Source organism: Amblyomma maculatum, chromosome 2 (genome assembly GCF_055883805.1).
Source record: "Amblyomma maculatum isolate TAMU_Amacu chromosome 2, ASM5588380v1, whole genome shotgun sequence".
Classification (NCBI taxonomy): domain Eukaryota; kingdom Metazoa; phylum Arthropoda; class Arachnida; order Ixodida; family Ixodidae; genus Amblyomma; species Amblyomma maculatum.
Window position 1 is genome coordinate 63,634,853 of NC_139345.1, and position 144,179 is coordinate 63,779,031.

Below are 144,179 nucleotides of genomic sequence, written 5' to 3' on the forward strand. Positions count from 1 at the left end.
AAAGCAAAAAATCCAGGTTTTGTGGGGTTTAAAAGTACCAAGAAATAGAAATTCAAACGTGTTTGCCTCTTCCATGCAAAGATGTCCTGACCATCCTTTACAGTCACTGGGCACACTTTTCTGTCCGTCTTCATTCGTTTTGCCACAATAGTTAAAACAAAGGTAATGGCACCCAAGAAACGAGCAGCGCAAGAAGGCGGATACGAAGCAGTTGCGCTAGAACCAACGAAGTTTTTTTTTTTTTTCAACTTGTTTAGATATAACAGATGTTTTGGAACGCGATAGATGATTTATTCCTACGGTGCTGAAGTGTGGGATCTGCAGCGTTAACTTCGTCCCGTATTTCATGACAAGGGGCATATGAGCCGATATTCGGCATAGAAAACTGATGATGGTTGCGTCCAAAGCGCTCATAACAGCACCTAGGAAGATAAGAACGTCACAGATAAGAATACGAGCATGAAGTTCTAAATTGCATTGGGGAACACAGTTCCAAATATCCACTAAAGATACCTTAAATAAAAAGAAAATGGCCACTACGGGAACCAGTCCCACAGGCAGCAGTCATCACCTTAGAATACGCTGCGAGGAACCACAGATGCGGCCCCCTTGACTTATGACGAAGATATTGCATCAAGATCCAAGAAAAAAAAATCGAAAGTCAGGATTGTAACGTAAAAACCTGTCGCTATAAATCATTTTTCGCCACACGACGATGGCCACGTGAGATAAGAATAGAACTGATCGCAATTCCCCATCTCCAGCGGAGAGCGGTTCTGACAGCGAACAAGCACGATTCTATCGCATAGAGTAGCGGCGCATTAAAGAAAAAAAAGAGGAGGGGGGGGGGGGGGGGGGGGCGCGAAATCTTGTGCGAAACCGTTGCCGACCAAGAACAGAAATAAAGAGCCGGTGTGATCGTGTAGCCGTGAATCAACCCACTCTCTTGAAGGCCCACGTCGACAACCAAGCTGAGCAACAAAAATGGAGACTCAGTGTAGTGATATAGTGGCTATGCCTGGAACGAAAGGCATCCAGAGAAAAAATAATCAATGATTTTACACTATAAAATGCAAGTTGCCCCTCGGATCCCTCTTTTCATAAATTCCGCTTTGCCGCAGCCTTATGAGCGACTCATTGCAATCAGCATTGTACTATCTAAATTCTTTCCATTTTCAACCACTAGCTGCATGATCGAAAGAAAACGACATTGTGGGTTCGTAAATTTGGAGATAGGGCTGGTATACGCATTGTATCTTACACGTTTTGCAGCGAAGGCTAGCGCATCAGGTATTCTCATGGAACAGTTTGCCATTCGTATATGCCCCCCCCCCCCCCACACACACACACACGCACACACACTTTTTTTTTAGGTATCTGCACATCCTCATCATCGTCACCATCATCATCAGCCCGGCTATACCCACTGCAGGGCGAAGGCCTCTCCCATATTTCTCCACTTAACCCGGTTCTGTGCTAGCTGCATCCACTTGACCCCTGCGAACTTCTTAACCTCATCCGCCCACCTAACTTTCTGCCGTCCCCTGCTACGCCTTCCTTCTCTTGGAATCCAGTTTGTTACCCTAAGCGACCATCGGTTATCCTCTCTTCGCACTACATGTCCTGCCCATGCCCATTTCTTCTTCTTAATTTCTACTAGAATGTCGGTAACCTGCTCTGTATCTGTATCTGTACAACGCGCGGTATTCCGATTTTGGATTGCAGTCTTTGTACCCTTTTGGAGCAAGTACCACTTGTCGGTATAGAATGAGGCCGAAAGCTTCGAGGCTTCACCGGCGGCCTTTTTTCTCAGATCGTTTGACTAGCAAGCAAACCCAAGCTATAATAAACTACGCCCAACGACGAGGAGGCTGTCTAAAGAAGTGAACAGGCAGAAGAAGGCCGGTGAAAGTAGCTGTCGCAGTCACTGTTTTACCGTCCTGCGGGAAAATAAAACTTCGGGAGTAGTAAATGCCATCCCGAACATTGCAAACACATCCCAAAATAAATACCTTCAAAAAAAAATCGCATAATGCGATGTCTTAGCGCAACAATAACCAGTTCACAGCAGAATATACTGAGTTTACTAAGTTAACTAAAGAAAAGTAAAGAAAAGGCGGAAAAAGGTTACGAAAGAAAAGAAAACTTTACTAAGGAGGTAAATAAAACTATTACAGCTGTAAAAAAGCAGAGCGTACGGAGTTCACTCAGTAGGCTAGGCAAATTAAACTATTACAACTGTAATAGAAAGGATGTGTATATTAATACAAAAAGATTGATAGATTGCCTGGGTCCGCCTACCAACGTAGTCAATTGCGGAAGCGTCCAAATCACGACTGTCTCTCAGCACATCAAGATATACCGACCTGATTTCGTGCTCAGCCTACTAACTTTTGGGGGTGGACCGAGTCTGTATTCCGGGCGGGCGCATATCAATTTTCAAAGTGCACTGAATTTTCGAATTCGATTTCCGAATAGCCCAAAGTGTGGTTTAAATGTGGGCCACCCAAGCTTACGGATTGGGCCAATTCCAATATTCAAGCCGTTCTTCACCTATTCACCTATAATGCAGTGTAAGAGGGGATTGCGACAACGGTGCGTTGGGATCTGTTATCCCCAGATTAATGTTGAGGAAGACGAAGGCATGCAACGCACCGCGAGAAAGAATGGAAGTAAAGCACGCACGGTGATTGGTTGCAGCGACAGCTGCGATTGAGGTTCCGTACTCGCTTCTCAAGCCCAGATGGAGGCCATGATGACTTGACAGCAGAAATAAAGCAAGGCTGAATGGCCACTTCAGACAATTTTGTTTGTATATTTTCACGAACGCGTAGAAAACTTTATCCAAAGTTATATATATAATCTTGTACAAATATGTTCTTGTAAGGAAATTACAATATAAAACCTTCGATACAAAAAGAGGTTCATATGTAAGGCTGGACAACGCAGGCAAAAGGAAATGTCAGCGCCGGAGTTGCCTGCGGGGGCTTATTCCCTCATCAAGAATCAGTAAAACTTACTAGCCTTCATTACTGGAAGTAGCAGCTTGGACGGAAGATGGACACCCTTTGTCTGATATGCAGAAGTGCTCTAGTGCGTCGAGAGAATATGTCGTGACTTGCTTGGAGAATAGCTTAGAGAAGGATGTCTGGAAGTGTATTAACCTCCACAAAAGTATTTTTCTTTCCTAGCGAACACGGGTGCTTTGAAGCGTCAGGATAGACCTGTTTCCCAGGTATTACTAATTCACCACGTCTTGGGCAACGTCCCACTTGGGCATGTTGGGTGCGCCGTTCAGAAGTTATTAGACGCACTCTGTAAGGTAAAGGAGAATGAACAACTTTGAAACAAGATCATTTGCTTTCGGACGAGTATCAACTCTGGATCCCAAAACGCGCTTGAAGACACGGTAACGCAGCATGTGCTGCCTGGTGCATAATTTTGTTTGCTCGCACATAAAATTAGCAGCTTATTACAGATAAATATAGAAGCTTCCCTAGACAAGCACTAACCCAGATCTCAACACTTCAACAAATGGGATATTGCGGCAGGAAGTGAAAAAAAAAAAAAAAAAAAACACGCCGTTTTTTTTAGGACATAGCAAAAACAGCCGTAAAAGCATTAAGGTCAATCCTGTTGGTTTCCAATCTGATTCGTTGCCCATGGAAACCACTGAGAAAGAGGGTCGGAATAAAGTTCGGCCCATTAATTGACGAAGATTTATTCACTTCCTTATGATGGATGTGCACACTCCCAAGTTCAGCAGGGACCGTATATATAATCTCGGTAGGCAGCAGTTTGTGTTGCTGTAATTACCAGGGCACTTCTCTAATTACAAATGTTGCCGCGATGCGTAATAATGCATCTACAAGCTTTCGGGCATAAATCAGGAGTGTGCCTTACAGCTCGGGTGGGTGCTAACACGAAAAAGCGCATGCGCGCCCTTATACACACACGATGCGCCTGATTGCACGGTTTGCAAGCTTACTAAATTAATCACAAGATTCGTGACCCTAGCGGGCAGCATAATGCGCTCTTACCTTCCACAGATGAAAAATGTAACCTGTGAAGAGAGAGAGAGAGAGAGATATTTTAATGGCAACAGGAGATGTCTGCCTGGTGGTAAGCCTAGCATGCTACTCCTGATGAGGGTTGAGGGATGAGGGTGACAGAGTGTGGGAGGGGAAGGGGAAATAAATGAGAAAAAAAAAGAGAATCGTTGTCGCACACTTTCCCACGCACATAAGCACACACAGATGAGTTTTAAAGGGTATTGATCAACCCTGTGTCCTTAAGAAATGTTAACTTTCACACGCACATAATCACACACAGATGAGTTTTAAAGGGTATTAATCAACCCTGTGTCCTTCAGAAAAGTTAGTAAGGCCTTGGTAGCTCGCGCAGCAGACGAAGTTCCTGCGCAGCAGTTCCTGTGAAGAGGAACTCGTTAGCTTACTTACGGTCAGAACTACCTAGTTAAGTTTGGATTAAACTGCGTTATAAACTTAATTTTACAAAGAACTCTACATTAGGCAGAAATAAAACAAATCAGTTAATATTTAATGAAACAATGCGTACATTTGTCAAAAAAAGAAAAAGCACAGTGCACACTCATAAGGCCCCGTACTGTATGCACACTTAGCATGCCTGGTCGTTAATTCTCGCGGTGTCGAAGCAGCTCGGTGTAGTCACTCACACTATGTAATCAATCCGTCCAGCATAAAGTGTTGGCGTGACTCGGTAAGGTAAACTGACTCTAACTGGAACAGTCCGAGGCTGGCTTTAATACGCTCAAAATATTAACAGCACCGCTTATACCTCTTGATGGTTTGTTTTAATCGACGCTGATTGCGTTTCGTCTAATAGATAAGCAGTGACGTCGCGAATCTGAGAGAGACGCATCTGTGTGAAGCGTACCATCCATACCTTTAAAATTATATTATGGAAATATGACGCTTTTCACAGTGTGCATGCGTCAGCAACAGCACCTAGTTACGCGGTGTTCTTCATCGAGGTCACAGCGCGCCGTCAGCGAGCGTTTATATCTTTGAGGGTATCAGAAAACGAAATTGCGGTAAAGACAGTGATGCATTATATTCCATAAGTCGCTATATGTCACCAAGAAGCTCCAGTAAAAGGCGACGAGCCTCATCTGATTTTCACATTGTCACGCGGCGGCACAAAAACTCAGCACCACCTTGAGTTGTAGCCAGAGAAACGACATCGGCCACCGTCGTGGCACAAATAAGTTTACAATGAACAAAATTCGTTGTCATTTTCGGTTAAAAGCTTCCACGTTCTTAGCAGCCGTCTTTGAGAATGAATGTACGTTCTTAGCGCATCTTTATTTTTATGAGCATTTTTGATGCGAAAGTTCATATGGCATGCGAAAGATGACACCTCAGGAAAAATGTATCAAAGTTACCTGGCGCAAACCATACGCATTCGATGCACGTAGACTTCCAACAAGGACTCAATAATTGGAAATCGTTTTTTTTTTTTTTTGTACAATGACTATTATACTCGGTTAGATTTTGCTCTATAATAATTTGCGATATATATTTTTGCCGCCTAATTTCTGGAGAGAAAGACTTTTCGAAAAACTTGCCGTCAGAATAATAAAGTGTCAAAAAGCCTTGAAAATGCCACCTGGCGTATTTTTGCTAGTTTATAGAGCAGCGCTATAGAGCAGCTAAATTTAAATACGAGAGCACAATAAAATTAACGTAAGTAATTACATAATCAGCTTTGGCATATACCAAAAAAGGTACGATCGTGATCTTTCTACATTCGAAAGTGTTTTTGCCCTCCGCGCTTTTTTTTATGGTCAGAACACATTCTCGAGAACTCAGAGTTTTCAGAACAAACTAATTTTAAAATTGCGATTTTTTCCCTCATGTCGGACTTTTTTTTTTTCAATACGGCTCTAACGTTTCTTTGCGCCAACAGCAACGTTCAGAAAAAACAAATCATCCTATTTCTTTTTTTTTTTTTGTAGAACTCAACTTTGGAAACATGTCACGGTCTTTCTCACATAATCCATATCCTACTGCCCCGCCGGGCTGGCGCAGTGGTTACGGCGCTCGACTACTGTTCCCAAGGATGCCGGATCGAATCCCGGCCTCGGCGGCTGCTTTTCGATGGAGGCGGAAAGAAAAGCGCCCGTGTGCTGTGCGATGTCAGTGCACGTTAAAGAACCCCAGGTGGTCGAAATTTTCGGAGACCTCCACTGCGGCGTCTCTCATAGCCTGAGTTGCTTTGGGACGTTAAACCCTACAAACCAAAACCAAAATTAAACCATATCCTACTGAACAGCTACATTATAATCATATAGGGTTAATAATCCTTTATGTCTCTTTCAGTGCACTGCTTTCTCAAAGGTTCTGCCACGTTGTTCAAAATTAACTCTCAAAGACCCCTCGTGAAGGGCAGCTTAGGAAGTTGTTTTGCGTAGGTGACTGACTACTATGCAAGAGAAGTATCTGTGCATTGAATAAAGGACTCAGTGTAAAGCGGGCAGGAGAAACTATGTGAATTGATTATTGCTAAAGCGATTACGTGTTGACGGGACTTCAGGAGAACAATTAAATGTGCTGTGGTGTGGAAGCTTTCATGACACAGTAATTAAAGCTATAAGTCAGTTCGTTTATGATTGAGCAAGTGGGCAATAAAGCCTCTTAGTGACGCCATGTATCAGGACAAATTGCATTAGATTGCCGAAGGTTGCGATTGAGGAAGTGAGTTCAGAACTAGGGTAGAGAGCTTCAATAATGGTGATATTTCCAGCTGTCGTGAGTAGCTTGCTTAAATCTGCCTGGTGCATACTTTAACCTATAGGTAAAAACACTTTCGACGGCTAATATAATCTACAGGCACCTCTAGCGCAGAGAAGTTGCAGGAGGCGAATGGAACAATGGTTGTATTATTACGCGTAGAATTCAACCGCAATTTGCCCTTAGTTTTCAAAGGTTTTCTGCGCTTCTTTCCTTCTTCCTCCTACTTTTTTTCTCCTTCTTCCTTCTATAAATTGTTGTTTATTCTGCCCTCTTTTATCAGTTACCACCCCTTCAACTATCCGGCATATACTTCGACATTTTCACAACACTGTACACCACATTAACTGACGGGAGCATTAAGTGGAAAAAGTAATGAGGCTAATTTTTTTCTCGAGCACTGTTTATTCATCATACAAATAAAACAATATATTACAGCCACGTATATTCCAGACAAATTGTTTTTTGTTTTTGTTTTTCAAAGATATCTGGGCCAATATGTGTTGCTTCCTCCATGATAGAAGAAGGCTATTGATGCCTTCTTGGTACCAATGTTCTAATGCGATAGCGTTGAAGATGCCGTAGCTATGATTTGACATAGCATGAAATGTAGTGACTTCAAGTAAAAAAATAGGGGAGGGGGGGGGGGGGGGGAGGCGGGGGCGGAGCCCAGCTATTGAACAGAGCCTCTGAACCTTCGGTCGCGATTAAGGTACGCTATATATGTATCCCCAAAACGGGATTTTTATTTCCTTAATGCATCACCAATGTTCGTTCGTTCGATTGGCTTAAAAAGCAGTATGTGATGGCAACAAGCTTTTTGATGTCTGCGATAGAAACCCCAAAACGACCGTAGGCATCATTTAACCCTAACGCGTCACACTCTCAAAGGGAGCATTAGCGTCCCACAGATGATCTCCCTCTTGTGTTGTAATGTCCTCACAACGTGAATTGATGCTTCCTTTGTTCTCAAATACGAATACGTGAAGGTAGCAATGCTGGCACAAAGCAGGCAATCACACTCTTCTTCACCGTATTTCAAAGCTATACATGCAGGTCGAGATTACATTAAAAAGATATAAAAGTGCAGTTAATCTCGGGACATAATATTCGTGAATGTAGTCAGTTTTGACTTAAACGGACTACGCTGAAAACAAAATTTGAGCGTTAGTTATTAGACGCAAAGGTACAACTTAGCGTTGTGTTTACGGCTTTCTGAGCCAACTACTAACACAACCTGTAACAGACATGGCAGTAATTGAATTACAGTAATGAAATTACTCTAATGTAATTACTTTTTTCAGTAATTTGTAATGTAATGAATTACTTTTTCAGTTCGGTAATGTAGTGATGTAATGAATTACTTTTTGGTAGTAATTTTGCAGCAAAAGTAAAAAATTCCTTTCGGAATTACTTTTACTAAAGTAAAATGAAGAATGTCGCGAAAGCAGGAACGATATGCGGCAAGTCGAAGCCAGCGTAACCAATCGGCAAAAGGAGACAGAATTGAGCAGAACAGTGCGTCTGAGACCTCGTGTGTAGCAGGGGGGCGGCTATCCAATGGCAACAATTCTCCAAGCAGTAGGATACAAGGCGCCAAGACAATGCCGAAGGGACAGATGGTGCAAGAAGGGCGGAGTTGAGAACTAGTTGGGAGAGCGGCGCAGTGGCACTCCCTGTTGCGTCGGCTAGGGCACAGTGATGCCTGATTACATTCGTCACCACGGGGCGAGGGAGGCTTGGGGTTCGGGGAGGTAGGCGGAAGGGTCCATTTCGTGAGTGGCTTGAGCAGTACTGAGCAGTGAGCACAAGGTGCTGACGTCGATTCTTAGGACTGCGGAAGCAATGAATAGCATAGCTTCTTCGGGCCTTCAAATGGCAGAGACGGCTCCGGGCAAGCAAGACGCTGGGTTCGCCGGTCATTTCGCAATCGTTTGAACATGCTTCTGCTTTTGTTGTATTTTTTTTTTTTTGCTATTGTCTTGTTTTAGTAATGGCAAGTGCTGTAGGAAAGAAGAAAGGAATAGCCCTCTGGGATGGAATTTGGCGGGAAAACGAAAGAATGTGTGTGCTTCGCGTCTCGAGGACAAGTTGCTCTTTTGTTTACTAGCTTTACTTAGTTTTTGCATAGGCGGGAACTAGAAAGTAATTTAATAGAAATTGAATTACTCAGTCGAAGTAATTGTAATGTAATTTCATTACTTTTTGGGAGCAGTAATGAGTAATGTAATTTAATTACTTTTTTTCGCTTTTCAGCAAAGTAATTAGTAACTTAATTCCTTTTCAAAAGTAATTTTGCCATGTATGACCTGTATGGTCATTTTTATTATTTTTTACTCGCATGAACCTTTTCACACGCGCCACAGAGTAGGAACCTTTTGACCATGCAATCTTGTCTAACCAAAGAAATATGTTTGTGAGACATTCCCGCATAATCACTAGCATTCAGTCATGTGATGCAAAATTATGTGAAAGAATATAAAGCACCGTTTTAACCAAAGCGTACGAAAGTGCCAACGTGGCCTGAGGGTAGCGTGTCAGCAGACTCGGGAGCAAAGGGTGCCGGGTGCCATTCCCATCTCACCCTCAGTAAACTTTTTTTTCAGGGCAATTCGTTTCCTTTCAAACCATTCCCATCTCACCCTCAGTAAACTTTCTTTTCAGGGCAATTTGTTTCCTTTCGAACCTGGCGCACAGTTGAAGTCGAATCTTTTCAACCAATTCGAATTTTTTATCCACACCAACTTTTAGCCACTTTTAGCCACAGCCAGCTAACGCGTCGTCGGGTCCTGCCGCTTAACGACGTCTCAGTAAGAGCTCAGTATAGCGTTGTCGCGTTAAAAGCGAGATCTTAAATTAAGGGCGCTGTCCCCGCAATGCCCCTGAAGCCTTCTTGTGCAATGTCGCACCCACCTACACATTCAGTGAGGGAGGCGGCAGAAACCAGACCTTAAGCGGTGACATCATAAAAGACGCGGCTTTCCTTGCTGCTATTGAGATCCCGTAACACCGAGACTACTGCGGCTTAGTGGTCTTCACTTTCTGTAGCATCCGGTGACAAGAAGTGATTTTTATTTTATAGCCTCTGCTGATGCAACGCATTTCTCAACTCCGGAAAAAGTTGCTTGTCAGGTAACACCCCGCTAATCCGGGTTCGTGGCGGCGCCTTCGCTTGGTAGTGTGCTTCAATTTCTAGGTTTCGTTGGGAAATCGCGGTGTGTTCTAGAATGGCAAGCTGATAATACCGGTCAGTGACCTCTGGCTGGTCGATTTAACCGACCGTAACTCTTCGGACAGCTGAACAGGTTAGGGGACCAGTGTACATATACTACAGAGATTTCTTAAATGTGAAAATTCCTGCCTTTAGCATTTATTCACTGTTAGAGGAAGTCCATTTAGAATTTTCAAGAAACTACAGTACCCTTCAGCGAACTTGAACTTTCGACTGTTCTCAACTGCTTGGTAGGCGAAAAGCTGTATTGGTGGAACACAAAAAGCGGTTTTCCTCCTTACAGTGGAATAAAATTACGTCATTAGAGTGGAGAACTGCTCGTACTTGTTGTAATTACTTAGTTCCGTGAGTCTCACTTCCTCACCTATCATTACAATCATTTAGACGATTTCTATAGGAGCCGAGTCATGTCAGAATTCGACCAAAGGGCATCTGACGGAGTAAGCGGCACTCACGTAGACTCTCTTTCAAAAAGCAAGTCTCATGCTGATACAGCAATGTACGGCAAACAACTCCTTATACGGAGGAGCGCGTACACCAATTCGCCGTCTGTGTCCAAGTCCCGTAAGTTCCACATTGAGTTAGACCGGTAAACGTTCGAGAATAGCAGGATGTAATCAAACCTGGCGTCGATAAGTCTGCATTTACTTAGCACGTTCTACACAAGACTGGATTTAAAGAGAACTGAAAAATTTAGAAGAATGGGCTACTGAACTTGAGGAAACAAGTAAGAAATAAATCCTGGAAATGTTTACTATTGCTGCACTAGATCCACTATCTACGACGGCCCCTCACGTCAGCTCATCGCCAAGCTTCCCCACATTGCGTCGGCCCAGTTCCGTACGCACCATCGTTTGACATACGGCCGCGTCCAGCGAGAGACTCTCAGCGGTTAGAGCGAACTGAAATATGTTAGCCTTATGGCTTATTATTCTTCCAAGGCAAGCTTCAATGAAGCAACATGGAGAGATCTAGGTATCTTACTGGTTTCGTTGTGGTTGTGTGGTTTGACGTCCCAAAGCGACTCAGGCTATGAGAGACGCCGTAGTGGAGGACTCCGGAAATTTCGACCACCTGGGGTTCTTTAACGTGCACTTATATCGCACAGCACACGGGCGCCTTACTTTTCGCCTCCATACAAAAGCGGCCGCCGAGGCCGGGATTCGATCCCGCATCCTTGAGAACAGTAGTCGAGCGCCGCAACCGCTGCGCCACCCTGGCGGGCAGAGATATAACTAACAGTGCAATTACTAGTTAAGTGGTCAATTACGGTTCGCTTACAGATCGAAATGGTGAGCAGCAAACGATCATGTGACATTTATTCAATTTGGTTTTGTTTGTTTTGGTTTATACGATTTAACATCTCAAAGCGAGTCAGGTTATTAGAGACGCCGTAGTGGAGGGCTCCGGAAAGTTCGACCATCTGGGGTTTCTTGACGTGCACTGACATCTCACAGCCCATGGCCGCCTTGCTTTTCGCCTCCACAGAAAAGCGGCCGTGATTCGATCCCGCATCCTTGGGCACAGTCGTCTAGCGCCGTAACCACTGCACCACCACGGCGGGTTCATCTAATCAGTGAACACAAGGTCGAGGTTACTATCGGGTGAAACGGTTCAAACAAACGACTGCGGTCGGGATCGCCTTTTTTTTTTTTTTTGCACTGGGTTTTACTTTTTATTCGTGATGTTCTCTGGGGATCGTCGTCTGCTAGGCTCAACTAGTGACAAAATGACAGTAGAAAATTGCACGTAAATTATAACGCAGCAAAGCTGTTACAACATTAACTTTTTTTCGTTCTTCTTCGCACAACGATTACACGGAGAGTCAAGAACAGTAATACTGTTTTAGGTGATGTGCACGACTAACGGAAAACTAGAGCACGTTACTATGCTGCTAATGTGTGGGTGGTTTCTTCAGCGGACCTCCACATGGGATGCATTTATCCAGAGATCCGATTTGAACACATACGCGTGAGCAATTCATATACGAAGATACGCCAGGAAATAATGTTTGGGCCCACCTAGTCTAAAAACACTCATCAGGGTATTGTCACTACGGAACCAGATTCCTTAAAGGCGCCAATTAAACCAATTCAAGATGTGTGCTCCAAAACTGATGTTCTTACGACCTGAAGTTTTACAACTGCGAGCTGTATAATACGGGAGGCCATGTTTAGCCCCCTGTCGCATTCTGGTTGTGTCCGTTTTTTCGAAAACACGCTTTTCGAAAAACGAAAACACTACGAGCTAGTTCACACGTCATAAATTCAGACTTGTTTCTTCCCATACAATTGTTGAATCGCTGCGAGTGCGCCAAAAAATAAGTTCTGGCGAGCTTGAACAATTCATTCCGCTAATTAACTTTCCCGTGACTGGCAAAACAATGGGCACAATCTGAAGCCATTGAAAACGTTCTTCATTTTTCAGTCAGCATTATGCCGAAAACTTAATTGAAAAATATTTTCAAATTTGTTACTATGAACTGCAAACTAAACTTTTAAAACGTGTCCTTCACCTGCAGACGTAGGACAAGGAAACCGTAGCACCCCCGACAACACGGGGTTCTGCTTACTTCGTCCCAACTGAGTAGCCTTACTCAAGTCAGAAACAGGGTCGGGTAACACAAATTGCAGAGTCCGCACATACCGGACCAGTGCCGTATCTTATTCAGTGCCGGTCGCATCAGTCACGTCAGTGGGCCCCTTTTGGACGCTTCGGGTTGTTCACTTGTCACTATGTGGCGTTCCGTATGAGGAGCCGTGGTGTCTGTCATAGCACGAGGTAAATGACATGACTACAGAATGTACTATTGACTTTGTCCTGTCATATTTCGTGATATATATGCTAATAGTTACGGCGCGTTATCTTCCTTTTTGCCTGTAAGGACATGCCAAGGAAGCTATAGCGATATGCAGATGGAAAGAAGGTAGCACCATAGAGCTTGATTTGCCGAAACCGGATGATTTCGACCCTTGCAGAAATTCATAATGCGTTGGGCCTGCAGTTCACTGCCGGCGGTATTCGAAGGCTGAGATTATGTGAACGCACACACTCCATGAGTGAAAACCTGCCTTGTCGTTGGTTTTGAGTGGATGCTTCGGGCTACCAAGCAAGTATTTCAGTCAATAAGGTCAGCATGGTTTCCAATGATTTCCTTCCCGCCGTGGTTGTACTCGTGCTGCGACGAGAAATACATAACATGGATGTATTTTCTCATAAGCAAGCTAGTGGGCACAATCGATGGCGCAACAAAAGCGGTTACGATCATGAGGTTATCAAAGACTCAAAAGCGAGGATGTGTCTTAGAAGTGAAAAAATTTCAGGAAATGCACGTACATCATAAATGCACTCTGTCATTGAAGAGCTCTTCCTGTCTTTAGAAGAGGAGGTTTAAGGCGTTTTATAGGTAGAGGCTTGAGTTGAATGTGTTCAATTGCTTTTATAATTTTCCCATCACGAAAATAATGCTGTACGGTGGTTTCGCTGACCAGGTATGCGCAGCGCTTGATGTTCTTGCTTCGTGGTGAAAAAAAAAATTGCGTTTCTTAATTATCAATAATAATTGTTATAAAAGATCCCTAAGCGTAGCTTAATTTCAGTAGACCATGGAAAGGTATAGAGGCAGCAAATTTTTGTTGCGTGATCCTTCTGTCTTTAGACTGATGCGCAAAAGAATAGAAGCGTGCATATTGTATGAAAAAAAAACGATAAAGAAAATTTTACTTGCTTTTTTTTTTTTCCCCTGCGACTGTGACGTCACAGGCGCGTTGAGGTCACCCAAGGAGCATAAAAACTACAGTATGATCGATCCTTTGTTTCTTTCAGTTCGTAACAACCCTTACGCAAGCTTGCTCAAAAGCTATAATCTGAAGAAATCATTAAGCAGTGAATGTGTTTCAGCTTTTTCGTGGCTCAGTTGATCAGAACTTGCCGATTATAACACAGTCGTCCTTCAGAAATTTAAGCCAGAACTGCGTGAGAAAAAGTTCAGCTAGAAATTATTAGCGAGGTGGTGCGTCATATACACGTATACCGTCTAGCACAGTATACTACAGCGAAAAAATAAAACACGATCAATGAAATTCATGTGGCATGTACGCGAGAGCAGTACTCTATTAACATAAGCTCTGTAATTATGCAATAGTCTGTAAATAAAATACGAAGACATTACGGCGCGTTTCTTAATCATCTATACTCCATGACAGTTAGATTTTAGGCCACATAGACCAAATGTAATGTTCTGTATCCGTTGACATTTCTTTCAATTGAAAGATTCCAGTTCAATTGAATCATCATAGCCATCTGATTAGAGGAGTGGCCGCTCCCATTCCACCTTCCCAGGGCATGCTCGTAATTTTTCGAGGTGGCAACAATCCCGGGACCCGTGTGCTCGATTTCCATCTCATCATTTCATATGAAAGGAAGTTCCAACCCTATCTCGCCTTTTCGTCTCATGATTTCAGATAACCTACCGACCACTCACTCGTCCGGCCACTTCATTGCGCGTAATAGAAATGAGCGCTGGTGCGCCATTACAATCCCAACATATCAGTGGCCGGCCACGTTACCTGTCAACCACCACCTGCCAAATGCATGTTCGTAAGTCACGCTGGCACGTTCCTACGCCTGGTTAAAGTGGACATTATATCTTTGTCGTGTGGTCCTTATCAAGGTGTGGTAGCTGACAGGTGTTCGCAAACCAGCATGAGGGAGATAATAATAATATAATAATTGGTTCACAGGAAGGGAAAGGCGCAGTATCTGTCACACTTGTAGCTGTGGACACCTGAACCGCGCCTTAAGGGAAGGGAGGAAGGTGGGAGTTAAAGTGGAAAGAGAGAAAGAGGAGCCGTAGTGGAGGGCTGCGGAGTTATTTCGACCACCTGGGGATCTTTAACGTGCGCTGACATCGCACAGCACACGGACGCCTCTTCGTTTTGCCTCCATCGAAACGCAGCCGCCAAGGTCGGGTTCGAACCCGGGTATTCCGGACAGTAGTCAGGCGTCTTACCAATAATACGGACACAAATTATGGGATTATTAAGCGATTAGTAAAGTGCATGTACGGAAGCAATCAAGTAGCCTACATTTAAGGTTTCTTGATAACATCTTATGTGGTCGTAATGTTGGGCTGCGGGACAGATTTCTTGAGCCTGTTCAAGGGACAAATCTGGTCCCTTGCCAACTGCAATTGTGGGTGAGGAAACTAGTTGTTCCTGAGAAAGAGTGATTGCAAGTACTTCACTGGCTGCGCGCTTGCCAAGTGAGACACGGCTTTTCTGCTGAGCAACACTCTTCGGCCTTCAGACAATGACCTTATTGATACAGGATGCATTTGGAAACCATTTTATTTTATTTGCTGGTATGTTACATGGTAGTGTATTATTCGATTTATCTACCTTCAATAAAACTTCCTAAGCCGAAAAATATTTGCCCGACGTATTGGCAATATTGGGACTTTTTCGCGCATTCATTCTTAACACTGCATGCTCCATAAAGTCAGGAATGCATTACACTGTATTGCATCTTTAGGGAAATATTGTGTTTCCTTCTGAACAAACCTACTAAGATTGCTGAAACAACCCGTCAGGATAGAACTAGACTGCTCTGGTGTTTGCTTTGCAGAATAAAACCGACAAGAAATTATATCTCTTTTCCTCGTTATGTTAGTATAGCCCTGGCCTCCTGGACATAAACCATTTTGAGAGAAAAAAGACCCCCACCCCCCCCCCCCCCCCCCGTCCTAAGGAAAGCAACGGATGTTTCACTTCCGAAGCGTCCACGCTCACACCAAAAACTTCAGAATACGTTGTCAAGAACGTACATTGTACATTTTATCCATACTTCAAAAAGAAGCATGGCTCCAGATTACGTGGAGTACCGCATCTTTTTATGTCACACTCCACGGAACTCTTTGCTGAGGTATAATTGGTGTAAATGAACATTATTTATTTGAAATGATAGTTTGATGTATTTGGAAAGCGCTCTTTTGCGCGCACTGCTTCTTTGATACTACCCGTGCAATAAAGTTGAGTGTTTTTTCCCGTCCTTGAAACTGTCTTCTATCTACTGTGATGGATTATGGCTAGCAACGGGTACGAAGAAACCTTCAATAATATTTGCTACACTTTTTTACTATTGTTATTGTCCCTATCAAATGTACAAAAAACTTTGAATAATTGCACTGAGCTTTCTGGCTATCTTGCTTTGTGCGCCAGATAGTTGTCCACTGTATTCCAGTATTAAACCTGGTCTTTTCGGGTGTACAAATAATTTAACTAATACTACGTCCGTGCTAGAGGTAAAAATTGGTTTACTGCAAAATATCTTGTCTAAGCACATTAAAAAAAAAGAAAACCCTTGTGTTTCTGAATCAGCAATACATCCATCAGATACTTCATGTTTCCTGAAGCAAAGATGAATTTCGATTGGCACTGTTACACCTATTATACGATAGGAGAAGCTTCCTGCTTTATGAAACCATTTTTATTTTAGAGAGCGAAAATATCTACAAAATGTTTTATTGTTCCACAGAAGCAAACGTCACCAAGCACCTTATCAAACATTACCTATTAAGTCAGCAAAGCGTTAGCAAAACAACGCTCACTGATGTAGGGTGCATACGTAATTTATCATTTGAATTGTAAACCAAGGCAAGTAATATATCTGTAACAGGGCACAATCATTGATCGTTTATTGAAATGGCTCCAGGTTTCGAGATGCCTGAGCTGGAAGGTCGCTGGTGAGTGCGGTAAGAGCGAATGTATTTGATAGGGGCGATCTATTCCCCACTCGTTTATGCTTAAAAACGTCTTCGTTCAGTAACAGTCTCAGCAAGATTGCTTGCTGAGATTGCTGTGCGTGTATGTGTGTGTTTGTGTGAAGGGGATGTGTGCATCTGTATGTGAGAGAGAGAAAAAGAGAGAAAGAGAGATTTAAAGAACCAAAAAATTACGAGGGACTTTGGCGACTAAAGTAGTTAAAGGCAAAAACCTGAGTGGCGCATTCTGCTACGCAACTGGTCCTAATTCGCAATTATAATCATTAATTAGGCATAATTATTTTATAGCTGGTCATTAAGTATGCATTTATTTATTTGTTTTCTCAATAATTTGTTCAATTAGGATTAGTTGGTAATTAGTACCTAATAATGGGTAATTGTGTATTAATTAGTATTGACCATTGATTAGCATATGACCATACAAGGCACGCATTCGCGCATACTGTGGTGGTGCTCTGTGATTAGTCGAGACCTCTATGACGTCGCCCCGCCTCGGCCAATCAGAGCTACCGCAAAAGCGGGACACATTTTGTCCACGACAGCATGAGCCATTAAAGGCTTTCGTCTTAATAGAGTCCACCACGCCATACATGCACCTCCACACTCGAAGTCTCGAAGCACCCCCAGAAATCTACGCACCGCCTGTACAAAAGAGAGACGGTGAGATGCATTTCAGACAAACAGTATGAAAATGCGATCAATGGAGGGAAATAGGCAATCAGTGAAGGAAAATATACAACCAGTACAGCTGTCTTATCACTTGACGTTAGTACCAGCGTATTTTACTCCTATTCTTTCACTTTCAGCCCCTGCTACGGTAAAGAGCTTTACGCCTGCAAAATATATCAGATGCTCGTGCCCTTACCGCATATTGTTCTATTTTCTGCTTGCGCCTATACGAGCCTTCGCAGCGGCGGGCCTAAACTCTGTGCATAGGCGCACGATGGAATAGGAGTTATATATATATATATATATATATATATATATATATATATATATATATATATATATATATATATATATATATATATATATATATATATATATATATATATATATATATAGAGAGAGAGAGAGAGAGAGAGAGAGAGAGTAGGCCGGAGGCTAAAAGCTAAGAAAGAAGCTTGATTCCACAGCTACTCATACACTCAAGTTGCGCGAGCAAATCTAAATAAAGCCCCCTCTTGAGCTCTAGACGGAGCCTAGGAAATGGTATAATTATTCTACTGTCAGCATCCTGAAAAACAAAGAAAAACTTGAATAAAACCCTGCATCAATAAGGCCATGTTAGCTCAGATGTCTGAAAAAATACATACAGGCTTCGCTTACACTAATGCCCGTTGTGCATCTTAGGCACCTTCTGCTGTTCCCTTGTGTTCCTTTGTTCCTTCCTCGCTTTGTCTTTAATACTAAGTGCAGCTTAGTTTCAATCGCATGGCCCACGGAAAGTTGCCAGAAGTATGAATGAAATGTGAAAAATGTGCCCATAGCGAGGTATCCGCAAAAGCCTCGGCCTAAAATACCCGGCAGCGGCAAGGAAAGCTGTTCAAACACGCGTGGCGCGGTGGCCTCCCTGCTGGCAGGATTCCGTTCGAGACGCCGCAGCCTCCTCTGGCGGCGGAAATATTGAGCCGTCTTGACACAGATTTCGACGTAGTTTCGTAATACAGATCCAAAGTGGAAATAAATGCACATATCTGGTCCGATGGTTGCCGTCTGGCGAACATTAAAATGAATGCTGCAGAGAAACCGAAGCGAAGCATTTTCGATGAAACAAGTGAAATTCATTTTCTTCCTTCTTTGGTCTCGTGGAGCATTATTCTGCAAAGTCATTCGAAGCACCAAGATTTTTTAGCCTTCTAGCAAAGCTTTGCCTTCTGTGTGTCTGGATGCTACTTCGTGTCAAGGATGCGGAATGTGTAAAAGCATTGTTCGTGCGTAGTGCACTAGCTTTTAAATATATTAACGGCCCGTACGTTATTTCCACAATATTTTATAGGCCGAAAGAAAAACTGGTACCTTCTAGTGGCTGTTGCGTCGTATTTAGGCTAGATCAAATTGCCGTCCGAAGCAAGCATTAACGGCGAGCACGACATGTAACTTCTTCTTGCAGCATCCTCTATGCGTTTTGTGTTCTTATTGAGTTTCCAAACTCATCGTCAGGAATGCTGTGACGGCGAATTAATTAACTTATTTATTAATGCCTTCTGTTTCGGGTGCAGCTCTGCCATCTTCTGAGAAGGCTTGCGGTTGCTACTTTGAGATTTGTCGTGGAAATACTGCGGCAAACCAATCTAATCCTGTATAGCTCCTGAAGTCATTTTTGTTGCGTATACAGAATGGTAGCTATAGCACAAGGAGAAAAAAATATATATAGAGGTTTATCCCGCATAAACCAGGCTATTAGAGTTCTCTTAAACACGGCCACACGGTAACACTGCCGTTTCTTTTCGATGCGAGCATCTCGCTCTTGATCGGTCCCTTCCTCGAACCGATCACACTTTGTCTTCACTGCTGCTCTTCGGAGAGCTGTATAGGCCGCATGATCAGTCTAAGCCTGACGCCGGTGCCGAAGCACTGACGCACTTGAACTGGCATGCACTTCTGCATTGTGAGACTAAGCAACCAAGCTGAGGCGAAACATCTGTTGAACCCTCCGCCTAATTTCCTGTCATCACAACGGAGAACGACCGTGTCCATAACCGGGATGATGGTGATGATGTCCTCTGTCAAAATGACACATGCCCAAGGCGGGGTATCGGCCAGAGTAAATCGCAGATACTAAATATATGTGGACAAGAAGTGGAGCATTTAGATAACTATGAGTGTAAAATCAGAATTATCGCTCGGCGGCACTGGGTAGCGATACGGACAAGCAAGACAAAAAAGCGAGCAGTGGCGTGGACAGGAACGGCCACGCTAGGCCCGCTACGGCGGCCTAAGGTCGAGCGCGCATGTGAATGACCTTGGGAGATGCAGCACAAAGAATATGGCTTACCAAGTTACTTTGTTGGGCGAGTTGCTAAACATTCATTATTAATTTAAACAGCGCGAACAAGAAGACAGGACAAGATAAAAGGAAGCCACAGTGCTTCCTTCCTTCCTTTTGTCTTCCTTCCTTTTATCCTTTCCTGTGTCTTATGGTTCGCGCTGTTTAAATTAATAATGGCAGCACAAAGAGTAGAGCTAGGCTGCAAAAGTGAAGAGGGTTAAGGTCGGATGACATCGCCGTTCAAAATAAGTAAGGGCTCGTTTCTCCCTATCCCCTTTCCTGTAAGGAAACATCAAACTATGCTTTTGCTTGACCTCAACTGTAGTCTGGGTCCCCTTCGGGCTAATACACTGTCTCCCCAAGCCGCGCTAATGGCATGTCGTAACGGAGGCCTTTAACCGACCGCTTGAAGTTCTTCCTAGCATAATCGGTGCATGTAACAGGGGTGCTAGGAAGAGTGTACCAACGATCGAGCCCACGCATGCTCCACAGCAAGAGTAAAAAGACTACTGATATTGGTGACGGGGCTTTTCTACTAAGTAGGGAGTCTGCTCACTAAAATTGGGGTCGTCGTGCGTATTACTTGGAAAATTTGTTAACGTTTTCCTCATCAGTCCCCATCACCTTCCTGGGAAAAGTCACAATATTCTTCGTTTTGAATCGAAATTCACTTAGCAAAGTACGATTTGAAGATACGCACTGATCGGCACTTCACGCATTGATGAAACTGCAAATGATAAATGTTGCAATTTAGCTGTTTCGAAATCATCTAGGCAATTGAATTCCACACTCCGGTTTCTGAGCTCCCGCTCAGACGCTAGTATGTCGATTACTCGCCATTAAAATCAAAAGCTGGAGACTGCGTCATCACTTATGACTGAAGCTCCCTGCTTTTTTTATTATGAAGTCACCGGTCTGCCTGAGCATCGAACATCCCCATTCACTGTTCTCATCGGGCCAGTTACGAAATATTCATGCTACCTGTCGACTCTGTCCGCCTGCATCTCTTGGAGTAAGCATCATGCCTGCTTTTTACGCGAAGGGCGCACAGCTCGTTGGGTTGAAAAGGCGTCGCCTTTTCCGTCTCCGCAACCCAGAGTTTAAAACACGTGTCGGAACAAACGCGAAGGTGATTTTCTATCCTATTAATGACTCAAGTGTTCTTTATGCAGCGTTGAGGATGGTGTCACATCATTTCGGCTGCAAAGATAGCATCCATCTGCTAGTCAAGCTTATGGCAAGTTTGCAATAAATATTTTAACCGACTGCGTGTGTATCTCAAATTGTAAGCGTTCATTTAATGTGTGTCTTTTCAACCCACAAAGGCCAAAGCAAAAAAAGAAGATTTCCCCTTTGTCAAACTCTGTGCCAGTCTCTCAATGCCAAAAATTCGTGGAATGAAATGTTGGTCATAAAGGCTCTATCGCGCCTGCCCTTAAGGAAAAGCTTGAGTTCCCTTCTAAATTTTTCTTAACGCACCTCGAATTTGTCCACACTTCAGCAACCAGTAACACCGTTGTGTGTTTATCGCGGTCACCCCCTGATACATCTCTTTGTTGTTGTAGCTCAGTTGGAAAGCCGATGTAGCTCAGTTGGAAGAGCACCGGACGCGATATTCGGAGGTCGTGGGTTCGTTTCCCACCATCGGCATGTTGTATTTTTTTCTTCTACTTTGTGCTTATTTATCTTTCCCCTAAACAGATTACATTACTAATTTCTGTGATTATCCAAGTAAACATTAAAAAAAAATACATAAAGTACCATCCCCATCGCTTTCCTATATATAACGATGGAAAGAACACCATTCTGACATTCTCATATTCCTGCACCTAGACCTTTGACGCTTTCTTCGGAATCGAAAATCTTTTCTTTATCACACAAATAAAGGTGAGCCACATAAAAATAATCTAATAGCACCGACTTTTCTCCTGTTCCCGGAAGCCTCTAACTGCCTTCCCTCGAGGCTCGTTATGCAAGAGACCCCCGGATTTCTCCTCCTCCGTCGCAGGAGCTCGCCTACAACCGGTGTCCGAGTTCGAGACTTAAGCTGCCATCTTCGCTAATGAGAAAATCATGTACTCTTTCGCAGCGTTTTCTTTCCTTTCCTGAACAAAGCGCCAGTTCAACCACATAAGACAACTCGAATGTGATACCTGAACAATAAAAGAAGAAAAGCTGCCTTTACTCACGTATCCTGCCTTCCATACCATTCCGCTATCAGCGCCCCTCCTGCCTTTGTTTTATCTGTTGAATAAAAATGAACCAACAGAAGATCACAGAAGTGGAGAAGAAAATAAGTAAAAATCTCGTTATTGGAAAGGTCAGATTTTTCCCAGTACTTACTAGGAAGAAGGGAGTGGTGTAGGTTTCAGCCTTGCTTAGGACTTCTTTCTCAAGAACAAGTGAACAAAAACGTACAGAATAAAGAAGCTGATACCAACCAACATCTCGATAGTAGGAAAACAATAGGTCATAATAGCCCTGTTACCTCGTAGATCACCTTTAATTTCTTATTTCTGTCTTCTCCGTTGCGTTATGTTACCTTACGTTTCTTCCATATTGACAGCCTGGAAGACCAGGCCACGGGGTACAGGAAGGAGGTAAAAACAGGAATTGTGTGACGCTAGCATCCCCATGCGTCAGTCACGGCAGCGTCGACAGTTGCTCCTGAGACAATCATGCGCTGTTCACCACTGCTGTAATTATATTCGAATGGTGACGCTAAGGTACCGGAACAATGTTGATACCAGTACGTTTGGTTTTAACCTTTCTTTACTCTTGTTTTTTTTTTTTTTTCGTGATATACCCCAGCCGTGCAAGACGTTTAACGATCGTTTCATTGCAGGGTTAACGGCCTGATGGCCTCGTTTTTTTTTTTTTTTAAGCGTTCAGTGTTAGTGCCAAATGCAGTTATGGCTACATCGCGCGCAAGGCCTTCATGACAAAAACAAGGTCTTCAAGGAAGCTGATGCATTCGGACCGCTTCTGTAGCGGTACGACAAGTTTTACGAGTTCATACTAGCATTAGCCTAAAGTCTACGCAGTGTTTTCCTGTCTCCGTACTTTTTCTTTTTATTCGAAGGCTTGCTCTCTCTCTCTCTCTCTGTATTTATTTTTTCTTTACGCTTTCCCTACATTATTTGTTCCTTTTCTTTCTTTTATGCTCGTAGATGGAAAATTGCCGTAGGAGGCTGTAACCAGACTCAAATTGAAAGCATAACAGGGAATCATCACTAAGCAATGAGGGCTGCTATCTGCGGATTCAATGGAGCTGCAATCTTTCTGTTTAATCCATGTTTATCCTGCAAATGTGACGTGTGGAAATGCAGCAAGGAAAAAAGGGCCGTACAGAGTATGCCATTTTCTTCAGAAAAATGCATCACGTTTGAAAGTTTCAACTTTCGTGTACCTACTTGGCATGCACTTCGGGCTGCATACTTATGCATTACAATTTCAGCGTTAATTCGTAGGTTTTTATGCAAATTACTTACTGCACCTGGTGTAGCGTTTCCCGCCTCGGTTCTCTCATATCACAGATCAGGTTCAGGTGATGCCCACTGCCAAGGAAAGGGAATGCGTGAACAAACACGAATCGGAAACCCTGAAGTGGGGAATGTGTGGTTCGGAAAGAGACCAAAATGCGATGTCAACAGTTCTGAAGCTATAGTGTTCCACGCGAATATGACTCCGTGAAGAAGTTTTTCAGAAATGTGCAGAATTTCCTTCTACAAAAAGAGGCAGCAAAATTCGTATTCAGGCGCCACACAACGTCCCCTTTACTGTAAGTACTACACACCGGCTTATAGTAATCTTTACCGGCACTTCTGCACTGTAGTGTACCCTCGAGAATTCAGGCGTTGCGCTAACACGTGTCATCCGCTTATTGTACTGCATTATCCAAAACCTAACTTAGACTTACGAAGAGGCCCCATCGCGGTGGTGCAGTGCTAAGACGCCCGACTACTGTGCCGGAGTACACTGGTTCGGTCATCCCGAATGCCGCGGCAGCGTTTCAATGGAGGCGAAACTCCGTCGCTGTAGGAAGAAGGCTCTGTAGCTGAGCCACCTCCACTGTCTCGTGTGGACAGAAGAGAAAATAGAGAAGAAACGAAAGAGAAGAGGGAGAGAAAGACGCGCGCCGCAACAACAGCCGTCGTCCATCACCGAAGCGGTGGCGGGTGCAAAGACGGCCTACAACAGGCATAATTCGGTGGCTGGCTAGCCCCTGCCGCAAGCGGCGTTGACCTGCCGCCCAGCCCCGTAGGGCTAGGAGCTGCCACCCTTCACCACCTCCCTAACCCGACGCTCTGTGGTTGTTCTTTTTGTTGTGGCTGTAGGAATAAGGAAAAGAAAATGCACGGGTCTGCTACTGGCTCTGTTGTTGAGCCACCTCCGCTGCCTCGTACAGACAGAAGAGAAAATAGAGAAGAAAGAAAAGGAAGAGGGAGAGAAAGACGCGTGCCGCAACAACAGCCGTCGTCCACCATCGAAGCGATGGCGGGTGCAATGACAGTCTGCAACAGATAATTCGGTGGCAGGCAAGCCACTGACGCAAGCGGCGGTGACCTACCTGTCCCAGCCCCATCATGGGAGTCTTACCTACAATGCGAGTAAGCGCCCGGGGGAAGTCGTAAAGTGGCACGCGGGCTGCTCCTAATCAGGCCATCTAAGCGTTCCCCATCTTTCGCTAGGAGCAGGAGGTTGGTAGTGTGTATGTGATTCTGCTAGTAATTTAGGCCTGTATAAGTCGAAGCGTGTTTGATTTCCGTAAGCCTTTTTCCTGTATCCCACACGTTTGATAGGTCCCCGCTGTTCGAGGTGGGAGTAGACTGCCACCGGTGGTTGTACCTGTTGTAGGCCGTCAGTGCACCCGCCACCGCTTCGGTGGCGGAAGACGGCTGTTGCGAAGTACGTCTTTCTCTGTCCTTCTTCTTTACTCTTTCCTTCTTTAATTTCTTCTCTGCCCACACGAGGCAGTGCAGGTGGCTCAGCTTCAGAGCCAATAACAGGCCCGTGCATTTTCTTTTCCTGCTTCCTACAGTCACTACAACAACAAAAATAATATTTTAATTTCATTCATGTCGGATGGCGCAGCAGCCTCCGCGTGATGTCAAAATTAAATTTTGATTAAACATAGCAATTGTGGTATCATTTGGCTTCCACAGAAAAACGCTACACCAAAATTTATCATTTACGTCGTACGTGTATTGCTGTCATTACACTGCATTAAAATCATGTGACCAAGTTATTATACAAGTGGTACGATGGAATTATTAGATAGTATTTATGGAGATAATCGGCAAATCAATCCTCTCTATAAAAAATAATGGTTCGGAAATCTGAAACTATCGTTTTATGTGTGCCCCGCCGAGGTGGTGCATGGTGGTGGTAAGGCGCCCGACTACTGTGCCCGGGTTCGATCCCGACCTCGGCGGCTGCGTTTCGATGGAGGCGAAATGAAGAGGCGTCCGTGTGCTGTGCGACGTCAGCGCACGGTGAAGATCCTCAGGTGGTCGAAATTACTGTAGCCCTCCACCACGGCTCCTCTTTCTCTCTATCCACTTTCAATCCCACCTTCCTCCCTTCCCTTACGGCGCTTTTCAAGTGTCCAGAGAAACAAGTGTGACAGATACTGCGCCTTTCCCTTGCTGTGAACCAATTATTAATATTATATTTTATGTGTGCTTCCTGGTTCCAACGTGCTGTTTCGCAATCTTATTCGGCATTCTTTCTTTTTCTTCGCAACACTGCGAAAATTATTTTCTTACGCATCGAAGTAATGCTACAAATATTACCCTATTATCATGTATGAACAGAGTATTTTCATAACATGTAAACTGACATTGCTTCTTTTTAATGGGCCCGCCCCAAGAAGAGCGTTTAAGTCAGTGGTCCCGTTTTTGTGAGAAATGGAAGTGTATATAAATTGAACATTGCCGGAGGGTTTTCGCTTTATGGAGTCGAAAACATTCGCAACTATAAAAATAGATTTCGACAACCAGATTTCCGCAATTTACCATGAAAAAAGTAACTCGAAGAAATAATTTTTGGAACTGGAATAAACATCATTGAATGCGTTCCTCCGAAAACATCTATGACCGTGGACGGACTAAAATAAAACGGAGCACCATTCCTAAGATCAGATACTGCCACTTAACCCGAAACCATATGAGTTACGTGCGTCTCGATGTAAGAAATTTTACATGCGCGCTGCAACAGAAGAAGAGGAGACTGGGAAAAGCGCAACGCTGCTGTGCCGGAGGCGTTCTCTAGAGAATCGACGCTTGACGCGGTTTGATTGCAGCCGAAAGCGGAATGGACAGTGAAGCACAGCTATCGATCGAAGTACGAGCGTTTACGCCACTGGTCGGAGTTTCTCGAGCACGTTCTCAAGGGAGCTTAGGCTGGACAATGAGGACAAATGCCGGGGCTTTGTCACGATGTCCTGCGACAAGCAACAGCGACAAAAAAAAAAAATGCAGGCCAGAAGTGATGCCATCTCTCGCTCAACTGTACAGGTGCAGATTTCTTAATAATCCAGAAACCGCTAGCGCGGGAAAATATTTACCGCGGTAAATAAAACATTTTAACAACCTACATAGCTTTGAACATTCTGCTAGACTCAAATGTTGGAGAGAGCGTTCGGTTGCGGGCAACGATACTTTTCTAGGAAGGCCAGAGCTTCCCAAGGTTTTCACCTCTCTCGAATGAAAAGCTGGCAAAAGGATTTCATTATAAATGTTTTATCATAAATACTGTTTCTCAATGTGTTACAAAAACACAGCGCGCTAGGTCTAAAAAAGAGCAGCTGCCAATATCCCTGATATATTGGGGCGTCTCTTGTGAACTCCCTTAAATAACACCATGTTATATTGTTACATTTGCAATATGATCCTGGATGAGCCATGGCAACAGTTTACTTTTGTTGGTCAATTACGATTTGTTTTCGCGAAAAATGAGTTCCCTGAAAGAGAGGAAATCCCAATTTGTTTTGATGAGAATATGCACCTAAAGAAAGGATACTAACTGTTATTGCTGGGAGAAAAGGATCATAAAGCTTACTACAAAATTTTTGTAAAGAGACATTACAATATTTTCTGTGAAGGACTGGAACCATATCAAACCTCCGTTACTGTGCTCAATATACGGCCTAATTTGCGCCTACAGCTAATTGTTTTTTTTCCCTTGATTTCATTTTGCTGTCTAGGTGAAATATTTGCCAGCCACTGCCTACTGTAAAGCGGAGCATAGCAGAGTGGAGCGCTCTTCCCTTCTATTTTCGCTCGACCATCATTTTGTATACATGGAAAATAAATCCTGTATGGTAACAATGAAAAATATTAATATTTTAATGTTTTTGATGTCACTGATCCGAAATGAATAAGGATGTGCGTTTGTGCGTGCGTGCGTGCGTGCGTGCGTGCGTGTGTGTGTGTGTGTGTGTGTGTGTGTGTGTGTGTTTGTGTGTGTGTGTGTGTGTGTGTGTGTGTGTGTGTGTGTGTGTGTGTGTGTGTGTGTGTGTGTGTGTGTGTGTGTGTGTGTGTGTGTGTGTGTGTGTGTGTGTGTGTGTGTGTGTGTGTGTGTGTGTGTGTGTGCGCGCGTGCGTGCGTGCGTGCGTGTGTGTGTGTGTGTGTGTGTGTGTGTGTGTGTGTGTGTGTGTGTGTGTGTGTGTGTGTGTGTGTGTGTGTGTGTGTGTGTGTGTGTGTGTGTGTGTGTGTGTGTGTGTGTGTGTGTGTGTGTGTGTGTGTGTGTGTGTGTGTGTGTGTGTGTGTGTGTGTGTGTGTGTGTGTGTGTGTGTGTGTGTGTGTGTGTGTGTGTGTGTGTGTGTGTGTGTGTGTGTGTGCGTGCGCGCGCGCGCGCGCAAGGAATCCCCTGTTGAGTGCTTTTCCTCGAATGGCAAGAAAATGTTAGAGGAGCAGGGCGTGGCTCTTGCACTGGCGGGGATGCTTGCTTCTAATTTCACATGGATTTTAGTTTAAAACTTATTACATCGAGATTTACCATACACCCTATCGATTGAGAAAAGTAAACATCCCTATTCATTTTTGGTTTGGCGGTCCTTTGGCTTCCTTCCTACTCATATAAGTCACAACGGATGCCTAATTTCCCTATACTTGTCCATGATTTGGAGATTATTTTTACAACCACAGTTTTCTTGCTGTTCTTTGAATTTTTCGTTCCCTGCTGCTGTCACTTATTTACCCTGTCCTTTGTAATTATAAAGTGCGTAAGCGCTTGGGTCCCTAGCGAGAGCCATTAGAGAGGTTTAGTATAGCGTGATGCGCCATTCGTCAACGTGTACCGCTACCATGCTCCGCCAGTGCCTATCCCTGATTAATCCCGACACGGCAGCTGTGTGGACCGACTTGCAGCATGTGGCGCTATCTATCGCTGTCAAGGCGATCTGGGCATGCGTAGTGGCACACGCGGCAGCGGATCACGGTAAGAGATCGTTGATCGCACTGTACTAAATCCCGCTGATGAACCTCCACGCAGAAATGTCGAGAGATTCGTCCTGCACACTCGTGTTTATGCTGGCGAAGCAGCAGTTTCAGTTCGGCCTTCTATCGGTTCGTTTGGTGTCTCCAGTCGTCTAGGTCCAGGCTATAAAAGTCCGGTGCGTGAGCAAAATGGCGACGATGGTGTTGAACCAGCTACAGCCCATGACAAGAAAGTCACGCCAGCTGCTTAAGCGCCAGCTGGAGAAAATAGAGAGGTGGTTTGTCGCGCACCCGCTATAGTCTAAACAAAGATCCACCAATATAAACAAAGCTAAACAAGGACGAAAGAGGATATCATACTTATGTCACATTTACAGTAGTCACGTATATAGAAGACCTCTTTCTTGACTCCTCTAATTGTCTTTTTTTTTATGCCAATCTTCCTTTGACTTGATATCTTTACCCAAATAATATGATCAGCGGTTCAATGCTTCAACTCGTCTGCTGTAATTTTCACCACTCAATTCTTGTGTTCATGATGTGCATTCTCCTTCGCGGCACCGCGCTTCTTTCTCACTTTTCTTCCTCCCGAATTCCGCCCGGTACGAAGATTCTCTGTATTTATGGACGCTGTAAATAAACAATCGATTGATTGGTTGATTGATTGACTGATTCATTGATTCATTCATTTATTATCTATGCTTTTGACGTAAACAGAGCGCTACCTTATCGACTATAGCGGAAGGGAACGGGTCGGGAAGTTCCTAAGTTTGCCTAATAAACGCCCGCCTAAGAATATCGATGACATGGAGTGCACATTAAAGCTTATGAAAGTTTTATTTTTTCTTGCTAGTCCTGCATGATAGTCAAACGATTGAGAGGCAAGCGAGACCTTCTTCCTATTTATTATGGCGGCTTCGATTTAATATCGACGAGAAAAGCTGTCTCAAACTGAAGCCAAGGAAAGAAAAAGGAAACCTCCAGAGACCCAGGGGCGGAGCCGTGGCACCCTATTGTCCCCTTATCAGGAGGAGCTTCGACCAGTGCATGAGACTCTTTCGTATCTGAAGCGTTCTCTTGCTCCACAGCACCCCGCTTTTATTTTCCTTTTTTTCTTTCTGCGTTCTAGAATTCCTTTCTCTGTTGCTGCTGTGCCGCTTTTTTTTTTTTCTGCAGTGGTGTATTAAACTTTGGTTACTTACGAGTTCTTGAACTTCATTCTCCTTCCACTATCAAGATGCGCAGGGCGCGTTCAGGCGGCCGTGGTTTCCGCCCACTCCGCCCACACGATTTCATCAGGCAGGGGCGGTTCGTCGTTCCTTCCATGGTCCTCGTCGATTTTCACTGCAGGTTTCTTGCCTGCAATACCTAGTAGCAGTGCTTAGTTTATTCTGCGGCTAGAGGTTAAAGTGCGTATCTTGACATTGCCCTTGAGAAAAAATATAGTGCCCACAAGCCCTATGTAATCGCCCACTTCACAACTAAATTTAGAATATATTTTCACCCAAACAGTGGAGAAAGCCCATTTTGTCTTTTTATTTATTTACGTCATTCCCAGGCAATTTGTGGACCCATGTTTGCAGTCCGGCAAACATTTCTTATGTGTATCCTTGCGCGCGCCTAGGTTATAAAGCTGGTATTTTTTACCTCTTTTAGAAGTGAGAATAAAGCCAAGAAATATTTTGTGAATGTGTTCATTAGTGAAATATATTAATTAAAGCTGTTTACTGGATACATAATTTAGATTATATTGTTCACTCGTCTAATGAAGTAAGAGCCAGTGACATTGTTACGACTCGTCAGTTTTAGTGTACACGGCAACCTATTTTATCATGCAGACGAAAAGCGAAACGTAGAAGAGAGCAGCATTAAAATAGGGATAAATGGCATCAGGTGCAAATTATATATTATAAGGAGAACTTTACTCAAGCAGTAGAGTCGCAGTGATCCTGCCAAGAGATCTTGAGACGCACTGTATGTTAATTAATTTGCGATTCTTTTTATATTTTTTTATAACTTCAATAAATGCTAGACAACATTCTTGCGCACCTATATTGAGAATTCAAGCGAATCGCTGAAATATAACAAAAGTAATTATTTTAAAAACTATTACTTGCTTAACTTAGCGCGCGCATGCTGCCTCGGACGCGCCCTATACTTTGACAGCGTGTCTAATCTCAATGGAGGTTAGAGAAGACTGCCTTCGGTTAACAAAAAAATTGACGAAAGATTTAATGCGACCCAGTTAAGATACCATTGTTAAAATAATAGAAAATTGTGGAGCGAGAAGCTAAGGTATTACTGCAAGCAGCTTAGTGCTAAGAGTATCTTGTCTTGTCCAGCACTCAATTTATGTCATATTTAAAGCATCTCGGTTCCGGCCGGTCTTCTTCCAGATCGATACTTGGCCGATCTCGATAGAGGTGATGCGCGGGCTGCCAGAGGACTTCCGTAATGCGCGCAGCATCCGCTGGTATACCGTAATATAGGGAAACAGGAACAGCGAGCATATGACGACTCCACACTTCGCGCTTCAGTTTTACAGCAGGATCGACGTTCCTGGAGGAGGAGGAGAGGGATAAACAACATTTATTATTTGAGGAAGTCAGACAGGCAGGAGCTTCCGCGCTAGATGGGACGATATGCGCGCACGAAGCCTCGGCGGCCTGCCACAACCCCCCCCCCGCCGGCAAAACAAAGAAGAATTGTGCAACACTGCAGCTCTACTTTAAGAGTACGACGTCGCAGCGTTAAAGGATACCGCATGCGGCTCGCCAAATAGCGTATGCGGATATGAGAATCCGCTATTTCATGCTTGCTTAGTCAGTATTCCCTTCATTTGTACCTGAATTATCTCACATATAGTTATAAGTCACAGTCATAAGGTGCAGCATTATGTTGACTCACCACCCTATTAAGGTGTAAAGCGTGACTTTAACTAAGCCGTACGAATGTACCTGAATGACCTAGGAATAGCTTGTCTGTCCGCAGTTTCCCGCAGTTTCTGCAGTTTCCCGCTTCCAGCGCGCGGGCGCTCCTCTCCGGGTTGGGCCTTTGCGCCCAGCAGGGGGGTGGGGGGGGACGCTCTCACAGATTCGCTCTTGTTCTAGTGTTATTTGTTCTCCTTTGACCAATTACTTCAACTGCAGATGCCATTCGGCCTCCCCCGCTGTGATGCTACAATGTTGTGTCGCCTGTAGCTAGGAGTGGCGTTTACAATCGCCTATTCCCATCTCATCGGAATGGCAGACTCTCCAACGTGTGAGCAGTGCGGGTGCGTTGAAACGATTGGGCGCATACTTTGTGATTGCCCTCAGTTTGAGCGTGAGCGTGCCTTCCTGGCTGCTACACTCAGCCGCTTGGACTCTCGCCTTCTTACGCAAGCTAAGATTCTGGGCCCTTGGACGACACCTACAACAGAAAGGAAAGCAGTGAAGGCGCGCTCCTTCAGTTTTTGAAGGACTCGGGGTTGAGTTTAGACTTTGAGCGCACGCTTTCTACTCCCTTTTATTACAGACCTCTGGACATGTGACAAGCTCCTTTCGTTGGTGCTGTTTCTTTTCTTTTTCTCCCTTTTCTCCCCTCCCCAAGTATAGGATAGCCTACTGGGCATCGCCTATTTAACCTCCCTGCCTTTCTATTCTATTTCTCTCTCTCTCTCTCTGTTACGCTTGCGCGTCCTGAGGCAAAGATAGAGCATGCGATCATTAAAAATCATTCAAGAATTCTACGGGTATATGGTATCTTCTATTCCACTGGCATATTTAGCATGGAAGCTGTCGTGATCAAAAAAGTAACTAGTGAGTGTCAGCGGGAGATCAAATGTTAAGAAATAAGCAATGGAGCCCAAGCTCATTGTTCCGATCGCAGCCACAGCGATTTTATGTCGTTGTTGTTGTGGCTGTAGGAAGAACGACAAGAAAATGCACCGGCCTGCTACTAGCTCTGTAGCTGAGCCTCCTCCGCTGCATCGTTCGGAAAGAAGAGAAAAAGAGAAAATAAAGAAGAAAGAAAAAGAAGACAGAGAGAAAGACACGCGCCGCAACAGCCGTCGTCGACCACCAAAGCGGTGGCGGGTGCAATGGCGGCCTACAACAGATAAACATTCGGTGGCTGGCTAGCCCCCGCCGAAAGCGGCAGTGACCTACCTCTCCCGGCCCCATCAGGGCCAGGAGCAGCCACCTTCCGTCCTCCCCCATGTTTCGATGCCGGTAATGTCGGGGATGTTCTGCTGCGTTTCGATGGAGGCGAAACAGAACTGCTGTGTGATGTCAGTGCATGTTGACGATAAAAAAAAGTTAAATTGGTTCACAGGAAGGGAAAGGCGCAGTAACTGTCACACTTGCTCTGTGGACACCCGAACCGCGCCGTAAGGGAAGGGAGGAAGGTGGGAATGAAAGTGGAAAGAGAGAAAGAGGAGCCGTAGTGGAGGGCTACGGAGTAATTTCGACCACCTGGGGATCTTTAACGTGCGCTGACATCGCACAGCACACGGACGCCACTTCGTTTCGCCTCCATCGAAACGCAGCCGCCGCGGTCGGGTTCGAACCCGGGAACTCCGGCACAGTAGTCGGCCGTCTTACCACTGCACCACCCCGGCGGGGCTGTTGACGATCCCCAGCTTGTCGAAATTGCTACATAGCGCTTCACTACGGCACTTCCTTCCCCTTTTCCACCTTCACTCCTACCTTCTTTTTTTTTTCCTTCCCTTACGACGCGGTTTAGGTGTCCACAGGAAAGGGTGACAGATACTGCGCCTTTCTTTTCCTGTTGACCAACGATTATTTTCAAACTGAGAGGCAGCCCGGGTTATGTGGCGTCACCTTGAACAACCTTGGTCGTCAAAGACACATACTGCGCCTTTCCTTCCTTATAAACGAATGCACAATATACGAGAAAGAAAATATGAAAACATAATCTTGGCCTTGTTAGGTCCAGGTCTCCACAATTCCGTGGCTCCCCAGTTGGTTCGCAGGAAAGGCAAGGCACAGTATCACACTTGTTCTGTGGACACCTAAACCGATCTTTAAGAACTTGAGGTTCTTGGATGGGAATGGAAGGATTGGGGGCCCATCCCTATGTCTCCTAGTTGAAATTAGAGACCACCGCAACGGGGCTGTGCAGGGGAGGGGTTTGAGAAAAGTGATGTATAGTGGGGGAGGATCGAGAGAGAGATAGCAAAGGGCAAGTAGAAGGGAGGAGCGGCCCGTAAGATGAATGCGGAAGGTGGGAGTGAAAGCAGAAAGAGAGAAATAGGTGCCGTAGTGGAGGGCTCCGCAGGAATTTCGATCACGTAGGTATCTTTAACGAGTACTGACATCGTACAGCACACGGACACCACTTCGTTGCGCCTCCATCGAAAGGCAGCCGCCGGCGGTCAGGATCGCGAACCCAAGTACCCCAGCACAGTGGTCGGCCGTCTTACCACTGCACCACCACGGCGGGGCTATTTCCTATCCTCAAAACCTAATTTACGAGCCGTCAGCGTTACTGAAGTTTTCACCTTGAAAAACCTGATAGGTCAAAGAGGGATACTGCATTTTTTCTTTCTTATAAACCAATGCACAATATACAAGAAAAAAAATATGAAAACATGACCTTGACCTGGCTAGACGTAGGTATCCACAATCACTGACGTCACTATCGAGTACGCAGCCACGCCACGGACTCGCAGTAAGCCAAGTTCAAACCAAGACGAACTTTTTTATGGATCACCGGAGAGTCTTCCTAATCATTAAAAAAAAAAAAATACCTCGTGCCGAATAAAGAGCTTTACCATGCGTTAAGATGCTTCAGCTTTTGCTTCATACTAGGTTTAACCGTAGCTAAACTGCAATCAACTTTATTCCAATTAACCTGGTTCTGAGCTAGCTGCATCCACTTGACCCCTGCGAACTTCTAACGTCATCTGCCCACTTTTCTGCTGCACCCTTAAGCTTTCTTCCCCTTGGAATCCAATTTGATACCTTAAGCCTTATATATATATATATATATATATATATATATATATATATATATATATATATATAATCACTGAATGGAAAGGCTGTGTGGAAGGCACTAGCATGCCTACTTTTCAGGCTAAGCTTGAACGCCGGCAAATAGTACTGCACGCACTTATGAAACAGATTCGCTGTACTAACTCGGACTTTGTTTTCCTGGGAAAATAATGATCAAGAAGCGCAAATTAGACACAGCTGACTTCCGACAAGCACCTATAGGATCTCGTAATCTCTGCCGTCTCAGTGAATAATATGGAATTACATGTTTTTTGCCAAACGTAGGGGAGCAGGAGATGGCTAATCTCTGGTAAGCATTAGGGGAGCATCCTTCTTTGGCTTCAGCACTATTCTATAGGTCGCTAATATCGGCGCAAACTTTTAATACATTCGTGAAAGTCGTCATCTTTGAATTCTTGCTCCTCTGGATTTTCCTCAATTCTCAAGCGCTTTCCCGAAATTACGCTCTTCAATATCATCTTAAGCTGCTGTGCTTTCGATTTCGCAGGGCTGCCGTAAGGACATCAGTGGACAAATCACCGCCCATTTCATTTCCGCCCAGTCGCACCACGATAGCCCAGCGTGCCAGAGGTTGCACCAAATGCGACGACCCGTAGCTATGCTGCCCCAGCAAGGGGGGCAGCATTATACTTCAGCTGGACGGAAACGAGCACGGAACTTTCACCGGGCCAAACAGCCTTCCAGTTTCTTTTCCTTGCTTTTCCAGGAAATAAAAAACTAAACAAGTGAAAGGAGCCAGCACCTAACAGAGGTAACGCGGCCTTAAGCCGATCCAATGTAAAATAAAAGAAACACAGGACTGAAAAATAGGGAAGCAAAAAAAAGAAACTGTCATGAAAGCGCCAATTGGAGTACAGAAAGACTGGAAGTAAAGATATATTTCATAACAGAATGTGAACGAGGGCAAAAGCTATCAGGAAGAACTTGTTCTGGATCCATGGTAAAGAAAGGAGGTTTCCGGGCTTCTAAAAGCAGATATCGCCCCAACGAGGAAAGCTAGTACCAAGCAAGGGTGTCCGAACTGCAAAAATCTTGAATACAAAACTCAAAACACAGAAAAGTAGACATAACGTTGAAACTTTAGAGGACTGACCAACCCATGTAAACTCAGAACAAACAAATAAACGGAGAAAAAAAACGAAATGAGCATATGGCGTCCATATGCCGAAAGAGAAAGAACAGTAGGAAGCAAAGAGACAGACCGATAAAAGAGGCTACAGTAAAGGCCCAAGTGAAATACACAAAAGTACAGAGGAAGAATTGAGCATTCCAATCATGCGGCGTAAACTCCGATCGCTGTATGAAATTATTTCGAGGACACAGGTACAAAGTGAACCCTACACAGCAAGCCATCTGGGTACTTGAGGCCAACCGACATCGGGATAGCGAGATTGTAAGGCACATGCCAATTTCCAGTGAGCAGTAGGGCCACAACTACATCGACCGGCCTAGCTATGCATAGAGGAAAAAAGCTTCCGTTCGGGACAACTGCAGCAGATGGCCACAAGTATGAGGAGCAACAGGCTACCTCCCAAGTGCATTAACACTGGCGGCCGTGAAGGAACATAATCATATTTAATCAGATAATCGCTATTGTCAACCCCACGTGGGGATACCTGAACGGAGAATCAAATGCAAGAAATGCACAGGAAATATTTCGCGAACAACAAAATGAAGCATCAGTGCCCATGTAGAGTAAAGAAGCAGGGCAACGGCAAGACAATTGGCAACCTCACGTAAAGCCAAGATGCCTAAGTAACAATTGAGGTACTGCGATGCCCACGTTCGCAGATTGAGTGGCGTACGCATGGCGCTGAAAATATAGCGGACTGAAAGCCAACAATGGCTGAAGTTAGCACGTGACACTGTCATACTGGTGGCCACTGCCACACGTTCTTATCCCTCTACGCCACAATAGACAGCGGCATAGATCAAAGTGACCATCATCCAAAAAACAGCGCGAACAAACGGGGACGCGCTGTTTTTTTGGATGATGTATCACCAACTCGCTCGCTTAACTATCCTATCAAAGTGACCGCACGCACCATAGAAATGCCAGTCAAGGTGTACCCAATTTACCGTAGACGCTAATGCATATTGATTAGCATGAGTAGCGATGTTAAAAAATTCTTTAAATCTGAATATATGCACAGTGGCTTTAAAGACGAACCGATTAGATCGTAGGGGCAGGCCTCATTAAATGTCACTGTGGTGGCATATGGTGGCGAAGGTGGCGATGAAAGCAAACTGAAGTCGGAAACTGCCCACAAGGCAGGCAGCACCGTATACTCATCAAAAGCCATAAACGCCGCTTCTGCCGGTTTGTATGCAGGACCCGTCCGTATACATTTTTCTTAAGGTGCGTTAAGCGCCCTAAATCTTTATAGTGCTCTACTATTAAGGTTGCCAGCGGATCACAGATTTCGCCAATCTTTGCCTGAAGCCTAACCTTTAAACAATAGCATCTAACCTAAACCAAAGTGAACCCCGTCTTGCTAACGCACCTTTCGCATTTGGTCTCACAACGCTAAACTATCCGCCATTTTAAGGCGATAGCCTTACATCCCCATCACGTGAAAATCTGTCAAGCATTCTGTTGTCGATAGTCGATGGTACCCTAAAAGATGATGATGTAACACCCGTTGTCTGAGCATCGAAGTGGCGAGTGGGACGACGGCATGGAAAATTGTTTCGTTTCCCATTTAGCATGTATTTGCTAGGCACGTTTACGGTAAGCCATCATCACGGAGGCGGGCTAAACTTTAACTACGACGATTCACTAAGACAAGACAAGAATGGTACGTGCGGACGCACGTACCAGTCCTGTCTTGTTTTGTCGCTCTCCGCTTGAAGTAAGGGCAAAATCTGTTTATTTTTGCTTAACCGAAACAGAGTGGCCAGTCTATGCATAGACAGTACAGAGATAAAAGAGTATAGAGAATAAGCACGTTGGGCCAGTCGTTGCTGCCTGCCACGCTTTTCTGAAGTCAAAGTTATCTACGCTACGATGATTTCAATAAAGTGTAATCTATCCAAATATACCCTGTCTTTCCTTCTTTCATTTACTGAGGGCGCTACAGAGTGCAGAAGTAACATTAGCTCAAGATGTTTGTTCAGCATTACTATAGAGTAACGCTTACCATACGCCGATAATAAAAAATGCTTCGTATAGCGCCCGCACCAAAGCAAATAGAACCTATCAGGTTTCACTAATATGGAGCGTTCTACCTTCTAAGTGGTCTTCGTAGGTAGGCAGCTATATCCCTTAATGTCTGGTGCAGACCCGCTCGGCAGGATCAGCCGCGAGTGGCCGGCATGTTTCGAGCAACAGGAGGCGTAAAACCCGTAAAAATTATGTGGAATTAGAGATTCTGTCCATCAGCTAAGAGGGACATTTGTGTAATTTTTGTAATTTCGCCAAATGAAAGCATTTGGCGAAATTACAAAACACACTTCACCTTTCGGTAGAAAATTCTATGAGGACGTTACAAGCACTAAACGTTTACAAATTGATCAAAACAGTCTAATGAAGGGAAAGCTAAAAACAAATGAAAGACCTAGAAGTTTCATTGTTTGGTGTTAACTCAAAAATTTATGCAAATTTCTTTTTTTATTATTTTTTCTGGCATGCTCTGTGCAGGAACCAAGCTTCCTGTGTGATAACTTGGAACTTGGGGGGAAATTATCCCTTGGAGAACATTCAGAGGCGCTCTCCAAGAAGACATTAATCTCTATGAAACCGACACGAGCGCGCTGGACTGGGCGCGCAAAGTAATCCACTTTGCAAGAAAGCCGCTTGATTTTAATCAAGGGTCTAAAAGGAGTGCTTTTTCCTCCACGTTTATTGTGCTAAACTCAGAACCTTGAAAATAGAAACCTAAAACTTTAGTTAATCGCTTCTTTCCTGCTGAATAAAATAAAACGGTCGTTTATACGTGTCGTGGCATGAGCTAAAAGGTAGAGCGCACTTCTACACTGCGACTAAATTTTTACGGCTACACAGGCACCGTCACGGCGGTGCGTTTGAGCCGCCAGAAATGAACCGAAGCAGAGCGGTCAGGGAGAGCCCAACTCGGTTTCATTGCCGCTTTGTTTTGAGGCTGTGTGCCCTCGAACCTTGTTCTGAAAACGTCGAGCTCGTCTCGGCCCGAGTCACGCTCTGCTTGTTCGAGTCGTTGTTAACTTTTATCATTCATTTATCCCATAAAGCGACACTTTCCTGAATCTAAAAACACGAGACAGGATAAGACCATAACAAATGTAGGGAATTAAAAGCGAATAAACTTCCAGAGCCTAATATTTTAGTGTGGTAGAATTAAAGCCCTCATCCATCGATTTCGTCGATGGCTTTCTGACTTTCTGTGTGCATCTGAAGTATCAGGAGCTGCCTGTTTGTGCAGTGCTTTTGGAAATCGCACCCGCTGGTACCCTCGGACCTCTAGTTATACAAGCTACTCGCGAGCATTGCAGTCACGCTAATCCGGCTTGGTTAAAAGTGACTTCATGTCTACGGTGGGTGGCCTCCCACATAATGTCCTTGATTACAACTGTAGGCTAATGGCTATCTGCGACCAGAAACTGAAATGAAAACCCAATTTTTAGCGTAACTAATTCGTATTTGGCCTAACCACTCTAAATCAGGCACATTTTTCCTTCCCAAGTTATCTACATCTACTTGGAAGACGCAACAGAAAGAGCTGAGAAAAATATAGAAGCATGTCTTTAATGCGTGTGTCAGCAGTAACTATAAAATCAATACACACTAACTGGAGAGTCGTTGATACTTATAGCTTTGTACCTCAAACACACGGCTATTCCAAAACTGTTCAGAGATGTACAGCCGTACTATATCTATGCATGATGCCTGCCGCGTTGTATACTTGTTTACACGGTGGGCTGAGTAATCGTCTAAGTCATATACATCCATGGTTAATCGGTACAATCTTATCGTGGCACAAATACATTCGGAGCACAGTTCATTCCCGCGGAGTGCTGTCATCATAATAGAGAACCTCTTCAAAGTAATCATCCGCAACGTCTCTACCGGTGTCACCGCCTTTAGTCTAATATACGAGCGACTGTGCAGTAGCACGGACGTAACAGCTGTGCTTTCGAGATTTCGTCACAGGTGCAAATGTGTCAATCGCAGATCACAAGGTTCTGCTTCTGATTTAAAGGCAAGTGCCTCCCTAGGAGGGGAACGAGTCACAATAGTTAGCTGCGACTCGCGAGTCACGCCACCATGGAAGATCTGCCTGTCAACGGCAGCACGATATCCTTGAGACTACTGAAGTTATGGTTCTGTTCTTTGTTTTTTTTTTTTTTTTTTTTTTTTTTTACTGCAAACTACTGACTAGGGTTGATGTTACATTCCGGATGTTCACTTAAGTGAGGAGAACAGCAGTTGGAGATCATTCAGTCGCAGATCAGCAGCCTTCAAAGGGGGTAGATGTATCAGAAGCGCTTATTAGAACGTTTGCATTCGAAGGCGAAAATTAATGGGGACACTTATCTTCCGCATTTAAGGGCGAGACGCGATATAACCACCATCAAATAAAGCCCCGCTTTTATCAAGGCGTATGAACGTGCTCGCGAGGCCCAGGTGTAAGGTGTCCGACTCAGAATGAAACTGTCCTGATAGGTTCATTCTGATATCGCCCTCCCATATTAGAGAAGAGGCCCGAGTCGGCAGCGGACTAGCAAACGCAACGCCAGGTATCCCAACGTCCAGTCAATCTGCGGCCATGTCAGCAGATGACATTTACCTCCTGGGAGCGCTATGCTCGTGATTTTTCGCTCACAGCGCCGAAGACGGCGTCGGATTTTTCTTTGAACGGGGCATTTAACGATCGCAATAAAAAGAACGTAACAGTATTGTTATGTTGTGGGAAACGTAGACTACTATGCCGGAGAGGTAGGTCTCAACAGTCCGAAAGCTTTTGGCAGTGACAGATGTTAAACGTGGTCTTAGTGATATATTGTTACTTGGTTGGTGACAAGCAAAGAGGATAGCACAACATTGCGATACGGTGAAGGATGATTTAATGGCCGGCCTAGCACGGGGGCTCCTCTCGCGCCACTGCCGATCTTCTTCTTCCTAACACTTCCCGAGGCCACCGAGCAGTCGTCCCGATTGGTTCGCTTGAAGTTGATGGTGACGTGACGGTGAGGATGTTCAAAGAACGACAGGAGTGAATGACTTGCTTGCCACCACGATGTCTGATGCGTGGGCGATCCGCCTCCCCTGAAGCTCTTCAACCATCCGCCACCAAAGCCTCCATGGGACCGATGCCTCGAGGTCGCGTCGGGCGGCTTGGGCGGTGGTTGCGTGTTCGTGTCCATAGGTTGCTTCGGGTCATTCTGGTCGTTCTTAAGATTCGGGCTGGTGACTGGGCGATGGTAGTTGGTGGGGTCTGGGCTGGGCTCGAAGGGCTGGGGCGAAGCTGCTCGGCGATGTCCCTGGGCCCTCGGTCGATGGTCCCGACTCACAGATGGCGTCGATGCTCCAAGGCGAGGATGGGGATGACCTACGCCGCACCTCCAACCAAAATGTTACGTGGTGGCAAGCAAAGAGGACAGCACAACATGGCGATAGGGTGAAGGATGATTTAATGGTTGCCCTAGCACGAGGGCTCCTCTCGTGCCATTGCCGATCTTCTTCTTCGTAACAATATAATCAGTTTATGCAATTTCAAGGATGTACCACTTCGGTGGTTGTTTCTTCGATATTTGTAACCAAGAAACATGAAATCAGATAACGAGGTAATGACCAATCTTACATTTCTTTTATCGGTGTTTTTCAGCTCGAACAAAAATAAATAAAGATAATTTTTTTTTCTAGAATACCAATTAGCAGCCAGTGGTTGGCATCACAAGTGCGAATGCTACTTCAAAGAATTTCATTCGAATAAACTCTGCCGGTATTCTTTTGAGAATTTGCAATAGCGCTTTTCTATGCTTTCTCTATAAAAGCGCAGCATGCATTCCGCTTCAATCAGCGCTTTTCATGCTCTCTCTATAAAAGCACACCATTCCGCTTCAGTCCGTCTTTTTATGCAATGTGAAACTCAACGTGTCTGCAAAAGCGCTTCCCTGTCTGACTTCATTTACATAAACTGCAAGTTTTGAGTTATCGTTTCTGAGACAGGAAAAAGACGGTAATAAAATATTGTGAAAGGCAGTGAAACTAGTACAAGTAACAAGAAACTAAGTGGGAACGAGATAAAGCTACCAATCACATGACTGATTCCCCAGTGACTTCAAAATTACATTTCCTGATTAAAACGAGCCCCATTTTCTTTTCATCCACTCTAGAACCTCAAGAAATTACCCCTAAGTTATTCTATTTCCACCAAAGCTACAGCCAGGCGTCTAAAAGCCCCCATTCCGCCTTGCACTAACAATATTTAGAGCTCAGTCATGATTCGTTTCAAGATATCAAAGACGACAGAAGTATTGATATGGGTGGCCTGCTGCTTCCTTTATCGCTCCCGATCGTGAAGAACTAACGTCAGTTCAATATGCTGCCGCCCAGCGATTACCTTGAACCCAATGTGTATCCAAGAGATCCCGAAAGGAATGATCACGCAGCAAAGATGCGGCATTAGCTGGCTTCGGGGACTGTTTCGCGTCTGTGCCTTAAGGGAAGCATCGCGCAATTTCGTCACGGCGTTTTCTTCAGCAATGATGAGGATGCGGGGCTTCTGCAGAAGAGTTGCAGTCTTGCAGTGTGCAAGTCAAGGTAGCTATAAAATGTGGTGCTCGGTTGGCTGTAAAGTCAATTCGAAGGTATTTTGCCCCGCTGCATTCCTCCGCGGGCTCTATAAGAGTCCGTCATGGATCTGCGTTTGTTCGAAAGGGCAGACGTATATTGGCTTTCCAAATGATTAGTCAGGCCCTTTGTCGGTCTCGCAAGCGTCAAAACAAAGTCGAGCGCTTGCGTGCTGCTAGAGATAGTGTTATATTAGATAGTACTAAAGATAGAGCTATAACGGGTATGTTGTCATTTGGATTCATTCCAGCGAAAAATACTTATGTGAATAAAAATGAAGGGGGGGAGGGGGGGGGGGGTGCTCGTCGTGCATCCGGCGCGCACACTCAAGCGATGGATAAATCTGCTTACACATAATCCAGGTGAGGAAAGCGTACATAATTCCAGTGCCTCGCCAGCGGTCACGCACACGGTTAAAATTTAACGCAGGCTTGCGAAAAGCCTTAAATTTTGATTGCGGGTGATGTACTCAACCATTTAATATAAACTGACTACAGTAAATTTATATAAATAAACATACAGCAGCGCGGGTCGGAATATTAACCATAAGTAATCATATCGTCGATTATTCTAAAAGAGAAAATGAACCTGAGGTAGGCATTCGAAGCAAAGATGGTTGACCGTTGGCTGTGCAGCGAAAAGAATTCATTCAGAAAAGGCTTGTAGCGGAAGGTTAAGTCCACAGAGGGTCATGTAGAAAGCATGAGGTTAACAAAGGCGTGAAGAGGAAATCTTATGTAGTGAGAGCCCTCATACAGTATGGATCTGGAAAGGAATAGCTGTCGTTTTTAACATCATTGCTCCCTGTGAGAACCAGACACCCGCAAGATTTGTATTCCGTCTATGCACGTGTCTTTGCGATTCAACGAATTGTCATCGTCTTGCTCGTCCAAACTAAACATCACGGATATTTGTAACTTTTATCATCTATTATTTTCTTACTCGGCACCTCGCGTAACCCAAACACTGTATAAACATAGGCGGTAGGCTGAAAAAAGTATGAAAAATATATTCGCGTTTACTATAATTTGGGCTGTACAACCACAGGGACCATATTCCTACACAATATTATTTTATTCACCTTTTTCATTTTCTCCCTTTACAAGTCAGCCCAGTGGTAAGACGCCCGACTACTGTGCCGGAGTTCCCGGGTTCGAACCCGACCACGGCGGCTGCGTTTCGATGGAGGCGAAACGAAGAGGCGTCGTGTGCTGTGCGATGTCAGCGCACGTTAAAGATCCCCAGGTGGTCGAAATTACTCCGTAGCCCTCCACTACGGCTCCTCTTTCTCTCTCTTTCCACTTTCATTCCCACCTTCCTCCCTTCCCTTACGGCGCGGTCGGGTGTCCACAGAGCAAGTGACTGCGCCTTTCCCTTCCTGTGAACCAATTTAACCAATTTATTTTACAAGTCAGAATCCTCTCAAATACTATAACTATGCAGTCCGCTCATGTGGAAAGGCGCAGGTTTCGCTGCATCGTAATAAAGCGCATGCATGTATAAATGCGGGACTACTGAGCGACTAACTGCGTGAAATAATAGTCAAGAAATTTACGAAATGGATTCAAACTTGCTAAGCTGATAAAAAGCATACCACATCATAGAAACATGGTGAATAAGTTAGAAAGCATGTGCTGGTTGGTAGTTCTAAAGAAACTTCTGGCAGCGGCGGCGGTTTTTGCACCCGAGTGCTGTACGCTGATGGTGCCCGTTAAAGAACCCCAGATGGTCGATATTTTCGAAGACCTCCACTACGGCTTCTCTCATAGCCTCAGTCGCTTTGAGACGTCACACCCTGTAAAGCAAACCAAACCAATCCTGATAAAGAAAAACTTGAAAACGGACTAAACGTTAAAGGAATTCATGTTTCGAACAGAACACCTCCCTGTATAGATCACATTAAGAAATAAAAGTGCTAGTGTCTTGTGTTTCATAGAAACCAGGAGCGCTGTTGGTGACCTACCCGTTCGCTCTTTACGGTCCAACTCGTCCTACTTTCGCTTCGCGCCATAACCAACTTGAGCAAAAGTGCTTCCGTTAAGTTAAAATGAAGCCCAGAGGGACGACGGGTGCTTTATAGTATCCACCCTGAATGGCCCGCGACGCCCCAGAGCGGACGAGCAGCTCGTCGAGAGGTCACGAAAGGACGCGAAACACTAGCCACACAGGAAGGCATCCATAAAGGCGCCTACGGAGAGTGTCGCCGCGACGTGATTAACGGCAGGCTTCCCTTAAAGAGAGCTCTGAAGCCAGCGGTTGCAAGAACGGCGGGGCAAATTTTGCAAGTTTGTTCGCCTTTCTCGCTAGGTCGTTTGACGCTAACCGCTCCGCAGTAAGAATATTGCCACTCGACTGCGTAAAACTCTGTCCGCCTAAGTGACAAGGGAGCCAGGAACTTCCTGTTGTGCCTTATTTTGTCTAGAACGAGTGTTGGGCATATATGGCGTATGCTTGGGTTTTGCGCATGAGGATATCCTTGAAGTTTTAATTACGTGCCGTCTAAGGTTCCAGCAGCGACATGCTAACAAACGCTGTGGTGGCAGGAGCTCTCTAATGTTGCTAATGTTTTTGTATTTTAATAATTTGGAACCAATAACCGTAGAAGAAGTCTTCTCCTTGCCAAACAACGGCATACTTTCGTAACGTATTGTCACGGGATATTCTCGTTATTTTCTCCAAAATAACGGTGAATTTTGTCGCTCTCGTATGGTTAGAATTCTGTCGAGCTTGGTTATAGGGGCATGCGTAACAGGCTACGGGCGCTCTGGAAGACTGTGCACTGAAGTATTTGCTCTAGATTTCAAGCCAATAATTTTCATTTTCGGAAACAGACCAAGAACAAGTAATGATAAAATTGCCAGAAAAGCGAAAAAGATACAGTATGTGCTGGGAAGATTAATTTTACGCATTTGTGGTAGTTACCCTGCACACGTTCAATATACAGCAGTAACTAGTTCCTACATGGGCTTCACCTAACCGCTTTTTTTTAAATTCACGATGTTAATTTTTTATCGACTTTTACATCCAAGATTGCACACAAGGGATGCTTTTTCGTCATAGAAAGAAAAATGACGGAGTTAGTAAGTCAAGATACCTTTCTCAATGTCCCACAACGTGCACAAGCACATTGAGGAGACAAATAAGCTCTAAATGTTCCACGATCCGGTGACGTGCGGAAGTCAAGGTTCGAAACAGGGCTTTAAAAGAGCGCTATTACAAACGTGACCACATTACAGTCTCTCAACATCCTCTAGGGGCTAGTTTAGAATGTTGCGCTATAGAGATGTCGAAATTCTGGCACGTTTCTGACACGTCAGCTACTGAGAGTCGGTCGCCAATAATGTTGTCCCTAGACTGCGTAGGCATTTCCAGCTGCTTTTTACTATTGATTGAAACACGTTTAAAGACAGCTTTGAGTCACGCACTCTCAATAAACGTGTTTCAATTAATAGTAGAAAGCAGCTGGAAATGCCTACCCAGTCTAAGGACAACCTACGACCAAGAACAAAAACGGCCTAAAAAAGAAGATCGTGGCTTCTTCATCAACACGTATTGTATATTCCTCGAATAAAAAAAAAATACATAATAATCAATCAATCTTTATTTTAATGTGCACAGGAAAAGCCATGTGGTCTTGGCGCTGCATCACAAATAAGAATAAAAAATGGACCCGCAAGCTTTACATACAAAGACAAAATTCAAAAGAAGAAACAAATAACACATGAAATGGAATTTAGATAAAGTGAGTCAAGTAGAGAATTAAATTAATAAATAAAATGACTTGCAGAACACATCAACAGCAACAAAACAATAATAATAACAATATCTTTTATTTCACTCATGAAGTGAAGGAGGGGGATTAAAATCTAAGAATTCAGCTTGACTAGTTCCCAGCTGCCCGAGTAAACATGCAAGAAACCAACCATTTCTGGCATAGCAAAATAACAATAAAGCCCACACAATCAATATGCAGAAATAATTTGTTCATCAAGTCAGAATAACTCATTTTAGAAATAAGATGTTATTAGACTGCATGAAGATACCGTCGACGAACGTATACACCTGAAAAGCTTGGATATGGAAATCTTGGCATAAGTTAATAAAAGAGACGTAGAAGAATTGTAATATGAACATCAAAGTTGTGACTTCAAAGCGCGGACAGCGTACATAAACAGGAAGAAAAAAAAGCCTTGTGATATTAGTTCATACTATGTGACTTTTCCGAGGAAAAAAGAATTCAAATTTATTTGTGTCAGAATATGTCCAAACCCTCTTAAAGAGCTTGGCTTGGCTTCTTTTTCCAACCTCGAACAATCTATCTGCACTGCTGTGACAAAGAACCCCAAGCTATTTGCGAAGAAGTTAAAACCCTTATACACAAAATATCAATACAAATGGCGAGTCGAGCATGGGGATAGGGGACCTATGCTTGCCTACCTGCAAAGGTTGGCTGCCTGATAAAAGTGCAGCATTGCCCTATATTTCATCAGCAGATCTTGCGCTGCGCATCATTCACCAACTGCTTACAGCAATCTTCCTCGTTTAGAGCCCCGAGGCAGGGAACGTGAATTCCCAGAAGCAATGTCTCTTGCCTGTCGTGTACTATGTCCATGCCCCACCCCACTTCCCGCCTGCGCTTCCTGTCGCATCTCGCATTCCGAACACATTTTTTGTTCTCTGCTTACCTCAACGACTGCGCCTCCTCCTAGGACTCTTCCTTTATGTCTTGTTTCGGTGCTCCCGCATTCATCCACCTCCGAGGGTAGGCTCAGTTTCCCAGCATTCCGCGAAAGACACGTGCGCTCCCTTCGCTCACATTCCTCACGATGGAGGCGGTCTTGGCTGTTGAAGGCAGCAGGCGCCCCGGAGCATTCATCACAGCGGTACAAATCTGGCGCGGCTGGCGGCGATTGGGCGCTGCCCGGGCCCCGTAAACATGGATATACGATCTGCTCCGCGTGGCCGTGTACGCATTCGTGCCCTCTCCACGACCAATCCACTCGCTACATCTCTACGCTCAAAACCACATCACCGACCCACTCCGCCCGCAGCATCTCACTCTCCGAGTGTCGCCGTACGCCACACGAGCGGGTGGTTCTCTGGCAATGCCTTTACAGGCTTAATTCAATCAAAGTAACGTAGTAAATCACCGTGAGCGATTCCCGACGCTCCTGATGCTGCCATTTGCGTGGTTACAAAGTAAAAGGCTCCGTCTTCAAGCGACCCCCGAAGGCTTCGTGTGCTGTGTCGTAGCAGAACACGTTAAAAAGAACCAGATGCAGGAAATTGCTATAACTCTCTATACGAAGTCTCTTATAGCAGATGTCCCTCTAAGACGTTAAGCCACATATACCATACATTCAAAGGCGATTCGTGTTCCGCTATCATGTTATAACACTCGCAATGATTCATTCCGTACCACGAAAAGCGAGTAGGGATTGAGAATATTCAGCCATCTTCCATAAAAAGGACGCCATCGTTCTCATCCCTCTGACACCTTCCAAGTGGCCTGTCACCTACTGCGGTTGATACAGAAAAGCTCTCTCCCCCCCCCCCCCTCCCTTCCGTCTCTTGCCACTGTTAAAAGGTGGTAAAATCATTCGATCCTGCTGAGGGGTCTCCTCAATAGATGGCGAATATTTCTTAGCAATCGTGAGACGCTATGGTATTTCCCTGCCCACATGCGTCCCCTATATTCTTGCCTCATATTGGTTATAGGTTTATTCAGTGTCCCATACATCAGCATGCTCAGCACGCTCCCACTCGTTCCTTGCATAGGAGAGAGACATCGTAAGCTGGCCACGCCTACTACACGAAAAGAGTTGGGACTCACGTGCCTTTTAAACGGATGATTGCAGCCGGGGTTTTTCCCATCCTACGGTACATGAATGCGTTAGGATTAGAATCCATAAAGGTTTCTTAAAGCATATATTTTGTACTGGCTTCGGGGATACTGTTATGACAGCCTCGGCTTTGTTTCAGGGAACCGTAATGTATTATCTCATTGCATATTTCTTGCCATTTATTTCAGTTTCATCTCGCGATTTTTGCAGAAATGTGATCACTTCTCTTATGAGGGCTGACCATAATTGAGTGCTGGAAGTATAACAGGCGTACATTATCCTGAGCTACCACTGATTTGGGTAATCCCATGGCCCGGAGCAGATTGTCTATTGCGGAGATATTTTTACTTGCTAAAGTCTGGTCCTCCATGCGGTCGTACCCCGATTGCGTAATCATCTGAAGAGCTTCGGAGAGCCTCAGTAGCCGCCATTGTTGCTTACGGTGAGATGTGTGGTGGAGCCTGATCTTGCTGCGATGTGGTTCTCTACAATATTTTGAGGATCTTCCTCTGATCCTCGATTTGTTGGATGAGAGATTCGCCATCCTAAGTCATCAAAGTTTCCGGAGAAAGCTCTTGCCCCTCTCCTTCTATTTTCATCCTTCTGCCATCTGTAGGCTGATCGTTTGTAACACGTATTTTATTAAACGCCCTGACAGTGCAATTTGTTCTAGGCACCTGGGCCGGCAAATGGCCCCGCCACACTCATGGCGGCCGAGGAGGCTGGTGGTTCATATCGCGCCCACTGCTGTATGTTTTGTACTTGGGTTCGCATTTACAAAACCTCCTATATTTGCCGAGATCTCAGCGATAGCCTCTCTGTCGAGAGACAATGTCAGTCGATGTAGTTGGCCGAGTGATTGCAGTGGAAAGTTAAACGAGCGCCCTGCTTCGAAGGTCACAATATTCAAGACATCCCCAGCCGCGGCGTTTTGTTCACTATGTTGCGGCTATGCGCCTCAGCGAAGCGCTTGCGTCGCTCAGAGTTGTCAAAGCGAGGAGCCATGTTTCGTGGCAATGACATCACATCTTTGAGCGAGGTTGTCGGGGCCGAAGGTGGATGAATATAATTATTTGAAGGGCAAACTTCTTTGTTTGGTGTAATATAAAGCTCCCCTAAGATGTAGTGGCCAGCTGAGATAGATCTTAGCCGGTGCCTTTATGGGTTCAGTAATCGCCGAAAGCAGTAATCGCATAGCAGGAAGCCGCTATGTGTATAGCTCTGTGAGAGGTGTGCGTTTCGGCATACCTGTAAGATTGCGAGTGGCTTCGCAGTTAAGATTCTGAAGGTTGTCGGGCTGCCCTCTTGTGATGATATTGAAATTGTATCCGTACGTAATGCGGGAGTCAGGAAAGGCTGCAATCATCTGGCGGGTCAATTTCTCTCATTTGTACCCCAATGAAGACGGGTCACTCCTCTAATACGGTGTGTGATAATTGTTTTTGCATTGATGCCTTACTCTAACCCATGTTGCACCTTTTCGTCTTGGGCAAGATCCGCCACGGAAATTTTATTTGTGGATTGGTGTTGAGTAATATGAACGCACATATACAGGTCGACTGCATAGTCCGCGCTCTTCTTCCTCCTGCCTGCGTGGGCCATTGAAATTTTTTATTTATTCAATCTTCTCCAGTGATTTGAAGATGTCCATTGTGGTTAAAAAAGTCACTGATTTCACTTATGTCCAGCCGGAGCATCTAGTCATGTTCACCCAAAGAGCTTTTCATTACCCAGATGGAGATGTCGTGTGCATGCCAGGAATAATTCAAGAACACCTATGACTATGTATATGGTAGCTATTTCGCCTCCTTCTCTCCTGTCGGTTTGAATAATGCCCCTGCCCTTGAGGGACTCTGCGTCCTATTATGCCGGCGTGTGGAAACAGAATAGCTCTGCGTTATTTATAGACGTGGCGACACGCCTAATTAAATCGCGAACCCACTACCCAGAGGCGCGCTCAATATGCAGCTACTTTCTTCTTTCGCGTAAAGCTTCGCACGACGGATCAAAGGCGGTATCTACGAAGCGAGTACGCGTAAATACTGCTTCGATAACAGGTACCGGTATAGCGTTTAGTGCCGATGCTGCGTCTCATACCGCTAAGCTCGAAGCACAGCAACGAATGGACGACTAAGTGCCTCGAGTGACTTCGTGATCAGAAACATGTGACACAAAAGACCCTCGGATGCATGCGTAAACCATTAGGGCCTACCTTTGATTCTTTCGTCTCTGCAATGATCTGCAACCTTTGCATTTCACTACATTTATCAGCGGCTCAGTGCACTAATCCCAGTAATGCCCGATCAGAAACGTTTTCAGTTTTGTGGCAAGAAATATTCTTTTGAAATAAGGAAGACGTCAATTAAAGGCGACTGCATGCTGCTTATGTAAACATCGGCTCTGAAAACGGGAACAGAAATCTGCCATTGGGTTCATCTTATTGCAGCTGCATTGCTACAGCGAGGCAGTCATCCGTGAGGTTAATGCAACAGCAAGAGAACGGCCCAAGTTCATGCCTGTCACGACTGTTGCTAAGATAATCAAAGTTTCAGAATTGAACAGCCTTTCAGCGCTGCTTTGCCTTCCGATAGCAGAACAACATACACGCTTTCAAGAAAAACATATAGGAAGTTCGCAGTTGCAAGTTAGTGAAACTCTTTTCAGCACGTGACAAACGCCTAGATGACCGAACGACAGCCTGGATCTCATGCGACGCGCCTGGTCTCTACCTGCCGTTATTAAAGCGAAAAATGACAGAGATTACCTATACCATACTTTAAAATAGTGATAGCTAAATAACAATGGTGTATGAGGTAATAAACATAATATTTACCTTTACTCCGTTCGATTACTCCGTCCACTAGCTGAGCTAGGACTGGTTTCATTTTCCTAGTTTTGAGCCAGAGAACAGTAAGCACCCGATATTGGCTCTGAGAAAGTGAAGCTTGAGGTAGGGCACTTCGCAAAACATAATGTCGTAAAATTAGCTACTTTTCTCCTTTTCTCTCTTTTTTACATATTACCGCGAAACATTAAAACCTCTACTTATTGTTTAACAGTCGTGGGCATGCTGCCTTATCACTCTGATTTTAGCGTACAGATCGATTATTAACAATTTGTTTGTTCATGCCCGTTCGCGAGATGCGGCTTTATAATTTTCTTCGTTGCGGAAGATGGTCAAGATGTATCTCGAAGGATTCCAGCCACGCGCGTGTGTTTGTGCAATGTTCCAGGTTATGCTAGTCGCCGCTCGCCGTTTTATCGAGACATCTCCACGACGCCTTTAAATTGAGCTCTAACGAGTGAAAGAGGCATTTTGTTTGTTCGAAGACCGACGAGATGGCTTGTTGTTATAGCCGCCACCGAGTTGGTTATTTCTTTTGCGGAAGCAAGTCAGCCTAATGAAGAGCTAATTTAACTGTCACATCACATCTTCGTTTGCTGTCCTCGGCATTGTCACGACTACGTGACAGTAGATCAGTTTTTTTTTCGTATTTTGAAGATATCCTGAGAGAAATTTGAAATTTTTTCAAGCTATACATTCCAGTGCGCAGCATGAAGTGATACAACACTGTTTCTAAATTACTGCTTCAAACATTTAAAAGGCTGTTCTCACCATTATGAGTTTCTATAAATAGGAGAAAAGTAAAGATAAAATGCTCGCTGATCAAAGTTTTATGACTCTAAGTTTATAGAATCGAGGATAACAGTTTATAGCTTCTAAAGTTATAAATACGAAGCCATTAAGCAACATCTGAAATTCAACTGTATCGGTTGTGCTCGACGATACGCCTGGTGGTTTTAGTTTGAGCATCCGGAAGCTGGCAGTTCCCATTATTGGCTTGAAGCGTCTGGATTCAACCCAGACGTTTGCCTGGGCTAATTAGGGTTATGGCTAATTGACGAAACAACAGCGCGGGAGAATGTGAACGGGGCAAAACACATAACCACAGGACAAGCGCTGACTACCAATTCTTCGCTTTATCGTGTGGCCAACCACACCGCGTGGGGCCACATGATGGTTGGCCACATGGTGACACGTGTCTGGGGTAATTATTCTGTTTGGTTCGAGAAGAATTGGTAGTCACCGCCCGTCCTGTGCTAACTTTTGTGTGTGTTTCTTCGTCCATGTCGTTTCCAGCCCGGAAAACATGACTGGGAGTGCACTTGAGGAGGAGAAGAAAAAGGAAAAGCGAGCAGGTTACATTTAAGCCTGACATTTAAGGGTATGATGTGACAGCCTACATGGCGCCCGCAGTCGGCTCGACTCGTGGTTCCTCTTTCACGAACGAGATGTTTGCTAGTCGGCCCTTCACTAACCGTTTAATCGGGGCTCTCTGCTAGCATACACATTCACATCAGCATACAGTCATAGGCTACGTTGCATAGGTTACGTTAGGTTCAAAACCATCCGGCATAAACATAAAGCTCCGCCTTAACCAAGCCGTAAGAACGTTCCTGTGTGGCCTAATGGTATCGTGTCTGACTTAGGATCCTACTATCCCGTGTGCGATCATACTGCATAGTTACACAACAAACAAGCGATAACAGATAGCCCAACGAGCTGTTTGATGAGCGATGCGAGTACACTTTTTCACTGAGATATTGCGTTGACACAAATATATTAGAGGGCGGCAACTTCTAGCATGCTTTTTCAGAACCCTTCTACACTTAGTTGTACGCTTTACGGCATCAAAGAACCCGTAGAAGGCAACAAGCTCGCGTAGTCATCGCGCCTTGTATAGGTACGTGATGTCGATCAACATCTCGTTCTGGACTCTGTGGCCGCCATCGATAATTGCGGGTTGGAACTACACGAAGACGCACTCGATGCAGTCAAGGGGGTCTGTTTTGGTTTTCTTTTCTTTTTTCAGTAGGGAGGACGATTGAGGTACAGTACGTGGAGGCTGAGGCCGCCTGCACTTTCACCTTGCCGCCGTGACGCCTTAATCAACAGGCAGGCTAGTTTTGATTGACAGCTATATTTTTCGCTGCGAAAGCAACACTCCGACAGCCAAAACGAGACTTCGGGTGGCCGCAGCTACGCCGTGAAGAGGCGTAGCTACGGTGTCCTCATAAAAAAAAAATCAGCCTGCCATGACATTTGAATCCACATTACCCTTAAGCCACGGGCAGCAGCTGCCCACTCGGGTCGCTCGTTTCATATGGAAGGGTGATATCATAACCAGCCTGCCAGAACCGTTTGCATTCTCGTTACCCCTACGAAAAGCAGGCACGTCCATACGACTTGGTTGAAGCGTGACTTTATATGTGGGCAGGTAGCTTACGCTCTCACGTCATACCCTTAAAGGATGTGCTTAAGTGTCCCAATAATATACCCTCTTACACTGATAGGGGGTGATAGGGGAACAATGTAGCAGGCAAAAGAAGCTTCCACGGTTGCTTTCGCAATTCAACTAGGTTTAACCAGAGCTAAACCCCAACTAAATTTTTTGGACGTGGAGCCACTGATTGGTATGAATTGTGTTTTATTGCAAATGCCTCATATAAACGGTGCCAATGTTACCCTTTTAGTCCGTAATACTAGGGCTCTCAGTCTGACTCTCAGTTCGTGCTTGTCTGAAGCCAGCAAAATCCGGAAGAAGAAATAAAATAAACATGACCAGAGTATATTGAGCCTCTGTTTCAAAACCTCTGGGCCGCGAACAGATCCCCTTCGCAGTCGACTCCATTTAAGGCATTACACTATAGCCTCAACAAAAACTCCTCGATGTAAGCTGACACGCACTCGCGCTATGCCGTGCGTGTCATCTTCATAACCATCCATGTCAAATGAATCCATAACACACCGATATTTCGTTGCCCTCTTAAGATGTGTTAAGTGGTCCCAATATTGTACAGTGTGGTAAACTCGTTGTCTCCTATTTCGCCGATCTTTTCTTGAAGCCTTGCCTTGAAACCCTGGCCTCGAAACAAGAGCGAAATGAAACGCTCCATTTTAACGTACGTAGTATGTCCAATGCGGCAAATTTAGCAATTACGGCTGGATTTTTGTTTCTCGTGCGCCGCGTATGTGAAAACATTCCGGATTTTCAAATCCTATTTTTCCATCAACGCTGCCACCGTTTTGCCGAAAAGGTAACAAACGTCGGGAGGGATCCCGAGGAATGATTTACTCATCTTTCATAGTTTATTACTTCCATTTATTGCTAATTTAAGCATGTAACGTATAGCAGTTCGAACCTGCAACCGAACGACAGCGCATAAAAGAAGTGACTTTGAAGGCAGTTGCTTTCTATATGAAATTGTTAGTTCTGTTTTCTTGATTTATGTTATTAAGCTTTACAGCCATCCAGCAGTGTAAATTCGTGCTTGAGCTGCGGTTAAACTCAAATTAACAATTTCCATGCATTTTACCCATGATTTTGCATCAACAAGACGCCTTCAAGCAACGTAACTGCGCAAGCATTCGCGTTCGCGACGTTTGCTAAAAAATTAAATAAAACGCTTATGGCAAGTAATGCACTATACTTGTCCATTATTTAAAGCCACGTTCGCGTTTAGCATTGACTGAACGAAGTGCACAAAGCGCTCCCAAAAGTTTGCGATGCCCGACTGAACGTACTTTGGAAGGGCGCAGCGCATTCACATCAAAATGTCATTAGTGAACAACTGGCTGTCAAAAAACCAGGTCAGCTGCGACGAGCTCTGTTTGTCGGTGCCATTCAGGCTTCAGAGATATTTGTTTAATAATGCGTCATCTGTGGCCCGGTTGTGTCATGCTTGACTTTAAACGTAAGCGACACAAGCAGTGACGTGCTTCCCAATACTATTATCGGGCAAGCATGCATAGACCGAAATCCAAAATTTCATACGACGAAAGTCGTATACAGTAGCAGGTGGAACAGAAACAAATTAAAATAGTGGTATTTATATTTATTTGTGGCTGCAGTTATTTGCGTGTTTTTTAAATAATATACAGCACTCCAAAACGAAGTAGGACTAATGCCAGTACTTTTCTTGCTCATTCTGTTCGCTTAAAACCCGCGAGGTGTAAAAGGGTTTACCTAATGAAAGCAAGGGCACACTCATGCTTGTTTTGACAACTTTGATTGCAATCTCAAATTATGCCCGTTTTGCATGCCTTCAATAACTCATTCACAAGCTCAATTACTTCGTCGATATTTTAAAAGAAACGAAAATTCAAATGCTGCGAACAGTTTCTTCCTAACGTTAAAGCGATGTCTTTTGTGAATCAGTGCCCCAAAAGGCACGCTTTTTTCGTTCACTACGTCATGGCTTATTTGTAAAGCGCGGTGGACGATCTAAATAAATGTGTTCAAAACTATCTTTTATAAAGCGCATATCCCGATGAGGCCCGGAGCTTAGGATGCATAATAACAAATTAGAAGTGTTTACTGTCGTTACGGTAACAAGTCTGGCATATATTCCTTTCATCGGCTGGTACTCGAACGCTGCATCTATATCTTCACATGTACAATCCTTCACGCAAAACACGGAAACAGGTATTGATGAAGCACTTCATTAAATGTCCTTTTCCTTGATTCTATAGCCACTACTTCTGCAAACTATGAAAAATGCCTAAAACGAGGAGTTCAAGAAATAAAGAAGATATTTTCAAGAAAAACACTCGTGACAAAGGCAATAATTCAGAACCCAATTTTCTTTTTAATTAACACATTCGGGTGGTTAAAGTCAAAAGGACGTTTGAAGCCACGGACCAGATGACACTCTATCAGCTAAAATTTAAGAGAACATATTTTCTGAAGCCATGCAACGGAACGACACCCGGCGATTTTTTACCGCACAAAAGTGAAATTGAGGGAGCTACAGCGTAAGAAGCTCGTTGGAAACCGATGTCAGCCGATGAAGTATTACAGAGGTTACTGCACTGCCCGAACTGAGCTTGTTGTTATTGTTGTTGTCCTCATAAAGAAATGGCGCATACCCACAAAGCGGATTGACTATGACCAAGCGGTGATTAGAGATTCGTATATTGCATGCTGCAGAAATGCGATGATATAAGAAATTTGAGCAACTCAGTTTCAGTGACAGAGATGGTTGAGGGTTGTACCGAGGCCTACTGAGCTTTGATTGTCGAGCGGTAAAGAGCAAACGAATAGAAAAACATGAATAAGAATAGCAGAACTAGGAACTGAACTGCCTGCCCTAGCTGAAGTCAAGTAGATCCTTCATTCAACGCTTGGTGCACGAAACACGATGGTGGTCGCGAACTGTGTGGTCGTCATTAGCGTGAAGGTACTAATTCGGAGGCTCCGACATGGAGCACAATCTTGTCTTGCTTGTTATGCAGAGCTCTGTGATTGGTCAACAGCCACATAGCAACGCTGCATAGCAACGATTTCTTATGCACAACTTTATAATAGCTACATAACAACGCCGAGGCAACGGCATGTTCCGCAGTGAGGTGTTTCAGTCTCTAAGGAAATCATTAAATGAAAAGGTTTAATTTGTGACAAATGTGTGTCTAATTCCTTCCACACACTCAAAGCTAGACGACCGAAGAGCAAAATCTGCAAAACGCTTTATAGCGTACGATATTTGGATTTTAGCAAGAATTCTCTGCATTTTTTTAAGCGGAGGAGCAAAAGAAAGTGCAGTACGCTATACAGTACAACAGACAGTTCAAATTTTCCCGCGTACTCACTGGTACGTGTCACTGAGCTGTAAATTCAGCGCGTCTAATGCTTTCAGTTTCCATTCTCAGCGGAAGAAAAATGACTTCCGCTTTTGCGTTGTTAGGCCGAAAGTGAATTAGTTGTACTAGCATTTCGGTTCTCACTTCGGTTCTGCTTTCAGGTGGCACATACTCATCAACATGCAGTCGTAGTTTACCACATTATGTGAAGGACCACCCCACATGGATATAAAGGCACACTTTAGCAAGTAGTAGGTATGTGCCTGAATGGGCTAAAAGTGGCGTATCTGATTCGGGATCCGAGATTCCAGGTTACTTCAATTCCCTGTTCGAAAGTGCTGCCCAAGGTGGCAGCTCTTCTTAATTCGGCTCCAGGGGGACACACATGAAGAAATCGATGAATAGGTGCTGTAATTCTACGCACTAAAAAGTGCCGGATTTCCTCTCGCTACAGTGCTTTAGAGAATGAGGTTTTCTTTACTTAAGATGCTCATATGGAGTATCCAGAGTTTCCAACTTATTGGCAAAAACCACCGGCAGTGATAACTAAAAAGGTAATTAACAAACTTCCTAATTAGGGAGGTAAATAAAAGATTTCAGAATAAGTTACATCCGCCACAATTAAGATAATTTGTTCTTAGAAATTTAAATTTTCATGTTTTAGCTCTCTTTATTCTTTTAAACTTATAAAGTTTATAAACTTATAAACTTTTTTAATCGTATAAAGTTTTCATAGACGTAATTGATCTTAGTATCGGCATAACACTTAAACAGCCTTAGGTTCTAGCTGGCATAATGGAATGAATTCTATATTTAGCGAAGTCCAACCAGACCGGAGTCCTGACTGTGAGAGAAAATTCTTGATTGGTCGACAGGGTCATGTCGCCACATGCATATGACCTCGTGCCGGAATTTTAAACATATCTTAACGCTCGCGCTGAACGTGGCTTCCCGTGTGGAATGACAATGATTAATACGCGACATGGACTAAAGGTAACCGCTCATGTGAAATTATATGCCCTAATAATATAAATGACTACGCTTAAAGAATAATTTCTGTAATTTTACGCAGGATTTGAACTACTAATCTTTGGAAAGCGAGCCTGACACGACGCCAACCAAGGCTCTCAAGGCACGCTTGTACACTCTGCCAGAGGAAAAAGCGCGTGTTCGCATGCTACCGTGTAGCCTCTAACGTTAAGTTACATCTCACAGCAGTATGCTAATGAGCATCTGTGTAATTAGAGAGGACCGTGCGCTGCTATCGCGTCATACCCTTAGGGCAGAGTTTAAGTGTCCCGCTAATTTTTACAGCCTAGCTCTTATGCGCCCGTTCAGGAATTGAACCACGTCGCCGTCCTTGTCGATGCAATCGAGCGAAATTGTCATACATACTAGTATTTGTCAAATTATTTGCCTGAATATATAGCAAAATCGCTTAAATACCTGGCCAGAAATTTCGCATTAGGGAGCACTGTAAATCGCCCGCAGATGTTTTTTTTTTTTTTTTTTTTTCAATCACATTACATACACCCTGTGCCAAACGATTTATTCATTTCTTGAATACAGCATCCTATGACTCGAACTTATCGCTATTCTCAGTTCCTCGCACGTGTATATGCGGCTATTCAACGCCAAACAATAAATACCAATCACTTAATCCCGCCGAAATTCATCTACCACTACATGTTATACAACAGTGGGCGGAAGCACATTTGGAGCGCGACATTTCCTCGCAATCCTCCACGCGGTCGGCTGAGGGCGAAGCCTCCCCGCCGTGAACAAAACCACCTGCCGCCGTCAAGCCGCTGAGGCCTCTCGCTTTCGTCGAAGCCAACGCGTCTCGCACAGATGGCTCGAACGTAACTCGCATCAACCCTTTGGGTCCACTCGGTGAGGGACGACAGGGCACATCTACGCAGCGGGTGTCGAGCGCTCGCTATGTGTTTAGAAGTGAGCGAGTCGCTTCAAGACGGCCTTTAACAAAGCAGCCGCTGTCTACCCGAGGTCTCTCTGACCTCCCATCTCCCCTCAGGCTCCTGAGCGCCGGTTTCCCTTCATACAATGCTACGTCTCACAAGTGTCTAGCGAAAGATGTAGCACTTCTTTTCCGGACAGCGCCCTCGTTTTCTTGAAGGTGTCCTTTTTCTTTGCGTTTTTTTTTTTTTTGCTTTTAGTCCTGTTTTGGTGTTCTCCACTAGACGCACGAACTGAACCCGTGCTACAATAGTGCGTGTACAATATGGTGATCCGTCACCAAGCCAACAATATGTTACTTTCCCCCTGTTAGTTAGGAAAGTGTGTCACGTCATCAGCGAAACAATCTCTCCTGTGGAAGTAAAAATGTGAATGTCAAAGAAATGCAGCATCAGCAAACTGTCGCCACAATTCGTGATTGAAATACGGGACGCGTGATCAAACCTTAGGTTAGAACAGCCTTTTATATTTCGAGATATCTGCAAAGGCTGAAGAATAGGTGAGGTGAAATAAAATTGCAGCACATTAGATTGCGTCTTCCCTATTCATGGTTTTCCTGAATTAAATTTGCTCATTTTTTTTTTCTGCTGGTTTCTCTTCTGTGCTATTCTCGGGACACACATGCTTCTTAAACATCCTATAAAAGCGGTCTTGACAAAGCAATAACAAATAATAGAGACTTTAGTATTGATTCTGCTCTCTGGAAATACTTGTAGTATTGCGCTTAAAAAAGTGTTGAGTGCGTGGTTTCTGTCAGTCTGACGTTGGTTTGCTAATGCGGGGATCTGTGTACAACTGTGACATGCCCTGACTATCGTTAAGCGAATCGGCGCAATAAATAAATAGTCGCCCCCGTGGCACTGAAACCCCTTCTTGGCTACAAAATGCTTCAGATTTGTTTGGCACTACTAACAGTTCGTCAAGTTGTTTCATGTTAATGCTGAACAATAGCGTAAAGACAACACATAGACGGACAGTAACGACGAAGGCAGGCGCTAGTCTTTCCTTTCCGTCTACGCTATTTTTTCACTATGGACTGCCTGGCGCTATCGCATTCCATGCTTGTTCCAAGCTTCGGTTGTGTTGAGCGCAAAACAAGTTCTTTTAGTTTTTGGAAATCACGCCTCGGGTTTCTTGTGTTAATGAGCGTTTGAAAGTTTGTGGGTTCGAACAGAAAATGTTTCAGGGTAAAAAAAAAAGTGTGATTGAAAAAAAGCGTTCGAGCATGCTGTGGGTAATGTTCCCTCAGGGTATAAAAACTAAGCTACCGACCCCAGCTAGTATTTATTTAGATATGAAGATCACACCACCAGCCTCCCAACGCTTATCATGTGCTGGTCGGTTCTGATGCTCCGGACAATACCGCGGTGCGATAACTCTTACCAGAACGATACAATACTGCGGAGCAGAAGGGAAGAGGGGTCTTTGATAGCAAGTACCAGTTTGTCTGTAGCGACAGCCACGGCATTGGGGAGATGAGCACAAGCTCTAAAACCAGCCGGCGGACAATAGGCTTCTTCGATTTTGCAGAATACCACGTATTCCGTTGTTCTGGTTTTCTGTTCATAGCGATAGTTTATGTGGTAAATAAAAATATATGCAAATAATTTCATTGTTTCTTTTTTCATACAAATCTTAAAATAAACATTAACGTTCGCTTTTCTACCTAGTGAAAGTGAATTTCGCAACACATGGTTGAACAATTTTCCCTCAGTTCTGTGCTTTGGTTCTGAAAGTGGCGGGAGAGAAATTTTTCTTTTTTATTTATATACTCCTCACTTAGTCGAAAGAAGCTATAGAATCGCGCAAAAATGACACACTATGTTATAGTTTTGGCGCAACAACAAACTTTTCTGTAGTTGTGAACGCAGTACTTTTGTTAGTTCTCAGGTACGTTTCTGTATTCTGTCTTTTCAACAGTGCACCTCTGTAGTAACTAAACGAAATTCTGCTGTTACTACAGAAATTTCTGTTCCGTGTCAAAAATAGACCGGACATTGTGTTGTCACAATAAAAAATATTAATAGCTTTTTTTTATTGATTAATAAGCAGATGCGAAGCAGAATAATTCATATCATATGATAGATGGATCATATTCATAAAGTCAGCATACCCCATTGTCAAACATCAACACGTTTACACGCTTTCTTCATTCAGACAAGTAATAAATGGAACAACCTGCCTTCAGCTTGTACATCTATAATAGACACAACACTTTTTAAAACGCGATAACTAATCTGGTACTCTAGACGCTGCCTCCCGTTCAATTGCTTTTATGAGTTCTTTGGCGTTTTTGTTTCTTTTCTTTTGCTCTTTGCTGTTCGAAAACTGTGTTCTTTTTTTTTGGTTGTTTTTATCACTGTTATTTACAAATGTATATGTATAGATAGCCTGAGGGTAAAATAAATAAATAAATAAATCCCACCGCCGTGACTAGTGTCTAGGGCGCGTTGACTACTGAGTAGGAAGACTCGTGTTCGATCACTGAAGTTGCAGCCGCGTTTTGATGAAGGAGGAACAGAAGGAGCCCATGTACTGCGAGTTAGTGCATATTCAAGAGCCCCAAATGCTCGAAGTTATCCCGAGCCCTTACCCTACAATGCCATCCATGGCATCATTCACTTTTTAACGTTGAACTCTGTCAGTAAAACAGCCAAATATAATTAACTCAGATTGCCTTCACACGAACATATACCCCCAAAAAAGGCTTAAGTACATGCTGCAACGATCTGAGAGCGTTCTCGTCACAATTAACTAACCCGGTCAGATCTGTCAGTGCATGGGTCATTCTACTCTCTTAGCACTTTCGCTTTATAAAGGCACCGTACTCCAGAAAATTTGTTCTTCTAAGCGTTGTCGGCGTCATCCTTGGCGTTGTGAGATAAAAAACACGGCACTGTTTCGGCAGGAAGCAGTTGCCAGGTGACAAGTTCATGTACTGACGGGCCAACGTACGGGTGGTATAGAGTACCGATACCACGTGATATGAACGGATTGCCGATAAGATGAGAATCCAGCCTGGCATTACCCTTCGGTCTCGAATTAGACAAACTTCCCCAAGGCCACGCCAGCTGGTTCGTAAGTCTTAATTAAAGCAGGTCTCTATCTATGTCGGATGGTGCTTCACACAATGGAGTACTTTATATCTGCATGCTAACTAATTTTAGTAAGATAATAAATACTCATAAAAAAAAAATCTACTGCTTAAGTGAGTACCAGTGTGCATGGACGCAAACGAAGAATGGCGAGTAGAGTCACGGTTAACGGCAGCCATGAACGCGGCAGCATCATGCCCTTAAAGGCGCAGCTTCAGTCTAGTAGATGACCTGCTGTCATCTACTAGAAGTACTTTGGTTTGGACTAGGTGGTTCGTAGTCATGTTTTAAACAGAAAAACGGCGCGAATAGAACAAGGAGTAGTTCTGTGAGACTGGGGGGGGGGGGGGGGGGGGGGGGGGGATTTCTATTTTTGTAGGAACTGGCTAACACTATAAACACTTTCTTCTTCAAATGAGATAATCTCCCGTTCCTGTGCCTGGTTTGATTGGAACAATCATCAGAATGCGATGGCGGCATCTACCTGCTCTGCAGTAACCGAGTGGAAGGAGGGTTCTGTGTTTTGTTGAACACATGTAAAGTCTCCCGGTAGCAATAAATCCAGGACAATACGACTTTCTTTTCTTTCCTGGCCTCGTCCAAGCGCGACACACATATACTTCCGTCCCGGGATACATTCGACCAGCGTCACGAAAGTGTCCCAGGCTATAAATTTCTCCAAGTCGTTGGTCTCAGCCTTCGACCCTGTTTCTTTTTCTTTTGCTTTAGCCATTCGCTTTCGTACCGTACATTTGTTGTGGACAGAGCAGACCGTGCCCATGGTTGCCGAAGATTCGCTTGCAAACATGCCTAGGTATTCCAAGACCGGATCTAGTACCCTTCGGCAACGGTGAAAAAAAAAAAAAAAGACGAAAAAAAAAAGAATGACCCAGAAGATAACACCTCCCTACTATTGATCCGGACTTCCAGCGTTGCCATCTGAGGCAATAGTCTCCGGAAAATTTATAGGTGTCGCCTTCTGTCGCTGTATGAAGCGCATGTCACTTTCATCGGGCTGAATAGCATCTACCTCCTATTCTTGGGAGATTGTGACGACCTTTTCTCTATTTGCTTAAATTCTGTTCATTTGACACACAGACCGTTTAATACTGTGCCAATTTTCTTCATAAAGTCTTTCTACTTATATCACTTGTTTATTATAGTTACACCAGGATTCCTGTAGGTCATTGGTATCCCTTAAACACAATTTTCTCGGGCTAGACAACAGGTAGTGATATTTCGATTTTGTCAGCAAAATAATAAAACACTAAGAACCATCCTTTGACCTTAGGTTGAAATGTAAACCTGAAGAAGAATCCTAAGCGTCAGCGGAGCTCGATACTGGGTCCTGTGCATAAAATACATAATATTCACGGGTGTTTGAGTCTAGGCAACAGCTGCTACTTTTCCGGAACTATGGCCATCGCACCTGAAAAATCATGAAGGCCTGTGGTGCCAACAGGGTGGATGAAGAAACAATCACTTCTCCCTCCAGACGGCCTCTGTCGCTCTGGAGCGAGACTGCGTGCACGCGACAGATGTCAACTCTTCCCTCGAGTTATTTTAGCGCTTGTTTTTGTTATTCGTGCTCGAATGGAAGCAGGGCAAGTCACGTCCGCCGCGCAACACGTGTGCGCTCATATGTGACTTGGGTCGTTCGTAAATGTCATCTGTCACCGGAGCAAGAGTTCAGCGTGCTCTAGGTCTACCCAGCTGCTTTAGCACATGTAGCTTAAAGGAACAAGAATAATTCAAGGCAGATGTGTCATTCACGCAAATGGCAATACGTTTCGATGCGCAGGCAACATTTCTATTGAATCATTTTGCTTGTTTCATGCAAAATGAACACAATAGGCAAAACCGACTGACAAGTGCGTATGAACTCGTGAGTGAGTGAGTGAGTGAGTGAGTGAGTGAGTGAGTGAGTGAGTGAGTGAGTGAGTGAGTGAGTGAGTGAGTGAGTGAGTGAGTGAGTGAGTGAGTGAGTGAGTGAGTGAGTTAGTGAGTGAGTGAGTGAGTGAGTGAGTGAGTGAGTGAGTGAGTGAGTGAGTGAGTGAGTGAGTGAGTGAGTGAGTGAGTGAGTGAGTGAGTGAGTGAGTGAGTGAGTGAGTGAGTGAGTGAGTGAGTGAGTGAGTGAGATATTAATTTGGGTTTCTTAGTTGGTGAGCCGATGAGTGAAATATGTAAGAGTGACAAAGCGTTCAGTAACTTTAAGGGCAGTGAACGAGTCGAAAAATTATCAATAGGCACGAACCGGGGTTCAGTGATCATTAGGCTTCTTATACTGTCAGTACCAAAGAGTTCTATACTTCGCTGAAGAGCTCCCTTACCTTCTTGAAAAGGGGTACATAGAAGATTGCATGGAATGGAAAATATGTACATGCTGCAAACCTTCCGTCTGCCTGTTGCTCTATAGCGAGGTTTCTTCTAACGCAAATTTGCGTAGGACCCTGCAAATGCATGTTAAATCTTGTCCGCAAAATTTCTCGGTTGCTCTGGTGTACATTCGGTATGCGCCGGATGGTTGAGTGATTACCAGTCGGGAAGTCTCAATTTTGAAAAAGCATTAATATATACAGGGCACTTCGTCCTCGGATTTGAACTTTCAAGCATTCCAAGGAGAAAGATTAGCCAATAGTCGTTAGCGTGTGTAGCGATTGAATAAACGATGGCAATATGAAGTCTTATCAGTATCTGTGTTTTGGCCTCTGGCTTCTAGAAGGTACTTCTCGAATTTATGCTCATTATGAAACCATGTCATAACGAGAAACGTTTAAAAATGTTTAAAATCCCGATTTGAGTGAAATCAGGCCTCTCTGTATGCGCAATACGTCCGAATATCTTCTTGAAATGTTTTGAGCTTTCTGCACTGAAAAACGTGCACGTTCATCCGTCATAAAAATGAGCAATTAATTTTCAAGAAAGAGAAACATTGCTACGTTACTTCGTCACAGAAGCAAAAAAAAAAAAAAAAGAAAGAAAACAGACGGCTAAAGTCGAAAAACTTGTGTGCCTGTCCCTCATAATCATACCGCTAATCGAGATTTGCCATAATCGAGTTTTACCTGATTATTTAGAAGTTCTTACAAGGTGCACGAATAGGGCGAAACGGGGCTGTGGATGAGAACGAAAAGCTCTACACCGAGCGACGATAACTTTACGTAAACGTCCTTTTTTCATTCGGACTTTCGCTAAATTCTGCTTTGTGCTGTGTTTTGCTACATTCACCACTCTAAGAAAATTGGTTCATGGTTGCTTCTGTATTGAATGCTACGCTTCTTGCATGTCCGCCTCCTGAACGCTTCAATAACGCTTAATTCGTAAAAGCAGAAGCTAAGCCAAGTTTTCTCTCGGGTCTCTCCTTAGCATTTTACTCGGCCCATTAAAAAGGTGGGGAAAAGGTAGTCCGAAACAGTAGAAAAACATCGTAAATTCAAACGTATAACTGCCTCCCGAAATGTATAGTGGCTTCCGCAAATTGAGGCCAGACAATTCAAATCTATACCATCCGGGCAATCTGTGCAGAAATAAGAGATCATGGGCGACCATTCAGATTCATGCGGCAGATTCGTGTGAATAATGCTTCTCTACCGCATACATCTTAGATGATGATGCTATCATCGACTATGTAAAGAAATGAAAGAGACACTAATCCCTATTTCTTAATCATTTGCTCTGCGGTGGCAATCATTTCCTTAGGTTAGCATCAAATGGGATGTTCAGTAAGCGCCGACTTTTCTATTAGTTGATGGCTCCGAGCACAATAGAACCATTACACCCATGCAGTCAGGCAAGTGAACTTCTCTCCTGCCTCCTGCAACAGGCATGCTTGAAATTTTTCGAGGTTGAGAAGCTTCAAACTGGTGGAGGCAAAAGTCCCTGTCTTTACGATTCCTGTCCCGTTTTCCCCAACTCGCCGACCAATTGCACGTCCACTGACATCCGTGACCGAACGAGAAATGAGCGCCGACGCGCCAGTGCATTGCGACCAGTCAACGCCTGCCCATGCCAGCTGCCAAATACTGCATTCCAAATGCATCCTCTTGACTTTTCAAGGCTGTGACATCTGAAACGTGGGGTTGAAAGAGTACTGGCTTCGTTACTTGCCCACCTCTACCTGCCAGAACTATTAGCGTGATTTCTAGACCAATAAATGGCCGATTTCGATGTCAGCGGGCAATGTTTGCGTCATGGGGGTACGTTAACGCTCTCGTGTTAGAAGCCTGACCGAGACATGTTCATAATTTTCTCTTTCCTGTTTTTGAGGCTGCGTTGCTTCAGTAAGTCGGCGGTGACGACAAGGACGCCGTGGACAGTATCTTCCGAAATGGGTGTACTAACAGTCCCGTGTTAAAGTAGATTATTCGCTGAGTTTTGTTCACTGCATCGGGTCTTAACTCATTGCATTGAGAGAGAACAGGAAGTAGAGTGAAACCTTAGAAGCGATCGCTCCTCATCAGTATTTTTTCGAGAAGAAAGTGTGAACCATGCCTTTCAAATCATGCGTAAAGATTAATGCCCAGCATCGCCATGACATAACATAAAGCAGAAAAATAAAAAGGGGCCAACGAGCCAGAGTGCTTGTACGCATGAGTGAAGAGCTGCTGTCACTTGAAGAGCAGACTTCATTGGTTTCTCCTCCCCACCTTTCTTTGTCTCACTGGAAACCGCGTAAGCTCCACGCTGATCTTCGAGCGTGCATTGTGAAAGTCGGAGAAGGCGAGCCCAGCGCTCGGGCTCGATATCTACAGCTACTGGTTCGCTTCCGCCAGCGATAAACGGTGGCGCCTGCAGTAACTCACTCAACCCTGAAGATATGGCTCGTAAATTGTTCGCCTAGGACGCCGCTGCGGGCGACCTCTCGCCCGGATAACCACACTGCCCGCGAACAAGCTGCTGGCTGCGCAGGAAGACTCCGGTGCCCCGAACACACACCACCTCTCCCCTTGCCCGTCCTCTCTTGTTCCCTTAAAGGATTAGACACAGCCGCAGACCACGCTCTGACACAGCCCCGCTGTCGCTTGAAGCCCCGAGCAGCCCCTCTGGTGGAACATACATGTGGCCACAAAAATCCCTGCTTATTGCGGTTAGGGAAAAAGCACATCTAAGCGAAACTTCTGTGATGATTGCTGAAAATACAGCGCAGTTTATGGTCTGCAAGATGCTTATTCAACTCCCTTTTCTGTTTTTGTTCACTATAAGCACGAGTCTATAGATGTTGGTACTATTTAGCAGAGCTGCTTTGTTCTTTTCTGGTGAGGTAACGATTCTAAACACGATTACGATACTCCCTAATGCGAAATTTGATTGATTGAGTGAGTGAGTGAGTGAGTGAGTGAGTGAGTGAGTGAGTGAGTGAGTGAGTGAGTGAGTGAGTGAGTGAGTGAGTGAGTGAGTGAGTGAGTGAGTGAGTGAGTGAGTGAGTGAGTGAGTGAGTGAGTGAGGTAAGGTAAGGTAAGGTAAGGTAAGGTAAGGTAAGGTAAGGTAAGGTAAGGTAAGGGGTTGGATTAGGATGGGAATGGATTGGACAATGAGAATTCAATTTCAAATAGGTAAGACTGCCAAACACCTGCGTACCCGTCGACAAGTAAGATATTCCGGGTGCTTTATCAGCATAATATTTCTCTGAATGTGTGTTCCAGCATTTTGTGAAACTAACTTGGCCAAAATTGAGAAGTAAAAAACTACAGAGAAGGGAAGTCCTGATGCGCATCATGGACGTTAGAAAACGATGAGCAAGAGTAGATTTTGTTCCTTTTGAAGTCTGTGTTCTGTTTGACTTTGTGGCACGGGTTTGCCGCATTATATTTGCATTTTGAGCGGCTCCGGAAAGTTATTTTTATCAATAATTCACTATGTTCTTGAGGCTGCTCTTTTTAAAATTTTTTGAGAGAAGTGCTGAAAGTACTAAACGTTGGCTCATACAGCGAGAGAAAAATAACGCAGTAAAAAGGACAAATGATTATTGCACTTTATGTGTGGCATGACGATTTCATATTTAGTGTATTTTTTCGGCAGGTAAGCTCAAATAAGCAAGTATATAAAGTTTGTTGGATGTTTTCGAAGAAGCAGTTGTGATACCTCTGGTTTATGCGATATACTGAAATCGTAATTTTCTTAAATACTATCTGTTTTATGCTGCTGAAAAATAAAAGCCCACATTAAAACTGCTAGGACATTATACGAGATAAAAACCTACCAACATTGTTTTACTATTACGTCTCAGGTTGCACAAATTAATAAAATACTGCAAAGAAGACCTCGCCAACAAGGATGCATGTTATTTCACAAATAAATAAATGAGAACAAGCCCTGCCGCACACGGTAGTCCTGTGAAGGCTTAGCTTCTGCTTTTTCTCCCGTAATTTCTTCGTAATAGCTATATTGGTTTCCAGCGTGCCGTTTTGGGCATTTGTTGATAGCTGCATAAATGTTCGGCAATAGTGCCTTTTCTTTTCATAGTCCCATAGCAATAAGCTAGTTATATTTTCTGGCAAGGAAAGCGGTCATTGCTGGAGGGCAATGTTTTTTTGTCGATGTTTATTCGAAGCAACAGGGTTCGTGACGTATAAGGCAAACGTTTAGACGTAGCTTTTCGACTCGCTCTCTTGACTCAGACTAAACAATGCCCACGTCGACCGTTTTCTGGTGGACAACAAAAATAAGCAACTGCAAGAACAACGGATGCGAAGGAGCACGTTGTTTTTGCCTTGGCAAAAAACAAGCAAGGGCAGAAGACCAGGATAGCATCTGGATGGGAGGGCATCGCTTGGTTGTTTGCGAGTATTGAGGAGTGACGACTTTAGTCGTATTTTGCCAGTCATTACTTAGCTGGGCTTGTTTGCGCATTTCCTATAGCCACCAAATGCGATCGTGGTCGCTATGTTTAACTCGTCCGCATCTCGCCTTTTACTACCGGAATGATATGCGCGCGTTAAGTGTAATTGTTACAGAAGCAGGCACCATCTCGCAATTAGTCCTTTTCACTAACCAGGAACTTTGGGCATCAAAAAAAAAAAAACAGGAAAAAGAGAGAGAGAAACTTTTTTCCAGCCCTCGCATAAACGTGTGAATATCTTCTCATCGAAATGCATGCACACGTTTCGCCTCCGTCCTGAGGAACCCTTGTTTTGTCAGCTTTCTCTAATTTGACCTAAACATGTCATAGAACACATTTTGGCGAAGCCTGAAGCGCAAAAAAGGAAGACAGGAACGTGAGAGAAACACAGGACACAGCGTCTCTCACGTCCCTGTCTTCCTTTTTTGCCCTTCAGGCTTCGCCAAAATGTGCAAGATCTACCAACTAGCCCAAGAAACAGCTTTAATGTTATAGAAACCTAGCTCCGGGTAATATTCGACAGTGTCTCCTCGAAGTTCTGGGCAAATTATGCATGAGGTGTTTTGAACTTATTATGAAGCACGATAAATATTTGAAAGATTACGATATAATTGCGCGAAGAAGACGGGACACAAAAAAGGCACACATACGACATTTACGGAAGAGTATTACTTGATAAATATTTGAAAGAAAAAAAAAAGAAAAAATAACCGTTGCAGCATTGTAAACAGCTACGTTTTCGACAGTACGGAACGCGGGGTATTTGATAGCTGCACGAAGGCCGCAACTCTGCTGCGCATCACTTGTAACGATGGAGGTGGCGCTGCATTGCCATATTGAGGAAGAGAAAGGAAAACAGCCGTGAATGCATGCGTAGAACGGGATGCTGCTACTTCGGCCGCTGTGACATCAGAAATATACAATTTAAATTGATAAGTGGATCAGACCAATATTGTAGACGCGGTCCTTGTTTCACTTTCGACCTGAGGGCCCGGAACGGTTCTGCGGGCACGTGTTCAATGTCTCCCGCGGGGCGAAGATGGAAGATGCCTTTCTTCTCCTTTCCGACTACTGGACCGTTTGACCGGGGTGAAGAAACAAGCAAACCGTTTCGCGAGCGTCGCACGCTGACAGATGCGATGCCGGAAGTGTGCTCCGCGGCCTTATTTCACGCCGAGGATCGCGGGCGCACACGCTTTGCCGCCGCCGCGGGGTCTGGTGCTCTTTCGACTCGGTCGGTGGTTGTCCGGAGAAGAGCTGTCGTTTAAGCGAGGCGGCGTCTATTTGAGACAGTGGTAGAGTGACACTCGTTCGCCTTCCCGCCTCGTGCAAGGAAAGGAGGGTGGGTGATGTGAAGAACGCTTCAGTGGACACGCTATAAATACTTACCTGCCAGAAAATAGTATAGCCAGGCGCAGAAATTCTTAGGTTTGCAGCATCATCAAATGGACCTTAAAAGATGTAATTTCAATCAAACAGTTATAGCCTGAATAAACATGACAACTCGACCTGAAGAACCGCCGTAAATGCATAAGTAAAAAGGGCTACAGCCGTTTCTGCCGCTGAAGATGTGTGGTATAGGGCAGTGCAGTATATGATATGGTATGGTAGGGTACGGTAAGTGCCTTATGGTATGGTGGTGCGCTACTGTACAGTACGGTGCAGTTTGATATCCTATGGTATGGCACGGTATGGTATGGTTTTACGGTATGGTACAGGTATGGTATGATATGGAATGATATAATATGATATGGTATGGTATGGTATGGTATGGTATGGTATGGTATGGTATGGTATGGTATGGTATGGTATGGTATGGTATGGTATGGTACGGTATGGTATGGTATGGTATGGTATGGTATGGTATGGTATGGTATGGTATGGTATGGTATGGTATGGTATGGTATGGTATGGTATGGTATGGTATGGTATGGGTATGGTATAAAAGTCGAGCAGACGAAAGCAATGGCAGGTGAGGGACCGCAGATCAACAGTCAACGATTCTTCGTAGTACTGTTCAAATAAAGTGTTTCCCTCTCTCTCTCTTTCTCTCTGTTTTTATTGGCACCTTCGCAAGCAGCACAATGATGACTACATGGATGCAAGGATATATGTTTCGATGGCTTTAATCGAGCTGAGAGCCTCGTGAAGTGTAATTTTATTTGTTAAAAACTTTCACGTCTTAGGTACGAAACCCGCTTTATCACTCAATTCAAACACCGCATTTCGTTGTGTCAGCTCCATAGGCGGCGTGAACAACGACGGCCTCGCCACAGGTGCCCAGTTTGTTACACCTAAGAGGGGAACCGATCGCACCGGCCGTTGCCCTGTGCTCCTATACAGTCGTCTTATCATGCGTTCCATTCTTCTTTTTTTTTTTTTATTCGCTACGTTTATATCGGTGGTACTGAAGCACCAGCCGTTGCTTACTTTCTGTGAAAGAAAGTGCGGTCCATCTATGGCCAAGAAACGCGTTGCAGAGCCGGTTTACCTGCTTGTACCCAGCTCGGCGGCTAACACGACTAAATCCTCACTGTTCAATCACATTTTGTGTTAACAGTTGCTTTTACTCTAATCTGATATTTTCATATGAATTCACATTTGAAGCAGACAGAAAATTGCGATGCACTTTAGGGCATTTGCTACTGTTCGAATTCATGTACAAGCAACCCAAGTAGCTTGCTCGAGTTTATGATATAAATAATTATTTTTCGTAGTACAATGCCGAGAATTGTTGCAATGCCTATAATTATTCGTCTTTTTCGTAGGCCTTGAGCGGAAGAAAAACACGGGATATGGATAGGCCTAAAGTACGGGACTCAATAACAAGGTGCTCCAAGCGAATGGCATATGCATTTAACGGCGCATGCACATGGCTTAATGGAAGTGTATTCGCTAAATATTTTTGGATGAGCATTAAAGCAATTAGTCATTATAAAGAGCGGAGTATAATGAAGCTGAATCAATACCTTGATTGCGTTATTTAATTTACGCCTGTACAGAAGCAGGCGACATTTTACGGGGTTTGGATCCCCGGAAAAAAAAAAATGTTCTTTAGTCTTAGGCAAGGGGAGTCATTGAAAAGCATAAATACAGAAAAACACATGCGTGCTTATACAAACTCGCTAATACAAACTCGCTGGCTGCCAAGGAAGCGGACAAACAATTTCTTTCCCGGAATTCACGTCCCACAAACTTTTTATATGATTCTGCATGCCGCGAAATCTGTCATCGGCACGAGGCCATTCTTGCGTGCCGAAACACAATGTCGCAGCTGTTATCTATAGGTAAACAATCCGGGATGCTAGGTAAGACACTTACCGTATTTGCTCAAATATCAGCATCCCCTTTTTTTCTCGATCGAAGTGGAGAAAGTGAGGAGGGAGAGGTGCTTAGATGCGAAAAATCTAAAATACCCTCCCCCCCCCCCCCCCCCCCGGCCTTTTTTTTTTTTTTCCTGCAGCGATATCTTGATGAAACGGGCGCGAGAAATACCAATTTATTTGGCAAACATCTTCGGCATACGTGATTGCAGTTCAGTTGAACTTCAAGCTGCAGCAGCCTTCTTCAAACTCATTCCGACTTGCGTTACAGCTGTCAAAAAGCGAACACCAAACAAAACAACCTGGGCACGTGATGCCTGCAAAACCTGCCGAGCTCCGCCGAATGGCCACAGATTCCAGGTTCACGTGACAACGCGCTGATTGAGTTATCCGGGTCGTTTTTGGCCGGCTTTTGGCATTCTCTGCCGCCAGCTGTCGTGTAGTGTCAAAACGCAGCAACTACCGCAACTACATCAAAGGGCGAATATGTCCTCAGGCTGCCAGAATATTGAAAAATTATGGACACCCCGAACAAGACAAATGCCTCGTCTGGACACCGGGACATCAAGGCGTGGAAGAGAACGAGTGCGCCCATGCCGCTGCCCGAGCTCTCCTCCCCCGGGACTCGACCCCTCCATCCTCCACACCGCCCTATCCCGGCCCTCTGGCGACGTATGCGGAGAGGTTGCAGCACTGCAGACTCTCTCGCAGAAAATATCCACCCCCAGCCAAGAGGCTCTCGAAAGCGGAGGAAGTTAGATGGCGACGCCTACAGACAGGTACATATAACACACCAGCCCGATTAAACACAATACACCCCGGGTTCTGCGACCCCAAATGCAAATATTGCGGGGAAAAGGCAGGCCTGCACCACATGGTGTGGACCTGCCCACACAATGCTCCAGATGATCCGAATGCAGTGCCAACAATTGAGGGGTGGGAGGCTGCCCTATCCAGCTCTGGACTAGAGGCCCAACGGGCCCTCGTGACACGTGCGCGGGTAGCAGCGGCAGCCGCTGGAGTCCCGGACTAGGGACCCCACCTACACATCCCCCTCCCTTGAATATACTTAATAAAGGTTTTTCACTCAACAAAAGAAGCCGGAGATCGCGTCACGGACGCCACGCCAGCTCGGGACCCAGACAACTCCCGCTCGACGACTGTGGGAGCAAGTCTACTGGCAGACGTCTCTACATGCTCTTCCTCGCAAGTAAAGGGGCGCTTGTTTGCACGTAAATCTTTTTTGCGATTTTTATCTTGCGCATTTCGGAGGGTGCATAGAGTCGGATGATGATTAGGATCGCGAAAGAATGGTATATACAAGTACTTCTATCATGTTCGTGATCTTCACGCTGCATCTGAATATGGTACTCCCAAGGCACTCGATCGCGTCAGGCTATGGTGACGCCAAGCAGCATTAGCTCCCCTGACGATGCGACAACATGCGGTAGAGATATCTGATAAACATTCCTATAAGATTGCAGAGGGCATTTGAAACTTCTACGGTCTTGCTTGAGTCCTGCTCCCAATGCGCTCCCTTGTCCAGCCGCATGACGCAAGGGCACCTTGTGGCGGTGTACGTAATGAGCGCGGCGCTTTAATCGCGACCACCGGCGTCGAGGAAGATCGTGCGTTAGATGCCAACCAACATTTACCCCCTGGCACGACCACACCGACAGAACGAGCGGGCTTCTTTGATTTCACTGAGACTGCTTTTTGCCTTCTACGTGCTCACTCATGTCGTGACGTCAAAATTATGCGCAATCTGTGGTAATCTCCAGACTAATCGCGACGCGTGGCCTGTGAGCCTTTTTGGTTGGTTCTGGGGTTGCATGTGAGCCGGAGCTTTTTGTTGCTGCACTGATGATGTGGCTAATTAAGCTTTCGTTTCACCAAACATTGTGTGGTTGTCTTTATGCACATTTCGTGGAACGTTAGGCGTTGCCCTGCACTGTTACCGGCAGGAAATTGCTGAACGTTTTGGTAAGTGGTAAAGGCGTTAACCTTACTTAATCCTAAGCATATTATATCAGATGACCTTTCAGAGAGCTGTGGGCTCAAATCCAACAGGAAATCAATTGAGATCAAAACTTACTGTAAGGTACATGACTGTTTTTCTGCATCTCTTAAGGCGTGCTTTGTCTGTATGCTTTATGTGTGTTAATTTTTTCCACAGTTTGTTTTCATTCCAGAACAGGCGCACTGGCAACGAACTTTTTTTTACAGATGCATCTCTTCGTGCTATTTCAGCGTTAGCACTATCGAGCAGGCGTTCAGAGATCGAAATGTCAATTACAGAAAACAGAATACATATGTTGTTAATAATAATAATAATAATAATAATAATAATAATAATAATAATAATAATAATAATAATAATAATAATAATAATAATAATAATAATAATAATAATAATAATAATAATAATAATAATAATAATAATAATTGGTTCACAGGAAAGGCAAGCAGCAGTATCGGTCACACTTATTCCTGTGGACACCTGAACCGCGCCGTAAAGGAAGGGAAGAAGGTGGGGGCAAAAGTGAAAATGAAAAGAGAGAGAAAGAGGGGCCAGAGTAGAGGGCTTCGGAGTACTTTCGACCACCAGGGGATCTTTAACGTGCGCTGACATCGCACAGCTCACGGACTCCTCTTCGTCTCGCCTCCATCGAAACGCAGCCCCTGCACCACCGCGGTACATATACGGTTTAACGTCTTGAAGAGCCTTAGGAATAAGGGGCGTCGTAGTGGTAGGTTCCAGAACTATTTAGGCCACCTGGCGTTCTTTAACGTGCACTGACGCCGCAAAGCGCACATACATTTCTGCATCCCTCCTTTGTGGAAATACGAACCTGTGACGTCTGGATCCGCCGTTTAACGGAAAAAACAAAACACTGAGTCTCAGCGGCGGATAAAAAGAAACAAAAATCAAGTTGATTTTAGCGACTACACAGCAGCAGGTTTTGACGCAGGTATGAATGACAAGAGCTACGAAGCGCGGATGCGAAGGCTCCGTTGCTTGGTTCCCTGTCATAGCGACCGCTTTTTCGGTGGTGGCAATTTCAAAAGACGTCTCGATATCAGTGCACGTTAACAGAACGTTCAAGACAGATACAATAATTCTAGCGAAGCCTACCGACGTTTTCTGTTTGTTTTTGTTTTTGTGCGCGATACGATAATTGCGTTGCTGAGATAATTCCAAAGTAAAGTCCAGAAATCTTTTATATCCAAAGCTCCGGCAAATGAAGAAATATATTTCCGTAATGTTCACGCCTTACGTGCAACGGAACTCTTCGACCACTTCCAAATGCCGGAAACGTGGCCAGGAACCGAAACTAGCCCGTTGTTCCTGCGACTGGTAGAGTCTGCCTTCACAGCGACAAAGTGCAAATGGAAGCCGCTTCGGCCACCTCATCGAACGGCAGATTCTGGTGTACTTGCAGTGATAATGGGAGTGCTCTTAGAAGCCAAGAGCCCCACATTCGGCTAAGCCGAGGGCTCGCATTCTACGGTGGCCTGAAAAGTTGCTCCCCTCGATTTAGGTCATTGCAACAATTCCTACATTGCCACCATTCCCTCCTAACTCCCATAACCCATTCTGAACTGCCCGATCCCTTTCCCGAATTCTCAATCTCCGGCCATGTTCTATAGGAAGTTTAGCGGAGTCCTCCCCAGCTCTATACCAGCTCTGGGCCGCTGCACTAGCTCCGTTAAGTTTTACTTTCTACCTTCGGGTGACAAAACTATTTCGCACTGCTGGACCAAATCATTTATATCTCAATACAATCCTCTCTTTTTCTACTTTCGATACATTAGTGGTGCTAGAAGTCTACACTAAATAGGCTCACTAACTCTCTACCAGCCTCCGATGCGGGCAAGGTAGTCTTCTACACATTATCGTAGTATATGTCACCTCGGTGCTCTCCCTCTTTTGGCCATCCGGGTCTGCAAAGAAAACAAGCACTATAAAAAGCATCAGACTCGAATATCCTTGCACCCAGTCCCTTCCACACTCCGACAACCTATATCTAACCGCCAACTAACCAGTCCTCATAAGCCAGGCTGTTCCACTGCTTTTCAGTGGGGATCAGGGGAGTCTCCCTGGGCCAGTTTTCGTTGCTCTGGCCCGCTGTAGTAGAATTTTCTACTCATTTATGCTCTCTGTAGGATCAGAAAAGAATCTTTTCCCTCAGGACCTAATTATTTCTCACCAATCTAGGCTTGTATCTGCAGTACAGCAGTGCTGCAAAAGAAGCCTTTTTGTTCTTATTCCGTCATATGCCTGAAATTACCCCCTTATTGTAATCAGTCGCTATAATACTTTCCTCATATATCAGCACCATTCGATCATAGCCGACGAAAAAGCTTTTGCTGATAAAGAGCATAAAAACGTCATCATCTACCATTGTACGAATCCGCAAGGGGTGGCGCACGTGTACTTCCCTCTTATGCGATTCCGTGAATTATATAATATTTGTTTTTGTTTTTGTAGGAACTGTATTGGAAGTGTTGCCTTTTAGTGTCTCCATAGATAATATCAAGAAATCCTTAAAGAAAAAGCAAACTCTGTCATTCTTGGTTTGATAAATTATTTTCTATGACAAATAATGCTTGTTCGAATTTCTTCAAGATGGGCGCCACGTTGCTCTCTGGACTTATATTTAAGTATGGCTGATTCTATTTTACACGCCCCTGCGCACATACAAACCCTGCCCGTAATAAGCGATAACTAGTACACATTTCGTAATGAAAAAAAAAAAAACTGCTCTGAATGGGGTGTGACGCAGAAGGAATAAAAAAGGAACGATGAGACAGGAGCGTCTGCCCTCTTCTGCATATCTCTTTCCCTCCTCTGTCATGTGGGCTTTCCGTTTATGTCACTGTACAAATATTTCGCAGCCCAGTTTTGTACACAAACGCCGCTCTAGAAACCATGCAACCAAACATGCAAACTGTTTTTTTCAGACGAGATATCTGGTTGCTTTTCCGTAATTTATTCACTCTCAGATGAAACGTGAGCCACCTGATCGTCCTGAAGTTCTTTTCTCACTGGAAGGTATTTGTTTCCGTGACTAGTCCAGCGCAGGGACGTAAGAATTTGCTTTGCGGCCTTCCTTATTTTCCTCTCTTATTTTCCCTATTTTCCAGTTATATTGTTTGTTTGGTTGTTTGTTTGTTTTTGTTGTTTTTTTTGGGGGGGGAGGGGGATTTTTACTTGCTAAATGCTGTCTTTCTGCGTCTTTTTTGCGCATGAACCAAAGCACGACGGCATGCACAACGTGCTAGAAGCTTTCCACCATTAAAGCATATCGTTGCTTGTGTAATTCTGTGACATTTCATGGCCATGCTTCCAGGCTTGTTTTAGCTCCTATTCACGGCAATTTCAGTGAAACATCGCACCGAAATCGGACAGTGCTGGCACCTACATCTTTGTAAGAAACATATTGGTGAACAGGAAAAACAAAATGTCCGTCTCAAGCTATATTCCGACCAACGTTATGCACAGCGACCAACTGGCCCAAAGCGTAAGCCCATCCGGCCATTCCGAGAGCCAAGATCAAAGAGTACTCCAGTGTACTTTCCTAATAAACCCCGCATATCGCTAGAGGCTAGTCAGAGCCGTTGGTGATAGCCGGGATTAAGGATAATAAATGGGTTTAAAAGTGCTGCTAACGGCACCCCAAAAGCCCTGGGGCGATTTCTGCGCCCTACTAAGTTTAAGAAAAAGTAATAATCCCTGAAATCTTCAACTACCAGTATTCATGAAAGCAAGCACTTAACCACTTTCAGCAAGACTGGCGGATACTTCTTCTACACGTCTTGGCGGCTATGCAGCGGCAGCCGTCTTATAGGGCTGGTTGACTCCAGATCCAGCAAGTGACATTCAAGATGTAGATTTAACGGGTGAGTCGGCAACCGCAACTTTCTGCATCCGCACGTATAGCTTAGAAGCTTGCCGAACACTTCGCTAAATTAGAACGAGAAACGCAGGCAAAAACCGATTTAAACTCGCTTAAACCGGCTCAGGTCTAATTAAAAACCCGCGGCAGCGCCCCACATTCTGATATGCCTAGCCATTCGTGCGAAGCATTTCACATTGACACCTAAACTCCATGATAAAGGAAAGCATAGATATTTTATTTCTGTGCGCACATAATTTGTACGATTATTTAGCAGTTTTCAGATGATTTCTACTAACGTTCTGCGTTATGCCCCATAGTGCAACTTCGCGATTCAGGTTAGGCGGCCTCAACAATAATAATTATCACCATTATCAGAGAACTTGTGCATTTCTCAAATTTAACTAATGTCGATTAGTGAAGCGCTACGGCGCTATCACCCTGAAGAAATGCAGGCGTTGTTCGCGAACAGGAAACAATGAAGGGAACTCCTCCGTGCCCGACAGGTGCAACTGGCTCTTAGGAGCGTCCACCCGCATACCTGCTTCCGGTTTCGAAAGGCTCCCATCCACCTACATCTTACGTCTTAAACCTAAGCAGCACCTCGCACAAATTCAAAATAACTCAGCACGTTTCATCCTTCGGAGCTATAACCGCACCGCCAGTGCAACATCTATGAAGAATACATTAGTTAACATTTCTTGCTAGCCGTCGAAAGTATGCTCGTCGTTGTTTACTTCATAAAACAATGTTGCATAACCCCAGTCCGCGCAGCGATCTTAGACCCCTTCCATCATATGTTTCGTCAGGAGTTGATCATTCGCATAAAATCGGTATTCCTTTTTTTTTTTTTTAACTTAACGTGCAGCTGAGCCTTTCCTCCCATGAACAGCAAAGGACTGGAACCCCTTCCCAGAACCACTGCTTCCATCATCGATCATCAGCGTGTTTGTTCCGCATTAGCTAAAATTGTATAACTAGAATTGAAACACCCTGTACATAACTACTGTATACAACCACTCCCCTCTTCAGTTCAATCTGGCCTCGAGGGTAAAATAAATGAAATGAACTGCAGAAGGCTCCACCCAGACGAATTCAGATACACCACGATGGCAGAAACCCATCGTGAAACCAAGCTCAAAGACGCAAATGGATTGTCCAGCAGACGAAACTGTATACATAAGAGGCATACGGCAGCAAGTCGCGTAGCTAAAATTATTTGCCATAGTATGTTATAGTCTAGGAGCCGAAATATTTAGGGGAGGGGGAAGGGTGCGAACAGAAAGGCCGAAAGGGAGAAATTGTGAGGGGGGGGGGGGGTGACACATTCCCCCCTTGCTATGCTACTGGGCAAAAGCATAAACATTCGTCTGAATCGCATTAATCTTCTGTACCTTCTGAGCTTATTCTAGGTGATAATGTCCAAATTGTTTGCTTTCCCTTTCCAGAATTTTTTTTTTTTTCGTCTTGTAGATCAGCTCAGTGTCTTACAGAGGAGACCAAGCATTTTTCTATTTCTTCCTGCCTGTGTTCTTTTTCAGCGCGTAATATTCTCCATTGGTGGGCACGCTCTACAGGACGGCAAAAGCTGGATATAGACACCCCACGAGGCGGCCAGCAGAGTAAAAAAAAAAAAAAGCCAGCACGAGGACGGCGCTCTTCCCTCCAGCAACGCCAAGGTCCAGGCAACTCCCGCAACGAGAATGTGTGTCCGATGCCTGCCACGGCCACCTCCTCCTTTCCCATGCCACACACCGCTCGGAACACGACTACGGCGGCAACAGCGGCGGCAGCGCCTTTCCAGCTCCCGCACCTCTCGGATGGCGAGCCGCCATCACTTTCTCCTCCTCTGCGCCCTCCTCGCTGCTTCCTTGCTAGCTCCGCTCTCAGGCGGTTATCAGAGGACGCCGTGTCGGGGCTGAGAACCAGCTGATGCCTCGGGCAAGAAAAGAAAAGAAGGGAGATCCTCTGTCGCCGCGCGAGGCGTGGGAAGCTGTCTGCATCCGTTCGACGTGTTTGCGTGCGCCGGCAGCCATCGATGCGCCGCGGTCCGCGTCGTCCGGGCCCCCAAAGGAAGCAGAACGAACTGGCTGAAGACGACGCACGAAGACAAACAAAAAGAAACACCGTGACACTTGAATTCTAAACTTAACCACTCGACCAAGCCTGCTTACTGCAGTCGTGTGTCGGCGACTGAACGAAATTTGTTAAACGAGAAAGTGGGGGAGGGTGTTGATAACAAGAGAGAGGCGCTGACTAGGCATAAACCTTATCATAATCGACTACGGTTGACTAAACTTCAACTTAGATTGCAACTACTGTCGCATGTGGAACGTAGTGCCACAAGCTACAGTAGTGACATGTAAAACAGCAGTTGCAACAGCGTGTAAAATATTCCACAGGTTAAACACGGCTTAACCTAGCGTAAAGAGCGAAATAAATAGTTTGAGCACTTTTTATCTCGGTAGACGGTGAAAAGAATGGCATTGTCGCTGTCCTCTCGCCATCAGCTGCCAGAGGCAGGCTCAAGAGAAGGTCCGCGATGTATGTTGCTCACTTTACCATGAGCAACATAGATGTAAATCATCATTTTAAACACATCGTATTAACATGCATGCTTGGCCAAGGGGCAGCGTCTCTAACTCTAGATTCAAAGCTGCTGTTAAGGCTAGATTCTGATCTCATCCACGGGTCTTAATAGTTACGCCCGAGTTGGCAGCGCCTGCCATATCGATGGCGCGCGTAATGGTGAGTCCGGTTACACCTCACGAAGAACTGCTTTCGCACTAAGATGGGCAAAATCGGTAAATGAATATCAGCCCCTTTTGTTCTGCACATTTAGAGCCATCTATTTTGACATGCGCGTAGCATTCCACTACATTGGTGAGGCACTACATGCTGTTCTGACCTAACGTTTACTTCCTTTTGACATCATTCAATGAGATTTAGCAACACTCTTGACGCTGCAAATTTACTACACTTTTTTATGAAACAGCCCTATCTTATAGCAATAGTAAATTAAAGGTTTTTTTTTTTATAAAGCGCTCGTTATTCAAGAAAAGAAGACGGTAAATACTGCGAACGAAGTTGCACACTTTATTAAAAGAAAGCTGCGCAGCTTTCTACTCTTTTTTAATATGTTTAATGACATCTTATTAACCAACGTTTTGGCGATTGCTGTGGACAACATACGTTGTATAAAAGCTTGCCTTCGGCGCTAGCCACTCCATGCTTTCTGTATATGAGTCAGTGCAGCTCGCAAGGTACCCCGGAATCTAGAACCGAAGCCTGATGGGATAGGTCAACTTCCATCAATGTTTCCTGATGAAGGGCGTAATACTTATTAATGCTATCCATATGACTAAAAGCCACTCATATGGTTCCTCCTTTTGGGAGGAACACCCTCGCAGCGATCATTTCTCACCCTAGTGTGATACGCTAACCTGGAAGCATCGCCATTTGGATTACACAGAGCACCCGCAAATACAATGTCGATCAATTACAGAAGTGGACGGCAAGGATATCTACTCCGGCGTGATAGCCGACAGATTGGTGGTTGGAGAAGCCAGAGATAAATGCAGCTGCTCTTCGTCGGTATACAGCTTCTCGGCACAGCATGTTTTCTTTTTTCTGTATGTTTGCACGAGAGGGGGTGCTGCTGCTTACTCACATTAAGCCAAAGATAAGTTCGCAGTCTGTTGGCTCGTAGCTGGGTAGCAAATGAACTTCGTGAATTCTCCCTCGGCCAACAGAATCATGCTCTTAGGCCAGACAAAGCAGTAAATCAATATCATAAGTAGGTGCAGAACCAGCCTTGGATTCTTTTTGGAAGGGTAGAATTAAGCCACCCGGCCGCCGGATGTAACTTCTATTACTCTTTGTCAGCGATATGCCGTCCATGGAGTTTACTTCGATAGCATGAAAAGGGGATCGTTTCTCATGTCCAGCGTTCGAAATTTGGCAGGGTACAAAACATCTCGTCCTCATCTTTCTTGTGGTTCGATATTCCTGTAGTTCCTTATAAAGTTTCTTTCTATAAGGCTTGGGAGCAAACCTTTCTGGCTCTATATTTCTGACAAATACTGCGTTCTGGGGCCTCCTTGAAATTCATAAACGGTTTACTAGTCTAACCGGATATACTTACGTAAACTATGGCATCTAATTACAAAGAATTCGTACTTGCCATTCTGCGTATCATAACAACTGTAGGCAGCTATGCTTAAGGCGCTCGACTGCTGTTCTCATGAATGCCGGATAGAATCCCGACTGCGGCGGCCCCTTTTCGATGGAGGCGAAACGGAGAGGCGCCCGTGTGCTATGCGATGCCAGTACATGTTAAAGAACAACAAGTGGTCAAATTTTCAACCTCTTCAGTCAGTTCAGATACTATTGGCGCTCGTGTAGTTTTGTCGCGTTAATGTGGACAGATATGAGAACCGATTCTCTACTTCTTTCAATTTTTCATTTCTGCACGCTGAGTACATGCCGCTTGAAAGCACTTAGCAAGTACGTTAAACCCAATAATCAAAACTAAATCATTATTTACGTCTCTATAAAGGCATAACAAACGTTTTTTGCTAGCCTATCCGCCGTATACACTGCTCTTAACAGGACATTTCCTAAGTGCATTACGTTGACACTTTTTAAGTGCTCAGTGCCGTCTTACAGCATCTTCAGATAATGCTGGGCTCGTGCTTCAGACTCTGAACTTATATCGACATATGGATAAACTTCATTACCAATAAGTCTGCAACAGAAGATCCGCGCTTTCAGCATGCTAATCCACGAGGCAAAGCCCTCGCGTGATAAAAGTTTGCCTGAACGTCACAGTTAGCTTTCGCACTTTTTCTTATTGTCCGCAGGAAATATTCGGGCTGCGAATGCCCGCCAAGAGCAGAAAAGGTAATTGACAGTTAGCACTGAGAAAGAGCGCAATGGGGGAGCTGCTGAATGAGGCAAGTTTTTCGGTTCTTTTTTATGTCTCTCTGCGCAAGAGGCGCAGCCGCGTAGCTTAGTGAAAGAGAGCATACGTGTTAGTTAAAACTGTGGACCAAAGTTCACCCTTACCTTCTATCCGCAAGCCCTCTGAATCGCAACAACAAAATACGTCAAAAACAGCAGAGATTTTACAAATCTCCTCGTCGTTTTCGCCGGTAAACCTAACCTGCTTCCGGCTTTTTCACAACATATGTGCTTACGAAGGCCAGTTATCGCAGGCAGGAGATAGCATGTAGTGCGTCGTACTCTAAAGGTCAACTCTTTAACACGATAGCATTAAAGGCGCCGCTCTCCAGAAAATGCGACGTCGGCGTTGCCGGCATTGCAGGCGTAGTGTAGGCATCAGCGTTGTAAAATAAATATTTCGGGCATGCCTCTAGCAGACGCTAGATGGCAGCTGACATGGCCGGTACTGACTGGTCGTGGACTTGGGAGACGTCACGGAATCATGTTGCGTGGCCACATTTGTCCGAGCTGCCAACTTGGGCTTAGGGATGGGAGGGTGAGATGAACATTCGAACTCACCGGGGGATATGCTTCTTGTAGGCCACTCAGGCACGTTCGTACGGCTTGATTAAGCGGTACTTTATGTCTGTCTAGTCTATATATAGGTAGAACGAGAGGAAGAACATGGTTTACGCGGTATGAAGGAGCACTTAACAAGGGTAAAGGGGGTACGCCTCAGTTCGCAGGTCGAGCCAACGTTTCGACACGTGGACTTGTCTTCGTCTGGGCATCCCTTACCCTTGTTAAGTGCTCCTTCATATAGTCTATATATAGTATTTGACATAACGTGGTAGTTTGCCACCTAATGATAATGTGGATGAGTGAGATTATGGCGACCCCAATTAAGGTAATAGCGATTAAACTAGAAGCAAAGCGCGGTTATAGGCGTACTAGGGTACACAAGGGGAACGGAAGACGGGAGCCATTAACACCGTTGCGTCATTACCCTTAGAGGCTGATCTTGAGTGCCACAACCCACCCCCCTTCACCACCACCATTTTGTTTTCCTTTTTCTTATGGTCATCTATCTTATCAAGACCCAGGAAAGTGCCCTAGACCACAGCTAGGAAAAAACAAAAGGAAACAGGTTTATATGTCTTTTCTAAGATTCAGAGGCATGCGATTCATGATTAGCTTAAAAGAGCGAGTCTCCGATGTTTATACCAGTCATCATCATCAGCAGCAGCCGGAGTACACCCACTGCGAGGGGAAGGCTTTTCCCATTTTCCTCCAACTAACGAGTCTCCAAATTTTATACCAGTCATCATCATCATCAGCTGCACTATGCGCATTGCAAGGCGAAGGCTTTTCCCATTTTCCTCCAACTCACCCGGTCCTGTGCTGGCTGCATATTAGTGACGAATTTCAATGTAATGTATCATGGTATAGAGCTGCTACAGGACTGCGATCGGCTCACAGTGCTTTGTGCTCATATGCAGCCTTGCGTCTTGTTCCTACATCTACTGTTGGTAGCAGCGGCTGAAATACGATATGGTTCTGAGTGGACTCAAGTCCAACTTGTCCGTATTCATGGTGTGCTGAGAAATTATTTCAAATCAAACCAAACTTAGGTGCATATTTCTTACAGGTCGTTCGGTTTCCTTTTTTTTTTCAGCATTTGTTTTGAGCACCATATGCATTCCTGTCGTACCCGGAATCCAGCAAAATAATGTGCAATTATTACTCACCAGTGGTAAGACGATTTCATTCCATGTCACATCATTCCTGTCATGAGATCCCTTTTAATATCGAAACCATATGCACAGGCTCTTACCAATCTGTCGGGCTCATAGCAAAAAAAAAAAAAAAAAAAAATGAGCGCAGAAAAGGATACACAAAGGAAGCAACGCCTGGAACATTATACTTTCCTCTTTGATAAAGCTGACCCCAAACGCTCCACTCCGATTGGGCGACCGGGGGAACCATTTCAGCGTCCTCATATGAAAGGATTGGCCGTCGCAGCGTAAGAAACAGGCCAGCTGATAAACGCGCCACTTATCTCTCAGAAAGAGACAGGGACGGGCTGACTTAGGAAAGTTGTCCTTGAGTACGACAACGCGCACATGTAAACAAAAGCAGAACGACAGTACGCAGAGCATAACACACATCGCGAAAAAAATAAAGGGGAGGGGTGAGATGGGGTCTGAAGACAGCCAGGAACCGGCTCCCCTTGCACATTTGTTTGTGCAGTAATTTCCGGTTGAAAGACTGACTGTGGCGTAGCTTTATTAACACAACAAGGCGACAACGGGGACAGCAGAACAGAGTGCGGAAATTGAACGCAGGATAAGCTCGTTGCTTGTGACAGGTTCCATATTTTAAGAGAGGTACACATACAAAAAAAAAAAAAACGCGAAATTCCGTTAGAAGGCGACACTTTCTTGTTTTGCTCTTGGAGGACAACAAAGGACTTAATTTTGGTCTTAGCATTCATCGGTAGCTTGCTTCTTATATGAAGCAAAATGAAACCTCTGAGAATATTTTGCGCATATGGCGAATTTGTAGATTCCTCTTTACTGCGTTGCGTTGAGGAAGCTTTCTTCAGTTTCTGATAAACGCATCAATGCAGGGAGGCACCAAGAAATGAAACTGCATGTCTATTGTTTGATTACCTTCCTAAACTAGTTTTCATAGTTTTTTGGTTAAAAACTGTCGTTTTACTCACTCAGGAAACCGGAGCCTTGAACTGGGAAATTCGGCGTAAATAATGGGCCATTTTAGACAGGAATACATGCAAAGTGATTCTGCTGGAAAAACAATGGCTCGCTTTCGCCATAAGTGCCTCTTCATAACGTACCTGCGGCCACCCGAGGTCTTGAAAACCTACCGCAGTGTAGCTTTCGCTGTAAAATGAAGGATTCTACACTGTCGAATCAATTGTCTTTTTAAAGTTCTTAAATTTTACTCAGCTAATTCTACTAAATAAACTACTTTCGAATATATTCCGATTACACTTTATTGAAAACATTTGCGATCAATGTTTCGTGAGTGACATGTGTTTGCTATCTTGTTGTGTAATGGTACCACGTATAATGAACCTGAAAATGTAACCTTGTTTCGCATTGTGGCCTGTCATACATTCTTCTGTATGATTGAAATCTAAAGTTAGTGTTTATATAACGCATACATACTGTTCCTACTTTTGCTTCATCTCTCATCTGTAATTGCTCGAAAAGCCTAAATTCTTCCCCTGGCAACCGCTGCTGGTTTTAAAGTTCGGTGCTGCCTCTCGTCAGGTCCCTGACCTTGTCAAGCTGTACATACAGCTTTTATTCAGAGAGTCCGTTAACATTGCAAAATGTTGAAAATAATGTTGGGCTAACAGAATTGAACTGTCAACAGCAAACAAGAAACGGAAGACGGCGTCAGGCCACCTTGCTACGGTAGGGGGAAGACCTGCCGCAACAGCTCTCCCTCGCGAGAGAGCGGCACACCACGAGCGAGAGAGCGCGAAACCTGCACCTCACCGCAGCCGGCGGCATGCGGCGCGCGTCCACGTGCTCTGTGTAAGCAGGTAAACAGGCAAGCAGACTAGAGGCATGAACGGCGAGCCCATCGCAGCCCACCGCGGCACGCGCACAACTCCCACTCCTCCACTCGCGCTACTCGTGAGCGCGCGTCACTCCCGCGAGTGCGAGTCTCTGCCCCGAACCTCCGCAAGTGGCGCGTCACGTTGTGCGGCTCCCGGAGCCCTAGCTTCAACGCTCGAGAGTGCCGTCGAGCGGTCGACCACCGGCTCCACTGCATTCAGATTCCTGACTCGCGCCGCTGCTCTCGCGCTGCAGCAAGAGGGGAGCACAGCAGCCCGCAGCCGTCCCGGCGCGGAAGGAGAGCGCACAACTTCGCGAGAGCTGGAGAACTGTGTGCACGTGTTTCTCTTTGAGGCAAGTCAACCAGATCGACGTCGCTGGTGTATAGTGCATCCTGGATTATACTATATTCACCCAGTACTGTTGTGTGCTGCAGCTCTTTTCCTGGTTCGTGTTTTGACAATTTGGTGACTTTTCCTTGAGACTTCGCCGCCGGTTGCTCCATTGCTGTCAACAAGGCGACCAGCAGATGATCCGAACGTCACGGACCCTGCAGTTCTAGGCGTAAGTGAAACTAGACTAATTTAATTTTGTGACAAACTCACCTCGCACGGTGGCAATGGTTCAGCAGTTTTTTTTTTATTTGCGTCAGCAATAAAATAGACATTGGTGCCGAATAGCGGCTCCGGCTACTCCTTTTCACCAATTCATAGGAACCAAGGGGTCTGACGATATACCCTTCAACGTAACATCGCATATACGCTATCACATAACATTACGCAAACACAAACAATACAGAACATATAAAACGAAGTACAAGCTGAGCGTCAGGAGAAGTAACATTCATGAGCGATATAAACTCAGCGAATGTGTGTGATGTGCTTAAATGTGTAACTCTGTACAGAACAGTACATAATACAATGTGCATTGGAGATAAGAATAAACAAAAATATAAGAACAAAAATAAGATTATTTGCGGTATACACAGCAAAGTAAATATCAAAGTAATAATAGGAGTTCTAACACTTACTAGGCCAGATCTACAATATTAATAGTTCTAAAGGATGCCATTGTCCTTAACCAATCATATAAACGCAACAAATACTCGCTTCTGGAGTGCATACGTTGGTCATGGACCTAATAGCTTTTGTAGACTTAAATGTATTTTTTTTCAAGAGCAGTTCTTGTTCCCGTTTGTGCATTTTGAACGTAGAAATAGCGACATGGTATATCAGCTTCAGGTACTATGCCCTGGCGAGGAGGATACGGTATGAGAAAAGGAAGGTAAAGGAATGAATACTCGCAGCTCGGTGGAATTCAGTGTACAAGAAATATCACAGAATCTATTTATGTCGCCCGGTAATAAAAAAATTCGAAGACACTTGGCGACTAAAGCGATGAAAGGCGAAAGCCTGAGTGCTGCATTCTACTAGGCGACTGTTGCGCATGTAGCGATGAATACTGCTACGAGTAAAGCGAGCGACTACACTTTCAAATTCTGCGAGTGCATTTTTTCAGCGAATTATGCTTGGCAGCGACGAGATGACGCACATTGTATCTTCGCAGTTGTTCTACGTTTACTGTTGTGTGGTTAATTTTACCGGGTGCGCGGCATTAATTAGTAATTAATAATTAGACAACAGTCACGAATTAGCAATTATTAATCAAGTAGTCATTAATGGGTAACTGATAAATAATAAGTGCTTATTAGTAACTAATTTATTATTATTCATTATTAGTACCAAATAATTAGTAATAAATTAGCCATTCATTAGTAATTGCTCTTCGATTGCCATATCGCCCTATAAGATACGCATTCGCGCATACTGTGGTGGTGCTCTGTGATTGGTCGAGATCTCCATGACGTCATCCCGTCTGGACCAATCAGAGCCGCCGCAAATGCTTCACACTTTTGGTGACAACGATGAGGAAATAAAGGCTTTCGCCTTAATACGCCATTCATAGCGAAGTGGTTACCCGCCTAACTTACGTGGCCACATTGTGCTTTCACGTCTTTCCATGCCCACCCTCTCTCGAGCTCACTGGGTAAAAAAAAAAAAAAATGACTAGCTTCTACACTTTAAACAAGAATAAGCCTATAAGGGAGCAAAAAGGGAGTAGCACGTCCTCTAGCGCACTTCCTTGTAGGGGCACAGAATTTTCTCCAAGCCCTCGGAGTAGATTATCGCCACTAACTATACGAAATGCTATATTTTGCCAACAAAACATATTTCCTTCTCAGATAATATTTAGCTCATGTAATTAGCAATGAAAGGAAAACTAACAACTGCACCATAAATTTTGATGTTAGAAATCAGATGACACAGAAACCTAATTTAAAATCTTCGTAACTGCGACAAACTATTCGCCTATTCTCATGTGAGACTTTCATATGTCTAGTGATGAAAATCTGCCCATGTAGTCGAGCAGCATGCCTTGCCTCTAATAGGGAGTGTGCTATACCCTTTTTACTCCCTCATAGGCTAATTCGGGTTTAGAGCGTAGCGAGCATGTTCATATTGTCACAAACACACGTAGCAAGCAGCACAATAACCGAGCTGAAAAGCACAAGCGACTGATGCCGACAACTATAAAGCACGCACCTGCCACTTCACATGCGCAGCTGGTCATACCTTTGGTTTTGAGGGGCACTATGGTCCAGAATTGAAGTGACACAGCAGCGACAACTGCGCCAGTTAGGCCAGTCGCTAAAATTTAAAAATTTTTTGCACTTTCTTTTTTATGCTGTCATTGAAGCTGAATGAAACAAAATTTTTCAGCCCGTAAAGAATTTTTCTTTACGGTAATGTGAGATACAGGTCAAGAGAGAAGCACTCATCAGCCGTAGCGGGGAACCTACGGCTAATGGCGTCAACTGATGGTCATTAAGTAGGCTTTATATACTTTTCATTTCTAGCGTAATATAAAAGGGGCTGGTAGCTGGAAAGACATTAGCGGCGACTTTATGACAATCGGCAGATTCCATGGCCTGGAGGGCCTCTTTTGAGATGCACCTGCCAGTTCTTGCCTGAGCTCTGTCCGGCTAGAGTATATCAAAATAAGATTACAAACAAGCGATAGCAATCGTAATACAAGTCAGCACGTAAGGACTCGCCCTCTAAAATCATCACATTTTCAAATTAAGCAGATAATTGAAGGGGAAATGTGTGGCTCGTTATGATACACGAAGGAGAGGAGCCAACAGTCGGCGATGCCAAGGAAAGCGTCGGGGATTTTTTTCTTCGATTTTATCTTTTGCAAGTGATGCACGTAAATTAGTGTTGCAATCGTTTTATAGAGAAAGGAAATTAAATACAAAGCAAAAGGAAAAACAACACGCCGGTGGCGGGAACCAAACCCACGGCCTCCGAATATCGCATCCGGTGCTCTTATCAACTCGACGGCTGTCCAACTTCGTACATTTTGGGATATTAATGTCGCCTGTAAACTAACTTTGAGAGTGTTCACCAGCGTCACACTAATCTATAGTCGCAGACATGAAACGTGATCGAGAGAGGTCGGAAGCTGTGCGAGAACCTTCTTTCGCTACCGATAACTTCAAAACTGCCAGAACTGAGACCGCCGTAAGCTAATCAGCAGAGAATTGAAGGGGAAACGTGGGACTCGCTATAATAGACGATCGGCTGCTTCATTAGTGCGTTGTTTTATAGTGAAAGCAGTACTACTTGCACTTTCAGCCTTTGCCGTGGCGCGGCGGTGCCACCACTGACCTTAGTTGACGTCTGTGTGACGTCATGTGTGACATCACGCTGAAGAAAAGGGCGACCGACTCGCGCCGTCGCACGCCGCGGCGGTGCCACCACCGGCGCCTAACTCCTGCGCTCTCCACTAGGAGCGCAACAGGTATTGTGACGTCACGCTGAGAGAAGGGCGACCGACTCGCGCCGTCAGAAGCCGCGGCGGTGCCACCACCAGCGCCTAACTCCTGCGCTCTCTGCTAGGAGCGCGATTGTGGCATTACGCTGAAGAGATTAGGCTCGACTCACGTCGCTAGAAAGCAGGCTGCGGTTGCACTCAATGGTGTAACCGTACATTCAGCATTCAAGATCATAATGACGTCGGGACGAGAAGATAAGGGCCCCTCTGGATCTGATCTGAACACGTTCTTTACGCTCTTCAGGGGAGTGCGCTGCATAATAATAGATGAGGTCAGCATGTTATCTTCGGACTTACTAGGTCAAGTAGACCGCCGACTTAGGGAGATAAGGCCGGATAAGATGATGGAGCCCTATAGGGGATGCCATGTCATTCTCTGTGGTGACATGCGGCAACAGCCTCCTGTTAGGGCAGCGGAGGTGTACAAGAGGCCAAAGACGGCGGGGGTAGTGTATAACACCGGCGTTTTACCTTGGCAGCATCTCGAATACTTCCCTTTGTGTCTCTTGTGTGACTAGTGTGCACCTTGGATTTACCATGAGTGCCAAGCATGCCGTTGTAGCCAGTGCAGGAACAGCAGTTCTACAGTCTGCATTAACATCACCAGCAACCAAGTATATCCTCACAGCCGCAGCGATTATAGTTTCACTACTAGTTGTACATAGAATAGCCAAGTGATCACCACAGCAGCACAAGGTATACAACAAGTTTCACACAAGCACCACAACAGCACGACTATCACGTGAGCGAGGGCGTAGCCATGGTTATTGCTTTCGCAATTTCCCGGCTTAACCAAGTTGAGCCACAACCATTTTTTCTTTTTAATTTGTATTTAATTTCATTTCTCCCTAAAACGAATAGAGCACTAACTCACGTCAATTGAGAAAGATAAAAGTAAAAAAAATCCACTACGCTTTCTTTGGCCTCGCCGACTGTTGGCTTCTTTCCTTCACTTCTTCGTATGAAACTCGAAAAACAAATTTGCAACCGACCTCGCTTAGATGACCAATATATATCGGGTGTAAGTGCGCTAGCACATATGCCATGGTTGTGAAGCTTGTGCTTCCAAACGCGTGGCTCGTTGTCCAGGCGTTCTATTTTTCCGAATAATTCTTGCGTCGCCAGCATCAGCTCGAAAACGGCGTTCCACCTGTTCATGATTAGGATTACTTCGAACAACTCTCATGGCCTCGACGTCGGCTCTATGAAGGCGCTCCGTCTTTTTACATCCCCTGCGACCAGGCGTCTTCTGTGATGGCCACAAGTGGGCGACGTGCCTCTCGCTGAACGGCCATGTCACTGTGACACGCCGCTCTCTGATTGTCCACGGCTTCGTGACGACCACATACAATGCAGAGTTCGACAGAGTGGCAAATAAGCCAGGAAGGGGGGGGGGTGGGGGGGTTGCCTGCTCAGATGTGAGCGATGTTGATGTGTTAGTGCCGCCGCGGGATCGGAACTCACTTGCTGCAATATTATAATGCGTAGCATTACTTGGCTCATGTTTTGCATGTCCATAATGTGTGTACACAATATTGGCGTAATGGCTGTGTAGTTTACGTCGAGAAGAATAGCCACAAGTTTATATAGTTGCATACCTTGCCTAATATAATTTTTGGCAGGTAACAAGCAATAGTCGTCGTTTAGCTGACTGTGATCAAATTGAACTTGGTGCTACAACATTAAGTCATGTGAGCTTCGATATCTTATGTCAATTAATACTGCACTAAAGTTAATTGGAAACAAGTTTTGTTAATTACTTGATTGTAATTCAAAACTGAACTTTGCGCTGCAGCATCATTTAATATATCGCTGGACAGCTTTTTCGAGTATAACTGCACTGGGCAAATTGCATGTCTTGATTAAGTGCCATTAAATTTGGTTAACATTCTACTTTATAATCCACCATCATCTCTTATATCACTGGATAGCTTATATCGAGTACGATTGCACCAAAAGCATTGCGGATCGTTGTTGATAACTGTTAATTAGTTAACTGTGATTAAAAGTCTAACTTTAGGCGTCGTAGCATGTCGTTAAAGAGATGTCGACGAGTAGAATACAAAACCATAAGTTTAGGCACGCAAAAAAAAAGTATGAAATCGAACTGACGCTCACCTACCTCCGTAAAAAAAAAAAAAAAAAAAAAAAAAAAAAAAAAAAAAAAAAAAAAAAAAAAGAGAAAAAAACGAGCAACAGAAACAAAACGTTAACACTTAATATTTACGTATCCACACTGCGTATGGAAACTTAGGCGCTCCTGGCAGTTTCTTTTCTTTTAAGGTGACAGAGGCGCTTACATAGATAGTGGCCAAAACGAGTGAGTGGAGCTATCGTGCCATTACGAAGACCTGAAATGGCTTATCAACGGGTGCTCATAAAAACTCGCCTTCGCAGTTACCGCATTTCGGTTGCTCACGGCTGCTCACGCAGAGACTCCAGCGATCGATCGGCACGCCTTTCTAGCGTGTACTGGTATTGGCGCGAGCGCCAATCACATGCGTTTACAGCTTTATGAACGAACACTGCAAGCAGGAGTCATCTTTTGTTGTGCGGAGGTGAAGAGTCCGCTCTCTTCCTTTTATTAGCAACGGAAATCGATCGAAATTAGAGGTGTGCACGGGCCAAAATTTTGAGTCCGAGCCCGGCCCGGCTCGACACGGATAGGGACTGAGTCCGGCCCGGCCCGGCCCGCCGCCTAAATTTATGGCCCGGCCCGGCCCGTCACGCTACATTTTTACGCGATGAAAAAGAAGAAAAAAAATTTCCAGCTGATAAGTTTATTCAAGATCTTAAAATGTTGAATTCTATCGTTTTTAAAACAACAAGTTATTCATTGAACTGAGGACCTTCCGGCGCTCCCCGATAATGAACCCGGTAGCGCTGAAGTTTATTTCCATGCTACAACTTGTGGGTGGAAAGAAACATGTTTTTGATAGGAAGCAAGTTTTCGGTAAGCCGCTTGCTTGCTTATCCAAAAGTGCGCTAGCTCTAAGCCTAAACAAGGGGTTTATTTTGTGGCCTAGTACTCGGTGAGCTCGCCCGGCTCATCGTGTGCCTTTCACGTGAAATTTTCGCAGCAAGGGAAAACTCTTGCACCGCAGCTTCTTTGAAATGTGTCCCGCTTCAAAACGAGACCATGTCGAGGCAGGAGAAAGTCACAATAGAAGACGTGTGATAGGCGACAGCGTGGCGCGAATTATGAAACGGATACCTAAACATCAGCGCCGGTGTTACCAAATTGGATATGCGAGTCGAACCTAAATAGCCCACAAGCGGTTCCTCCGCTCGGTCGCTGACGTCTACCAAACATCTCTTCGCGGCCAGGAGGCAGGTAGAAAAGACAGGACGGCAAGGCAAAATGCTGTGCACTGTAGACGTTTATCGCACCACGGCCATATTCGCGCTTTCGCAAATGTTGCGTGTTCGTGATCGGGGTGTCCAGCCCGCCCCTCCCGAGACAAATATACCTTGTCCCGGGCCCGGCCCAGCCCGAGCGAAAGGGCTTCCAAGCGGTCCGAGCCCGGACCGCGGGCCGGGCCGAGTACTGGCTTTCGGGCCGGCCCGAGCATGCGTGCACAGCTCTAATCGGAATCTTCAATGACGGTGTGTATTTTTATTCATTATTGTAAAACCAGCCAACGGCTCCATCAGAATTTTCCAAAATAATTGGTTGATGATTGTGATACTCGGTAATGCCAAATTCGTGCACGCCTGCTCAGATAATGTAACTATAAGCGATCGGATCAAGCAGTGCCGAACGGCGGCTCTTGGCCTCGGCATTGGCGACGTGCTTCTTCCTAATTGGAACGCTTCACAGGAGCCACCTTCGCTGATAAAGCACGACAGATTCCGCCACACTTGCCATACTTTCCTCATTTACTCTCCTCCTTGCTCTTTCGCTTACACTTGCCGTACCGTCCTCTTTCTTCTATTTTCCTTCTCAAGAAAATATCTTAACCTCACCCAGTGATTTCTTCGTCATTCTGCCGCCATACCTTCTTTCTTCGCTGTCGCTGTACTTTCATCCGCTGCGCTCCGCGTTCTCTCTCTTACATCCAGCGCTGGGCTCCTCTTTCCCTCTGGCGGTTATACTGCCGAGGCCAACGCCAAAGACCGCATGAACGGACACTTAAGAGCGGCGATTTAAAAATAATATATCGGTATATGCAAAATGTTTGCTGCTTTTGTTTTTAGTATAGAGAGGAAATACATTATTGGCAGAAAGCGTGGACAGGCCAGCTGGCTATCTGCAGTACTTCAAAAACTGCATTAAATGTGAGCATTTGTAGGCATTCTTGTGCGGCTCATGTGTTCATGCCCCCGACGTCTACACAGCGCTTCGGCGTGGAGACAACGACTGAATGTTCGGACATATTTTCGACACCACTACACCTACGACCTGCAAGCCGGATTTCAGTCGCGCCATAAGTAATCGGAGCACTCCCCATGGCCCGGGTTAAAGGCTAAATCACGGTCTCGTGCACCTGCGTAATATACAGCTTTCGAGGTGGGCCCTGGTTCGATGTGGTCGACTCAGCCTGGTCGAGGCCTTTGGTTCTTGGTTTGGAAGGCCGCGGCCATGGTGTAAAGATATGGTGGCTTCGAGGCCATGGTGGCTTCGAAGAAAGGAGAGCTAGGACTGGGGAATTTAGGTTACATATTTACAGGACTAAAACGTAGGCACGTCAAAAACGCTTCCTCTACCAATTGTTAACACAGGTAAGCTCTCTTATTGCAAGCCAGGGCACCAGGTGCATGCTCTGCTTGCTCAAGTGTTTTTGAACGCTTATGTAAGACGTGAAGTGTACCACAGTTAGCGTCTTTGACATATCCAGCATGCAATGAGGCATTCAATCTTGACTAAGAGCTTTACTAAAATTACATTGCGTTTGATCTTGAAAGTAAATGACTCCTCGATGTCCTTTTCTGAGGTGGCAAATAGTGACTGCAACAACTATGTCGTGACTGGACTGTTCACATCAAGGCTCGTATTTCCCGCAGCAGTGGTGTGGTGGTCTTAGCATCCTCCCTGTGCAGAGGAAAAACGGTGTTCACACACTTATAGCACAGCCTGTGTACATGCTTTCTGTTTTTTTTTATTTTTTTTTTCAATCCCTTGTAGTCTGTTACTCGGCTTTTTTACGGTTGAATTTTAAAACTTGCTGCTCGAAAATTGAAATATGGGATATTGGTACGAGTACCCCAAGCAGACGAAGACCACATTATACACAGCTACCCTCCGACAGAGCACTTCTCTAGCTATTATTAAAGGTCATCATCATAGCTGTGATCAAGGTTGTAAACAGCCAAGCACGACTTTATCACATGCAACATAAGTCATTCTGAGAACGTGTTCTCTTCGTCCGACCGGGATTGTATTCTTGTGAACGAAGTCAACGCTGCATTTCCTGTTAATGTACAACGTCCCCGCTGATACCAGTGTTCCTTAAGCCGGAGAAAGACCCCAAAAGTCTAAGGAATGAAAAATGGGAGGGCAATGGCTGACAAACCTATCCACTTCTAGTCCACTACTGGAGTTCCTGGCAGATCAACTTTCATGTGATGAGTCATTTTTATTCGTGGCTGCAAACCTTCATCTGCTTTTAACACAACTGCAGAAACTGCAATTACAACACATTTATAAAATCAAACTTCGTCTACAAGAGAATCAGGAGTTCATTCGAAAAATAATTTATGCAAAACCTAACCGTAACTGCGAAACGGCCAAACATTTCAGAGGTTGCATGCTGCGCTGGCAAGCGCTGGAACGATTTTGAATTTTGCACAAAACGTTGGCGTCAGTGGCAGTGAGCGTAAAATCCTGATTGGTCGACAGGGTCAGGATTGCACAGCCACGTGACCTCGAACGAGGATTTCAAACAACCAGAACGCTAAAGTTAAACGTAACTTCACGCATGCGTAAAAATGATTAAAACGTGGTTTTGTAAAGCAAACTACAGGTGACCACTTGCTTCAACTAACTTTGTTCAAAGAAAACTTCTTGGGTTTTATTTGTGATTTTAACCCAACATCCCTGGTTTTCGAGCGAAACACGCTTGTGGATAGGCCATGCTTGGAAACGAGCGAAGATTCATATGCATGTCGTGTTGTCTTGCACGTTAAGTGGTGTCTTACAACTGTGTGCTAATGGCTACGCGTGTAATTTGAAAACACCACGTGCAGCTATAGCGTCATATTCTTAAGTCTTAAGGGAGAGCTTAAGTGTTTCCTTATTTCGCTCCTGATTTACCGCATGCGACTGCGTGTTTCGCAGTTTTACCGCCCTTACACATTCATGAGTCATCTTAAATTAGTCACATTTAATTATGCTCTAGTCACGATTTTGTTGGCATCAGCCATTTATTTACGCATCTGACGCGACTAAAGCCCTGAAGGTACCATTAGCTTTTACCAGACGGTCTCAGCGCCCGTGCTTTACGCGGTTTATATGTGCCCAAAGTGCCTACAGTGGCTTACGGACCTGACTGGCTGCGTTAGCGAATATCATCTGCAGTCTTTATGCCGCCTCATCTAACATTTACGAATTATGTTATTTTCATTTCTTCACAATAGGCCCGGTAGGTGTTAAAGCCCTCCAGCATGCATAGCAAAGGGCCTCATTTTCAGCAACATCCTAGGATGCGTACGCAAGCGGATCCGAGTGTTCACTGCTGTGCTCAGGAAAATTGCAGGCTTGACTCGGCTCATTAGGAGGATGAGAGCAGTGCAGGCAACAACTGCGGAAAGTACGTCTGGTCAAGCAATCGCAACATGCAAAACAGCGGCAGAGTTAGAGATACAAGTGCACGGTTCTCTTTTTTGTCTGAAATAAATTTTATATAGAGTTAATTTTTTTTTCTTCGAATAATTTATTGCTCTGAACATGAAACCACAGAGGCTGCTCTCTAAATTATATTACGTAGTAAACTTGGTTTCTACTATCGGGCATACACGCATCCACCCAGGAAAGTTGCTGCTAACTTGATTAGTTAATAGGCCTAGTAGGCCGTAAATGGTAGCGAACAGGACTAATATTTCATGATTTACATATTCATGAACATAACTATAACATACATTCTGGGTTACAGGCCTGCGTTGTCGCTTGTAGTATGTGAACCAGGGGAAGCATTTGCTTTATAAGGTGACATGTCGGAGATTGGTTGAACAACGTGTTAAACAACATGCCGCTGGAAAATGCTCATCGACGTTGTTTGGATCTTTCACCTTCTCGTTGTTTGCCTCGTGGTAGAAAGCGCTCAAAGCCCGAGACATGCCATTTCATCTTCAAGGACAGACGCGTGACAACGTCCCAAAGGGACCACAGATACTTCTAATCTCCTGATCGGTCTTTCTGTTCGGCTAGCTCGTCTCGTCAAATGCTTTTCTTTTTACTTTCCCGTCTGCACTGGACGTCTTCCCGTTCACCGTCTTCGAGAAATGGAGACGGCATTTTGTCCTCTGACCTTCCACTGGTGTGGAAAATCTCCCGCTTTTTTCTGGTTTTGCGGCGGAAAGCCGGCTATCGTGTCCTGGTTAATGGGTCGTTGCAGAACGGCAAGGGATTATCGCGCATCCGGAGATGTACGGCGGGCTCAATAGTCACTTTTTTCTTCTCTGCGCCTTCGTGTCCACGAATGACCCGTGCGCAAGAAAAGTCCTGGCGCTGCACGCCTTAGAGTGCATCAGGGACAGAGACAGAGGCACGATGGGTCGGAAAAGAATGGAACGCAGTAGCTGAAGCTAATGCTGGTAGCCACGGATATTGAACAGACACGAACGAAAAGTTGGTACATATACAAACGACATGTTGCTACGATCGGTGTTTGACTCTTTCTTTAAGACACGGCATTTGATTTTTTTTTCTTTTTTTTTAGGCACGGCCTCGGTGTCGGCTTTGGTGTATTAAGCCGTGACCTAAAACTGATGCGTTCACGTCTTTGTGAATTACATACTAGTGGGATAGGCTAGGGAGTGGACAATGCAGACTTTATACAGTGTTAGCCCCACTGTGCCCTGAGGGGTGGGTCAGGTCCATGCTATCTGTGTAGTGCTGGTTGCTAAATTATTTGGACGCAAGATGCAAATTGACATCATTTATATATATATATATATATATATATATATATATATATATAGTTGAGGACAAAAATATTATGTACCTTTAGTGTCCATGGCTTGAAAATGCCCAGCCAGAAAATCAGTGCTTTTTATATATCGTAATGATGCTCGGCTATGCACAGGCACCAAACGCAAAATGTCGCTTTTTAAAACTGAGCAATGTGCTGTTATATGCCGTTGTAAGAGTTTCCCGCTTCGCGGGATTAAAAGCAAGCCGAGCAGTGATGACCCAAATATCTATTGCACCTCTTAATTGGTACTCAGTTCTCCTGACAAGCTGAAGTTTATATCATATATTTGACGGAACTTTTGCGTATGCGGAGTTCACATTGAATGGCGGAATTAAGTCGCTCAGGCACCAATGTCATTGCGGAGTTCAGGTGTTTACGATTTCAATTTCCGCCATAGAAAATTTGATTTATCTTAAATCCCATCCAGTTTAAGACTTGTTTTTTCCGAATACACCCTTGTGTTAGCAAATATTACTGAAGCTCCCTTGAATCCATTTTCTGTGGCCTCGGTGCGCACTTTATGCTTGTCTAGTGTATCAGACTATACATCTGGAAGCTACGTTATTCATGTGGCAGCTATTCTATGCTACGTTGATTTCACTCTTTTTATGAAATCACTCAGTGCTCTTGGCTCTGGTAGAGACGTAAAAAATCCCCCTCCTTTGTTGTTCTTCTTTAAAAACACGAATGGGGAGAACATCATGGCAACAAAGAAAAGTAAGAGTGCAAGTATGCTGAATTCTGTCGTTTCGTTTACATTTAAGTATGGATCCAGGGAAGCTTCGTGTTGATACGTCCGGTCTTGTCGGATCAGGCGGCTTCTTTGTGTAGCCGACAGCTGAAAGGGAAGCGCAGGCGTATTCAACGAGGTCAGCGTGCGCCACGTGTATGAAGCTTCTTGGTTCCGAATTTAAAGTGGCTCATTTTTGCTCAGACTTCGACTCGGTCAAAGGAGGGCTTAGACCCGGCGTGCACCAGCCTTTCTTGCTCTAGATTTGGGCAGCTGAAAAACCGAGCTGCAATACCATGAGGTGACCTGCAGGCCTCAAGTCACATGTCTTTCCTTTATGCGGTATACGGCGCATGCACCGGATCCTTATGCATCTTTGCTGCGCGCGTGTGGCGCTTGGATGCTTGTCTATGAAGGCCGAGCTTGGCGCAAATACAGCGTATACAGTCGGGACTGCATACAGAATTATTCTCGCGGGCAACTGGGATAGCGGAATGAAATATGACGCACTGCGCAAACAAGAGTGGGATTTGTTGAAAAGTTGGAAAACATGGAAATAAATTTTAGGAAGAACTATGTGCGATAATTGAGCAGCCGGTATGAGCAAGATATTTAAGAAAAGATCGATTTAGGTTAGGGTGTCACCGAAGTTTTGCCAGGTGTGATGCGTTTCCATATGGTAAGGTTACAAGAATAAATGGTGCAGCTGAATGTGGGAAATACTGTGGTAAAAATGGGGCATTTGAGTGGTATATGGGCAGGCGCAAGGCTGTTTTATACGGCAGGCTAGCGTCTTGTTTCATGCAAAATATTTTCGGTCAGTGCAGGAAACTTTGTTGTACTAGGTAAAACAAAATGGACAAGTCATAATGTATTTATAACTGAATTTGCCGATATTCACAGCTTTATATCAACGCCTTTCAAAAGATTTTCTTCGCTGATGTGTCGAATTAAGCAATAAACAATGGCTTAAAGTACAGCGTAAAATAGGCGATAAATCAGTAACGCATATTAACTTTCATTCAATCCATGTAAGAAGCTACAGTACAACTACTACGGCTATTTCTATGTAGTACTTACCTTATATGGCCGATTATAAAATACAAAAACGCCTCTGGCATTAGAGATTGCTTCAGAGGAGGCGTCCAGAAAAGCGAAGACTGAGTACACATAATTGTTCATAGGCAAAAGCAGTAACATTCGTCGCTTCAATTCTTTCTTGCTTTCCTCACAACGCAGAAATTACATGTACAGTTCTCGAGCTCAATGTTCTCAAGGAGGTTAGCAACGAGCAGGCACCCGGGATACGCGCTGCAGCAGCCTTCCTTCTTTGTGTGCTGCAGAGTACTATCAAGCCAGGGGTGTATAGCGAAATCGGAAGGGGGGGCTGTTTCAGAGTCAGAACATCCCCCCCCCCCAAAAAAAAAAAAGAAAAAAAAAATATTTCAAAGCGCAACACCCCCTCTTTTCCCGCCTACTTTTGGCCTTTTTAGGCCTTCTTTCGCCTTTTTTTTTTTGTTTTGACCGGCAGCGTTTATAACGCCCCCCGAAAAACATTTCTGGCTACGCCACTGTATCAAGGGATAATGGTAGCGCTAACTCATTTGCTGAAGAATGCTTTGCCCCAAAATAACACCCGCTTTACAAGCCAGGCAGAGTGGGGGCTCATTCTCTCCAATGTTTTACTCCCACGTCGAAATAATATTATACTTTTGTTTGAAATAAATGTGCTTGCAAGTTCTGATGAGCACTGTATTTACCGCTAGACGATGGAAGCTAATCAATCAATCAATCAATCAATCAATCAATCAATCAATCAGTGAATTCAAAGTAGGCTTCGCTACATGCATTTCGGTCACATGCGTCCCTCTATTGAATGGACTAAGCATATCATGAGCAACCGTCGCTGCTTTCCCATGGTACAAGCGGGTACGACTGAACCATCCGAGACATATGAAACGCGGTCTTCCGCAACGGAAGCCGGCAAGGGCTTGGGAAAAGCCGTCGTGCCGACGCTGTTCGTCATGCTTTCTGACGTGGCGCGCTTTCGGGCGTTCTGCATCTTCCGTTGACGGCGATTTTTCTCGTTGTGTTTTACAACCACTATATATGCTCTTTCCCTTATATTTGCAATTGCTGGCATTGCCTTTGAAGGTGCAGTAAGAACTTAATGAACCTCCTATAAGAATCGACAGAAATATGCGAGATATTTACCAGCCTTATCCTGCACTGGTGCGCCTCCACCTGTAGATGAAAATGCGTTGTCATTCCGGCAGTACAATTTCATGCACGTATTTGCAAACCATCGTCTGAACACTCAGCGAAACGTCCAAGACGCAGATACCGTTTTCTAGTTATGTCGGTGAATTTTAGGGTTTATGCGCTCGCACAAAAAAAAAGCGTATGTAAATACACGAGGCACTATTTTTTAGTGAGCATCGCAGAGTACATATAACTAAAGAGTACATTTAAAACATAGTTTATTACATGGCTGTATCTATAAAGAACATGCCACATTACGACACGTGTGTTATATTAATTTGAAGCTTCGTTGTCCACAGCGAGCGAGATGTGCGGCTTCATTCCAGCTCCGCTTCATTCTGTTTAAATCTGCGATATGTAATTACCCCTGTTTTCACACTCACAGGAATCAGTCAGACGTTCAAATGTTTGTTTGTTGATTTTGAACAGCTGATAGCATCTCGCAATATTAATGTGATTGTAGCGCATGGAACAATCTTGTACTCTTTGTGTATGCTCGTTGTCATTCGGGCATTTTTCTCGGAATTCTAAATCACGTGCGATTCTACCCAAGTACTTACTACAATAACAATCCTCTATAGCGCTGCCATATTGGATCGCTTCAGGGGCCCTTTTCAGGTAATAAAAAATGCCAAAAGGCTGAGATTTTATTTTTCCTATACGAAGTTCCACTCTCACATTCCTTTGTAATATCTTTTACAGCACTGAGTTTATATACAAATAAATGCAGCTGACTTCCGCTACCTTCAGGTAATGCAGAAAGCTTGGCCACACTTTTGGAGGCAGCTCTAATATACCTGCAGCTGCTTCTCACCGCGCAGTCGTGGCAACGAGCTTGTATTGAACATCTTCATCGTTATAGCTCACAATACGCACGAATAGATTTTACGTTTTCCTACAGTTTGCTGCTACAATTTACGATTGCCACGTCATCACCGCGCTCTTGACAGCGAGTCAGAAAGGAGCGAGTTGCCGAGACGGTTTGCCTATGGTCTTTAACGGAAGGGCAGAGGGGTGCCTGCACCTTCGGGAAAAGTAGCTCCATAGTAGCTCGAAAGGGAAAGTCCTGCGGCGAGACGTCAGCAACTCCGCTTTTTCCCCACCAAAGAAGACGAGGGCCGATAACAACAGAACACTCAGCGCCAAGATTTACTTATGACATGGATATTTGGGAGGTTACGAGGAATAGTCTTTACTGACGAGAAAAAATAATGTAAGACTTTCCTGCATGTAATAAAACTTTACTGTTCTGTATTTTTTTTATTCACTATTGTTCACTTGTTATTCTTTGCTGTTTATTTCTTACATTTATGGTCGGGTAACTGGTTTTGCGACTGGAGTTAACCACGCGAGGATGCCATATATAAAAGTATTAGTATTCGACAAACGGCCTCTCGCTTACCGTTGACTGAGCGCGTGTAGGTTATTTACTACCGTTTAATGATTATTCCTGCCTCCCTATGCAGTACAAATGTGCAAACGCCTTTTTGTCAGTTCTGACGCGTTTAAGGTGGGAATTAACTTTTTATCCCATTGGGTGACGATGTCGCCACACGTTCACGTTACTTGTTCCACGTCATTTCGTTGTGTACTAGAACTTCAATATAGCGCGAACGGATAAAGTTTATATTCCTCTGAGGGCACCTGTAGAGAGTAGTGTACAAAGCTCACTCATAGCCTCTCCTACGACTCTGCTGTACCTAAAGCGAGTTGTTCTGTTTCAGGTATTTTAACATCATGTCTTCATTGAGACGTTTTTACAACGTTGCTAGCCCGTCGTTGACCGATTGTGCACAATGACATTTCCACTTCTGGTAACATCCGTTCCTTTCTGCTCAGCTTAGAGCGAAAAGTGCTTTTTCCAAACCTATGAAGTGATCAGTGATCACACTATCCCGTCGACTGTTTACCTGACAAACAATCTAAATTCAAGCCCTGAGATTCTTTGAAGTTCTGCATATTCGGGTAAAACGTTAGCCACTGGCGTTTTGCGCTGCAAAGCCAACAATATGCGTTTCATAAGGTGTGCATAAGCTATGAAGACGGTAAAGTTATTATTGTCACCTAAAAAAAAAATCCACTGAAGGGGATATTGCGAATATTTCGCGACGAGCCGTATAGGACATTTTTAAGCCCCAGATTCTAATTGGTCGCAGCAAACAGTTTTTAATATTAATGGCTGCATGTTTTGCGATAGTTAATTCTGGAATAGATATGGAAAATATGCAGTTTGTATTTCTTTCTGCAAATATCGCCACATTAAAAAACCTCGTACTTATTTTGCACAACTATCTTTGTGACTTTGTGACTTGGGAACAGTGACCATAAGCTCACGCGGGCGAACAACAGTGAAGCACAACTGCCGCGATCACGTGAAAAAAATGATGAAAATTACAATTTCAATCACCTCCAATAGTGGAAATATATTGTTAGAAATCTAGGCATACTCCAGGCAGAAACTATGGTATATTTTTTCCCCTCCTCATTACTGGGTTAAATTTTCCCCGTACATTTCTCTCTGCCGTTGATTTTCACAAACCTAAAAGTTTCACTGAGAATGGCAGCGTCCTACATACTATGGAACACACAGAATCCATTAGTTTCGGTCAATCCGCGCGGTTACTGATCTACCAGAAAACGCGCAACCTCGGGCACTAAAGATTATGTCAAATTAGGACTTAATCTCAAAGGCCCGCATGGTCCTCACTACGAAAGAAAACAACCCAGAAAGAGAAAGAAAAAGCAAGGGAGAAGTCTAGGACGAAGTATTTTACTGACTGCGACCCATGCGGTTTTATCTCCTCGGCCTGGCTCGACACCACCCTCCACTGCCACACCCTCGCAAAAGAATCGTGCTTGTCTCATGAATTCGCAAAATGGTTTCCGCGATGCGGAACGAATTCTCGTGTGACGTGTTGGGTTCAGAAACGTGACCATGGTTACAATGTTCGTGTTTTATCACTTTTCCCCCCTCGTTTCTGCCGCCATATGCGCTGGTAGAGAAAGTATATACGTCAAGTTCAGCATGCGTTTTATTTGGGTGCCTCTCAGTATTCGCTGCACGCTAACCCAGCAGCAAAGCGGTGGAGGTTCGTCGCATTCTCATAACTGACAAGTGAGTAGTCACCCGCTTTTGATGAACATTGCTCCTATGTGTGCTTTCATATATATCGTTTTTAATTTTTAATAGAAGTCGGAAGCCACAATTCTTCACAAACTAGTCCTTAAAATTCGTCGGGCGCTTACTGCTGCATGCGAAAAGTCATTTCGCGGAGACCGTGGTGGAGGCAGCGGTGGCATAGCTGTCACAGCGACTAGAAAATTCTTTTCAGGCGTTAGGTGGCCGTTTTGATACACCGGACTACCCTGTTCTCGTGCAGTAACAATGAAGTGTCGCCTAGTGCTTCCTAATCGCGCGTCATAAAAGAAGAAAGTTAACTTAGCTTCATTCATTGCCGCAACCACGACTTGGGAAGGCTGTTGGGCGCAGGTATGAAGGCCATATTCTAGCTATTTATTTCTGCTCTCATGTCGCGGGTGCTGAAACAACATCGCTCAAGTTGATGCAGAACATATTAAAGCGAAAAGTTATGCAGAACACTTTTCCTTCAACTTGGGAACTGCACTGAATCATTTTGTTTCTTCTCATTTTTGAAGCTCCTTCAAGAACACGGAAACATGCCGCATATACCTACGATTTAGCCTATATCGTCTTGATAAAAGCAGTGCCGCCTTCATCAAATGCATGCGCTCGACGACGCCGCACGTCAAAAAAAGTTATAAACTGTAAATAACTAAAAATAGTCCCCACCACCCCTTCCACACACACAAAATAAAAGGAAAGAAAAGAAGAGTGCTTCCTATCAGCGGCTGCAGGCGACTTCTTCCGAAAGCGGTTGGTACTTTCACCGACCATCCTGAAAACGTTTCAGCGCTTAGCAAAATACCCGAGACTAATACCTATTACAGAGTGTGGGCGTGCTACTAGCACGACAAAACGTAAAGCTCCAGGAACGGAACGCGCAGACATTTTCACCACACTTGAACTGACCTACTTTCTGCGGTTAGAAAGAAACGACACCTTCATGTGCCGTCGTCAGCTTTAGTTTGTTGTTGCTTCTTTTCTTTGTTCATTTTTGGGCATGATTCACTGCGTTCTTGTCAATAAACGCAGGCTGTAAACCCTGCAGCGCATCTTCTTCGGTAAACTCTGGTAATAAGCAACTCCACGTAACGAGCGGCGCAGATACTTTCTGGGTTCCTTCCTCGAGCTGATGGTTTCCTTTCGTGAGGAAGTTCTCCTGTTTACAGAGCAGATGCCCAGTTTTGCTTCTCAACACACGCAATATCTTCACGCTATTCTTATGAAAGTCTTGGGCTTTCAAGAGTGCCTCTTTCAGTGCTGCTAGAGCAATGCTGCATCGAGATAATTTTTTCTCCTCTCCACTAAGGGGTCTATTTGATACGGTTACGAAAGAGAGGCAGGAGGGGATGAATAAGAGAGAGAGACAGGTACACATGTATATTCCTAATCGTGTGTTTCTGAGCGCAGATAATTTTCATCTGTCTGAGAACGCTACTACACTGCGGAAAAGCATTACTGGAACTAAATGAGGGGTTTTAAGAGCAACCCAGCATCATGTATCTGACGCTGCGGCATGTGAGGAATCTTTATTTTATATTTTCCAATTGCAGGTCAAGCACATGCTCGTAATAGCCATCCACTCGCCCTCTTCATTTCGGCTTAGCAGTTTGGTGCGCAGCGAATATATTTGCTAAATACGCCATTTTTAAATACCTGCCCGCTTTTTGAGGAAATATTTTTATTTTCTCGTAAATTTTAGCCGAAATACCAGTTTCCTTTCCTTTAACCTTACAGTATACTGACCCACCTTCTCATTATATACTGGCCCGAATAACTCAGCTGCTGCTTCTCTTCAATGAGGCCTAGGTATTTACTTAGCGTGAAAAAAATACGTTGATTCCAAACACGTTGAATTATTTCTTAATTGAGTATTTCATCTTTTCCGGCTCACTTAAATGTCGCTGCTTTATCAGTTCCTCTCTGATGAAAATTAAGCTTTATGCTAATTACCACAATAGAGATTAACGTAATAAAGCTGCACTCACACACCTCTTGCTCTTAGGCCTTGTTTCCCGCATCGAATCCCGGCCGCGGAGACTGGTTTTCGATAGAGGTTGAAAGCAAGGCGTGCATTTGCTGTGCGATGTCAGTGCACGTTAAAGAACCGCAGATGGTGGAAATTTCCGGAGCCCTCCACTACGGCGTCTCTCATAGCCTGAGTCGCTTTGGGACGTTAAACCCCCCAAACAAAACAAAACCTTGTGTCCTGTAATTAAGCACATGATTTTTTTTTTTAATATAGTGTCGTGCTTGTTTTTTCAACTGGTTCTCCAGAGTTATTATGCCTTATTTTTACAAGGAAACCTGCTACGCGTGTCTCCTACAGCTAAAACGGCCGCTGTCATTTGAGCGTGACAGTGGTCTAATTTTGCTGCTTTTTGCGCTTATTTTCACTATCTTATCGTGAAGCTACTAATGCCTGAATATAAACGAAGGCACAGACTGGCTCAGGATGCATTGAAATTTGATTCGGTATTTGAAAAAATGCCTCTAAATTATGGTTTAGCTGTACCCCCCAAACCATGATCCTCGCCCACCACTTAATTGCTCCATCTACGTGACGTTCTTATGGAGTGAGGTACGGGGTGAGCTAGAAGTGCAATAACTCTGTTATCACGGAATAATATATATATATATATATATATATATATATATATATATATATATATATATATATATATATATATATATATATATATATATATATATATATATATATATATATATATATATATATATATAAATTAAAACAGCTCACCACTGCTTTTGTCTTTTAGAATCGATTGTGTTTCGGAAACTGAAATTGCACCTGTTTTAACAAGGTTAGATGACGTGTGCTATCGATTAGTTTCGCGCACAGTATCACGAATTTCGTTTTTTTTTTGTTTTTTGTTTTTACCTTGTATCAGAGCTGCAGCAATCCTGGAAGGCATGTTCTAGGAAGCGCATCCGTCAAGCCCCAGGTGTGCGCAGAATGTACTACAACGAATTCCACTGACAGCTTAACGGCGTGTTTCACACAGCTAGACATATATTGCACTGCAGTCAAAGGCGAGTCACGTTTTGCCGACTCAGGTTGCTCCGTGTCTTGTTGAAAGGAGGTCAACATTCGAAGTCTTCTGAGTCCAGCATTTTCTCTAACGAAGTTTTGTCGTTCAAAAGGATTAAAAGGTGATTTCTCTCTGATCAGGAAAGGTTCGAAATTTTTCAGACAAAAGACATCGTTTAGTTCGGCGGTAAAATTGTGCCCTCGGAACTTTTGATTGTTTTTTTTTTTTTTTCGCTTCACCCGCGAAGAAAGCGCTGACATGGCAAGCGCTTTTTGGTAAAATATCCGCGCAGACAGTAGAAACAGCAAGTTTTTGCAGAACAGCGTCTGCCCTGCAATGCAGAGTCAGTCAAAAATTATGTGGAATGCAAATTCCCGAGAGCCTCTTTGCACCCGAACCATAAAACCTTTTCTTTTTCGTGCTTGACTAAAACACTAGTCTCTAGTTAGCCGTACGTTAAGAAGGTTACATTTTTTTCTTTGATGCCGCATTTGAAGCCAAGGCATCTGTTGCTCCTGTCAGTATATGATCATAATGAGCTGAGTAATCCTGTGACAGGTTATGGCCGCTACTCGATTTTTTACTCTCGCCACAAACGTGGGACTAACGCAAGGCATCTGAAGAATGCCAAGAGAAGGTCTTGCTGTCTAACGATTGTTTGTATACTTGTCTTCCATTAAATGTCAATAGTCCTTGCCACATTCGATGGCGACAGGGCTGATATCCGACGAGCATTGTATGTCAGCTAGGCTTGTAGAGACGAAGAGATAAACAGGAGAAAAGCCAATTGTAAAATTTGTGGGGAAAAATGTAGTACGACATGGTAAGGTATACTACGGTATGCGATAGCATATATTTAAGGTACAGTATGGCACTGCCCGATGTGTTACTTAGCTTTATTTTATTATGGTATATTATATGGCATGGCATATCATGGCATGTCATGGCGTGCTATGGTATAATATATGGTGTGGTATGGAATCATATGGTATTGTAAGGTATGGTATGGTATGGCATGGCATGGCATGGTATGGTATGGTATGGTATGGTATGGTATGGTATGGTATGGTATGGTATGGTATGGTATGGTATGGTATGGTATGGTATGATGGTATGGTATGGTATGGTATGGTATGGTATGGTTGGTTTTTGGGGTTTACCGTCCCAAAGCGACTCAGACTATGAGAGAAGCCATAGTGGAGGACTCCGGAAATTTCGACCACCTGGGGTTCTTTAACGTGCACTGACATCGCACAGCACACGGGCGCCTTGCTTTTCGCCTCCACAGAAAAGCGGCCGCCGAGGCCGGGATCGATTCCGCGTCCTTGGGAACAGTAGTCGAGCGCCGTAACCAGTGCGCCACCCCGGCAGGGTATGGAATTGTATGGTATGGTATGGTATGGCTTGGTTTGGTTTGGTTTGTGGGGTTTAACGTCCCAAAGCAACTCAGGCTATGAGAGACGCCGTAGTGGAGGACTCCGGAAATTTCGACCACCTGGGGTTCTTTAACGTGCACTGACATCGCACAGCACACGGGCGCCTTGCTTTTCGCCTCCACCGAAAAGCGGCCGCCGAGGCCGGGATTCGATCCCGCGTCCTCGGGAACAGTAGTCGAGCGCCGTAACCACTGTGCCACCCCGGCGGGGGGTATGGTATGGTATGGTATGGTATGGTATGGTATGGTATGGTATGGTATGGTATGGTATGGTATGGTATGGTATGGTTGTGATGTGGTGTGGTGTGGTGTGATGTAGTGTGGTGTGGTGTGGTGCGGTGCGGTGCGGTGCGGTGCGGTGCGGTGTGGTGTGGTGTGGTATGGTACGGTATGGTATGGTATGGTATGGTATGGTATGGTATGGTATGGTATGGTATGGTATGGTATGGTATGGTAAGGTATGGTATGGTATGGTATGTTGTGGTCTGGTATGGTACGGTACGGACGATATGATACGGTATGGACCTCTTAAGTCGAAGCTAATACGTGGGTTGGAGAAGCAAATAATATAACCTCAAACAACCTCTCTGAACCCTCGTATGGTTTCTGCGCATTTTTAGAAAGATTATGAATGTGCACGAAATCTTTGCATATTTGCATTTAAGGAATAAAGCACTACAAAATGGAAGGACAAATTTTTTTTATAAACTTTTCTGCGAAATGCGCCGCAATCTGTCAAAAAAAACAAAAAAAAAAAAAAAACGTGTACTACCATTCCGCTTTTTATATGCGAAATCGTGGTATAAATCCCTTGGCTTAATAATGACACTGTTGATCAAAATTCTTATGAATTTTCCGCTAAAACTCAGGCAGCGTGTCTGATGTTAGCTCATTCAATGACAAGGGCACCGTAGTACAACCCAATCAATGCGTGAGTATCAGAACATTTGACTTCATTCAAGTCCCATTTATAAGTTTATTGGTATAAATTGGAAGCCATGACCGCCAGTCAGACCTAGCCAAGGAATCGCAGTCAATTCCTGTTGAGTTATAAAGCGAGCAGTGATAATAGGCGGTCGACAAACAACAACAACGAAAACAGCCTCCAGTTGCTGTTTTGTCCACCCGGGATCGCATTCAAGGGGCATCCATAGAACAGCGGTAAATTGGCACAGCGTTCCAGCCCGGAAGGTTGCAGTTCAAGATGCCAGACTCAAAGCAGCAAACCCCGTGTTTTGTTTCTTTTTTTTCTCTGCAACGAACGGTTCCTTCTACAAGGGTCGCTACATGTGAGCTTAAATCTGAGTTCCACTTTGCCTCGTGGAAATTCAGCCCTTGATTACGCAATTTAATTTTGCTGCTAGAGCAAATGCCTCCTTCAGCTGGGGCAGAAACTACTGCCTCCTCATTTAAGCTAACTAAAGCACAGTGTACACATGTTTCAGCGAACGTTTTATGTTCCTTGTAAAAAGGAAGCTCAAAATATATAAACGAAATATTTCCAAGAGCAACACTTCAGCATTAGAGGACAGAATTCATGGTAAATTCCATCTAATTGCCGACCTAATTAACTCCAACTAGCGCTTTAATTAGCACAGTTCGGTTGTTAGCACCAATGGGGTGTTTAAAGCCATGGATATGGCTTTAAAGGACAAAAAACTAATTATCTAAAACGTGGCAATGAGAGATATTCCGGAGCTTTTTTCCGCACGAACCAAACAGGGCACATCGGACGAGCAGCAAGCCAGGTTCACACGCAACATCCGCTGATGAAGTGTCGCGGTTGCTACGACACCCTATTTTATTCCGTCGTGATCAAAAATAACGACTGCACAGTTTAGCGATGGCGGTACTTTTCTTTGGACCAAACTCCGAAGCGAAATATTGTACACGACGCGGCACAGTACCATCTGAAATTCGAATTGCGAGCTGTAGTCACTGAAACGCGTCATCAGATGACATCCCGTCAACATCAAGTTCCCTTGCGCGTCTAACGCACACAGTTTCGAGTTCGAGCGGGGAAAGACGCCAGAATCCATGGCGTTGCAGCGATTTAGGATATTAGATTTTTCAGTTTCAAAATTTGTCACGGCATCGTCTTGTCCACGGCTTCGACCTCCCCATTGGCACTATCAACTAGGCTGCGTTAACTTGAAAGATATTTGCAGAGTTTCAGCAAATTAATTATAGCGTTAAAAGCTTTGCAGTAACTTGCGTCCGCAGGTGTTGACAGCTTGTTTCTGCAAATATATGTTATTCTGAACCATTTATCTAGGAATTATTGAACGTTTTCGAGAAACACGTGGCATGTGGGCATAGGCTAAAACTGTACTATATGTGAATAAAAAGGTTTAGGGTGCAGTATACAGCGCCCTCTTGCGGCATTAAATTTATTTGATATTTCAAAGACTTAAATCCCACCTTTTCTTCGATTATACGCTCATAGAAGTGCATCGAACTACCGAGCAACAGGTAAAATATAAAGAAAAAGTTTGTATAGGCTTTTTGCGAGGTTCTAAGAATAGGTTACATCATCCCTAGGCAAATCCGACTGACTCTAGAGTGCCAACATAAGGCGCTGTTACCATGCGCTCTGAGAACAAATTATAAACAAGGCGACTGAAATCTCCTTCCGCCCGCAAAGACCTTACCTAGCACACTGAGGAAAGCGCATGTTTTTGTATCCACTTACGAAATTTCTGCCTTCTCCAGTCTGCCTGCTCTTTTCATTCCATGAATCAAATATGTGTAGAGCATAATGTAAAATACTCTCCATACCGTCAGTAAATATCATTTTCCTGAAGAATATGTGAATATATCGTGCTCTAGAGTTTATTTCCTTAATAAAATATTTGCCAGCATCCTTCCTTTTCCCTCTTTAACATATATGTACTACTTGTGAAGTATCGTGTGCGGAAAGCAGCTTTGCGGAGATCTCAAGCTGGACTGTGAGCCCTTTTCTGAGCAGGGTGAACTGAAATTATGGACAAAATTTTGGTAATGCCTAGATTTTTTAGGACTGCAAATTTGGAAGCGTTAAGGAGTTTCGCACAAGTTTTCATTTTCCAGAAATACACCACCAAATGAGCTTAAGACAACTGGCTCAACAAAATGAAAACGTTCAAATGAGTTAAAAAGAAAAACATGTTGCAACCACATTTCAATACCGCCATGCATTAGGCGGTCGAAATATCTTTCCCCTCTGTTTAACATCTTTATCTAGCAAGACAACACTTCTGTTTTGATGTGTTTTGCACAGATTTTGTATTTGCATGCATGGGCTGCAAGCATAGTGTTTGAATTTACAGTATTTTTCGAGGGTGAAGCTCTATTATGCTGAAATAGAAAACAAGCGCGCAGACCCAGAGCAGGGAAAAGTTTTTAAACATTGCACAATTTTCAAGATAAAAATAAAGATTACCCCTAGATTTCCTTGCGACAAAGAAAAAGAAAGTCGTAAATGTTGAAGATGTTAAGTAATATCCCGAAAAAAAAAAAAAAAGATCGCCCAGGGGTTTTTTTAGAACATAGAGAAAATTACTAAAGCGCCTTTTGCCACCCAATTTAACTAGGCTAATATGCACAGTATCTAACGTGCAGCGAACATGTAGCAAACGTAAAAAGTACTAGCGAATGGATTACAAGTAACTTTTGTACTTATTAAGGGAACATTCATTGAACGCAAGGTACTTTCATCGCACCGAACCCTGATAATATTGGGCAGCTGCTGAATATGTCTCATACCGAGTATTACTCAATAAAGCATGTAGAGCAGTGGTACATCGATGTGCGTGCTGTTTATCATTCAGAATTATTAGAAACACAGCGCAAAACTTCCTAGCATTAGCATGCCGCGCATGAGGTCGATAACCCGTTAGTCCCCACCGAGTCGATTCATTGTCGCTCTTTCCGCTGCGTTCTGTGACGCAATGCAGAGACAGAGCGTCGGAGAGGGCGATGGAGCGTGTCTCTCAAACGCCCGCTTGTCTTTCCGATGCATCCACGAGCGTCTCCGCCGAGGCGGAGTCTCCCCAGGGTGTGTGTAAATTGGTTGCAGTGTTCTTTTACGAGCCCCTGAAGGCATCTACGATGAACCCGCAATGGCAGGGGCGAGGAATATTTCGCACGAGTGGACGAAGAAAAGATGGGAAGCATAAATCAACGGAGTGTAACAGCCAATTACAGCCAGTTTGCGTTTCAAAGACAGGGTTTTTCACGGGTCAGCCTCCCGAGGAGAGCGCCACAGGCCATGACCGCTCAACGGTGGTCTGCATGTTTCAGGCGGCCGAAGAATCAACACTTTGCACTAGTGCTTTGTCACATTACCATCGCTTTCTGACCAGGGTAATAAATGGGCCGGAAAATGGCCCCATGAACCCCTACAGAATTTATGCCGTAGATGGCAAGCAATATGTTTTTGTGTGGGCATGGCAGTGCGACTTTGCAAGCGAAAATTTTCTAATAAAGCTTTATTTTCTAAGGCAACATTATTGATTATATTGCAGAATAGCTTAACCAAAGAAAGAGAGACAAAGAAATCACCCCCCCTCCCCCCCCCCCCCCCCCCCCCCCCCCCCCCCCAAAAAAAAAAAAAAGGGAACGGTTCGGAGGCTTATCAAGCAATGCTCACTGAGCTACTCAGCACTGGGGAAGCGGATAACCTACGCGAAAGGCAAGAAAGCAGGAATACTGGGTTCAGTGCGTTGTGTGAATTGAGTGCCACCACTCTTTCTTGTGTAGTTACAACACCAGGGTTCAGTCCACAGCTACACTGAGGTCTTTCCGGGGCGTTTCCGCATCCGTTTTGATATACTCTGCACAAGTAAACGCATACAACGACGTCGTCTTTTCTCCCTTCAGCCGGTACAACAGTGTATCACCATAAATCCATCTTGCACCTGTGTTTATGCATCCCTTTCCGAACGTTGTCGCCGTTGTATGCCGTAATATTAAACCACACATTCAACTTCTGGACGATAGGAACCTCATTATGTAATGATGCTGCTTTTCTTGTGAAGCTGCGACCTAAGGTTACCTGATTCGAAAAGGTCTAGCTGTGTGTTCCTGAGGGAATTCAGTGAACGACTGAAGGACAGCGTTGCCACTTCGTCCAGTAAGAGAACAAGAAAGAATAAAATCTCTCGCGATGTTTATTTTCGCTAACAACCTAAGACTCAGCAAAAAGTTTTTAAACTTTACTTGTAGACTGTTGTTAAATTTCATATATTTTGTTATCCTCGGTAAGCTATCCTAAACAAATGCATTTTTTTTACATTTCCAAATTCAACAAGCGCAGAAAAGTAATAACATGAACACCAAAATGTTTTCAGGTTTAGAGACGGAAGGCTAACTTGTTATCGCAGTACAAGTTGGAATTGACTTGTTTTATATAATCGATTACTAAAGGAGATATCGTTTGTAAGCTCTCACGCTTCATGTTGTACAGATGACCTTAGCCGATGGTTCAAGGATGAGGGCGGTCGAATCTATCGGCAAAATCGATTGGCAACGTGCAGCTGACACCCCAGCTGTCAGGCCGTCTATAGTTTTTCTTTGTACCCGGTCCAGGCGACGGTCTTGTGCCCGGAAGTCTGACTGTGACGGGTATCGCGTCTTAGGTCGAGCTAAACACCGAGCTTAAACTCTCGGTACGCCAGAGCCAAGGCTATTGTAGTGCGCCCAGTCGGGGTAATGGGATTTACTCCGGTTCCGGACGGACAGAAGACAATTGGTATTGTCCGCCTCACTGCCTCCACCCGCTCACATCTAGAACCACTGTTCTATTTATATGTTTATGTTCGCATCTATCCTCTAAGATTATGGATAGGCATCCTTTTCTTATATAGCTTATATTTGTGGTGGCTTTCTGTGTACACTTGTTTATCACTTTTTCTCATTCCTTGCTTGCCTCAGTTGTAGTTTCCCAGCGAATTATTGCGCCATGCACTCATCACTTAGATGGTCATAAGGCCTGGATGAAAGTCATGTGCTGAATTTTCACTGCAAATAGCATTTCGTGTATTTGCGAGAAGCTGATGGAAAGACTGCAGCGTTCGGATTTGACAGAATCTGGGACACCGTCAGGTCAGGGCGCATGCCACAGAACGACTCAACTAAACCGTGCTGCCAAAAGCTGTAACTGTTTTCAATTGCTTAAAATGAATAACGCATGCTCACGCTCTTTGTATTGCTATTTTTAGCACTGTTTTTGGGACACCAACGCTTTCTCGTATACGGCGAAAATGTAAAGTACGCGCTATTTGAACGCAGCTTTGAACTCAAAATCTTATTGCACTCTTGTGCATTGTCGGGTGGTAGCTAAAATAGATCACTCACGCGTACAAAGCATGTTTACAAGTCCTAAAGTAGAGGCAGTTGGCTGACGTATAGCTTATTATATTTTTATAGGATAATATTATTTGGTTGTAATGACTAGCCCTGACGCGATTAACTGCTTCTCCAGTTTTATATTAGGCGTCTTGAAATCAACCTCTTGCCCCCCCCCCCCCCCTCCCTCGTAATCGCACTTTCCATCTGCAATTGTGTTCTCCCCTGATGGGGCTGGGGCAGGTAGGTCACCGCCGCTTGCGGCGGGGGCTAGCCTGCCACCGAATTTTTTTCTGTTGTAGGCCGTCATTGCACCCGCCACCGCTTCAGTGGTGGACGACGGCTGTTGTTGCGGCGCGCGTCTTTCTCGCCCTCTTCCTTTTCTTTCTTCTCTATTTTCTTTTCTCTCTGCGCGAGGCAGCGGAGGTGGCTCAGCTACAGAGCCAGTAGCAGGCCCGTGCATTTTCTTTTCCTTCTTCCTACAGCCGCAACAACAGTTGAGAGCGCAAACATAGAAACAAGCTCTCGAGGGCGCGTTGTATGAAAAAGGAAAACGCTGAAATCATACTTATAAGAAGCTGCTCTACGTATGTCGGCCATGGACATGTAGAAGTAGTAATAATAATAATTGGTCCGTAGAAAAAGAAAGGCGCTGTATCTGTCACACGTTTTGTGGACACCTCAACTGCGCCGTAAAGGAATAGAAGAAGGTAGAAGTGAACGTGGAAAGAGATAGAGGAGCCGTAGTGGAGGTCACCGGGGTAATTTGAGAATTATTTTCCGTGTTTTCTTTTTGTAATGATGTTTCGATTTAAATACATGTATTACCGAATGTTACTGCCCTACAACCTCCAAATATTGTATAGTACACCGCAAGAGGGCCAAAATATTTCGTAGTTTACTGTTACTGAGTTTGTTGTTCATCACTGCTAGTACGGGCCCTAAGCAAATTAACTATATTACTACCTCCAGCAATGCTACCTGTTGTAAACTGTTGTCCCCTTCTGAAACTGTTGAACGCTATTTTCATTTGAGGCAAAATACTGTCTAGACGAACCATACGCTTTCCCTGTTGACATGGAATACACTATGCAACTTCAACCAATTTTGAAATTTTGCTCTCGTTTCTGTCGATTGCATGCGTGGAGAAAGCGGCCACGTCTACTAACCTAAAGCACTTGATCGGTCACCTTGCATCAATTAAAAAGGGAAATATTTTCCTTAAGAGTGATAAGGCGAAAACCTTTGGGGCTGGTGCCACTTTAATGTTTGACAGAACTCCCCCGATCACCCAATGCAGGATAGCGGCTTCTTCGGTGCCGGATTCGAGGTGAGTAGCTCCACTCAGTGGCGATGGTGCTCGTTTATTGAGGCGCTTGGTCTTCATAGCTGGTGGCAGAGGGCGTGCGCTACGCTCCCTTCTAGAGACCGGGACGAAGGTTTTGTCGTTGCACCCTTGCGTTGCCATGGAGACGGAAGGAACGTTACAAAAGGAGAACTGCGATATGTTTCTCACGTACCCGGCCGGATGAACTTGTATAATGGAGGACTTTCCAAATGTTCATGAAGCGGCTTTATCAGCGCGCCACCAAATGCAGGTGGAAATGTTATTTAGCATATGTTGTACAGGTCTTGCCAAGCCAGGAGTAGAGAAGGAAAAAAGGTTCAACGTGGCGTAGTCGGTTAACATGTTTGAGATTTCAATATCTCAAACTTGTGCCCACTGGTTACCAAGGTTTGGGCCCTTGGTAGCGCTTAGATAATTTTAGTGTATCAAAGCCATACTCTTGGGAACTGGCGCCTTTAATTATTTTCTGCAATGTATTTTGATTACTGTCAAAGCCCGGCAGTAAAGAAAAGTGGAGCAGTCGGTTAACGCGCTAGGCTATTGATAGGAATGGTAGGAGTTCGCTTCCCAGTGGAGGATGATTTTTTTAAAGGTTAGACAGACACCCGGCGATATCCCGCGGAATCTCGTGGACAGATCTTGAGGACAGATTTCAACCACGCGAGATTTTCACCATGAGCCAAGAAGGCTTTCACGTTAAAACTTCGGAGTATTTTTGCTTGTGACATGAATACTCTGATAAGTCCAACACTAGGCGCGAACGCATTCTTCGTCGCACCATTGCCTTGAAATCAGCCAATGTGGGGTAAAATCACCACGAACAGTCACCCTGATCTTTTTTCCCCAGCGTTTGATGTCTCTGTTCTTACCATGCAATCTCTAGAGTAAGGCAAAAGGATATTCCTTCTTTATTTTTTTCTCTCTGATCTATGAACCACTGGTTGTTTTGCTGTGAACCATGACATGCCGATTAGACAGAAAGTGGGTGCTCCTTACGAGAGGCGCGAGCCATAATCGGCGCAATTCGCTAACAAAAAATATTCACAAATTTACGCATTTAGCACAAAGCTACAGCACGTAATCGGTGAACGCGAGACTGGGACGTAAATAGAAATAACAACGCCGTCGTATACTGAAGCGATCATCAAAGCATCGAGAATTTAGTCGCAGGAGCACCTTGATAGAAATTATGAAGGTGTAAGAAGAAAATATCCACTACACCCACTCTACTGCTGTTTGAACTTGTTTTTATCCCCCATTTAAATGACAATATGTTCGTGCAAGTGGCGCACGGTCCCTTTTTCATATCCATAACAAACATAGTGGTGCCAATAGTTACGTGATTGAGACCAATCAGCGACTGCATTTGGTCATTCAAGACAGTGCGACGTAATAGCGTCATTCGTCATGCCACTTCATTTTGGGACAATCAGTGCGAAGCGTTGCGCCGGGTCTGCTACGACAATTCACCGAATCCATTCAAACGTGAAACGTTAGCTGTACAGGTGTCGTCAACATGTACAGCTAGCCCTACCAGTATTAGCAACTTTAACGTTAATGTCAGCCCCTAAACCTCGAAAACACAAGAGAGAATTCGCCAGGCAGTTTGAAGGACGGGTCTACGAAGCTTCGTGAAAATCGCCCGCTGTGACGCGAAAGACGAGACTAGGAGAAAATAAAGAGTCAAGTGCGCTGGATATCCGTGGTCACGTTCAAACTTTACCAACTCGCAAGCGCAGATATACAGGATGATGGCCCGATATGCGGGGGCACGCTCGAAGCACTCGTGCGAAAAGCAGCTGTCCGTCCTCTCTTTCGCGTGGCCTCCGCTGCACTCGAAGCAGCGCTTGATTTACAGCAAGTGTACAATGTGACAAAACTTTGCACGACAGAGTGCCCTTTCCTCGCCGCTAGGTGGCGACGGCGTCGCGTCGTTCACGAAATTAACGCTGTTTCCGGGCGTCCCGTCAACGACAGCGCATCGTCCTCTCACTCATTCACATACAAACGCCTGCGCGTTCCTACGTCTGATGACGTTGAGCGTCCCGTCCGTTGTTCACTTTATGCGTGCGCGCTTGGGCGCTCGTGCGAGCATTCCAGGACGTGTGGGGGACGGTGTCGCGCGAGAAGTGGTGGGAATATGGGGAGGCGCGAGCTGGCGAAAGAAAAGTGAGGCGAATAGGAAATCGTTGTGTTGTGCCGCCGCTGCTGTAGCCGCGTAGCACGTAAGCTCGGCCCAGCGCGCCGATGCGGGCTCACGTTCCTCAGTTAATGAAAGCTCTCTGAGGGTAAGCGGGAAAGTGATACCCGCGTGGAAGACCGTGCGGATGCAACGAGGCTCTGCCCCAATAGGTGTCGAAGGAAAACGCCGCGGCGAGAGAAGTGTTTTAAATGCGACACGCTCGGCCGCCGAGAGTATCTGGCTTTGAGGTCACCTGCTGCTTCTTCTCTTGTTGGGGTTGCACGCCCTTGTATCGAGACATGCACGCGTTGGTGTTGAGCTGTCGGCCGCTGCGCCGGCGTGTCATTTAGATTGCGAGCGCAGGGGTGAGCCATCGCCGTGCCGGAAGGTGGTGAGAAAAATAATTAATATGGGTGGAGGTTGAGGGGAAAGGAGGGTATTAATGATGCGGTATGCCACAGTGAATCGAAAGCGTGTGCCTTCTAACGCGCGCGCTTGCAACTACACGTTAGCTTGTGCTCGTTTTTGCAGTCATTACTATTATCGGATTGGTTAAGCCATATATGCCTCCATTCTGCCGCGGAACCAAGGACATCAGCCGCAGCTTATACAATGTGTGGCGAATTATTTCAGTTGCCACCTCATATAATGGGCATGTGAATGTTGATTCTGTTGATATATTTGAAACTAAAATCAGGGCACTTCTGTGGCAGTAGGACTGACTGTGAATATGCTGCTGTTCGTTACAACTTTGGTCTGCATATTTCTCTCTTTTTTTTTTTTTTTATTGTGCTGTGGATTGCTTCCTGCGCTCTTCCACTTCCATTTAGTTCTTTGATCTGGAATTTTTCTGTTCTTTCATTCCTGATTTGTTTGCCTTGTGACCCACTCCTGTAAGGGTCTGTAAAGGCTTACAGTATCTATAAATATATAATAAAATAAATAAATAAAATATGGTAATTGAACTGATTTTTCTTGAAATGAATCATATAGAATTCAGCACCTAGTACTACTGCCTACGCTAAATCGGCTGATGTTCATCAGGGTTTCTGGTCTTTGTTGTATAATTTCGAGATTTGCGTTGTAATTAATGTTCAGAGTTTAGAACTTTTACTTCTGTCGCAGTAGGAACACCATTTCGCAAATCCCAGTGCCGACATCTGTTCGAAGCCGAGATAAAAACGAGGCTAGACACTGAAGGTATAGTCATTCCCCCTACCTGAATTCAATTTAGCGGGCGCTTTGCTCAACCTTGCTTTCAGTACCTTTGTAAAACACTAAAACAAGAAACTTCCTGGTACATGGTGTCCGCCTTATAGTTCGTAATTTTTCGAAACATATTACTCTGTCGTTTACTCGATTACCATTACGGACTGAAATAATAGGCGTTTCCTTCCGAATATATGGTGCTACTTCCCATTTGTAATCTTTAGAAATGTTGTCAAACCACAGTTCAACACCTTCATTTCTTAGTTTCCTTCAGGCCTGAACGGGTTAAAAGCTTATACTGGGGACTTTCCATTATCTTCAATGCTTTTTCCACGACAGCTGTCCTGGCCAGTTGTGTTAACCCTGAATGCAACGATTTACTTTCACAATAGCTTCACAGATTCCTGGCATTTAAAATCTCCTAAAGGGCTGCTTTATTTTGATCACTGGCTTTCGCAATACTTCTTCATTCCCTCTTGCCACCTATATCTTGATGTTGTTGGTGTTCTTTGTTTTGCGGCAACTTAGCGCAATCTCGCATGTCCTTCTCCATCGCATGTTTTCCTGCCTTCACAGGTCGTTTAGCAGGCCTTTGTTCCAATCTGCGCTGCTGTCATCTTTACGTTTTAAAGCAAAAAGCTTCACCAGCCCCATTGATCGAAAAACTCGACGGTGTCGTCCTATTTACACGGTCCGTCGGCAGCAGTACAAATGGAGCAGGAGCGTGTGGAAAGGGATAGATAAGGGCCTTGCATGCGACGGGAGTAGTATAAAGAGAATGTAAGGTCAAGAGTATTAAAAGATGTTTTACATATTCGTGATTGCATTTTGCTGACCCGCTTGTTCTATACGGCATGCCTTGTAATAGTTTCTTGGACGTAGTCAAGCTGCCCTAGCAGCTTTTAGCCAGGAAACCGTCAAGCAAAAGCTGGGAAATAAAAGGTGAATTGAACTGAATTTAACCATCCGGCACTAGTGCCTCTATGCACGTGCTTGTGCGTTCCTCCTCGCATTTGCGCGTAGAGCGCGGACAATAAACATCGGCTCGTTCTGAGGGCGGGCGTCATCGCCAGGTTCTGAGCAGGCTGTGGCGCTTCTTCTGCGAGCGGCGGCGCGTCCCTTCCCGCTAAGCTGCAGCACGAGATCGATATGTGTGCTGTTTGGAAGGAACCTATGCGTTGTTAGATCTCGCTTCCGTTGGTAACGCGCCAGCGGCCGCTGAAGTCCAGTTCGAAGCATATATCAGTACGTGATCCAAGCTTTACGCGCCAGCGAAAGAAATTTGTGAGTGAATTCTAGAGGGTAAGTGCTTCCGTAAGCACTTGAGTGGCGGCCGTGCCAGCGGTGTGGGATACTACTAGTGAAGATGCTACTGTGACCTTAGTGGTCGTGTTCATGCTTTCGCACTCCCGCATCTGAGCAGTCTTATATGTCTGTACCAAAACCTTTTTTTAGTTTTCATTCAGAGTGGCAAGTTGGGATAATTCTGTATGCCATACAACATCTTATTTCCTTTCTTTGTTATGCTTTTACTCTTGCTTGAAACTGACCACCCATTCCTTGCCTACCCAGGGTTTTCCCATTGTTTCTTGCAAAATCTGCATGTCATTGCTTTTAATTGATCCGGCCTTTCTTTTGATATCCTTCTGCAATCTCTGCTGCTTCTATAGAGGTCGTTTGCAGCACTGGCTCTTTAAACTGGTCCTTTCCTAACACCTTGACTCAGCTTTTCTCCCTTTCTGCCCTGCTTTCCTTTCCTTTGCACATTATGCGGTAGCACTGGTCCTCCTGATTTGAGGATTTAAATGTGGAGTATGCGGTACTCTTACATGGTCACAGGAGATGGCTTCACAATTCGTTTGTCTAAGCTCCTTTGGAAGCAGAGAAAGTAGTCAGTGGTGTTCACCTCCCGCCAGCCGCCGATCTTGTTAAAGAGGAACAGCTCCGCTCTCTTGTGGAGGCAATTTACGACAGCCAGGTGAAAGGCAACTGCTAAGCATGCTATCCTTTTCCGTTTTCATTTTTCTTCACATACCCATTCTGTCATGCACTCATTTATGTCTTCTTTGTCGCCTTTCAAATATTCATTGAGAGCGCTCCGATAACAACTGTCTTTCCTTTTTAGCCACATTAGTTCTTCGTCAACATCGCTCCACAAAGCATCTTTTTCGTTGTTGCGTTAATTCCACAGGGAATACGAGCGATTACAAGAATAATTCTCCGATTTCCAACTTTATTGCGAATATTTTGTCGTTCTTGCACTCTACTACAACAAGGTTTTGTTTCATTTCTCCGCTCCTGATAATCAGTGGCTAACCTTCACCCCCGCCTCTAAACTATACAGGCGTGTCTCATCTGCCTCGCGCCTACTCCCCCCCCTCTCCACCGACCCTCCACTAATGATCTGCTCTTTCATCCCTCCCCCACCCACACACACACACCTTTGCACAATCCCATGGTGGTGGCCCCTAACTGATTCTAGAAGGCAGTTATAAGGCTGTGCACTTTTTCACATTCCCCTATACCCTACCCTCACAGCAAAGAACCTCAAGTCTCGTGATAATCCTTATTACTGTCCCTCTATTTCATAGCGGTGTAACAAAACTCGACAGTTCCTGTAAGGTTTCGTCTGTCATGTCTTTCACAGTTTCGCTACGCACAGAGAACATCGACCTTTCCTCTCAACATTACGTGATTTGTCTGTTCTTTGCTCTGATTGGGCCCACATTGAAACCTACCGCAAAATAAGAATTCAAGCTCACTTCTTTCATCACATCTGTTCATGACGTTATAGGCCCGGTATGCTTGTCACATCGCATGACCACTTACAAAAATGAGCGTCACTTAATAGGCGCGCCAAGGCATTGCGGGAACTAGCAGTTCAGACGTCTGTCCCTTACGGGCTCTGGATAAAATATGGCATCCAACTCCCTACAACACCACTTCATGAGTAAGCAGAATGACTTTGACACGCCGACTCTCTATAAAACACTCTGTAGTAAAAAAAGTAAAATTTTTAAAAGGAACGGTATGAACAAAAACGCCCCTCATGATATGATCCCTAAGTCTGCATACTTTTTGATCCTGTGATAGGCAGGTTGAGGTGGCTGGCCAAATATATTCGCGTTCTTTATGGAGATTCCTATAATTTAACACCAGAAAAAGATGCCTGAGGAATCGGTCGGCGCTCCATTGCAACCTTTTTTCTTATCACAGGTCAGATGATTCAGGTCAAGCTGCAAACTAAGAAGAGAGAGCAAAAAAGCTTCGATGCGCAGTTTTTTTTTTCTTTTTCTTCTAAGTATCACGTCACATTTTGCAAATACGTTTGGGAAACGAAATCTTCGCGGGTCTTACTGTTCTCCTGCTGACATTATCAATTCATAGCAGCGATTAACTAACTTACTGTCCCGTATATTGTCATCCTGGTCGTTGTTTCGTTCTGCGCAGACATTTTTCATTACGAGCAACTTAAAGCGACTCTGGAAACAGCCGAGAGCTCCACAACCTTATTCTCTGTCCGGGCTTCGAAGTATCCGCATTTATTACATTCGTGGTTCCGCATGGGTTCCACTGAGTCATTGCCATATATTGCAGCACTCGTTCCATTCAAGACAAATCCCTCATCACTTCATCTTACCTCTTCGCGCTCTGTTTCATAAAAATTCTGTGACATTGTATTAGGTGCACTCACGTAAGCAAGCCTGTGGTTAAAACTGCAATTCCGCACGAACCTAAGAGGTTTCTGTTACCTCCTGTCTAAACTGTCGCACCAACCTACAGAAGAATGAAAAACGAAAACGAGAGAGTCTAGTTGTGCTTACAAATGTTCTTATATGCTCGCCTTTGAATAAAATGGTATTTTGATTAGCTGAAGCACTGGTGCAATGGCGCGTGTACAACGTTACTGCTGCTTTTTTATGTCATCATGGATCTTTTTTAGATATCTTAAAGATATAAAGGAACACAGCAGTCAGCCAGACTAAGAAAAAGAATAGAGAAATTTATTTGCCTAATTTTGGTCTTTATGGGAAATTAGTCATGTAAATATTTTTCAGTTCAGAGATAAAAGATTTGAAGGCAGAATAAAACATAATATACATCTGTCATCCCGCAATGGAGAAAAAAGAAGAAATCTCTCAGGCTTTACGACTCTCATCTACTAAACCGAACTCTTTTGAGTACAGGTTCGTTATTCCTCCAATAAAATTTTGCATTTATTGCATACTCGGTCTTATATGCAAATGCGCTTCTACTTTCCACTCCTCCAGCTCTCTTTAGCCATTGCTTCAAGGCGCGCAGACGCCCAGATATATGCCCGAAAAGTTGCATGCGTCGTAAAAGTCAGCACGGCCCTACTTTCAAAAGCACCATCTCATAAGGTATTCCTGCGTTTCGAAATAGACGCAAGAATCGATCGCCCTTAGTTCTCACCTCTCTGGCTGGCCTACAGAAGAATAATTCATCTCGCATCGACAGTCGTCCTTGAGGCACAGAGAGGCCTGCGGCCTTGGAAGGCGGGAAATGTTTCAACACCAAGAACTCCCTTTTGCGTGATTTCCTTACTTTTACTACACTTCGTCCTTCCCTTCGGGCTTCCTATTTGTATTTATTTCTGCAGTGCCTCCTCTATTCTTTCGTGCTCACTTCTTTCTTCCTTTCTCAATGGTCTCCGTGCAGTCTGATTGAGGCCGCGCCTATTGCCTGAGAGGCCAACAAGAACACGAAATCAGAGGGCCAGGGTAAACCGCACTGCTGACCGATGCTGGGGTCCAGGTTTCCCGCATCTGACACGGCCAAAGGAAAGGGAAGGAGAGTTTCCTGGGATATGGCTTCGCAACGGCTGCGTAATCGAGAACCTTTATGCCTCGCCATTTTTTAGGCCTGATGACGTTTTCTTTTTCCATCCCTGTTTTCCCTTGCGGCAGCGTTTCGTTTTCTTCCGTCTCGTTATTTTTGTTTTCCTGACGTCGCACTTTTTTTCCTGCCCCGATGGCAGAAATATTCTCGCTCTCGTAAAGCTGAGTTAAGTGCAGCTTTCTGACCATTGTCAGGCTGTTTCTTCCGTTGTCGGAGTGGGACTCAGTCTGACGGATTCATTCCTCGAATCCAATAAATTCTGGAAATCCTGGCAGGCTCGCCAAATCGTGATGTAAATTATGGGCCCAGGTCCGTTCAGGAGCTCTGGGCAGATACCAGATCAGGTTCACGGACACACGCACGCTTTTCGTTCCTTGACCATTAACGTATCACGGATCACACACGCATACAGCCTAGCTTAATGTCTAATGGGACATGTCCAAACAAACGTCCTACTTCTGTTTAGTCCGCTCGGGGACTCGACGCCGGTGCAGGCGAGTCCGACGGTGCTAGAAGTCTGGTTGAGGCGAGTCCTACGATGCTCGAAGTCCGGTTGAGGTGACAGACACTGACGGCCGGGGTATGACGCGCGCCGCACGCGGCCGCACTTCACTTCTTCTCGAGCAACCCGCGCACTCGCACACAGGATTGCCATCATGACACTCAGCTCAAAGAATGCATGCCCTCGTTTTGTGCGTTAACTTGTTCTTCCATAGTTCGATGCCTTTTTTTCTTATCTATTTCTCGTTTCACCTATCCGCACAAGAAGACACTCTGACTTCGTTTTCTTTTGATGGCCTGTGCGAGCCTGCGAACTACTCAGAAGCTGCTCGCTCTTTTTTCAAAATGGTTACCTATGCACTAACATGAGGCCGCATTTCTTGAGTTCATGTCGAGTTTCCTGCTATGTTTCACTTTCTTAGTAAAATTTTCGTCTGGGTAGTAATAAACGCAGAAAGAATATTATGTATCGAAATTTTCATATAATAATGATAATATTGAGCGATAGAGAAACCAGAGGTGCTGTACTCATCATTCATCAGCTTTGCTAGGTATGCATAAAGGAACAATTGGTGAAAAGAAACAAAAATTTCCGCTTACTGACGAGGCAGGGCCGCAATCTTCGGGAAATATATATTGTGAGGTTTTGCTTCGATCTGTTCAAATAACGCATGCAGTCAGTTTCACTCACTGCATGGGCCCAACAATCGCATGTAGAAAGCGAGGTTTTGCATACGTTAACCTTTTCTTTTCAGACACAGTCATCGAGCCGTCGTTAAGTGGCACTGCCAATATTAAAGCACTGAGTCAGATTTCAACACCCGCCAGAGGCCTTGCTTTAATCTTTTTTTTTTTTTTTTTTTTGAAATGGAAGCAGAAGCATTTCACGAGATTGATTTCCAGCACTCACATGATGCGAAGAAAATTCGCTTTTATGAAAATTTTACCTACGTATTTATCTTACACGAGAGCTAGCTTATCGTGCACATGGTGCGGGTAAATGGAATCCAGACGTAAAATTTCCCTTGTTGGAGTTATTTTTCGCTGAGTGCTCACCGACAACATTGACGTCTTTCTGTTCACCAATACTGAGAATTGGCCACCTTTCATCACGTTTAACACACCGATTCAGCAGTGCGCATTCCTCCGAGCGCGTGATGGTACTGCCAACCCACCGCTTAGGTTTAACAGCCCAGTTCTCAAACTGGAAAAGGAAGGTAAAGTTCTAGATCTAACTTTAATTGATAATTTTCTCCCGAAGGCTCTAAATGACTCAATTCCCTATGAAGGATTGGGTTCGAGCTTTCCTTTGCTGAGTTACGTGGGAACATATCTGAAATTGCGCTTGAACGGCCGTTCCGCATATCGTAAATACGGACAGAAAATGCTATTGACTGATCGAATAAATAATCAATATTTACTCAGTAGTTAATCTATTAATGTTAAAACTGAGAAGCGGTTCTCCTGGTGCCATTTAGTTGGCCAGAAACAAAGCATCATGTTTAATTATTGGGCACCAATAGGGCGGCTGTTTTTGTTTTAAGCCGTACTCTTTTGCTCATAGCTACTCGTTTAGGCCTAAAACGTGGTTTGTTGGCCTGCCCTTCTTGTCACTAGGATGTCTGGACACACAGTACAATTTTATTTTGAACCATGCTAGCAGTTGCCGATTGTTACGTATCATCAGCAGCAGTGTGACGGCGCCTGCTGTAAGGTAAGTGCCCCTCCCATATATTTCCTTTTAACCCGGTGCTTTGCAGCGGCATCTGCATAATCCCCGCAAATCTCCCGAGCTCGTCCAACCAGCTCATTCCAATTTCATCTTGATTTCGACTGCAATGTCAGCAACTTGCTTTAGCTTCCTCACCCACACTGCCGCTTATTTTCCGTAGTTGACTGTATCGTCCTCAATTAAGGTCGAGGAGTTTTCGCCAGTCTCTACGTTTCATCCTCATATGTAGGGTGGTTTATACTTTTCTGATGAGGAAAAATGGTCAACGGCCTTGCATTGTTTGAGGCCACTTGCCAAATGAGCTCCTCTCTATTCTCATTGTTCTTTAGTTGTACTTCACCCTCACAGTCAATATAAGCGGCCGCCATCAGCCCTACGTAGATGTATTTATTTGTTTACTACCTCTGGCTGCCCGCTAACCAGACAAACTTCTGCTCACTTCCGAGAACATCAAACATTACTTTGATTTTGAGCACAATAACATTTATACACATCATTCTGCTTCGGCTTTTTAAATCACTAATCATCCTTGCAGTTCATCATGAACTGCAAATAATGATTGATGACCTAGACAGGAAAAGTAGAAAGGTAGGCTTGAAAATCAGTATGCAGAAGACTAAGGTAATCTTCAACAGCCTCGCGAAGGAACAGCAGTTTACATTAGGTAGCGAAATACTAGAAGTAGTAGGCGAATATGTCTACTTAGGACAGGTAGTAACCGCAGATCCGGACCATGAAAAGGAAATAACAAGAAGAATAAGATTGGGATGGAGCGCATTTGGCAAGCACTCGCAGATTATGACTAGCAGCTTACCGGTATCGCTCAAGAGGAAAGTATACAACAGTTGCATCTTGCCTGTACTCACCTATGGGGCTGAAACGTGGAGGCCAACCAAGAGAGTTCTACTTAAGTTGAGGACAACCCAGAGGGCTATGGAACAAAAAATGGTAGGGGTAACATTAAGAGATAGAAAGCGTGCAGAGTGGGTCAGAGAAATAACTCAAGTTACCGACATTCTAGTGGAAATTAAGAAGAAAAAATGGACATGGGCAGGACATGTAGTGCGAAGAGAGGATAGCCGATGGTCGCTGAGGGTAACAAACTGGATTCCAAGGGAAGGAAAGCGTAGCAGGGGGCGGCAGAAAGTTAGGTGGGCGGATGAGATTAAGAAGTTCGCAGGGGTCAAGTCGATGCAGCTAGCACAGAACCGGGTTAAGTGGAGAAATATAGGAGTGACCTAGGTATAATCAGGCTGATGATGAAGATGATGATGATGAATCATCCTTGACGATTCTTCTCCAGAATTATTCAGAAAGACAATATTATCGTTAACAGGACATTGGAGGTTTCTAATATATTCCCTATTAAATTTTATCCCCACCTATTCTGAGTCTAGGTATCTGAATAAAACATTCTATATATACAAATATGCGGTGAATAGCATGATATGTATGATTATTCACTAGCTTAGTAAAAAAGCAAGAACTCTAATATAATCGCATAGCTCATTCCTTGCTGGTACAGAGCATTGCGCACGTCTCTTTCTTTAACTATATACACGCGAAAAGTTAAAATGTAAGCAATAAAAATTCCCGTAAATCCCCTCTTTCATTTCTCTGTCTAAGAATTTTCCTCTCCTTTTCACTTGGTTTTAACAGCGGAAGTATCGCAAGTCTTTAGAGCAAAACCTACCAAGCAGAAAAATAGCACCCAGGCCGCTAAGTAAAGCGGTTCAGAGGAAGCTCGCTAAAACGAATTAGGGTTATTACGTTCCTAGAGGTCAGTGGCTCGCTACACTCCCAAAGTGCGTATTAGGGCTTTTAAGAAGATGAAGCCGCACAATAGAAGCAGCATATTTTTTTTTTTCCGCCGTACAAATATACAACGGTGATGCGTTTATCCCTACCTATGTGCACAACTAAATTAAGATAAAAAAAAAAAAAAAACCAAAAGCCAGCAATCGAAACAGCAAAGACACTTGGCCACCGCCAGCACACCAGCGAGAGATTCGCTGCTTTCTTCAATTCGGTTAGTTTTCAGATAGGCCGCGTGAATGCTGCTTTCTTTGTTCCCTTTTCTCGTTTCTGTCGCACGCTCTTGCCTTTTCACCGTCGTTTTACTCTTCTTGCGCAAGAATAACCGCGCTTGCTCTTAGTGAGTTATCTGAGTGCTCAGCAAGCTCCCTCCTTCCCAACTCGATTCTCTGCTGTTTTGTTTTTCCGTCATTTCGTTCTCGATTGATTCCAGGCCGTCGTCGTAAATGTATCTTCTACGTCATCAGTTTTCGTCTTCTTTTTCTTTTTTACTCACAACTTAGCTGTTCCACAAGAAATCGGTCAGGAAGGCGTCTCGTTCCTGCCGTCCCCCGCCGCGCTCTTCATCTCGTTAGTGAGAGGGGAAAGAACGAACAGCAGGTTGAGCTGTCAGCCTCGCGTATACGGCCGCACGCCGGAAATGTGGAACGATCTCTCACCGCATCACCGGCCATGTTGCCCTCCGCGTTCAGACGGCCAGTATAGAAAAAAGACCGCACATCTGAGAACAACAAACAAGAAATGAAAAATAAAAAATAAAAACACAGGAAAGAATGATGCCCGAACAACCACTTACCCGCTAATTGCGTGTCAAGACCAGCGCAGAGCCTGTTGCGGTTCGGCTACATACCGGTGGTGCACGCGCGGGGAAAATGGCTTGAGAGAGAAGCGGCGATGCCAGAATGTGGGAGGGATGTGGGGAGAGCTGGAGCCGCTGATTGTTCGCGATGCAGTTGACTCAAAACTAAGCAGGCGTGTTCTTATGTTTCATATTTTGCTATATGCTGCAGAGTAACAAATTTAGCTCAGGCGAGCCAGAAGCACTCGTTGAGCACTGTGGAGAGTATGGTGTTTAGATATATGTAAATATAAACAGGCAATCTTTTGCGCTGAAGCTGTGCTTTAAGTGGCTCGTTACTGTAATCTCCTGTCGACGAAGAAGAGCATTTCAGTATATTTCCGAGACGCTCGTTTCCAAATACACGTGCTTCAAGCATGCTCTTCGCAGGGAGTGATCGTTACCGGTCTCGACGTATGCATGTCATCTCAATGGCGAGGATTGAAGTAATAAATATAATAATGAGCAGGAAACTACCAGGTAAATGCATCTCAATTGCAATTTTTGTTTTTTACACGAACAGTAAAAAACAGAAATTGGGGCATGAAAGCGCCACGACCTGCTCGTTTTCAAAGATTTGAAGAAGCCACTTGCAATGACAATATACAGCTCGATAAAACACATCGTAGCTCCAGCATTAATGGACGACGATAATCACTGCAAACACAAAGTAATCTGTAGACGCCATATTGAACAGTGAACAATACACAATAGGGGAACAAAATAACGATAAGCAAACCCACAAAAACATTGCAATAACCGTTACAACTGGATAAAATAAATAAATAAGTAATTACATTCAGAGGGAAATATAACTAAGAACATTTGGACAAGAATGACGTAAGCGCCGAATGATGAACGGAAACTCGAAAGTGTTTGTACGGCTACCATCACCATTATTTACTACTGGTATCAGCGCTTGAAAATAAGCACTAAAGGTATTGGAAAAGAAAGAAAGGCAGTAGTTATAATATTTATTAGTTCAATTAAAATAGCACCTAGGTACTTCCAGTGACGTCGTTACCCTCAAGGACACAAGCGCTGTAAGGGCGTCTTGTAGCAAACCAATTAGACCACTTAAATTTGTGTTCACATTGGCGCTTTCAGCATTACTGCTCAGCGTGTTAATTGTGACCGCCAACAGCCATATCGCTTTGTTCAGGTAACAATGACAAATTACCCCGTAAATGAAAAAATAAATCTATTCGATACGCTATCACGTGCTAAGGTTCGGAAGCGAAGAGGAGGAGAAAGAACTGGAAGAAAAAAGGAAGAAGAGAAAGCTGGTGAGCCTTGGACTCACCAGCTTCCCCAGCTGAGAATAAACGCCTTGTTACGTTCTCAGTAAGTAACAGTTTGGTGGAGGTGCGGTGTTCGCTCTATATCAGAAAGCGCTTGTAATTTATTAATTTCATTTATTTCGATAAGTGAATTTTAGATTGATCGATTCTCATCCTGTCCGATTCTGGTTCAATTCCCATCCTGTCCAAGTGTATTAAGTTCTCTTTTCAGTTTGATTGCTTTCCTTTTTTTTACGGGAATTTTCGTAAAAGATTGACTTCCACGGATATCTTTGTAACATGTGAAATCATGAGGTCACGTGGGTTTGGGTGCTTTTTTGTTTTCCTAGACAAACACTGGGTAATGTTGTTGATGTCCCATATAATGTTTACGCCCTGATAGGAGTTTACCGAATTACCTCTTTACCTCTTTGTATTTTCTTTTATTCCGCCTATATGCCCCGCGATTACAGCTAGTGCTCTCTTCATAGACTTGATAAAATGCTGAAAAATTCACCCCTACTAAGCAGCTTGCGACAGAGCTTTGCATTGCTGCTGAATCCTCGTCGCCTGCTGAAAGCGCGTGTTTTTCGGGCGCGTCGGCCGCAGCGCTGTCACTTATCTTCGAATCAGCGGCAAGCAATGCTGTGCTGTGGGAATTGCAGAAGGCGTGGATATGACAGCGGTAACAGCGGTTACCCGTTCGCAGGGGGGGGGGGGGGGGGGGGGGGAGTAATTGCACCGCATTATGGCTAAGAGAATGCGCTGTCGAATGAAGGAATGAATGAATGAATGAATGAATGCCTTTGTATTTAACTTCGTAGGCTTTCATTTACTTGGAATAAAAAGAGGTAGGATAACTATATGCACACCTCGTTGGAAACACCTGGGCCGGACTATTTTTCTGGCGCTCGACAACTTTCGAATTCGCACCTGAGCCTTTAAGTGTTATTTAGAAATTTGCTAAGGTGATGTCGACTAATTATTCATACGGACGAAACAAAAAAACAATACCAATGGGTACTTTTCCTAACAAAGTTTGCGCGATGCAAATTCGGAGGAACGCTTAGGTTATTTTTCTTTTTTTTTTTTTAACGTTGGTCCATCTTAGCTGGTGCACCATGTAAAACTGCAGTTTAAAGAGCACCAAAATGAGAAGCATCAAGGAGGCAATATCTGAGCCCGTGGTCCGGGTTCTTGGATTCCTTTATATCCTCCTAGGCCTAGTGTCGACGACCCCAAGTTCACGGGGATGATGGCGTAATTAGCAGCTTTGCGTACACCGCGCACGTAAGAAACTTTGCACCGTCGTCAAAGCCACAGCCTGCAGCTGCTCTTCCACTTCCCGCAGAGCATTGTCTCTGATGCAGCTAGGGCGCTCTATTCTCCTTGCTTGTTTACGTTTGCGCTAATGCCTAAGTTTTCCCCTCCCACAGCGCGCTCAGTTCCCGTTGGAAGCGGCACCTCGGCCGAGTTCGGTGCTGGGTGGCTCGGCACGACCGGAAGCGATTTATAAGGCCCAGCATGCGGCGGCGAGTGCCTTCAGAAGGCCGGCGGCGACGGCAACGGGAGAGCCGTTAACTTCTCCGCTTCCTTCCTTTCACTCGCTAAAGGAATTCCAGCTAAGGGCCTAAGACGCCCTTTTGCCTGTTCGTGGCAGGCCAGCATCTTTGGAAGAAAAGGAGGAGGAAGAGGAGGATAGAGAAGAAAAGAGAGAAGGAACAAAAATGGGAGAGGAAGGCAAGTGAGAAGGGTGTAGTCTCGGAGTGCCAAAGCAACAAGTTCGCGAAAAGGACCATGAACTGCAGGAGGAAAGACGGCAGCAAGGCAGGAGAAAAAAAAAAAAGAAGTAATGAGCTCTGTCGCAGGCTGCCTAAGCGCCCTCCCCCCCCCCCTTTCTGCTCTCCGTCACTTTTCTCTCTTCTCCAGCATCCCGCTCATCTCGTGGTCTCTCCTCCTGCAGCATCGCACTGTTTGCCTCGCCTCCTTCGGCGATGTTTTGACTCGCCGCGCGTGCGCGCCGCGCGCGCTGTTGAGTCTCAAGCGGGTTAATGAGGCACCGCGCCTCCGTTCGTGCTTGCACTTCTCCCCTTCAGCCGCAGCCCTAGAAGGGAAACTACGGCGCGCACAAGCAGCATCTTACCGCAAAGTTCGCTTCGCGCGTTAAACATTTTGTATTGAGTTATTTTTAAAAGTGTCATTCTATACTTCCTAGAGTGTGCCTTTTGAGCTAGTCACAGGAAATAATCGGGGTACCGTGCATACATGGCAAAATTACTTTTAAAAAGGATTTAACTTACATTACTAATTCCTTTCCTGAAGATTGTAGAAAAGTAATTAAATTACGGTACTCATTACTTCTCCCAAAAAGGAATTAAATTACATTACAATTACTTTTACTGAGTAATTCAATTACTTTTAAATTACTTTCTAGTTTCCATCCATGCAAAAACTAAGTAAACCTAGTAAAAAAAAAACTTGTTCTCCTGACGCGAAGCACACACATTCTTTCCGCCAAATTCCGTCCTTTCCTATAGCACTTGCCATAACAAAAACAAGATCAGAGCAAAAACCGGAGCAGACCAGACGCACTTCAGTAAAAGTAATTTCGAAAGGAATTAATTACTTTTGGTGCGAAATTACTACCAAAATTAATTCATTACATTATTACATTACCAAACGGAAAACGTAATTAATTACATTACAAATTACCAAAAAATGTAATTAAATTGCAGTAATTTCAATACTGTAATTCAATTACTGCCATGTCTGGTACCGTGTGTGCACCCCGGTTGCATAGTTTCGCGGTGTCTTTGTCGAAGAAAGAGGTATTGGAAACGAGCTCCGATTCGAGTGCTTACTGCAAATAACTTTGTGACACTGAATAGCAAACACAAGAAGTCAAATTTGCTACTGATTCTTTGGAATAGCTAGGAAGAAGCAAGCCTCGTGTCTTCAGTGCTTAATTTTCAATGCAGCGTATGTTTAAACAAAGGAAACCTGCGCCATTCGGCGCACTGCATGAAAAAGAGAAATGCAAGAAACAACGGGTTCTTGGCATCGTTCCGAACGTTGTTTTATTCAGCAAGCTGGCATCGAACACAACGTGCTACTCTCAAGCCTTGTCGCTGGTCGATAATATGGTGAATTGAAATAGAGGTAAGAAATGGAGATATCAAGGTAGTGGTGAGAAATAATTGCAACCATTCAACTCTCCGTGGTCGGAATCCATATGCAGTTGTCGATTAAATTGTTGCCTATGGCCAACAACAGGCTGACATGAATATCGGATTATAAAGTACTGTTTCAGCCAAACCCCTCCGCGGTGTTTCAGTGATTAAGGCACTCATCTACTCATCCCGTGGATGCATACTCGATCTTTCTTTGGCGGCCGCGTTTCGACGGGGCCGAAACGAAAGGCAGCCGGGGACTGTGCGATATTAGTGCACGTCAAACAAGGTCGAAGTTTTCACGGTGTCAGTCGTAGCCTGGACTGCTACAAAGCATTAAAGGTTGTAAGCTAAAACAACCATTCTTCCCTTAACGTATTTTCATACAGACACCATCAGGCGCTCAGTGGAAGAAAATGCTTAAAAGGTGCATTTCGATTTGTTCATCATGTTGAATAACCCACAGTTTATTTTGGAGTCAGAATAAAAGTGAAAAAATAATTATTTTATATTTCGAAATCATGAGGGATTCTGTTCGGGGCTATCGTCCCGGCAAATTCCAAAGCCACCCAATAAATATCGCTTGACATACATCAGCCCCCTCGGACGACGCCTTCTTAGCACGTATCTTTAACTAAACAGAGCTTTCCCAGTAAGCCTCACTTTCGTCGCCAATGTCTCCCGATATCCAGCGCGCAGCCCCTCCTTCCTCTGAACATCTCCTTCAATGGCCAGTCACAGGAATCAGCGGCTGCGTCCAGCTCTTGTCCGGCCGCCCGGCGCGATGACGATCGTTCCCCGAGAGACCGGTCCAAGCTGTGGTATAGCTACCCAGGCTAATGGCCGCCCTGCTCAGCACCGCCGCGCCGGAAGGGACACACCACCACGCGCTCCGTAGACCGCTTCGCTAATGGGGGGGCTTCTTCCTTCTACCGCCGTCGTCGATGCCACCATTGCCACAGCTCTGCCTGTTTTGCGACGCTGGCACACGACTTCTTCGAGGAGTGCCAAGGGCCTGTATCTGTGCCCAGCACTTGTGCTCGTGCCTCGTTCCCGCTCAATGGTTTCCTGTTGGGAGACGCTGCCGCCTGTCTCTTACATAACTGGCTTCCCTTACCCCCCCCCCCCCCCCTCACTTTGTTGCTACACTCCTCCGCCCTCTTATCTCGGTATCTTGCCTTTGATTAACGGTGGCCGCTCGGATGGTCGTCTATTGGACGTCCCTTCTGGAGAAGAGTGCGCGTTGACGGGAGGAGACCACCATCGTCGAGGAGTGCCGATAGAAAACGTAGCTACAGTATTATTTACAACATGGTCGTAATTACGGGACCTCTACGTTACGGCCTCTCTGGCGTACGAGGACGCCGCACTTGTTTTCTTTCTTTCTCTCTCTCTCTCTCGAACAATATTGCATATTTCCTTTTCCAAGTTCGGGTTTTACGTTAGTGAGAGGGCTACATGGAATACTGCTTCCTACTTCATAACGTTAACACAAGAACTTAAAATCAGGAATGCTCTGGTATAATGTGAATTATTACGGGGCACCTATGCATAAGTGCTACGAGTACCTCCATCAGAGATGAATTCTTTAAAGCTGTTAGTCTTATTGCGATGGATACAAATTTTGCTGAGGCGTTTAATATTCAGTTTTAAGCGTATGACACTGCAATAATAATTGTTCCTTTTAGCGGCTCCCTCTGTGGATCTATATTCGCGTACTGCAAAATGCACTTTGCGACATGCTTACGCAGGGCTCCCTCTATTTCTTTTATTATCGTACGCATGCAAAACTGATTAGCCTGCAGCGTGCCTTCTTCGGGAAGTCACGGGATCGACTCTCATTTACGCCTGCCGTTCTCAAAAAATCCACCCGAGTAGACAGCTCCTTCCAACTCAACCATGTCACGTGGTCTCGTGACGTCACACAGCCCGCCGATCAATCAGTGCCCTTCCACGCTACAGCCGGCTACCAGCGGCCGAGAGACACGCTCTTGCTTTTTCGCTCCCATTGCTGACATCGCCGACGTTGTATTTCCTGCATAACGGAGCGTTCAAACGCAATAAAAATTCTACGTATGTCTCGCCCTGTATCCGTCAGGGCATTCTGCCCTACTGCGTTTTCGAAATGACAAAACCGCCAGCTCCTTACTCCCACGCTTTTCGGCCCAGTCACAAGTCGTGCAAGAAACGACCCCAGAAGGGTAGGTGTTGCTCATTACCATTTCCCAAATACCAGAGCGCTGACGGAATCTGTCGGGCCACCCCACGTGTTACGGGCAGCGCGAACGAACCAAGACAGCGTCAGCCTCCTTCTTACGACGGACAAGGAATAAATAATATAAGCGAGAGATATCCACACACGAGCCTTCTCCTCGGCTTCAGCACGGATGCGCGTTGAAAGGATTCTCGGCGCATACCTCGACCCACCACCAGTCGACGGCTTTTCATCGCTCGCATTAATATACGAGAGCCTCACGAGGCGGCGGCGTCCAGCTGAGAGCCCAGCTGACGCGGACAGACACGCCGAAAGGGCGCCGCTCCGATCTGGACAGCGCTGCGGCGCCTATATTGGCCCGTCTGCCGCGGCTGTCGCCCACTGTCGGACAGTGCGCCTGGGGTGAGAGAGAGAGAAATTGGACGAAGAGGAGGGAACAGATATGTGCTACACCGCGGTACAGGCACGCACGCAGCTCAAGCGATGCCACTGCGTCTTCGCTGAGCTCTTGAAGGACAGATGGACCTGAGGAAAGAAACAAAGCGAGCTTCAAGCCAAGCCGTTCTATCCTGCTTATCCAAGAAGGCGAGCGCCGACCGAAACGTATTTGTTTCTTACGGCACGCGGTAGAAACGTAGAGAAAATGTTCCTGCGTGCTGAATAATATCATGAGGACGTTGAAAATTGTCAAGCTAATGCTACGAGTGAGACAGCATCGAAGGTGCTAGATAGTAGCTGGTGACAGTAATCGCTAAGTAACTTTATTTGGCCAGTTTTAACGTTTTGTGACAGAATGGTTTATATACTGATTAATTTATTCCGACAGGAATGAGAATTTGCGTGTCATCCAGCTGAATTCCAAAGAAATTACTACGCGCGCGCTGCTGTACTCCTTTGACGTGAATAAATGCACGTATCCGGTTTTGCGTTGTGCTTTTGACATCTCAGAACCAAATAGACATACCATAACAGCACGACGCCATAAAAGCAAATGCATGAAATATTAAGTGAGCAAATATTAGACGAACTGTAAAACACAACGTCAGGACCACCTTCCAAATGTGCAAATGCAGAAAAAGAAACGTAAAAAAGTACAGTTCGAGGCAAATAACCTTACGAAAGTAACTTTCTTGAAGCTTGTGCACGTCTTTTCTTCTTTTGCGTGTGATGCTTAAACAGTGCGTGGTAAGCAATGCTCCACCAAAAATGGTTTGCCGAAGCTCTTTTTTTTTATCTATGTATTGCACGCACTTCTTTGACACTAACAGGAACAGGATCAGGAACAGTTTCGCGCTAAGAGGCCGCATGCCTGGTCGGGCAGCGCAGCATGCCATATGATATATAAAAAAAAAAAAAAAACACTAGCCGCGTTTTAATAGCTCCTGCGGTGACAAATTACAGGAGACAATGTACCTAAGCGACGACAAGGTGCAACCGAATTGATAAGCAGACTCAAGCAATGTGGGAAAGTCCGTTTTTTTCTGCATTACTTCGTTACATCTTAAGCACTCGCACGTAGTCAGGCATGCTGAGTCACAAATGTTTTCAATATACAGCCTAAGTATCACTTGTTTGACACATTATTCCACAAATATTAGTAAATACCTATTGTATTAGCTATTAGCGTTCGTCTGAATTCATGCATTGTTTCCGTTACTATCTTCTTTTTTCGCGCATTTCTTTTTTTTTTATGTCGTTCAGCTGTGTTTATATTACACATAGTGCAGCAAAATGTCCGTACCCACGAATGTCAGAGATAAGAAATTGGGGTGCTTTTCGCATTGTTTTGCTATAAATGGGTGTGGAACTGCAATGAACAACCATACAACGCTTCTGTTATAACATATGTCACAAAGCTCCAATTATTGTATTCCTAAACGTGACAACCAAGATAAAAAGGGGGGTATTCAGGCTTTAGCTGCTATCACATTACAATCAGAGACAATTTGAGTGTTTAAAATAAAAACTGCAGACTGTTTCTAGCATGGATATCGCTGCAAATATACGAAGAAATGCTCCTAAGCACGCCTACGTAACACGGAAAGCTAACGGCTGCTTTACGATACGACCGAACAAACGCGCGAAGTGCTGGTCGGTGCAGAAGCAGGCATGGATCCATTCTGATCAAATATTAAGCATGTCGTGCACTCATGCATTGAAATGCGTGACAAGTCAGGTTGTGTCTTTCCTTCTGGAAGGCATTGATGGCGGCGTCAGTCACTTAATTGTCTCAATTAGACACACTTTGATGCGGATACCCGGCGGTGGTTGCCCTCTTCGACGGAATGAGCCGAGTAGATTTGTCACTGTCACAGCCAATTAAGCAGTTTGTGTCGCTCACGGAGGGACATGCGTGCGGTCTCTCCTACCTCATCCCCTGTAATTAGTAGTATATCGTTGTCCTGCTCCTCCAACCTAAGAAGACCTGGCGGAAGAGATGGATGGGGTAGGCCATTTTAAAACGCTAGGGTTCCGGTTTTTTCTTATGGTTCTTTCATTCGCTGGTCACACTCTGTCTGCAGCAACCTGGCGTCGCATTGCTCTTTTTTTCCATCCTTCTTTGTACGATTGGGAGATGAGCAGGTTTCTTTGTTCTTGTCGATGGTGCTGCTTCTGACTTGTTAAATATGAGAAATTCTGCGTTCTTGATCCAGAGCACTTACCCCCCCCCCCCCCCACTCCCCCCCCCCTTTTTTTTTTACGTGCAATACGATGCAGAAACATGAGGTGGAACTATTTACTTTGTGTAATTAATGACCGAGTGCTACTAACCAGTGGAAAATGATCAGCATATGCCTTTTAGAGATATGCTAGCGAATAGAAACCAGCAAGCAAACATGTTTGCTTCGAGCTACATCCTGAGCAGTGTTTTGATTGGTCAAATCCTTTCGTGCCCAAAATAGACTGATGATCGGATGGCGCTTTAGTTACCGTCACGTCTGCCGATATCTTCGGCGAGCGAGCGAGGCAAGCCGCTCACAAACATATACCGCTCGAACATGTTTCTTCTGATCTCATCAGCGAGTCCCTATCCGCGAAGACTTTAACGAGAGAAAGCAAAATAACAAGCAAGAAAACGGTCGCTATATCACCTCGTCTGCCATAAGGTGCAATGTCATTCCATTCAATGAAAAGTTGTTTAGAGTAAGGCCTTGATATGAACCTGTTGGTTCATCGCTATCCACGGATGATTGACCCAAATCGATGGAATGGGAAACAAAAAAGAAATGCGCAACACAGCGTGATGTGTTTGTGCTCAGCACCGTCTCCGCGTTTCTGGCCGCTGGGATAATGGCGGACCGCGGATACCCTGATTTGTTTTTCATCATCTTAAAGCTCACGACTCGCCGCAGTTATGCAACGTGTCCTGCAACGCGCAGCTAAGGCAGGCCTTATAGGGATCGAGAAGAGCTGAGACGTGGCCGTTTCCTCTGTCATTATGTGAGTTCACTTTCTTTTCACACGCTCCACGGCGCTGTTAAAATTTTTTCTTGAAACGATTTGGCGCGGTAGCATTACAGATCGAGCTAAAAATCGAACTCGCCCGGTCAAAATAAACGCGAAGAAGTGCTCGATGGAGAGGTCGATCTGACCGCGTGACGAAATAATGCAATTTACCGCTCCACTGGCTAGCTAATTATCGCATTATCCAACCAACGCTGGCTGCTGTGGCTTCCCTCCTAGTAAACGCATTTGTGCCGCCACATTCGCGCTCAATGAATTCTTTTGCTTCTATTTATTTATTTACATGATACTGCAGACCTCTTTGGTCCAAGCAGGACAACAAAATCCGTGTAAAGAAGAAATAACAAAGGAAAGGAGAAATTTTTGCGTGTCATGCACAGATACACTTATACAAATAACCTGGAAGCATGAATTGGTACAGATAGCCATTTTGATTATGTCGCCATCAAAAAAATATAAAAAGAAAAAGAAAAGAAAGAAAGAAAGAAAGAAAAAAGAGACAATAACTCTCTCAGAGGTCAAAAACATTGCGACAACCAGACAAAAGCTCTCTCAGTGGTCAAAAACATTGCCAATGGCTTCCCTGAATTTTTCACAAGTGAAACTCTCCCCGGGCAGTACATTCCAGTCCCCGATTGTTCGTAGAAAAAAGGAGAATTTGTGGATGCTGGTTCTGGCGAAATGGGGAGTTAAGCTATAGTTGTGTGTGTGTGTGTGTCTTGTTTTTCGAGTGAGGGATGGTGTGACATAAAGTGTGGCCGATATTCCGAGCTTTCCATGAATTAGGGAGTGTAAAAATTCTAATTTTGCTATCTTTCTTCGGGTACAGAGCTGTTTTATTTTGTTTGTTTCCATAAGGAAAGATGGAGAATCAGAATTTCGGTATTTGTTATAGATGAAGCGTACGGCCCGCCTTTGAACGTTTTCTACCCGCGCGATGTCTTTTTTCGTGTGAGGGTTCCACACTACGGCAGCGTACTCGAGGTTTGGCCGAATAATAGATTCATAAGCTAATTTTTTTACGTTACTTGGTGCACCTTTCATCTTGTGTCCTAAAAAACCCAGATTTTTCATTGCAAAGGAAGTTATATGGGAAATGTGATCACTCCATGTTAGCTGGTCATTAATTATTACGCCTAAATACTTGTATTTATTTACTTTAGTCACATGTATATTTTTAAGGGTGTAGACAAAGTCCAGAGGCATCTTCTTTCCCGTAATACGCATAAATACGGTTTTCTCAAGGTTCAGTGACATTCCCCATTGGTTACACCAACACGCAACATCATTTAAAGCTGTATTAAGCAGGGCTTGATCTGAACCAGGGCGAATTTCTTTAAATAGCATACAATCATCAGCAAAAAGGTTAAGTTTAACATTTTTATCAATAAAAGAGACCAAATGATTTATATAAATCAAAAACAATAAAGGACCCAACACACTCCCTTGCGGAACACCGGAGGTAACATCAAGTGGGGGGGAACAGAATCCGTCAATCTCCACATACTGTGTTCTCTGTTTTAAGTAAGCAGAAATCCAGTTGATGAGTTGTGCAGGCACTCCAATTGTATTAAGCTTCAGAAGTAGTTTATTATGCAGAACCTTATCGAAAGCCTTGCTGAAATCGAGGTATATGACGTCAACTTGTCCGGATTTCTCTAGTATTTCGCTAAAGGTGTGAATGGCTGTAATTAATTACGTGACAGTTGAAAATTTCTTTCTGAAGCCATGCTGGCATGAACTTGGCCGGCCTACGTGTGGCTGTTTTTAATTTCGCAACATTTTCTGCGATAATGAAGCCTCCCCACTTCCAACGAAAAGAAACTTGGAGATTGAAGTTCGCGGATACAGACTTTTGAGGACCTTTGATTTTCGTTTAAGCCCGACGAGATGAAAGCGTGTGAACTGAGTAAGAATATTCAAAGTACGGGCTCGATTTTACGTACCTTAGACTGATATAATTGTTGATTTATTGCCAACGGCATGCCACGGCGCAATGTGATTATCAGTACACTACTATTATCTATATCAGCATTCGGCCAAGCATGCGTGTCCCTAGTGAGTCGGCCCCGCCAAGAAATCGTTATTTTTTTGTTGGGACGCGTTATATAAGTAGTGCTCTGTGCAACGCACAGTCAGGCACATGCAGGGACGGGAAAATCGTTACATCACTCATAAGCATAGAAACAGAGTGTTGGAGGTAGCTATTCGCTCGATCCGGTCTCTACACGTGCGTGTAGCTCTGGGAACTACCCAACTCATCTGTCAGCGCTTGGCGACGACGAATAAAGCTTCGGCAATATGCTGATGACATCACAGTACGGAGCACTCACCAAGATCTGCTCACTCAGAAGACTGCCCTTCAATCAGGTTTAGACATTACCTCTGATTACGCTTGTTCCATTGCCCTTCAGCTTTCCGTGTGTAAAACTACATACACGTGCGTCGCTAACCGCTGGCGACGCCGTAAACTTACTGCAAATCCAATTCGTCTCTGACTATCAGGCACGCCTCTACAGGAAAGTCCGAGCGTAAAAATTCTGGGCTTAACGATTCACCAATCAGGATCAGCGACTGCTTGGCTTTCTCAGGCAAAAAAGCAAGCTATTCAGACTATGGTTTGATTAGAAGAATTGCTCCGAAAACGGCTGGCACTGGCTCGTCTGTTGCACGCCAGTTGGTGAGGGTGGTGCTGCAGCCACGTATTGTTTATCAAGCGCGGTGCCAACCTCTTACAAGAGCACGATGGGACCGCCTCGAAGCTGTGAACCGAGAAGCTATGAGAACCATTACATGCCTTCCACGAATCACTCCGGTCGTAGCATTACAGGAGAATGCGCAGCTCAACACGTGTTCATCGATGAGCTGGTGAAGCAGCGCCCTGATGCGCGTAGACGTAAAGCCTCTTTATCACATTCGATGCAAGCACTGAGGGTTTATACAACTTCACACACTATGCTTCAGCCACCTGCGCCAGTTCTCCCTCCCTGGACGTTTGTGCAGTTAGGCGACAACAAGCCAAAAGATAACCGTAGACCAACGTCTGGCAACACGGCATCGTCCCTTCGCCAGAGATTTGAAGAGCAAGATGCTCACCTGCCTCAAGGATCCATTGTATTGTACTTGGATGCAAGCATAGAAGGCTGTGAAGCAAAAACAGCAATCTACTGCCCGTGGTCACCTAGCCTGAATCAGACCTTTACGTTTAAACTTTCGGAACAACCTACATCTTTCTGCGCTGAGCTCATGGCAGTTCAGGAGGCACTCTGCACCGTGGTCACCATTACTATTCTCTCTACGGCTCACGTTGCCATCCACACTGACGCACTTCAAGCGGTACGTTTGCTCCGACGTGTCAGCCGTTGCCCAAAAGTATGTCAAGACATTCACCAGCTTGCGGTACGCATCCCGCAGTCAGTACATATTGAGTGGGTCCCACGGGACCTTCTGCCTTCCCAAAGTCAAGCAGATTTAGCGACACGCCTCGTGATCCAAGACTCATCATTACCACGGCTCCTTGGTGTAGACGACGCTACCCTCCTTTTATCAAGAAAGGAACACCTCCGGCGCCGCACACGTGGTCTTATCCCTCCGTGTGCGGTATCCCTCCCCCGCGGTCTCACCCGTGCAGAGGAGGTTGCCCTTAGGACGACCCGGGGCGGGGTTGCCCTAACACCAGCTGTCACTCTGACGAGGTCTCACTTTCGATACTTATATCCCCGCCCAGGGTGTCCGATATGTAAAGACGAAAATGTTGAAGCCGACATTCATCATTTGCTGTGGGTCTTCCCAGCTCTGAAACCGACAAGAATCCGGCACTTGACGATAGGTGGCCTTTCAGCAAGCAATCCTGCCTAATATCTCGCTTGGACGCAGGGACCGCATCATCGCTCACGGTCGTACTTCATCAAATTAGCAACCTTTTTCCATTAATTTAATCATTAGCTCATTCTTCATCTCATACTCTACTGATGTCCTGAGGCAATAAATATCGTTAAAAAAAATCTTCGGCAAGTCTCCACCATGTGCAAAGTTCTAATTAGTCGTTAATTATACATTATTGAGATTAAAAGATAGCCGGACACTCATCACCACCTCCCGTGGTGTTGTTTCAGCCCGGCTACATAGCCAAGGAAACTTTCGTTTCTTCTCTCCCAACACCTTTTGCTTTCCCTGGCATTGCGTCTGTTTATTTCTCCGACAGACATAAATCTTGTTGGGAAACGCAGACCTAGACCGCGCGCTGCGCAGTCAGTGAATGCAATGCTCGACGCGTCTATGGAGCGCAAGAAAAATCGTGCGTGCTTCCTTGGCGCAGCAGAAGGAAGGCCACCGCTTTCGGCAAGCTATTTTGAGGGTGGCTGACTGATGCCGATGGAACGGGAACTGCTCGCATTTGCTTGCATTGGATGGTGAAAAGGAGAA